Source organism: Tamandua tetradactyla, chromosome 8 (assembly GCF_023851605.1).
Source record: "Tamandua tetradactyla isolate mTamTet1 chromosome 8, mTamTet1.pri, whole genome shotgun sequence".
In the NCBI taxonomy this organism is placed as follows: domain Eukaryota; kingdom Metazoa; phylum Chordata; class Mammalia; order Pilosa; family Myrmecophagidae; genus Tamandua; species Tamandua tetradactyla.
In genome coordinates this window covers 108,990,587-109,104,209 of record NC_135334.1, presented here as the reverse complement: position 1 = coordinate 109,104,209, position 113,623 = coordinate 108,990,587, and the positions used below count along the sequence as shown (strand labels likewise).

At 36.3% G+C, this 113,623-nt stretch overlaps 1 protein-coding gene and 1 non-coding gene across 16 annotated transcripts; both read right to left on the bottom strand.

Moving 5' to 3' along the window:
* Nucleotides 1–307: 307 nt before the first annotated feature.
* On the bottom strand, nucleotides 308–109,446 carry QSER1 (glutamine and serine rich 1). Of its 15 annotated transcripts, none has more exons than XM_077114340.1 (16): nucleotides 109,349–109,446; nucleotides 107,499–107,597; nucleotides 104,733–106,869; nucleotides 59,530–59,642; nucleotides 58,967–59,131; nucleotides 52,857–56,555; nucleotides 49,950–49,985; nucleotides 18,165–18,487; nucleotides 17,193–17,309; nucleotides 16,434–16,567; nucleotides 14,436–14,650; nucleotides 10,421–10,558; nucleotides 9,074–9,171; nucleotides 6,292–6,444; nucleotides 5,025–5,120; nucleotides 308–3,960 (listed from the first exon to the last, which is right to left on the bottom strand). In XM_077114340.1, the coding sequence occupies exons 3-16, from the start codon at nucleotides 104,768–104,770 to the stop codon at nucleotides 3,820–3,822; spliced, it is 5,466 nt and encodes a 1,821-aa protein (XP_076970455.1). In that variant the 5' UTR covers nucleotides 104,771–106,869; nucleotides 107,499–107,597; nucleotides 109,349–109,446; the 3' UTR covers nucleotides 308–3,819. The 15 variants fall into 15 exon arrangements, with proteins under 15 accessions (XP_076970455.1, XP_076970457.1, XP_076970452.1 ...); XM_077114342.1 differs by having other exon boundaries at nucleotides 107,499–107,600; nucleotides 109,349–109,437; XM_077114337.1 differs by lacking the exon at nucleotides 109,349–109,446 and having other exon boundaries at nucleotides 104,733–106,584; nucleotides 106,764–106,869; nucleotides 107,499–109,157.
* A 3,723-nt stretch (nucleotides 109,447–113,169) lies between these two features.
* On the bottom strand, nucleotides 113,170–113,276 carry LOC143645464 (U6 spliceosomal RNA). The gene has a single exon (XR_013157167.1). It is a non-coding gene; the product is annotated as a U6 spliceosomal RNA (small nuclear RNA).
* Nucleotides 113,277–113,623: the final 347 nt, after the last annotated feature.

The following is a 113,623-nucleotide window of genomic DNA, read 5'->3' as shown; positions in this document are numbered from 1 at the left end:
TAGTTACTTGTAGTTATGCACGTTATTTTCAAATAAACATTAATTAGGTATAACTTTATGGAGTTGTAATTCCTTACAGGTGGAAAAGTGTTAAGGGTTTTATTTTAGAAATTAAGCATTTTCTGATATTGTCAGCTAAGTTTGTATAATTCAAGTGTTGACTTAAAATAATCCTCTGAGAAAATAAAGGGTGCGCTGTGTACTATGTGTACCTAATTGTGCAGGCAATCTGTAGTAGATTCTTTTGTCTAATACAATACCTCAGCTTCCAATTTATAAAAAAAGAAACAAAAACCAAACATTCTGATTTTCTTGCTTAAAAACTGTTTTCATTTTAATGATCTGAGTTAGTAACAAACAAATATACAAAATTGTCTTTCACATTTCCATACATTTTATTATGGACCACCAGAAACTCTGGACTACAAATGCAGAAAGTTCCTTTGTATCCTTAGCTTCAATTATTGTCACTTATAAATAAAGGTGATTTGTGAAAACATGCATTTGTGAACATAGATGCCACAAGTTGTACATGTAAGATGATGTACAACCAATAGAGTACATTGTTCATTTATGTAGTTTTTTGTCAAGTGCCACTGACACATTTAGAAGCACTCATTCAGGGACATTTCACCTCATTTGAAAAGCAATTTTGAGAAACTGATGGAAATATAGTTTAAAACAAAAATTGTACATAAAATTTGGAACTTGCACACTTGAAGCAACTTCTGGGAAAGGTGCTTCAATAACCCTGCTGCTTTATTGGTTTTATAGGTATATCTCAAAAGTCACAGGTTGGGAATACCACCTGTTTTATAGGAAATAAATATGTATATTAAAAGAAAAATGAGTTTTTTAAAATTTGGAGAAAGCTTTGAAAACAGTCATTTGTTTTCCAACATCCAAATAAATGTTCATCTATTCTCATTTTGGAAATTTTTAAGATGTTTAGAAATTTAAGGTATTTCAAAAATTGTTGAAGCCATTTTAAAATAAGATTTTTCCATCTTATCTATGTTTCCTATTTGATTATGTAATAGAAAAACAGACTTACTGTGAAAATTCATAAATCATTATAAATTTATGACTTTTGTAAGAGAATCAAATAAATGAAAACTGGATTATAGTGAAAATAAAAACAAGGAGGCCCTTTCTCCAATCACTTACCTGAACTAGAACACAGTGATTTTTTTTTTTTACATTGAATTATTTCCAGATCTCTGTTGTTAGGAAAATCCAATCTTTCTTAAAAATGTCTTACTGGGCTTTGGCAACATATGCTTTACAAACTCTTTAACTCTATCTACAATCTAACATAATTCTATATCATAAATTTTAAACTCCTTGGCAAGATGTAATTGCTAACCAGCTAGGTATTTATTTAGCTTCATACAATGAGTGGACTCATATATAGTTGTAATATTCACACTTTTCTCTAGGGACCAAGGTTGATGTTTCTATGCCTATATCTTATGGAGCAAATGAGATAAGATAGTGCAACATTAATAGCGTCTCCTAAAGGCAATATCATAGGATTGGCTCCCAAAATTATACAAACTCTTGTTTTACTAACATGAATATAAATAACTGAAAACAGTTTGAGGATAACTTCAGTTCAAAAGAAAATGGGCTATTTTTACAGGAAGCAATAGATTAATTTTAAGGAAATATCTGTATTCGATGGGGCTTATCCATGATGAAAAATGTGACAAGTAATTTCAAACATCTAATTAGGAATTACCTAATTCCAAGACAGCTTTAAATAATATTTAAACCAGCAATCATTCAGGGAAGTAAACTGGGGGAGTAGTAATGTAAAGATACAAGCTTGAGATGTAGTTCTCTATCGTGCACTTTGGAAATAAAGGAAACCATTTCTGTCCAGAGTTAATACTATCAGAAAGAATATGGCTGCTTACTACTCTTCTCACTTCACAAAATTCATTTTACATTATCATGTAAGATGCTGAATCTCAGCAATGGGAACATTATAAAAGTAATCTAATAATAGACTACTTCTGCTTTCATAAAAGCTGCCTAAGCAAGTTTTACGAACCTTTCAGAAATGAGACATTTAACCCTTGAGAGAATTTTAATTATTGAGTATCTTATTATCTAATGGCAGGTCCAAGTATTAAGGATTATTGCTTTTAATAAGATAACCATCAGAAATAAATATGAAGTGTAATTCAAATCCAAATACTCATTTTTCACCCAATGCTACAATGTTTTTTTTTCTCAAATCAAGTTACATGTTACCTTCAATTCTTTGCCAGTTTACCAAGATTTTAAGAATAAGAAGTTGGCCTGTTAACTCAATATCAAGACAACAGCAATATCCACGTCAGCATGTCTTTTAGGCATTGAGCAGTAACACTGCTTTCTTGATAGGACTTAAGGCACTAAATGGTGGTAAAATAAACAAAAGTATGATGGTTAACAACTTTTTTAAAATCCTAAAAAAGGAGATCATTTAGAATGACACAAGTAAATCTTTTTTCCCAAAAAATAAGGCATCCTGTAGGCAAACGCAAATAAAACACAAGGTCATGTTGAACCTAATACATTCACTGTCTCTGGTAAACTACTTGAAGCACTAACTATTAAACTAAAGACAGCTATGATAGTGTGTATAAAGGTTAAAAAGGCACCCAAAAGGAAAGCTCCACCACTTCCAGTTCTAAGAGTTATGTAAGCTGTATTTTAACACTGCGTATAGTCTTATTATCAAATTTTTTCTTCAAAATGTAAAATGTGGTTAGATATTTGCTTTAACAAATCAGTTAATCAAGTGCTATTTTAGTAAGAAATTTATTTTCATGAATTAGAAAATTACTGCAGTGTTTAACACAACCACATTTATAAAGCTAAAATAATTCTAGTACTGAAGGTGTATTCTGGATAACACTGAAGCAAATCTGTATGAAGAAAAATGGTTACCTCAAATAGAGTTTACAATAGATATTCAACATATAACTAAATAAGTTTACTGAAAATAATGAAAAGTGTATTACAGATACATCAAACATAATTATAACCACAATATTTTCTTTGTGAAAAATACAACTATTAGTGAGATAAAATGTACAATTGAAAAATTTTCCAAAGGAAAAAAACACAGTATAAAGGAAAATACTTTTCTTTGAGATAGGGAAAATAGTATGTCACTGTTTTTTTCATCATAATATAAATTGACACAAAAAGCAGTCATAGAATTGCACCAATTCCACATCCAGTTTCCTGAACATGTTAGAGTAAAAGATCCGTAAAGCAGAATGCAGTATCTGAATTATCATATTTTAAATTGGTGATATTCTCAAACAGAATGTCACATCATACCAGATCTGTTTACATAATGTACAATACTATCTGTTTTGTGGCCAGATATAAATGCAAATATATGCTTTCTGCCACCTCTCTTTCATTCTGGTATCTAGCCAGAATCAGGAAAAATAATTGAAATTCTTAAGCGGTCTCTCTCTAGCAATAAAGAAAAATTATATTTAGTGCATGCTTCATCATTTGTCAAAAAACATTTCTGAAAATAAAACTCAGTTACCCAATGGTTTACAAAATAGAAAAAGCATTCATTAGCATAAAAATGTAGTGGGATGTAGGTTCATTTCCAAAGGACTGACTTCCTTGGCAGCACCACTGTCCTTCAGCAGAGGTCATGATGCAAGGTCCATGACCCAAGCAGGCACATCTGCAGGAGACCACTGCTTGACATCCCACTATCTGAAGACCTAGACCCCCTCTTTGACCATACCCCTCCACCATTTCATTAGTGCTATAAAGAGATGGGATTTTGTGGAAATGTTAGGAACATTTCTGCTGTACATGATTCAGAAGTTCTCCAAATTTTTCAAACAGGTCTTCTACCCATTTTACATTTTTCATGCAAAGTTGAACAATTTCCTCCTGTCCTAAATCTTCATTTCTTTTCTGCACAGAAGAAATCTAAAATAAAGAAAATTGCCTCATTAGCTTACACTTAAACCACTTTATATTTAGGTGCCTCAAAAGGGGTTACTTATTTTGTATCACAAATGAAAAGAGGATTTCTTAGTTTATCTTCAAGTAGGTATTTAGTTTATGCCATCAATGGAGAATGAGTATTTCAGCTAAGTTTGGGTGAAGACTAATCCTGTCACTTTTGGCACCATGGAGGGGCAGGGAGGAAGAGTAGAAAAGGATCCCAAACTTTCTGTCTTCTTTCCAATTATGTTAAAAGTCAAATGGCAAATTGTGGGGCCAAATCTGTATTTTAGAGCATTGTAAAAATAATCAACATACTTTATACTGCCTTTGCTTTCTCTTGTTGGACAGAAGTTAGATTATGAACATTCCATACCAGACTATTGTCAAACATATTTAGGTATGGCCTTGGGCCAATTTAACACTTTTAATTAAAAAAACTGACAGTATTAGTTAAATAAGATATACTGTTTAAATCATTTAATCTGTGTAAGGAAATTATTACTTATATCCTATGCACAAGAGGTGGCATTAAATGCCATATATAATTTCTCAGCAATTTAAATTTATAATATCTAAAAGTAAAACTAAATTTTAACTTTCATTTTTCTTCATGCCAAGATGCAAAAAACCATTTCTCTGCAATTATGTAGGATAAGGCCCTTCTGGTAAAAAGGATGACCACAAGATATCAAAGTAGTCACTAAAGTGAATTAAAGGAGGATCATTACACAGTATGAGAAAATAAAATGCAATAAAGAACCATTTATTGTGGCAATATAAAATAGCCACTTAACAGCTTAAAAACATTATCAGTTATAGCTCCTACATGATGCGGTGAGCCTCAGATTAATCCGAGTACAAAATATAAGAAAGAGCACATCAGGACAATAAATCTTCTGGTCATTTACAGTAGAATATAGAAAATTCCCATATACATGTTTTTAACACATTTTTCTAAAGCATTAAAAATATTATACCTAAAGTCTCCTTAAAGTTCAGAAAAACAAATTTTTTTTAAATAGATGAAAAAATAAAGAAATTACCTCATCTTTACATATCAGATAAACATGGTATTTATAATGATGGAGTGAATGATACAAGGAATACAGCTGTATTTTCTCTGGATCTACAGCAAACTCCTATAAAAAGAAAAATGTTTATAGATATCTTTCATGAAACCTCTGAACTAAGAAAATTTTTAGGAAAATACTAGAGACAAAGTCTCAATGACAATCTTGAAAATGACTTATTTGGGTAGGCATTAGCTTTTATTAATAAGGATAAGATGCCTTTTAATTATATTTTAAAATTTCTATTCTTTTTAGTAATAACTTTTAAAAAAAAATATCAAAAGCCTTCTATTATAACCTCTTCCTTCAGAGATAAACCAGGTTAGCAGCATGTTATTTATTCTTCCATAGGTTTCCCCCTATGTATGATATATACATTAATAACACTAATGTTTCAATGGGGAGGGAATCATACTAGTCATATTGTTACGTAACTTTTTTTTCTTAATCTAAAATAACTTGGATACCCTTCCAGTACCCACCCTCCACTTATATGAGGGCAAGGATTTTTGGCCATTTCAGTATACAGAAAGGATATGCAACACCAGAGGCACAGAAAAAATTTGTTTTGAAAGAATGAGTGAATCTATTCCTTCCTTTTAAGACGTGCATACTGTTACATTCTGTGGGCAGCTCTTATCCAATTTCAAACTGGTAGAAAACCAAGTGTTCTTATAAACAATTCTGCAATGAGCAAGGGCATACATTTCTACGTATTTGTGAATGTATTTCTACTGAACACCTTTTTTCATGTGGAATTGATATGTTGCCAACATGTTTTCTGAAAAGACTATACCAATTTATAATTGTTTGAAGATGTATGAATTCCATTTTATCCTGTTTGAAATTAATGAATTTCAACTTTAATGATTTTGCAGATAGGAAATCAATATGAACTTTCTTATGGAATGTACACACTTGTATTTATGAATGTGTAGCCAATGAGGAAAAACTATATAAAGTATGCCTATAAATATAAGCATCAGATGATGCCTTGCTTATTAGTCTATTTAAAACATTTGTGAGCACTTACTAAATCCAACATACTGTGCAAGGAACTGGAGAAAAAACAATGAACAAGAATGAGTTCCTGTTCCTCAGGCCAGAGCTGCTCATTCCTACCTAAATGGACTTCAAACATACCAACAACATACAAAATATTTGCTTGTTCAAATGAATTAAGTAGACATTATATTAGCAACTGGAAAAAGCAGAGTGACATCAATCAATATACACTTACTTGTGCAGATTTCGTGGTTGTTTTGGAAGTCCTGAGAGTTTTTTTATTATAAGTTTTTCCATTCATTTTGATTTTAGAAATAGTAGATGCCCCACTTTTTGCTTTAGAGTCTCGAGAAATTATTGTCAGTTCTGGAAAACTTTCCAAAGCATTCTTTAAAACAAGGAAGCAAAATTAACAACAGAAGAAAACTAATCTATATTACTATTCAAAGTTCTTTAAATAGATACACAGCTGAACATAAATGCACACACACAAACACATATAACATATATGTGGGAGGCTTCTGATAGGTTGTGGTAAACTAAACATGGTCACAAATCTTTTGCACCTTCTTACATCACCCCTCTAATCTGGGCTGACCTTATGACCTGCTGCAAACAACAGCATATGACACCGTGGGACTCCTGAACAAGGTAGAGAATTCTTTCTAGTACCACCTCCCTGACTTCACCAGGAGGGATAAGAGGGGAATGATTCTTCAAAGCTTTACCACTTTTAAACTACTATTAACACCCTGAAACATTATAAAGAAGTCATCAAATCTGGACAAGAATTAGAACTGAGGAAAACAAGCATTTTCTCTTGCTTCTTTCGACTGCAGGAAAAGCACTTGTGAAGATAAGGTCCTGAAATAGGGCATGAGGAGTTTTCTGACCCCCATAACAACAGCTACCACTGATAATAGAGGGGTCATGTGGCAGAACCAAGTGCAGTTCATTCTTTAAAGGCAATTGGAATATTTGCCCTTACCTCCACTTGGCAAATCATCCAAACACAACAAGCTATGAATAATAACTAAATGACAATTGTAACTAAATTCAACTAGTTTGAGTCTACTTTTATAAAATGAAATTGAACTACAGGCATCATTTATTATAGGACACTAAAAGGTAAAGCACTCCTATTATATTTATGATTCAAAGTGGCCCCATTGGATAAGCTCAACTGTTTTATTATAAACAGTTCCAACCTTCAAATTCGCTCTTTTCCAAGTGCATATACTGTTTCCAAGCACCTGGAATTGTAACCATGAATGGAGTGTTTTTTGTTGTTGTTGTTATAAACGGATCACGTACTTTTCCTTAGATATAAGTGTAGGAGAGAACTTAAGTGTAGGAGAGAGCAAGTTTCATTTGCTACAAATAGGATTTTTGGCATATCCTACCCCAGTGAGTTATCATCAGTTCATACCCTCTTTCTCTTTTTTCAAGGTATTCAGGCTTTTATCATATAACTAGTACTTTCTATTTAAAATATGCCTATACCTGAATAATTCCGGGTATAGAACTACTACTATTTACAAGAAATAAAAAATTTAAAGTATAGAAATGGGGTCTAAATTTGGAAACAATACTAAGGCCAATGGAAATAAAATGAGAAAATTTAAATGACCTTTTCAATGAACTCAAAATATTAAAGGTTATCAGAAATATATGGATTTCAGAGGAAAACACAGAGCATCATAACTTCCAAAGGCTTCAAGGCTCCTACAATTATCAAGACCATCATGGAAAACAGTGGTAATATTTGTAAAGAATAGAAACTCTTTCTTAATCTACTATTTGTAATATTTTATATTTTACAGCCAAATCATACTAACTTCTAATATTGTATAATCTGGCTTTGAAATGCAAATTGCTTTATAAAAAATTATCAGAATTAATAACTATAATTACAAAATAAGTTACTATAATATGTTTTTTTCCCTATGGAAAGAATAATATGAAAACAAAAATTTCAGTTATTCATCATAAACCATGCATAAACTTGGAATATCTACTGAATCTATTAAATCTGAAGTGGAAGCTTTATTTTAAAACAAGTTATTACAGAACTGGGTTGACATTTTAAAAATGTGTTTAGAAAAAACATGTATCAAGCAACATCCATTTGGCTCCAGAAAATATGGTATTTTCCAAAGGAAAATTTCATCTGAAGGCAACAGTTAAGTAGAAAACAATGGACTAGCAGTAAGGAGACTAAATTCTTAGTACTGAGCTTCTTACCAGCTTCTGGCTGTTTCCTACCCCTGGTGAAAAATACATGACTACTGTAATTTGGTGCCATTAAAACTTAATTTTGCTCTGAGCCTCAATCTGGTTAAAATGAAATCAATATTCACTCATCTGAAATTCGCTATACAAATGTTTAATATTGTCACCATCAATAAAAAACTTCCCCCAAGGTAGGTACATTCAAACGATTCTAAAGTAACGTTATATTTTTGAAGAAGAAAAGTTGGAATTTATTCAACTACTAAGTCTAGGTTTTATGATAAATTTTCTGGTTTTAGATCAGCAGTTTATTGTTCTTTATTAATGATGACATCAAAGCCAATTTACAATGCCAAAATATATTAACAGATATAATTATACATATTTCCTACTATTATGTGAGAATCAGGTTTTTCTGATTCTCACATAGTAGTAGTCAGGCAAGTAAAGAGAATTTTGATAATTATGATAAGAAAAGGCCAATTTCAACTATAGAAAACACAGGCAAAATTATGAAAATATTTAAAAGAAAAACAAAATTGAAAGAGGATAGTTTAAAGGATATACTTTTGGAAAAATTTGGAAACTGTAATCTAGAAATACAAGGTAAATACAAGTGCCTGAAAGATCATCTAATCAGAGAAAAAACTTTAACACGAAGAATTTGCTTAATTAAAAAAAAAAGTATAATGACTAAAACCCAAACTTGCATAACTTTCCCTCCTTTTGTACTTAAGATTATGATTTCTACTGAGTTTTGTTAATAAATCATGTGAAGGAAATACCTTGAATGATTGATCCAAATGAAGATTCAAAAGAAGTCTTTTTCTGTTATCATTCAACATGCCATCTATTTTTTTCATATGAGGCAAAAGTAGCTCATCTGAAACATTAAAATTCATTGTAACAGAAAAACTACCAACATAAAAGCTTGTTAAAACTCCAACTTTTAAAAAATTTAGTATAAAGATGATGGGATATGCTCAACACTGGAACCAAAAGCCCTATCTCTGCCACTAGAACTGATGGCAGCTATGTGTCTAGTGTGCAGCTTGCCTTATTTCTCTAGACCTCATTTAACACATCTGGAAATAGCAGTATTACAAAATATAAACTTAACTGACATTACAAAATCATATAAAAACTGAATATGACCAAGGGATGTTCTCAATTCACTGTAATTTGTAGGCAAAGAAGTAGGGGAAGAAAAATCAACAAGACTCAGTATCAAAAACAGTGAAAGACACAAAAAGAGTGATTTTAGGAAAGGGAAGAGGAAAAGTCTGGCAAAGATTCCTACCCAAAACTTTCTGATTTCTTCTTCACCTCTCTGTTAAAAAAAAAAGTGCCTTCAGCGTTGGTTACTAGACTATTCTAATTTATCAGCATAGTAATATATTTTTATCTATTGCCTTTACATCCATACAACTCCTTTTGTAGAAGGGTAAGGGAAACTGGCTTATTAATCCTTTCATTCCTGCTTTTTCTTTACCCTGGTGAATTTTATAGTTGTAGAAGGGTAGAAAAGACTGAGCAACATTAGATCAATGAATTATCATTTCATGAATTTTATTTCATGTGTCAATTTCATCCCTATCTTTCAATTAAAAATTTACTAAAGTGTAAAGGAATAATATTAATGGGATATATCCCAGTGCATATTGTCTTAATACTAATTAATTTAAAAAATTTCCCTGCCGATTTATCTCTTTCCAAAGATACAAATATACAATTTTAATCTTTACACCATTATCAGCTCTTAATGATCAGAAAACCAAGTATATTAACATCTGGACCTTCTACATAGTTCCATGTAATATTGAAATTAAGTAAAATACTATGAAAACGATAAAGATTCTAGAATTGAAAGAAAGGGTAGGTAGTTACATAGTTTTTCTATGGTAGAAAGCAATAAAAATATATACAGTATACAGCTGTTCAAATATTCAGACAATGCATAAAAAGATATGACCCATTTTACAGTATCAAGGTATTATGAATCTTTTGACAATGTATAAGTATGTATGTATAAGTATGTATTACACAAACCATACATAAACATGTAACTAACAGACAAGAATAGAAAACAAATCGACAGTACCACCAAGAAAGTACTACTTAGCAGTCTGTACCATTGCTCTTCTCTAATGCTTGCATTGTGTCAGGATCCAAGGCGATGCTAACAAGCAATTCCATGTAGCTCTTAAAGGTTTCCTTCATTGCTCTTGTGTTTAAAAATCGAGTGACAAAGGGAGCTGGAGGATCAAATTCTGGAGGGGAAAAAGATGAAATACTGACTTTCCCCTCTTAATAACTTTAATGCATTTTTCTCTATAAACAGAGCCCAGAAGCAAATGAAAGATTATAGCACATATTCTTCAAATTCATGATTCTCCCACCCTGTCTTTAAAAATGCATGAGAGAGTTTCAAAGTGCGTTTGCAAATCAGAATCAATGGAGAGCTTTTGAAACAACAACAACAAAAAACCCAAACTGCAGAACCTACTGAAATAGAGTATCTTAGGGATGATGGTGACAGTGAGTGAAGAAAATTAAGAAATTTAAATATTATACTTTTGGAAAGCTTCCCAGGGCATTCTGAAGCCCAGCAACAGCCTAGCATTTGGAGACCTAGGCCCAGTAGGAACTTGTTTCTCTTCCCTTGGCCTCCACCACAGACATAAACTGTCATGTTGTATGCCCACTCCTAATATTTTCTCTATCTTCATTTGGTAAGTAATGAAAGCCTAAGACATCTAAAAGTATAGTTAAACATACAGATATATGTTCTTTCTCTTTGAGTCTGTGTGTGTGAAGCCAAAATGCTCATGGGCTCATCTTGTTTAATCAGGGTACTGCGTTACTCCTCTCCCACCCACATCCAGACAGAAGAACAGTCTTGCAGCTTGGAATAGAAAAAATTGGCCAAAATAAGATCATGTGGAATGAAATAAGTCAGACACAAAGGAACAGATATTATATGATTCCACTTATATGAAATAGTTAGACTATACACACTCAGAGACAATAAGCAGAGTACAAGTTACCAGGGACGGGAGCAAGGGAAATGGAGAGTTAATGCATAATGAGTAGAGTGTCTCTGTTTGGGAAAACAGGAACACGAACGCTCTGGTAATAGATAGTGCTGAGGGTAGAGAAACATTGTGAATATGATGAATCCCACTGAATGGTATGTTTGAGATTGGTTGAGATGGGAAAGTTTAAGTTGTATATATATATTTCCACAAAAAAAAAAAAAAAAAGAGTAATGGAAGAGACAATGACAATTAAATGTACTAGTGATTCTAGTGATCCTGGATAAGAACTAATAATGCAGGAGAATATGCTCAAAAGGACATTATTAGAAAACATGAAAAACTTGAATATAGATTCTAAGCTTTGTATAATATTAAATTTATTTAACTTGATAGTTGTACTTCAGGTGGTTACATAATTGACTCTGACTATCCTTGTTCTTAGAAAATGTACGTGGAAGTGTTAGGTGTTCAAGGAGTATGGTATATACAAATCATTCTTAAATGTTCAGAATATAGATAAATTGACACAGAATGATAAGGAAATATGGCAAAATATTAAAATTGGTAGATCTTGTTGGCACTGTTTGGGTTTTGTACTCTTTTTTGCAATTGTCCTATAAGTTTGAAATTATTTCAAAATAAAAAATTTAAAGAAAATTTTATTGCAGTAACATATTTAAAACATAAAATTTGCTATTTTAATGTATACAATTTAGTGGCATTATTTATAGTCACAATGCTGTGCAACCCAACCACCATTCATTACCAAAATCTTTTCATTACCCCAAATGGAAACTGTGTTTCCATTCCATTAAGAAATAACTCCCGTTCTTCCCTCTACCCTTTTATACTCCTATACTTAAATTACTATAAAATTCTGGTCTAGGATCAGGCATACTTAAAAACTTCTTCATAGCCTGTGCATAGAGAACATTTCACCCAAATTCAGTGGCAAGAAACTGCAAGATTAAAAGGTTATCTCCATTTTGATGAAATATTATCATAGACTGTAACAGCACTTTTTAGGTTCCACAGACCCACAGGGATCTGTGATGTCAGAACTATTTCCATGAAACTAATAATATGTTATTTGCCTTTTTCACTGTGTTCACTTTGAGTAAAACTGCTAGTGCCTTCCTTAACATGAAATTAAGGCAATGGCACCAAACTTCCCTAGTAAGGCATGTAGTTTACCATGACTTTGTCAGGCTACTGTCATGTACTTCTAAGGAAAAAGTCAGTTTCACTTAACAATAGTCTTTGATGAAGCAGAACAAATTATTAATTTTATTAAATCTTTCCTCTGAATAAATGTCTGTTTTTTAAATATTCTGTGGGATGAAATGGGAGGTGCACATAAAGCACCTTTAAAACGTCTTTGAAGTATGATGGTTATCTCCAGGAAGAGCACCAGAGTAACTGCCTGAGTTATCGAATGAACTAGCCCTTTTTTTCATGGAATACCATTTTTATTTCAAAGACTGACTGACAGACACACTATTCCTATTCAGACTTGGGTAGTTAAAAGACATTTTCTCAAAAACTCATGAAGCGAACCTGCCAATTCAAGGAAGACAATTGATAGTATATGTTGTCAACGATAAAATTTTAAGTTTCAAGTGAAAATCAGAATTTCAGAAATTTTTATCAGCCACTGTAAGCTTGGCAGCTTCCTAATACTTAAAGACATTATTAATAAGTGGTGGTCTATGACTGTTTTTCTTGATAAAGTTCAAGAAACTAACTCTTGTTGAATTTTGAGTATTCAAGAAAAATAACCATAATTATTTTAAGAGGCAATTAAAATGCTCCTTTTCTCTAATTATGTATCTGTGTGAGACCTGGCTTTCTTTGAGTACTTTATCCAAAGCAACATATAACAACAAATTAAATGTAGAAACATAATAAAATGCTACTCTTTGCACTAAATACGGCTAGGTTTAGAAAATAAATTTTTCAAAAGAGAAACTTACATTAATATGTAATGAGTATATTTCAAATAAGTTTCTGAATTTGCTGTTTTAATTTGTATTTGGTATTAATAGATAAAGCCCACGTGAAGTCTGAGATCCTCTATAAATTTCAAGAGTGTAAAGGGATTCTGAAATAGAGTTTGAAAACTGCTGGCCTATAAATCCATGGTAAACTACAATATCTGCCTTCTTAAAAGCACTAAAAATGCTTACTTAATTACTAGTGTCACCTAGTGGTCATTTAAGTTACCAATGGAAAGAAAATTTATTGTAACTGTTGTTTGAGGAATCTGCATAATTGAGTGTAAATTCAGGACCCAAAACTCCCTATTATAATCATCAGTAGGAAGGACTCCTAACTGTACAATAATGCAAAATGTCATCAATACACATTAGAAGCACTGAATTTCTTTATAAATTTTGATATGCACACTTCAAATGCAATCATTCATAACTTAAACAGTTATCTAAAGGAGACTCCTGGACTTAAGAATTTTCATGATGGTTCTATATCTTTTCAAATAATATATAAGATCAGTTCTCAAGTTATGAGACTTGTAATGTCAGAAACCATCCTAGACACCACCTCTCCCTCACCTCCAGCAGCCATCTGTCACTCAAAGTCTGCCAACCGTACATCCTAAATTCTCAAATCTGTCCCCTCTGCTCCATTTTTTCTGACCACTACTTAAGTTCAGACTCAGGTCTTCTATGAACCTTTTATTTTCCTCCCTACCTTCAAGTTATCCTCCAGAGTACAGAGTGTGGTAAACTTTTTTCTGTAAAGGGCCAGGTGGTAAATATTTTAGGCTGTGCTGGGTCATATGAAATGAAAGGATGTGGCTTGTACCAATACAATTTTATTTATTAAGGCTAGAACTCATCATTATGAGTTCTTCAATTCACTGCTTTTTCTATTTTGCAATGTTGCTTGTGTGTGCCCACTGTGCTATTAGTTGATGTTCTCAACAATGTGAACTCATTTTCATAAAAACCTAAGCAGAACCTAATTAGGTAGATAAATCCCTTGAAAAATAAATCAAATCAATTTTGAATCATCAGCATCACTGCTTCTCTCCATTTGTGTATATAATGTAAAGTTATCAATATTTACTTTGTGAATATGGAGCACTCACCATCATCACTACTACTAGAATGTATTTCAGGAGATGAGTCAGATTGGGATGATGAAAATTCTTCTTTCCATTTTTTCCGTTTCTTTGGTGGTGGTTCGGCCTTTACTTTTAGCTGTTTAACTTTAGGTTTCATGGAAGGGGCTTTTGTGGTTGTAGTTTTTAGTGTTGGAGGATCCGAAGTTTTACTGCTACTACTGGGTTTTGTCTGAACAGTTCTGCAATGATACAAACAAACTTTATTAACATACTGAAATCTTGTCATACTGAAATAAATTAGGAAACGGGAATCACAGGAGAAGAGAAAACTTTACCAGTCCTTCCAAAATACAGTCAAGTCCTACTCATATCTTCAATGGTGATTAAAAAAAAAAAACTTTTTTTTGTACTTCTTAAACAATTTATTAATTATACTATAAGCCATACTGAAAATTCTAGGTTTGTCGTATTTTATGCTGATTACTTTGTGAAAATATAGAATTATGTATAGAAAAACTAGGTTATTCCATGTAAAAAAAAAATGGATTTTTCCTATCCTAAATTAAATAGTATTTTTATGTATTTTTTATCTATATATGTTCACAAACTATGTAATCATCCAAAACGTACAATCAGTGGTTCACAATATCGCCATATAGCTGTGCATTTATCATCACAAAAGCAACTTTCTTTTTCTATTTTGTGAAAAGTAACATAAACAGAAAAGCAATAAATTTCAAAGCACATCACAACAATTAGTTGTAGAACAGATTTCAGAGTTTGGTATGGGTTATAATTCTACAATTTTAGGTTTTTACTTCTAGCTGCTTTAAGATACTGGAGACTAAAAGAAATATCAATATAATGATTTTTGCAATCATATTCATTTGTTAAACCCTACCTGATCTGTATAACTCCACCATCACCTTTGATCTTTCTCTAACTCTTTAGGAACATTTGGGCTATGCCCATTCTAACTTTTTCATGTTGGAAAGGGTTGTCGATAAAATGGGATGGGGGATGGAACTAGTTGATGTTCTGTTGAGGCTGGCCCCTCTGCATTTCAGGAAAAAAACTTTCTTGAGAGAGGTTATTTAACTACTGTCATTCAATATACAGTTAATAAGGGATTAATAATTCAATCCCTCTTCTCCATTCTTTATTCTTCTCCTCCTTTTATGGACTTATGTTCCAGAAAGTATGAGGCTGTACAACGATGCTCAACAGACTTATGGAAGGCCCTTGCCCTGACCGTTTGAACCTCTCATAGGCTCTGGTGGGGCAAGGTTTTGATGTCGAGATACGAATGCACTTGTACTATGGCCTTCCAAGAAACTCTGTTCCATGTTGATCCTGGAGAATTGAGTGGATAAAATTCCATCAAAAGAATAGGGTAGACTACTTCCAATAGATGGGAATCATAATTAAATGAGCTAGCCTTCCCTGGCACAATACCTATGGTCATACCCCCTTTCTCATACAGACCACAGAGACTTTGGCTAGGATAATTATCTTCTCTTTCATGATCCAGACAATCCAGAGTCACATTAATAATGATGAAAATTTTATTGTACATTTGTCTAATCATATACAGGTCTCACAGTGCTTTCTCAAAGCTTATTTTAATTTTGATAGTCACAATGGTAGACAGAGTAGGCATTATTATTTTCATTTTAAAGAAGAAAAAAATGCTTTAGAAAGAATGTCTTAATCTAAGCCATAAAGAACTGAACTCAAACTTTGGGATCAAAATGTTTTTTTCCCTACACTTGGGTCATACCAAAAGCACTCAGGGAATAAAAAGGGTAACACTAACCATCCAGCACAGAAGGCCATGAGCTTTACATTGGCTATTTCATTAATTAAAAAAGAATTACCTATTACGTCAGGCGCTGACTTTTCAGACTTGTGTATAATGAAAAAAAAAGTTTTTTAACTAATGTAATTCTTTGTACAATGACATCACCAATTATAAGCATTCTGATAATCAAATGCAAATATATCAGATAAGAAAATAAATACCTGATTGTTTGTGAAGGCTTATTTCTTGGCTTTTTGGAACATACTCTGACATATTCCTTTTTGTTTGTGTTTTCAATGAACTTCACATATATCCTTTTGTATTTATTCTTTGCATCTCCAAAATATCCAAGGTACTAAGGAAAGAAACCATTTAAATCACATAACTGTATCATCTATACACAAATATTACATGGTTGACTTGACTATTACACAGCCATTTTTGAATTTTTCAAAAATGCAGCTTTGGCCAAGCTAATTTTGCTCTGAATAAAAACAATCCCAGGCTCACTCTAGCCTAGAAGCCCACAAATAAGAGCTCTCTGATTTGGTTAATCAGCAGATGCTAACTTATTCAAAGCCAATGAATAGCTAGAAGTACAAAAGCTCTCACTTTTCTAGTAAATGTTGAGAAATGTTGACTGTTACAATAATCAATATAAGAGCTTCTGAGTCTATCTTAACTTTTCATAGACTAATCTTATTACTTTCTTTATAAAAAAATGTTAAACAATACTATAAATGTTGAACAATACTATAAATACTATTAAAGTCATTTAATTTTAAGTGATTGGTATTGACCACCATTTGATTTTATTTTTAAATCAGACTTTAAAAATGATAAAGTATCACATAGTATGCAATTCAAAATGTATTTTATATTCAAAATCGTCAACATAAAATACATCTAAACTTAAGTCGCTCCATATTTTCAAGGATCACTGCCAAAAACAAACTAATGTAAACAACCATTTTACTTACACTATTTGTAGCAGCAAATTCTCTTTGTCCATCTCGAATTTCAGGAACAAACTTCTGTAATAAAGCTTTTTGTACTTTCCAAATAGCAGGGGGTTCTTTTCCTGTTTTTAAAGCCTCCTGTTTTAAGCGAAATTAATTACATTTATAAAATGTAATAAGATACTTTAGATTTAGTGAATCTTAAAGATGAAAGGAATTTTAACAATCTACCTAGTTCAACCTCTTATCTCAAGCCTAGCAAACGTCTGTAATAATTCTCTAAAGCTGGTTATTCTGCTTAATTTTTTTCAGAAACAAGATGCTTACTAACAGGCAAAGTAACCTATTACAATTATGCTAAAATATTAACAATAATGAATTGTAAATGTTAGGAGTATAGATAATTTGAACAGCAGGTTCTTCATTATACTTTTTAATGCTATTCCTCTTCAGCCCCATTAAAAAAAAAAAACCAAAACCTAAAGGCAAACACAAATCCTGAAAACAGGTGTTCTTACTAGCCCAAATTTCCTTAAATGAAATTCTAACATTCTACTCATGGTTCTACTGTTTGAAATTATGAAAATAAGTCAAATTTCACTTTTATATGTTAGTCCTGTAACTTTTCTTTAAACTTTTTAATTAGATAAGTAACCACTGTCTGCAAAATCCTTCTAATGTAATGAGTTGGAAGCCTTGGAAAAAAATTACCATTTCAAACCTGCTATAATAACTAGTCAGAAATATATTTTATATAATTTATTTTAAAGTTAAAATTAAAATGATTTTGAGCTGTTTTCTTTTAAAAAGTATCTGAAATCTACTAGTTTGATTTTATTCTTTTGACACTTTTGATAATACAGAATAATTATAAAAATTTAACAGTTTGCAATTCAAACTAGATGCTTGCTACTGAAGTCATTCTGCTACTGAAGGCTATCATAGACATTCCAACTAAACTGTGACCTTTACACCTCTGAACACTCATATCACCTTAAAAGTCTCTATGTCTTCTATCTTTACTACAAACTCGTCACGCTCTCTGTATTGGCCTTCCCCTCCGCTTTCCGTGTTATCCTCATCTGTAAAACCTTCTATGGCAACAGTGTCCTGTCCTTTGGCAAACTGGTCGGAAGGAAGACCATCAAGTTCAACGGGCTTTGGAGGTTGGACAGAGTTTAAATTTTCCGGAGTATTGGCTGCAGATGAAGTAGAGTAGAGAGGTTCTTGCTTAACAGCAGCCACCGCAGTGGAGGAAGTAGTGGCATTACCAGTTGTATTGACTGTGAGGATGGCAGTTGCCACCTGTAGGGCTTCTGAAATTAAGCAAATGCAAATCAGCAACATAAATACTTAAAACATTTACTTGTTTTGCATAGTATCTGAGCAGTTTAAAAAGAAAGATGATTACTTTTGCAGTCCAACTAGCTGAAAAAATCAAAACCATAGTTTTAATAAAGAATGGCTATTAATTTCCAAGAATCAAAGAGTTGAGAGTTGTATCAAATGATAGTCAGACTAGGCACTTGGATATACTTCCAAGTGACTCAACAGATGTTGCAAAAAGAGTAGACCTATAGTGACGGGAAATAAAGAAGGTGTAGTAGACCAAAGCTGTGAAGAACTCCTAAAAGATATAAAGCTGACTGGATGTGAGAAAGGAAAAACCACAACCCCAAAATACTTTGAAACATTGTTATATGTTGAAGAAATAAAAAGGACAATAAAGTAATAGTTTTTATGCCAACAAATAAACTTAACTGACAAATTCCTAGAAAGGCATAACTAATGAAAAGGACTCAGAAAGAAACAGAAAATCTGAACACACAAAAAAATTAATAAAAAACATAAGTTAATAATTTAAAAACTTCCCACTTTAAATTTAAAAACTTTATCTGTCCATACCCTGGATAAAAGGAACATCAGACACAAGGTCCAAAACACAGAAAAGCACAGGCCCAAATGGGCTTCACTGAAAGAATGAATACCAATCCTTCACAAAATCCTCAAAAAAAATAGGAAGAAATACGTCCAAACCAGTTCTATGAAGTCAGTATTACACTGATATTAAAACTAGACAATGACATGAAAACTACAGAACAATATTCCCAGTGAATACAAGAGCAAAAATTCTTAACAAAATACTAGCAAATTCAACATCATATAAATAGAATTACACACCTCTGTATAGCTTAATATAATACTAGGATATACACAGAGTATGTTGGGTAGATAATTTAAAAGTACAGGCTAAATCCCTTGAGGAACTGGAGAAAAAATACTGAACTGTTATATAATCCTACCTGAAAAATCCTTGATATGCTCTCAAACACTAAGGACTCCCTGATATGCTCTCAAATACTAGGGACTCCCAAGTTAATAAGCCAAGCCCCTAATCTTTATTTTAAAAATATTTCTTATTCGGATATCTTCACACACATACAGGCCATGCAGAATATACAATGGCTCACAATATCATCACATAGTTCTATATTTATCACCACAATATTTTTTTAAGTATTTGCATCACTCCTGAAAAAGAGATAAAAAAAAAAAAGGAAACACTCGTACATCCCATACCCCTTACCCCTTCCTCTCACTGACCCCTACTATTTCAATCTACCCCAATTTTTTACCCCTTACCCCCCTATTATTTATTAATTTATTGTCCTTACTTTTTTTATCATCTGTCCATACCCTGGATAAAAGGAACATCAGACACAAGGTTTTCACAATCACACTATCACACTGTAAAAGCTATATCATTATACAATCATCTTCAAGAATCAAAGCTACTGAAACACAGTTCAACAGTTTTGGGTATTTCCCTCCAGCCACTCCAATATACCACAAACTAAAAAGGGATATCTGTGTAATAAATAAGAATAAGCTCCAAGATAACCTCTTGACTTTGTCTGAAATCTCTCAGCCACTGAAACTTTGTTTCATTTCTCTCTTCCTCTTTTGGTCAAGAAGTCTTTCTCAATTCCAAAATGCTTGGTCCCAGCTAATCCTTAGGACTCAGGTTCCATGTTGCCAGGGAGATTTACACCCCTGGGAGTCACATCCCACGTAGGAGGAGAGGGCAGTGAGTTTACCTGCCAAGTTGGCTTAGAGACAGGCCACATCTGAGCAACAAAAGAAGTTCTCTGGTGATAATTCTTAGGCATAATAATAAGTCAAATTAGCTTCTCCTCTGCAGGAATAAATTTCATAGGGGCAAACCCCAAAATCGAGGGCTCAGACTACTGAATTGGGTTTCCCCACTGTTTGCAAGAATATCAATAATTCCCCACATGGGGAAGCTGAATATCTCCTCCTTTCTCCCCAGTCCCCCAAGGGGGCTTTGCAAATACTTTTTTTTATTCTTTGCTCAAATTACTCATGGTGTTTCGGGGCATCACACTAACCTGTACAAACCAAGATCTCCCATCCTACTAAAGATTCCACCTACTCAGGGTATTCAATCAAACTGACAACATCAGTCAGATTAGAGAATGCTCTATCTTAAATACAAATTTTGCACCAAATAAACATCTCCTTTGGTCTCACAGAAACTGAAGTTTTAAAATATGGGCCATATCATCCTTTACCCTGTATTCTAATTTACCTTAGTCCTATCTAGATAACCTTCATTCAAATCTCTAGTCAAAGTCTGATCACTTCCTCAACTCAATTTTAACAGTTGCTCTACGGGGTACTGCTGACTTTCACAGCTTCAGAGCTCTGAGTCTCAGGTGTCACATATATACTGAAGTTTCAGGGAATGGCCAGATTATACACAAATAGTTCAGCATCTCAGAAACTAGGAACAGCCACAATTGCAGAATAGATGCAATGCACAATCCAGAACCCTTTACAGCAGGCCCCCGCCTGACACCCCATGCTCCCAACCCCAACTCTCTGAGACTGTATACTATAATTAGTCCACATGAGTGAGGCATGATAATATATGTCTTTTTGTTTCTGACATTTCATTCAGAACTGTCCTGAAAGTTCATTCACCCAGTTGCATGCCTCACAATTTCATTCATTCCTGCAGCCTCTCAGTAGTCCATTGTGTGTATACACCACAGTTCCTTCTTCATTCCTCAGTTGTTGCACCCTTAGGCCACCTCCATCAATTGGAAATCAAACACTGCTGCCATAAACACTGGTGTGCAAATGTCTATTCATGCCCCCACTCTCAGTTCCTCCAGGTATATACCTAAAGGGGTTGCAGGATCATATGGCAACCCCATGCCTAGCCTCCTAGGGAACCATCATACTGCCCCCAGAGGGGCTGCAATTCTCAGCTTCCCTCCCAACAGGGAATAGGTACATACCCTTCTCCACATTTTCCCCAGCACTGCTTCTCTGTTTATTTTTAAATAATTTTATTCACATATCATATAATCCAACTGTTCTAGTTTGCTAGCTGCCAGAATGCAACACACCAGAGATGGATTGGCTTTTAATAAAAGGGAATTTATTTCACTAAAAATGTATAGTTCTTCAGAGGAAGGGCAGCTAACCTTCAACTGAGGTTCTTTCTCACGTGGGAAGGCACAGGGTGATTTCTGCTGGCCTTCTCTCCAGGCCTCTGGGTTCCAACAACTTTCCACAGGGTGATTTCTTTCTTCATCTCCAAGGACCTGGGCTGAGCTGTGTGTACTGAGATAAGGTATGCTGAGCTGCTCTGGCTGTGCTATGTTGAGCTCTCTCATTTAAGCACCAGCCAATTAAATCAAACATCATTCACTGCAGCAGGCACGCATCCTAGCCGACTGCAGATGTAATCAGCAACAGATGTGGTTCACATACCATTGGCTCATGTTCACAGCAACAGAACTAGGCACCTTCACCTAGCCAAGTTGACAAGTGAATCTAACTACCACACCAACCTAAATAAAAAATCAGTTGTTCTTGGTATAATCACATAGCCATGCCGTTGCCACCACAATCTATATGAAGACATTTCCTTTTTTTACACAAAGAATTCCATGCCCCTCTCCTACATCCCCTACTTGTTGACATTAAGTTTTGGCATAATGCCTTTGATACACTCAGTGGAAGCACATTATAATGTTACTGTTGACTAGAGATCCTAGCTTGCATTGACTGTATTTTTTTCCTATATAACACCCCATTTTCAACACCTTACAATGTTGGCATTCATTTGTTCTCCCTCATGAAAAAACATTCTTATATTTGTACATTTAATCAGCATCACTGTCCACTCTAAGTATTCCAAAGTTAAACCATCTCAATCTTTGTCCTCTAACTTTCCTTCTGGTTTCATTTGTATCCCCAGACCTTCTTCCTCAACATTGAGCTTCATTCAGTGTACTTACATTTTTGTGCTACCATTAGATTGTAGTATACTATCCATTTCTGAACTTTTACTATCATTCCTCTTGTACATTCTGTACTCCTTCAGCACTAAATGCCCAATATTTATCCTCTTTCTATCTCCTGATAACCTGTGTCCTTAACTTTAACTCTCAAAGTTCACTCATTAATGATGGTTCATATTAGTGAGACCACATAGTATTTGTCTTTTTGTTTCTGGTTAATTTCACTCAGGATAATGTTTCCAAGTTTCATCCATATTGTTACATGCTTCATGACTTTATTCTTTTCTTATAGCTGCATATTATTCCATTGTATGTATATACCACAGCTTGTTTAGTCATTTGTCCATTGATGGACATTCGGGCTGTTTTTATCTCTTCAAATCCCTGATCTTGAGGCTTGCTTTTACAAAACTTATTTCTGTAGTGGCGGAGGGAAGCCTACCTGTAATTATGCCTAAGAGTTACTTCCAGAGAATCTCTTTTGTTGCTCAGATGTGGCCTTTTGCTTGCTTTCTCTCTCTCTCTAAGCCAAACTTTTCAAGGAAAATCATTATTCTCCCCATTACGTGGGACATGATGTACAAGGGTATGAGTTTCCCTGGCAAGGTAGAACATGACTCCCAGGGGTAAGCCTGGCCCTGGCACTGTGAGATGGTATCAGTGGCTAAGAGAGTTCAAATAGAGTTGAGAGGCTATTCTGGAGGCTACTCTTATACAAGGTTTTGGTAGATAATGCTAATTGCCACAGTTTGCCAATCCCAACAGCTATTCCTGTTAATCCTTAAGAACACCCAGGGCTCTATCTGTGCTTCTACAGAAGTTTCATGCACTAAGATGATTTTTCAGAAACCTAAAACCTTCAGACAGTTCCTAGATTGGATAAGTCCTGAAACCCAGAGGTATCAGAATCTTCAAGAACACCAAGCAGTTCCATCCCCCTATCGTCAACACTCTTTTTCAACATGAAAAAAGTTAAAATGGGCATAACCAAATATCCTTAAAGACTGAGAAGGATCAAAGGAGTTATAACAGAAAAGTTAGGATTTAACAAATGAGCATGTTTACTAAATCATTACATTGATTTTTTTTTTTTTTATCTTCAGTGACTTGGAGCAGCTAGAAGGAAAAATCTAAAATGGTAGAACAGCAACCCATACCAAACTTTGTTCTATAATTACTTGTTACAATGTATTTTGAAATTTATTGCTGTTGTATATATGCTATATTTCATAATTAAAAAAAGGATTACATACCATAACCAAGAAGAATTTATAAGAGGAATTAAAGCTTGTTTTAACATCTCAAAATCAATAACTATAAAATACCATATTATTAGAATTATTATTAGAAGTACGGGTCATTCAGAAGTTGCAGGAAAAGCAGCTGATAAAATTCAATGGCCTTTCATGAAAAAAATACTCAACAAAGTGAGACTAGAAAAGAACTTCCTCAACCAGATAAAGGGCATCTACAAAAATCCACAGCTAACATCATATTTAATGTAAGAACAGAAACAATAGAAGATTGTCTGTTCTCACCATTTCTCTAAAGTACTATACTAGGGCTTCTAGCAAGGGCAATTAGGCAAGAATATGAAATACGAGGTTAACAGGAATAGAAAAGAAGAAATAAAATTGTCTCTATTTGTAGATACCATGATCTTTAACACAGAAAATCCTAAGGGTCCACTAAAAGACTATTAGAAATAAGAAGTTCATCAAGGTTGTAGGACACAATAAACACAAATCACTTGTATTTCATTCAAAAATGAAATTAAAAAAAAATTTCATTTACAATAACATAAAAAACAAAACATATATATATATGAATAGATTAAGGAAAAAAGTGCAATACCATACACTGAAACTATAAAACAGTATTAAAAGAAAATAAATAAGATCTGAAGGTGTAAATGAATTCCAGTCATAGATTGGAAGACTTAATATTGGTAAGATGGCAACACACCTCCCCGCCTCCCCACAAATTAATCTACATATTCAATGCAATTTCTATCAAAATCCCAGCTGCCCTTTTTTCAGAAATTCACAAGCTGATCCTAGAATTATTTTTATTCATTCATGAGGAACTCGGAATAGCCAAAACAATCTTGAAAAAGAAGAACAATTTCAAAACTTACCACAAAGCTACAGTAATCACAACAATGAGACAATGGTATAAGGCTAGACATACAACAATGTAATCGGATTGAGAATCCACAGATAAATGCTTATATTGATGATCAACTATTTTTGACAAAGGTACCTTGACATGGGAGAAAGCATGGTCTTTTCAACAAATGGTGTTGGGACAAATAAATATCCATATGCAAAACTAATGAAATTAGACTTCCACACCTAATATATTATACAAAAATTAACTCAAAATGGATCTGACTTAAAAATAAAGGCTAATTTCTCTCTAGGTCATCTCAGCAGATAAACTCACTGCCTTCCTCCCCTAAGTGTAACATGACTCCCAGAGGTGTAAATCTCCCTGGCAATATGGGACAGGGTTCCTGGGATGAGCCGGGACCCAGCATCATGGAATTGAGAAAGCCTGCCTGACAAAAAGGGGTAAGAGAGAAATGAAACAAAATAAAGTTTCAGTGGCTGAGAGATTTCAGAGTTGAGAAATTATCCTGAACGATATTCTTATGCATTACATAGATATCTCTTTTTAGTTTATGGCTGTACTGGAGTTGCTAGAGGGAAGTACTTGAAACTGAACTGTGTTCCAGTAGCATTGATTCTTTAAGATGACTGTATAGCTATATAGCTATATAATAGCTTTTACAATGTGACTGGGTGATTGTGAAAACCTTGTGTCTGATGTTTCTTCTACCCAGGGTATGGACAGATGGCCAAAAAATAAATAAATAATGGGGGTGGGGGGATAAAGGGTAAGAAATTGGGTAGATTGAAATACTAGTGATCAATGAGGGGGGTAAGGGGCATGGGGTGTATGAGTTTTTTTGGTTTTTTTTTTTTAGTTTTTAGTTTTTCATCTGGAGTAATGCCAGTGTTCTAAAAATAATCATAGTGACGAATACACAATTATGTGTTGATATTGTGAGACAATGCTTGTATACTATGCATGCCCTATATGTATGTGAAAATTCCTCAATAAAAATATTTTCAAAAATTTAAAAGTAAAGACTAAAATCTATACAATCCTAGAAAACATAGGCATAAATTTTCATGATCTTGTATTAGATAATGGCTTTTTAGATAGGTCACCAAAAGCACAAGTGACAAAGGAAAAAAATAAATAAATTGGACTTCATCAGAATTAAACACAATTCTGTTGCAAATGACACCACTGAAAGTAAAAAGATAACCTACAATGTGGGAGAAAATATTTAAAAATCATGTATTTATTGGGGACTTTATTTCCAAAACATATAAAGAAATCTTATAATCAATAAAAAAAGACAACCTAATTTAGAAATGGGCAAAGGATCTAAAGAACATCTGTCCTAAGAAGACATACAAATAGTTAATAATCACATAAAAGGAAGCTCAACATCATTAGTCATTAGGGAAATGCAAATCAAAACCACAATGAGATACCACTTCACACCTACCAGATTGGCTATAATAAAAAATACAGACAATAATAAGTACTGGCCAGGATATCAAGAAACTAGAAACTTCACATATAAATGGTGGGAAAATAAAGTGGTACAGCCACTTTAGAAAACATTTTAGCTATGCCTGAAACAGTTCAGTATGGAATTTATCAGTTCTACTCCTTGGCATATATACTCAAGAAAAATAAAGACACATGTGCACACAAAAACTTATACATGAACGTTCATATCACCATTACTCAAAATAGCCAAAAAATGCTAACAATCCAAATGCCTACCAACTGATGAATGGATAAACAAAATGTGGTATATATCCATATTTTAGGCAATAAAAAGGAATGAAATATTGTTACTTGCTACAACACAGATGAACCTTGGAAACATTATGTTAAGTGAAAGAAACAGTTCACAAAAGGCCACATATTATGATTCCTTTTATATGAAATGGCCAGAATAGGCAAATCTATAGATACAGAAAGTAGATTAGTGGTTACCTAGCATAGAGGAAGGAGTACCAGGTTTCTTTAGGAATGAAGAAAATGTTCTAAAATTACATTGTGGGGAGGGCTGCAAAAAACACTGTGAAACCATTAACTTGTACAATTTAAATGTTTGTTATTCTATGTGCATTACATCCCAGTAATGCTGAAAGTGCTTAAAAAAAATACTTTGAAGGCCAGAGCTAATAAAGGAACTTTACGTTGAGAAAGCAAATATAAAGAGCATGTAGCATTGTAATGGCAATTTGAATAATATTGATGAACTAAAATAATATATACAATAAGACTAGTAAGTAAATAGCAGAAAAACTACATTGGTTCATTCCCAGGCTTTGGCACCAAAAAAAAAAAAAAAAAAAACACACCCCCCCCCCCCCCAACACACACACACACAAAAACAAACCTATAGGCAGCAAAGGTGTTTGATCTTAAGATGTAAAAGATGCAATCTGAGTACAATGAACTACCTGCCTAGAGTAGTTGGGAGTGAATCAAAGCAGATGCAAATTTGGACCTCCAAAACAAAACACAATAGAAAAAGATCCATGGGTAGTCAAGATTAGTGAAATTACCAAACACAGAACCTAAAACAATTTATGATTTCTGTACTTGTAGAGGTAAAAATTTTAGGAAATTGAAAAGCATAAAGACAAATTGTTGTTTTGAAAAAAAAAAAAAAATTCTGAAACTGAAGAGTATAATAATTTTGAAATTAAGAATTTAATAGATTTGTTTAATAGAAGAATAGTCATAGCTGGAGAAAATTACTAAAATGGAAGATAGGTCAGAAGAAACTAGAGAATGATAGACAGACAAAGGGAAATATAGAAGAGAAGGTAAGGAATATACAAGGAAACAGTAAGAAATAACAAACCTACTGTAATTGAAATTGAGAGGAAGAGAAAGAACACAAGAGTGAGAGGGCAGAAACAATATTTAAAGAAAAAAATTATGGAGAATTTCTCCAAATTAGTGATAAGCAACAACCTACAGATGTTTTAGAAGTCTAATGAATCTCAAGCAGGATAATTAAAAAGAAATCCACAAGCCCACATCTTCTAAAAAATGGAAAGAAGAAAAAGTTTTTAAAAGTAGGCAGGGGGAAAAAAGATTGATTTTCTCACAGCAACAAAAGTTTAACAGTAAAAATAAAATGCTTCTACTAAAAGAAAAAGGAAATAACAGACTAGAATTCCTCAACCAGCAACAATATCATAAAAAAAAAAATAGGTGATAATGGCTATATTTACAAAGACAATTACAATTATTGGCAAGAATGTGGAAAAGTTAGAACCCTCATAAGTTGCTGATGGAAATAAAAAATGAAGCAGCTGCTTTGGAAAACAGTTTGTGAAATCCTCAGAAAAGAAAACATGAATAACTATATGATACAGAAATTCCACACCTAGATATGTACCTAAGGGAAATAAAAACATATATCCACACAAAAACTTATATACATATGAATGTTCATAGTACCATTATTCAGAATAGCCTGAAAGTGGAAACAATCCAAATGTCCATCAACTGATGAATGGATAAGCAAAACGTGGTATATATCCATATTATTTGGCAATAAAATAGAACAGAATACTGATATATGCTACAACATGGATAAACCTTGGAAACATCAGGCTAAATGAAAGGAGCCAGTCATAAAAGACATATGTTATATGAATCCATTGACATGAAATGCCCCGAATAGATGAATCTATAGAAACAGAAAGTAGATTACTGTTTACCTAGACCTGGGTATAGGAGTAGAAGTTCAGAAGTGACCAGTACTGGATTTCGTTTTGGAGTGGTGAAAATATTCTTATATTAAAATTGTGGTAATGGTTTTAAAACCCTGTGAATATACAAAAAAAAAACAACAACCATGGAATTGTACACTCATTTAAATGGGTGAATTTTATGGTTTGTGAAGTATATTTCAATAAGGCGGTTTTAAAAATGTAAACGATAAAGAATTGATAAAATTTAAATATCACAATTTTGAATCCCTAATGAATTTATGGATCTAGACACTGATTAACAATTGGTATTAGACATCACAAAAAGAGAGTTCCTCAAGACATTACTGGCATCTTTTTTTTTAATTTATTTTTTTAAAACATAACAACATACAAAAACGAACATTCTTACCATATGATCACTCCATTCTTGGTATATAATCAAAAACTCACAATATCATCACATAGTTGTATATTCATCACCATGATCCTTTCTTAGAACATTTGCATCAATTCAGAAAAAGAAATAAAAAAGAAAACAGAAAAAAAACCCTCATACATACCATACCCCTTACCCCTCCCTCTCATTGATTGCTAGTATTTCCATCTACCCAATATATTTTAGCCTTTGTTTCCCCTATTTTTTCTATATCCCTTATCACTCCCTTTCATTGATCTCTAGCATTTCAATCTACTAAATTTATTTTAACATTTGTTCCCCCATTATTTAATTTTTAATCCCTATATTTTATTCATATGTCCATACCATCAGACACAAGGTTTTCACAACCACACAGTCACAAAGCAAAAGCTACGGCATTATACAATCATCTTCAAGAAACATGGCTACTGGATTACAGCTCTACATTTTCAAGCAATTCCCTCCAGCCTCTCCAATATACCTTAACTAAAAAGGTGATATCTATATAATGCATACGATTAACCTCCAGGATCACCTCTTGACTCTGCTTGAAATCTCTCAGCCAGGGGTGTGAAGGTAGTTCAGTAGTAGAATTCTCACCTGCCATGTGGGAGACCTGGGTTTGATTCCCAGCCTAGCACTTCCCAAACAAACAAACAAGCAAACAAACAAAAAACCAAACCAAAAAAAAAATTTCAACAAATGGTGCTGCAATAAGGGGATACTCACACGGAAAAAGAATGAAATGTGACCCCTGCCATACAGCATTCAAAGCAAAAAAAATGGCTTTACTGAAATTTCTCAGCCACTGAAACTTTATTTTGTCTCACTCCTCTTTCCCCTTTTGGTCAAGAATGCTTTCTCAGTCCAATGATGCTGGGTCCTGTGAATCCCGGTAGTTCTGTCCTATGTGGCTAGGGAGTTTCACATCGCTGGGAGTCATGTCCCATGTAGTAGGGAGAGCAGTGAGTTTACCTGCCGAGCTGGCTTAGAGAGAGGTCACATCTGAGTAACAAAATTTCTCTGGGGATGACTCATAAGCCTAATTTTAAGTAGGTTTAGCCTATCCTTTGCAGGAATAAGTTTCACAGGGGCAAACCCCAAGATCAAGGTCTCAGCCTATTGATTTGGTTGTCTCCACTGCTTTTGAGAATATCAGGAATTCTCCACATGGGAAAGTTAAGAAATATTTCCTCCTTTCTCCCCAGTCCCTCAAGAGGACTTTGCAAATGCTTCATTCACTGCCCAAATTACTCTGGGATATATCAGGGCATCACACTAACTTGGAAAAACCAACAAAATCTCATGCCCTATTCAAGATTCCATGTAATTATGGATGATATAAGTCAAATTAGGTAACACATTACCCAAAATATAAATTTTACACCAAATAAACATCTCTCCATTTGGTCTCACACAGAAGTTGAAGTTTTAAAATATGGACCAAATCATCCTTTACATTTATTTTGATTTACCCCAATCCTATCCAGATTAGCTTCATTCATATCTCTAGTTGAAGTCTGATCCCCTTTTCAACTTTTTAAACAGTTCCTGTATGGGGTAGTGCTGACTTTCATAGCTTCAGAGCCCTAACTCTGAGTCTCAGGTTTTACATAAATACCTGAAGTTTCTGCATCCCACTGGTTTGATATATAACATGCCACTGTTCTTTCCAGATGGTTTGTTATATCATCTTTGATAATCTTTTTTAAGCCAAGAGTTATTTAGAAGTTTTCTCTTTCTCTCTCTCTTCTTTTCCTTCTTTCCCCCCTCTTGACTTCCCTTCCTCCTTACCTTTCTTTCAGCTATTCTTTTATGGAATTATTGCACTGCCTGCAATCAGGGAATATAGCATAATAATGTCTGCATTTTCAAATTTATGGAAATTTTATGTTTTGTTTTTCTTTGTGTGAATTATATTTCCACATGTGTAGTATATGTATATTTCACAAGAAAAAAAGGTTTAGAAAGAAATAAAACAAATGATGAAAATATACTAAGAAAATGACAACAACAACAGTATAGCATAGTGAAAAGGGAAATCATGTTATATGGGAAAAAGAGAGAATCACAAAACAAGTAAAACATATTAGGAAACTTTAACACACCTTTCTCAGGAATCAACATATCAAGCAATCTAAAAACAAATAAGGAAAGGATTTTAAAAACTTTTTATTATTAAAAATTTTAACAACAAAAAAGCAGATAATATAAACCCTCAGGTACCATAACCCAGCTCTAACAACCACAAATATTTTGTTAAACATTCTTTCATTTTTCTGTCACCCTTTTTATATTTGTTCAAGTATTTTTTTTTTAACATGGGCAGGCACCGGGAATCGAACTCAGGTCCTCTGGCATCGCAGGCAAGCATTCCTGCCTGCTGAGCCATCGTGGCCCGCCCTGTTCAAGTATTTTAAGGCAACTTGCAGATATGCCATTTACCTCCAAAATATAAATATATATATTCTTAATCCAAAATCATGTATCAAATTAAACAAAAATAAGAAGATAATATAAAAGATTTGAACATTACTAAATAAAAATCCATTAGCACTTGGTACTCAAGAAATTTTTACAAAAATGCCCATTTACCAAGCTACTAATAAAATTCCAATAAATTTCAAAATGCAGACGTTATTCAAGCGATAGTCTCTGATCACAATACAATCAAGTCACAAGTTAATAATAAAGGAATTCCAAAATAATCAGAACATCCTTCTAAATAAATAAATAACTGTTGGGTTAAAAGGATATCAAGACTGAAGTGATAAACCATTTAGAAAGGAAAGTGGAAGCACTTCATATTGAAACTGGTGAGATATAGTCAAAGTATGCTGCAGAGAAGAAAACTTTTTTTAAATGCTGTTCATTAGAAAGCAAGGATGTACAAAATAAATTATTAAACTCATAAGCCAGAAAATAATTTTAAATTAAACCCAAGAAGATAGGAGGATAGAATTAAAATATAAACAGAAATTAAAGAATAAGTAAAAATGAATATAGGTGCAGAAAAATTTAAACTGGTTCTAAAAAAAACATTTAACAGGCAAACCTTTAAGAGACTGATAAAAAAAGAGAGGTGCAAATAATCATTTGGAAGAAGAAAGACATTCACTACAGAAATAGAGGAAACTAAACACAAGGGAACATTATGTTCAATTTTATAGCAAAAAAATTTTAAACTCTAAACGAAAGCAATGATTTTGCTGGAAAATATGCCTGATTTTTCAGGAAAAAACTAGAAAGGCAGATCTACTCTTAGAAAAAAATCACCATGGCCAAGTAGTTTTTAAGTGAGTGCTACCAAATCCCTACTATGTAGTAAATTTTTTCAAAGCTGAGAAAAATATTAAAAACTTCCCAATACAGTGTATGAGATTAACATATTCCCAATTATAAAAGTGATTAAGACTGTAACAGGAAAACAGACATTCTCTTATATTGAAGGAGGGAGTACTATCTCAATGTTGAAAACTTTGACAATTTCTATCAAAATCACTAATTGAGATACCTTTGAACAGTAAATACATTCTGTGTGATTTCACACATGTGGAAAATAGCATCTATACCAGTTATTACTCATTGCTACTCATTGTTTATAATAGTAAAACACTGGAAATCACCAAGGGACTGGGTGAACAAATATGGCACATTCAATGAAAGACATATACTGCTATTAAGAAGATATATCATTAAGTTTTAAAAGTAAAAACACAGACAGTGTGTGTAGTTTACTACAGTTCATGTGATGGTAGGGGGAAATTAACATACATTTTTGTTTGGGTATACAAGGGTACATGAGAAACAAAAGCATTGACTTTCAGAGAGAAGAACTGGGTGGCTGGTAACAGAAATTAAAAAAAGAATTCACTGGATATGTTTATATCTTTTTCATTTTGAACCATTTTCAATGGATTATCTATTACAAAATAAAAAACAAGCAAATGGAGAGATTTCTGCAAAGATGATGGAATATGACAGGCAGAGTTAACCTCTCCACTAAGAAATACCTAGATAAAAGAAGGAAAATAACCAGGATGGCAGTTTCAGGGTATGAGTGGTCAGAGAGGAACTTCTACATTATATAGAGAAGATCTGGATAAAAAGCAGAGAAAATATGACTGAGAGGATGGGGTGAGTTTATTCAATTGGGTTTACACCTAGGGATGGCTGCTATATGCAGGTAGAATGGCTGCAGGAGGAGTGGCACACTCCCTCACTTCCATCTCCACCTCCAACCAGGGATTCATCTCTCAGTCCGGCAGCTAGGAGCTCTGGTATGGGAAACTGGAAAATAGCAGACCTGTTTTATCCACACACAGAGAACTTGTGGTGGTTCCCAGTACCTACCCCTCTACTCTGAGGCAGGCTGCTGTAGGTGCCTGGTTTTCAGGAGGACTGGGGGCCTTCCCAATCAGGAGAGGAGACGTGGTCAGAGTTGATCTGACAACCGGCCAGCAAGACAGACACTCTGGGCCCTGCTGCCTCTCTCTTTACTTCACAAAGGCCAGGGGCACCCACAGCATGCACAGGTGGAGACAAGGAAGAAAGCACCACTACAGCACCAGGAGCTCCTTCCCCACCCCAGAGGCCCATGGATACATGCTGACTTGGACCCAGCAGGGTACCCCAGGCTAGCTGTGGGCTGGGCAAGGAGAGCCTCTCAGTCTCACAGTCTTACAGCCCAAGGTCAGTCCACTTGGGAGCCTGGGAATAACAGACCCATCGTGCCCACAAGCAGATTCTCTGCCAAGGTGCATAGTGTATATCTCCTACCCCTAGGACTAGAAGCTTTCAACACACAATGAAGCCCTGCTACATTGACTGGACCTTCACCTGGTCAGCCTCTGCCCAGCTGACTGCTGCAGTAGGGGAGAGGCAGACTTGAGGGGAAGAGGTGGACCAAGAATACCATCTGCTGGGAACAAAAGGAAAGTGTACTCTGGCAAAATGCTTACCTGCCTGTCTTTAATTTATTTCCAAGTAGACTTGCTTCTGCATGAGGCATTGGCCTTGACCTGGCTGGGAATTAGTGACAAACCAAGTGGCAAAGGAAACCTTCAATACAAACCCAAGCAACTATAAAATCTTAGGCAAGCAAAGGAAATCAACTTTCAAAATAATCAAATGGCAAGAAACCATCAGAAAACCACAAAGCACATGAAGATGCAAGAAGATTAGGACTAAGCCAAATGACCAAATTAAAAAGCTGAAGGAGACACAGAATTTGGAATGACTAATCAAAGATGTACATACAAATTTCCTAAATAACTTTGTGGGATAGCTAAAAACATAAAGGATATCAAGAATACACTAGCAGAGCATAAAGAATTTGAAATAAATAGAAAAACAGCAGCACTTTCAGAAATGAAAGATACTGTAGATCAAACTAAAAATATACTAGAGACAAAAACAGCAGATCTGAAGAGGCAGAAGAAAGAATACGCGAAATGGAGAATAGGAAAACTTAATTTAAACGCACAAAATAACAAATGGTGAAAAAGATGGAAAAATTTGAATTGGACCTCAGGGAAATGATGGACAAAACTAAGTTTGCAAATATAAGAATCACTGGTATCCCAGAAGAAGATAAGAATAAAGGGCTAGGGAGATTATTTGAGGAGATAATTGGGGAAAACTTCTCAACTTTTATAAAAGACATAAAAATGCAAATCAAAGAAGATCAATGAACTCCATGCAAACCCACTTCAAGATACAGACTAATCAGACTGTCAAATGTTGATGAGAAGGGAGAAAGTCCAGAAAGCATCAAGAGAAAAGCGACTTGCCACATAAGACTATATACTGACTATACAATGGGCACTGTGGATGTGAGAAGGCGGAGGTATGCCATATGTAAGATACTGAAAGAAAAAAATTGCCAGCCAAGAATTCTTTATCCAGGAAAGCTTGACCTTCAAAAATGAGGGATAGTAAAATTTTCACAGACAAACGCTGAAAGAATTTGTTAAAAAAAAAGAGACATGCCTTGTGAGAAATACTAAAGGGAATTCTGTCAGTTGAAAAAAAAGACAGGAAAGAGAAATTTGGAGGAGGGCACAGAATTGAAGAGTACTAGTAAGGGTTACCTAAAGGACAATAAGAGAGAGATGGAAAAAATAGATCTGACATAAAAACCAAAGAATAAGATGGTTGAATCAAGAATAGTCTTTACATAGTAACGTTGTAAAAGGATTAAACTCCCCAATTAAAAGATACAGGTTGGCAGAATGGATTTTAAAACATGATCTAGCCATATGCTGTTTACAAGAGTTAGACCCACAGGCACAAAAAGGTTGAAAGTGAAAGGACGGAAAAAGATACTCCATGCAAGTACAAAAGAAAGCAGGGGTAGCTATGCTAATATCAGAAAAAATAGAATTTAAATGCAAAGATGCTATAAGAGACAATATATTAATAAAAGGGGCAATTCACCAAGAAGAAATAACAGGCATAAATGTTTATGCACCAAATTAAAAAGCTCCAAAGTACATGAGGAAAACTTTGGCAAACTGAAGGGGGCAACAGATGTTTCTACAATAATAACCAGACAGAAGATGCATGAAGAAATAGAGAACCTAAACAATGTGATAAATGAATTAAACCTAACAGACATATATTAATCAATGCATCCCACAATACCAGCATATACATTCTTCTCAAGTGCTCATGGAATGTTCTCCAGGATAGATCATATTTTGGGGCACAAAACAAGTCTAAGTAAATATTAAAAGACTGACATCATTCACAGCACTTTATTGCCCCAAGATTGGGACCAAGACAAGGATGCACACTGTGCTGGTTTGAAAGTTTTTATGTCCCCTAGAAAAGCCATGTTTTAATCTAAATCTCATTTCATAAAGGCAGAATAATCCCTATTCAGGAATGTATGTTTGAAACTGTAATCAGATCATCTCTCCGGAGATGTGATTTAATCAAGAATGGTTGTTAGACTGGATTAGGTGATGACATGTCTCCACCCATTCGGGTGGGTCTTGATTAGTTTCTGAAGTCCTATAAAAGAGGAAATATTTTGGAGAATGAAGGAGATTCAAGAGAGCAGAGAATGCTGCAGCACCACAAAGCAGAGAGTCCACTAGCCAGTGACCTTTGGAGATGAAGAAGGAAAATACCTCCCGGGGAGCTTCATGAAACAGGAAGCCAGGAGAAGAGGCTAGCAGATGACCCCGTGTTCGCCATGTGCCCTTCCAGATGAGAGAGGAACCCTGACCATGTTCACCATGTGCCTTTCCAGATGAGAGAGAAACTCTGACTGTGTTCGCCATGTGCCTTCTCACTTGAGAAAGAAACCTTGAACTTCATCGGCCTTCTTGAACCAAGGTATCTTTTCCTGGATCCCTTTGATTGGACATTTCTATAGATTTGCTTTAATTAGGACATTTCTCGGCCTTAGAACTGTAATCTAGCAACTTATTAAATTCCCCTTTTTAAAAGCCATTCCATTTCTGGCATATTGCACTCTGGCAGCTAGCAAAATAGAACACACACTGTCACCATTGCTACTCAGTCTTGTGCTAGATGTTCTAGCTAGAGCAATTAGACAAGAAAAAGAAATAGAAGGCATCTCTAAATCAGAAAGGAAGGAGTAAAACTCTCACTATTTGCAGATGACATGATCCCATATTTGTAAAATCCCAAGAAATCTACACCAAAACTACATAAGCTAATAAACAAATTCAGCAAAGTGGCAGGATACAAGATTAGCGAACAAAAATCAGCAGTGTTTCTTTACACTAGTAATGACCTAACCAACGAGGGAGTTTAGAAAAAAAAAATTCCATTCACAATAGCAATTAAAAGAATCAAGTATCTAAGAATGAACTTAACCAAGAATGTAAAAGATCTGTATACTAAAAACTACAAAGCATTGTTAAAAGAAATCAGAGAAGACCTAAATAAGTGGAAAGAAATTCCATGTTCATGGAAAGGAAGGCTAAATGTCATCATGTCAATTCTACCCAAATTGATCTACAGATTCCACATAATACCAACCTTGCTTGAAGACTTGCAAAAGCTGTTTATCAAATTTATCTAGAAGGCAAAAGGGCCTTGAATAGCCAAAGACATCCTAAAATAGAAGAACAAAGTGGGAGAACTTATACTTCCCAATTTAAAAGCTTATCATAAAGTCACAGTGGAAAAACAGCATGGTACTGGCACAAAGATAAGACATACCGACCAATGGAATAAAATTGTGAGTTTGGAAACAGACCCTCAGATCTATGGTCAATTGATTTTTGACAAGGCCCCCAAATCCACTGAACTGGGACAGAATAGTCTCTTCAATAAATGTAGCTAGGAGGACTAGATATCCATATCCAAAAGAATGAAAGAGGATCCCTATCTCACATCCTATCCAAAAATTAACTCAAAGTGGATCAAAGACCTAAATATAAGACACAGTACCATAAAATTCCTAGTAGAAAATATAAGGAAATATCTTTAAGACCTAGCAATAGGGGGTAGCTTCTTAGACCTTACACCCAAAAGCACAAACAATGAAAGAAAAAACCAGATAAACAGGAATTCCTCAATACGGAACATTTCTGTGTTTCAAAGGACTTTGTTAAAAAGGTGAAGAGGCAGCCAACTCAGTGGGAGAATATATTTCAAAACTATATATCTGATAAGGGTTTGATATCCAGTATATATAAAGAAATCCTACAGCTCAACAACAAAAGCAAAAACAACTCAGTTATAAAATGGGCAAAAGATATGAATACACATTTTGTTGAAGAGGAAACACAAATGGCTAAAAAACACATGAAAAGATGTTCATCTTTTAGCTATTTACAGAAATGCAAATCAAAACCACAATGAGATAACATCTCACACCTATAAAAAATGGCTACTATAAAACAAACAGGAAACTACAAATGTTGGAAAGGATGTGGAAAAACTGGAACACTTATTCACTGCCGGTGGGAATGTAAAATGGTATAGCCACTGTGGAAGACAGTTTGATGGGTTCTCAGAAAACTAAATATCAAGCTGTCCTATGATCCAGCAATCCCACTACTAGGAATAAACCCAGAAAATCTGAAAGCAATGGAACAAACAGACATTTGCATATCGATAGTCACAGTAGCATTATTCACAATTGCCGCAAAATGGAAACAATCCAAGTGCCCATCAACAGACAAGTGAATAAACAAAATATGTGCTGTGTGTGTGTGTATATATGATGGAATATTATGCACAGTAAGAAAGAATAAGTTCTTGAAACATGCAACAACATGGATGAAACTTGAGGACATAATGCTGAGTGAAATATGCCAGACATAAACGGACAAGTATTGTATGAATCACTAGTATGAACCACCTAGGAAACTCAAAGTCTTAAAATGTAGAATATAGGGGACCGGGCGGGCCACGGTGGCTCAGCAGGCAGGAATGCTTGCCTGCAATGCCAGAGGACCCGGGTTCGATTCCCGGTGCCTGCCCATGTAAAAAAAAAAGAAAGAAAGAATATAGGGGACCTAAAGATAGAAGTAAGAGAAGGGGGAATGGTTACCTAATATGCACAGAATTGTTAATGTGGTTGAACTTAAATATTTGGGAATAGATAGAAATGATGGTAGTTCATTATTGAGATTATAATAGTGCCATATTGAAGGTAAACTTGATTTAAGGGGGTTGTTTAAAGTCATGTATCTCACCAATTAATATTACAAATATGAATAAGCTCATGCATAACTACTATATTGTATGACACTTGCACAAAGAGTAAATAATAGAGTGATAAATGGGATAAAATTCCTATTGCATGCTACAGACTATATTTAACAATAATATGTTATGAGTACTGCACCAATACTAGGGCTAAATAATTGAAGCATTAAAACATATGGGGTGTTTTGAGTTTTCTTTTTTTTTGGCATGTGAAGTTATTTTTCTCTTTGGAGCAATGAAAATTGCCTAAAATTGAGAGTGAACATGATTGCACAACTAAGTGAGGATATTATGAGACATCAGCTGTATACTTTGGATAGACTATATGATATGTGAATATTTCTCAATGAAATCTACAGATTCAAAAAATAAATAAATAAACAAACAAACAAACAGAAAGATACAAGTGCTGGAGATGATGTGGAGAGAAAGGTGTTGGTAGGGAAGTAGAAGAAAAGTGCAGCCCCTCTGAAGTGCAGTGTGGCAGATCCACAGGAGGCTAAATATAGGGTCACCATATGATCACGTAATCCTGTCAATAGGAATACACTCTGAAGAACTAAAAGTAGGGACACAATTAGATATTTGTACACTGATGTTTATGATGGCATTATTTATGATGGCTATAGGATGGAGGTGGCTGAAGGGTCCATCGACTGATTAGGAGAAATGTGAACTGTGGTGCATACAGATGCTGGGATATGGTACGGCTACAGAAAGGTATGAAGTTATGGGACATGCATTGAGATGAATGAACCTAGAGGATATTATGTTGACTGAGAGTTAGAGTTCTACACTTCTGAAAGTCAGTATTACTCCACATAGCAACTGTTAAAGAAGCTGAAAAAGAGATCAGACTTCAATTAGAGATATGAATGATGCAGATCTGGTTAGGACCAAGGTAAAGCAGAATACAGGGTAAAGGATAATATAGTCTGTATTTTAAATCTTCAACTTCTGTGAGAGACCAAAAAACAGATGTTTATTTTGTTTAAAATTTAAATTTTCTGTGGCACACTATCTAACTTAACTTGTCTGGTCAGGTTATTTAAACATCCTAAATACATGGAGCCTAGAGCAGAGATCTTGTTATTCTGTATAGCTTACGGTAATACCCTGATACATTCCAGTGTATTTTGGACAGAAAATAAAAGTATCTGCAAAATCCCTTGAGACACTGGAGAGAAAATATAGAACTATTAAACTTCCCCACCTGGGAAATTTCTGATATTCTCATAAGCATTAGAGACTCCCAATTTAATAAGATAAGCCCTTGGCCTTGACCTAGCCCTTATGAAGCTTATTTCTGTAATGGTGAATCTAAGCCTTCCTATACTTATGCCTAAAAGTTCCCCAGAGAACCTCTTTTGTTGCTCAGATGTAGCCTCTCTCTCTCTAAGCCAAACTCTGGAAATCAATTCGCTACACTATCCCCTACATGGACTATGACTTCCAGGGTGTAAGTTTCCTTGGCAACATCGGAGAGGACTCCCAGGGATGAGCCTGCCCCTAGCACTGTGGGATTGTGGTCAAGAATGCCTTCTTGACCAGAAGGGGTAAAAGAAATGAAACAAAATAAGGTTTCAGTGGCTAAGAGATTTCAAATAGAATTGAGAGGTCACTCTTATGCAAGCTTCAGCAGGATACCGCAAATTGTCATGGTATGCCAGGCCCCAACCAACAATATTCCTGAACATCCTAAAGATTATCCTGGGCTCTATCCTAAGACTCTACAAAAGTTTTACTTATTAAGTTTATTTTTTAAGAAACTTAAAATCTCCAGATTGTTCGTATCCCAGATAAGTCCTGAAACCCTGTCTCTCAAAGAGCATTAATCACTTACATTCCTCTACTCCATAACACTGACACCCCTTTTCAGCATGAAGAAGTTAGAATGGTCATTGTCCAAATACTTCTAAAGATAGAGAGATCAATCATATGAGAGGGAGGAGTTGTAACAGAGAAGTTAGGATTTAACAAATGATTATCACTACTGAATCATTATAAAGATATTACTTTTTAGTTTCTAGTACATTATAACAGCCAGAAGGAAAAACCTGAAATTGTTGAACTGAAACCCAGTAACGTTGATCTTTGATAATGATTGTGTAACTATACAGCTTTTATCTTGTGACCATGTGATTGTAAAATATCTTATAATTGCTACCCCCTTTATCCACTCTATGGTTACATAAAGACATGCATGGAGAAATGTAGAATGCAGGGTACAGAGAAAGAGACAGAAGTTAAAGAAGGAGAAGCAGTTACCTCATATATACAGAATTGTTAATGAGTTTGAACTTAAATGTTCTGGAATGGATAGAAGTGATCGTAACTCATTCTTGGGATTATAAGAAATAGTAAAGTATTGTAGTAAATTTGATTATAGTGGTTGCTTAAAGTCATGTATGTAAAATAAGTTCTTTCAAGACCCACTATAAATGTAAAAAAATAATAGAAGGTTATATGGGGAAAAACACAGCTATTTGCAAACTGTCGATTATAGGTAACTAATATTTTCATGTTCTTTCATCAACAGTAACAAATGTATTATACCAGTGCTATGAGTCAACAATGGGGATAGTTAAGGGGTAGGGGAGGATTTGGGTTTTATTTTTTATAATTATTTTTGTTCTAGAGTAATGAAAATGTTCTATAATTGATCATGGGGATGTATGCACAACTATGTGATGATTCTGTAAGCCAGTGACTGTACCTTAGATGGTTGGTGTGGTGTGTGAATATATCTCAATAAAATTGAGAAAAAAGACAGATGTTCAAATGCAAAAGAAAAAACAAAACAAAAAAAACCCAAGCAACCAAATCAACCACAAAATAGTTAAGATCATGATAAAAAATTTATAAATTACTCTCATTTATGAACATAGGTATAAAAATTCCAAATAAAATACTAGCCACAGGGAGTGCAAGGGTAGTTCAGTGAAAGAATTCTCACCTGCCATGCGGGAGGCCTGGGTTTGATTCCTGGCCTACGCACTTCCCCAAAAACAAGCAAACCAAAATTCAGCAAATGGTGCTGCAATAACAGGATACTCACATGGAAAAAGAATGAAATGTGACCCCTGCCATACAGCATACAAAAAAATATACATATTAGCAACATAAATTCTGCAATGGATTAAAATAATTCACCATGACCCAAGTGGGGTTCCTGATAGAACTTAGAAAGAAAAAAAAAGTACAGCATTAGGAAATCAAGTAATAACTTTCCATAGTAATAGATTAATGGAGAGAAGAAAGCAGACTTATCAGAATCAGCTCAAAATAGCATGTACAAAATTCAACATGTAATGTTAGTATCATCATCATCATCACCACCTCAAAACCACCACCACCACCATCATCATAATCATCATTTTAAGAATTTTAAAACAGAAAGATCTTAACTTGAAGAGTGTAAAATACCAGATACCAACAGCAAATATTTCATAGTGAACCACTACATAAAATATTTAACATCTGGGAGAAGACTGGGATGCCATCACCACTACTATTTAACATTTATACTATAAACTCTTAGCAATATGATAAGACAAGGAAAAAAATCACATATGAGAGAGACATTTGACTACTATTATTTTTAGAAGATATAACTGTTACCTAAAAATGTGAGAGAATCAATTGGAAAAACTATTAGAATAAGAATTCAATAAAGTTGTCAAATACAAAATGGAGGTATGGAATTCAATAACTCCACAATACATATCAGAATCAACAATTGGAAAACAATGTAGGAAAAATTATACTTAAAAAAAATGCTAAAATGACATAACACTATGTGAAAAAAACTAATATTGACAGACATAAAATATAATCTGAATAAACGGAAAAATATTACATTCCATAAGTGTATGAGACATGTAATACAAAAGTGCAAAGATATCAATTATCCCTTAAATTAATTTATGAATTCAATGCAGTCTTAATCAAAATCCAAAAATGTTAAGGGGTTCCTATTGGCCCATTGTAGGACAATTTGCGCATGAGAAATATTGATTGTAATTGATAAGAAAATAATTTTTTTTTAATTCATGAAAGGCTTCTGGTGCCACCAAGATGGAATAATTCAATTAGAGCCTATTATTATTGTGCACTGATTACAACTAAAAACTCTGGACAAAATATAAAAGGTAAATACTTAAAGATACTGAAAAGTTGGCATTACTAGGCAGATTGGAGAGGAAGCCCAAACTTAAATAATGATCCTTACAGGTATTGTTTCAGTGTTTCCCAGGTTTCTTTCCTCTTTTTATGACCAGAAGACAGCCTCTATGCAGAAGTGTATAGTACACAGGCAACAAAAACTTCAAGAAAAACCCTTTCTAGACAAAGGAGTGGAAAAAAGGGTTCTAGGCAAGGCTAAAAGCAAGGCGGAAATCTCCATTTTCTTCTTTTTTTCTCTTCCAGCCCTGCCCGAAGGTGGCCCAAGTGAGGAGCTGCATTTTAGCAGCAGTAGAGCAAACATTTAAATCCCTTACACTGTCTTTTTGGCCTGAAGAATCTGAAAACAGGACCCTTGTTGCATGAATAGTTAGGGAGAATCCCTGTTTCTTCCTTATCCTTCCTTTCATTTCCTCTCTGCACCACCAAGGGGGCAGACCCAAATACACACAACTGTACCAAAACACAGGCAGCTGAAACTCAAGAGAAAGATCACAGCTTTGTAGCCAAAGGACTAGGAAAAGGGGCCTTAGAAGTGGACAGTACAGGGAAAATCCCAGGGAGGAGAGAGTTAGAGAATGGTGTCCTTTCATTCTGTGTATGTACCCACTCACACCCAAACTGCACATGGGTGGGAGAGACAAAAACTAGGACAGCAAAGCCTTTGAGATCTGAACTACAACAGAGTCTATCACCAAATTCCAGAATAACCTCTGAGAGGCCCATGTTTTGGACAGATCCAAAGCAGCACAGCAAAGGCTTTGAAAACTGAACTGACTTTGGAACTACAGAAGGTGAGACAGAACTTGTGACCTGACTACCTGCTAAAGCAAACATTTGAATAAAAAAATCAACATTTTCCAGAGGATTTTAACAACAGTCTTACACATTATACTAAAATTACTTGATATACAAAGAACCATAAAAATGTGACCAATTCTCAAAGGGAAAATATAATCAACAAAGGCCAACCCTGCAATGACTCAGATGTTGGATTTCTCAGACCAAGACATGAAGGCAGCTATTATAACCATGCTCCACTCAGTACGGCCAACACACTCTTGAAAAGAATGGAAGGATTTAAGTTTTCAGCAGAGCAGAAACTAGAAAAAAAAGAACCAAATACAAATTCTAGAGCTGAAAAACATAATTATCTGAAATAAAAAGTTCATTGGCTGGGCTCAGTGGTGGAAAAAGCAGACGATAGAGGCAGTGAACCTGAATGTAGGTCAACAGAAGTTGTACTACTGGAAGAACAGAGAAATAAACAATAATCAAAAAAATAGAACACCAGGAATCTATGACATAGTATCAAAACATTTGACTTGTGTGCCATTGGGATCCCAGAAAGAGAAGAAAAGATAGGTGTAGAAAAAATATTCAAAGAAATAATAACACCTAAATTTCTCAAATTTGGTAGACAAAACACATTTACAGGTTCAAGAAATTCAGTTAACTCCAAACGGTTCAACCTCATTCAAATAAATTTATACTCACATTGTTGAAACTAAAGATCATGTTTAAAGGTGGACAAAAATGTCACATTACATATATGGAAACAACAATTCAAATGACTAAAGATTTCTTATCAGAAACCAGAAGACAATGAAATGTAGGAGCTTCTCTAATACAACTTCAAAACATACCTCTTAGTTTGCATAATGATTAACTTCAAGCTATTTCTGATGGGATCTCTCAACTCAGCCCTAATCAATGGTTTCCCTCCTTGAATTTGCAAATTCAAGGTCCATTTAATAATGACTCAAAATAAAAAAGGGGGAAATATAGCAGAGCGCCTGATGGCTGAGATTCCATAAGAATGACAGAAAACCTCATGACAAGGCTGAAAACAGCCTAGCTTTGTGGGATTGCTCCAGACAGGTGTCCTGTTTTTGTCCCATACAAGATGTTTTCCTCCCTTACAAAATGTTCCTCGTGGCTGGTTCTTGATAAACAACTTAAAGAAAAGTTTTTCACATATTCAAATTTCCTGCATATGTTTTTCTTTAGTATGTATGACTTAACACTGTTCTAAAAATAGTAACTATAGCAAAGGTATATGATCAACTAAGCATCTCCAATAAACAGCTATTTGCCTCTCAAAATAAAAAAAGAAGACAATGAAACAACTTATTTAAAGTTTTTCAACTTGTTTAAAGTGTTGGGGAAAAAAAAAAAGAACTGCTAACCCAGAATTCTATATCCACTCTTTAGAAATGACAGTGAAGTAAAAACACTCTGAGATAAATGAAAACTGAGAGAATTTATCACCAGCAAATCTCTTTGACAGGAAATAGTTAAGAAAGTTCTTCAGGCTGCAGAAGAATGACACCAGGGGCCAATTTAACCAAACATTTATGGAAGCAATAATACTATGCAATCATAACACTCCCCAACTCATATATGAGGCCTACAATAACCAGATACCAATATCAGACAAAAGTATTACAAAAAGAAAACTACAAAAAGAGAAAACTACTGATAGAATCTCTCTCATGAAGACAGATGCAAAAATCCTAACGAAATATTAGAAAATTGAATCCATCAATGTATAAAGAAGATAATATCACAATCAAGTGGGGGTTTATCATGGGAATGAAAGGTAGGGACAATATTTGAAAATCAACCGGTGTAATTAATTTACCATATTAACAGACTAAATAAGAGAAACTACATAAATATCTCAATACATAAAGAAAAAGCATTGACAAAACGTATTATATTTAAATATTTATTTATTAAATATTATAAAACTCATTAATTATGCCATTATAAAAATTATCAACAAACTACAAAAAAGAGAAGGGAATAAAAGGCATCTATAAAAAAGCCTATTGTTAATTTCATATTAAATGATGAAAGGCTGACTACTTCCCCCAAAGACTGGAACAAGACAAGAATGTCCATTCTCATCACTCCTATTAACATTTTACTGTAAATCTTAGCATTACGACATGAAAAGAAAAAGGCTTAATTTTGGGAAGGAAGAAATAAAACTCCCCTTATTTGCAGATGGCATGACAATCTACATTGAAAATCCCATTGAATTTATGAAAAAAACAACTGCTAGAAATAAGTGACATTTTTAGCAAGATATAAGACCAATGTAAAAAATCAACAGTATTTTTATATTGGACAACTGGAATTTGAAATTTTTTAAATTTGAAAATTTAAAAAGTATCATTTACAATAGCATCAAAAATATTTCGGTATAAATCTAACAAGCTAATGCAGGATCTGTATGCCAAAAGGAATCACTGGAAACATACAGTATTCATGAACTGGTAAAGTTAATATATTGTTAGCAGTTCAGTTCTCCCCAAATTGCTACAAATTCAATGAAATTCAAGTTCTAATCCCAGCAGGCTTTTTTCCTTTTTTACATGGGCAGGCTCCAGGGATTGAACCTGGTCTCTGGCATGGCAGGCAAGAATTCTGCCACTGAGCCACCACTGCACTGCCCTCCAGCAGCCTTCTTTTTTTTATTTAATAGATAGGATGCTGATTGCAAATTCATACAAGAAAAAAAATAGAATAGGCAAAACAAGGAGAACAAATTTGAGGGGTTCACACTTATTTCAAGACTTAGTAAAAAGCTATGGCAATCAAGACAGTGTGGTATTGGTGAAAGCATAAACACAGAGATTAATGGAACAAAACTGAGGCACCAGAAATAGACTCATACAAATATGGTCAACTGATTTTTTACAAAGGTACAAATGAAATCAATGGAGAAAAGATAGTCTTTTTAATTACTGATGTTGGAAAAACTGGACCTGCATATGTAAAACAATGAACTTTAACCCACATCTCATATCTTATACAAAAATTAGACTGTAGACCTAAATACAAAATACAGATTTCTACAAGAAAACAGGAGAAATTTTTTGTGACCACAGGTTAGGCCAAGATTCTTAGGACACATAAAACACAAAATCATAGAAGAAAAATCAATAACAAGAACCAAACAATCCAATTACAAAGTACGGAAAAGATATGAAGACACATCACTAAAGATATACATATGGCAAATAAGCACAGAAAAGATGCCCAACATCATTAGCCATCAGGGAAATCAGAACTACAATGAGATACCAGTATATACCTAATACAATGGCTTAAAGACACACAAAACGGACTATATCAAGTACTGACAAAGATACTTGTCCAACTGCAACTCTCATATATTACTAGTAGGAATGCAAAATGGTACATCTATGCAGTGGAATACTATTTGGCAATAAAAAGATAAGACTATTGTTATATGCAATAATATAGCTGAATCTCAAATGCATTATGCTACATGAAAAAAGCCAGACTATAACGACTACATCCTATATGATTTTAATAGGGAGGGAGAATAAATCAATGGTTGTCACCAAGTGGGGGTGGACAGATTACAAAGGCACAGCATGAGGAAACTTTTGGTGTTATTGGAACTGTATTCTATCTTAACTGTGGTGGTGGGTATGTGACTCTGAATTTATCAAAGTTCATAGAACTGTATACAAAGTGAATTTTACTATATATCATTTAAAAAATACATTTAAAAATTCATGAGTACATGGTAACATTTAAAACAAAAAAATGAAAGAATAAAAGAAAGGCTCTTATTTACAGATGAATGCTAACTAATTTAAAAAACTAGATGAAATGTTATTAACATGACAACTGCCTGGTGACAAAGATTGCCAACCCCCTACAGACTGTTTATTAACTTATTACTAAGAGAAAATTATACTGTTACAATAAGGTGATCTGATAGTAGCTGCCTTAAAACAGTCATTAATCTAGCTTCAGTAATACTGGGACAACTTGACTTTACGTAACCCCTGATACAATGCAATGTGAAGTATACAACATATCAATGATACAAACCAAAAACATTTTTCTGAACCCAGTCACACTTCTATATCTGACTCTCAGTTTATAGGAAATACAGAACATAAGGGAAAAAGTTAAACACCACCATGAAATAAACAAATGCAGAATGTGGGGCATTCTATAAGAAAACTCTCTTCAGACTCCTCAATAAGGCAATAATAGAGAAAGGAGGTAGCAGGAAGAAGCAGACCAGCATTCTAGGTTAAAATAAACTAAAAAGCTATAACAATAAATGCAATGCATGAACTTTGGATCCTAAAAGTGTCTCCAGGCTTTGGTAACTGCTTTCTCCCCACACCTTTTCTGGTGGAAGGGTAAAATGTCCCAGATGCCACTAGCTCCAACGCACTGTACTAGCCCTCCCTCTATTAAACTCTTACTTAAAAAGAAATTCTCCCAAAATATTTAATGGAATTTGACATCCTGATCCTAAATTTAAGTAGAAGGAAAAATAACAACAGCCAAGAGAACTAGGAAAAAGAGAAACAACTAGAGTGGACTGTTGAATAGGGAAAACACAACTAGACCAATGGAAAATTTCCAAATCAGAGCCATAAATGTGTGAAGTCAGTTAAAAAAGGAAGCATTTCAGATAGAAGAAAATGGACAGCATGATAAATGGTGCTTAAATAATTGAACATCTACTGGGCAAGAGAGTGGATACCAAATCCTTAGATTATCCCATAACTCAGAATCAATTTCAGATATAAGAAGGTAAACAAAATTAAAATACCAAGTAGTATACAGAAAAATATCTTCTAGAATCACAAAATACAGACTATAGGACTGCTGCGTCTGTGCTTTCGATACATTTCAATCAAGTACATTTTATCCAGAGAGATGCAAATAAACTGAAGAAAAACATTTTTTATTCATTATGTTCTTGTGATCAGAATCCCAGTCACGTGTGTCTTTAACAGTTTGCTCTGCACACCTATGGCTCCCTAAGAAGTAGAGGGTGAATGCTGTTTTTTAGCTTTTTGGTATATCTGAATTTATTACTCACCTTGAATGAAATCAAACTCTAAATAGACTTTATTAGCATAACCCTAACAAACTACTTCCATCAGCAAGACAGTAGTAAATGACCTGACATAGATTCAGAAACATTTTAATACTGTAAAACTAATTTCAACGCAATTTGAAGGGAGACTGGTGAGAATGGCATCCCCTTTCCTAGTTTCAGGATTCAAGCAGGTTTTCCCCTCTGTTTATATTCCAAGGATCATTTTAATGTAAATATAGAAATGAGAGTGCTGTTAAACACTGCACACTATCTTGCTTGAAAGAACCTAGGGTTAACTTACATTAGTTTCAGCTAAGGTTCCATTCGTTTTTACATAATGCAATTTCTGTCATGGAAGTATACAGGAAATAATTTTTATTTATAGATCATTATTTCATAATAAACTTCACTAGAAAAACTTTTACTGTAAAGCAAGGAATATGCCCTTTAGGAACATGAAAAATTTAAAATATACAAAGAAAAGGAAAAACAGCTGCAACAAATGGTATCTTCATACAATAAGAATGGTTATAGCAGAAGACCAAAGAAGTTGGCAAAAAGCCTATGATCTAGAAAATATTACAAGAATGTAGAAGTTAGTATCAATGGAAGAGCTCCTTTTTACCTTTTAACTTCACACGTGGAACTGTGGAATTGGGGATACCACAGACCCACCATGTCCTCTCTATGACCTCATCTCAACTGTGTGACATATGTACAAAACTCAAAATTCTAGCTACAAAATTAAGAAGACAAAGACCAACTACTTAACTCTACCCCACAGAACCACAGTGTTCTATTTCTCTTTCACATATCCTTATTCCTTGAACAAAACTGAGCACCTACTATGTGTAAGGTCTTGGAAATAAAAAAATGAATACACAATAATGACTAAAATTAGTATGTCAGGCTCTGTGCTAAATTGTCTTTGATTCCTCTGAAGAACTCTAGGAGGCAGACACTATATCATTATCCCCATTTTACACAAGAGGATGTGCCTAAAGTTACATAGCTTTTAAGTCAGAATTTGAACTGTGGGTGATTTAACTCCAAAGTTCAAATTCTTAATTGTAACACTTCCCTGGCATAAAGGAACTCATGTAATACATACAAATACAAGTGAATAAATTAAGACACAAGTGAATATTAAAGGACTATGGGAATTCAGAGGCAAAGAACACTCATTTTTGCCTAGAATGACTTCTATAAAATGACTTTGAACTTACATTCTTATTATATAGGAATGTAAGAGGGAATGTAATAGTGATTGCAAAACACTATGAATGGGGTCAGGGGCATCCTAGGAAAAGCCATGTTCACAATGTCTTTGAATTAAGGCTGACTTTCTGTTATGCTAACTTTCCTCTGTAACAAAATGAGAATTCTTTTAAAAATGTATTATCAGGGCAGGCTCAGTGACAGAATTCTTACCTGCCATGCCAGAGACCAGGGTTTGATTCCCGGAGCCTGCCCATGCCAAAAAAAAAAAAAAAAAAGGTATTATCAGACATTTCTACTAATAGTTTATTTGGGATACCAGTTGTTTTACATCAATTTAGTAGTTAAAGCCAGTCTCAGGTCCAAGAGAAGCAGAGAAGTACATCATAAAATAAGGTTTAACTCTTAAACCTAGAGCTGTTTATTTAAAAGAGCTCAGCAGGAAAATTGGCTCTAGAACCAGACAGATCTGGGTTCATATTCCAACTCTGAATCAGCTCACTTACTAGGTATATGGATCCGGACAATTAATTTTTGCTTAGTGTTATCATCTATATATTGGAGATAACAATTCTTAACACTGCTACTAATTCCTGGCACAAAGGAATAGTATAGGTATTTATTCCTTAGCATGAGCCTTAAAATAGTAACTTTTATACTCAACTGACAATTATTTACATAAAGCAGTGCTTACAATCTTTGGTCCTCTAGAGTTGGCTTAATCACAGAATAAAGGCATGTACCCAAAGATATAAGCGAATTTTCTGCAGTCAGCACAAAAACCACTTTTCATTTTAATACTAACTTGCATGCTGCACAGACTTTAGCCATATTTAACAGTTACATGTTAATCTTCAGGTAAAATTGGCACACCAAGAAAATATGCCAGGTTTACATTACAACAAGTTTTCCAATACAAATCCTTATATCCACAAACTACCCCAAGAAGTCTCAGAGTCCAGATGTCTATATAGCATATTGTGAAAGTTGCATTGCAGGTGGCAAAAGTCCAAACAGAAAAGAAACCTAAGACCCAGCATTTTTCTATAGGCAAAGAATATTAAAAGAAAAAAGTTTCTAAGATCCTACCTATGTATTTTGTTCTAAAAATGTACTTGCAGATATGCTTTAAGCTAAGAGCGCTTAAAATCCAGCTTATATGATGAATATGCAACTATGTGATGATATTGAGAATTACTGATTATATATGTAGAAAGGAATGTTAATGTTTTTGTTTGTTTGTTCTTAATTTTTTTTTAATTAATAAAAAAAATCCAGCTTATATGAGAAGCAGAAAGGCAAACTGTGGTGTATACATATGATGAAATATTATGCAGCTACAGAAAGGAACAGAGTTGTGAGACGTGCAATGAGGTGAATGAACCTTGGGGACATTATGTGGCATAAAATAAGCCAGAAACAAAAGAAAAAATATTATATGGTCTCTTTTAGAAAATACTTATAAGGAAATTGGGTCCTAGACTGTAAACACTTATAACAGTCACATTTAGTCCAGAACTGTAAATGTTATTTCTAGATTTTGAGAAACAGTGCTATATATGTATAACCTAGCATTTCCCTGGAACTTTGGTACCTTTGTGACACCAAAGACTCAGAGTTGGAGTTTTGCAGCTCTGAAAGTCAGCACTGCTACATACAACTGTTAAAGAAACAAACAAAAAAAAAAACAGATCAGGCTTCAGAGATAAGGACAAAGCCAATCTGGTCAGAACTAAGATAAATAAAAATACAGGGTAAAAAATGATATTGTCTATATTTTAGAACTTCACCTATTGTATGAGACCAAAGGAAGAGACATTTATTTTATCTGAAACCTAAATTTTTTGGAGCACTTAATCTAACTCAACCTGTCCGGATAGCTCATTTAAACAATGCAGACACATGGAGCCCAGAATGGGAATGAGGGCTTATAATTCTGCATAGCTCAATGTAATACCCAGATACAGCCCAGAGAATATTGGGCAGATAATTAAAAAGTATTGGCAAAGTCCCTTTAGGGATGGGAGAAAAAAATATGGAAATATTAAACTCTCCGATTGGAAATTCCTGATACCCCTTCAAACATTAGGGACCCCCAAGTCAATAGGCCAAGCCCTTGATCTTGAGGCTTGCTTTTGTGAAGCATATTTATGTAGTGGAGAAGCTAAGCCTACCTATAGTTAGGCCTAATAGTTACTTACAGAAGATCTCTTTTGTTGCTCAGATGTGGCCTCTCTCTCTCTAAGCCCAACTCTTCAAGGAAATCATTACTGTCCCTAATACATGGGGCATGAATTCCAGGGGTGAAAGTCTCCTTGGCAATGTGCGACATGATGCCCAGGGACAAGCCTGAACCTGGCACCATGAGATCAACAATGCCTTCCTCACCAAAATGGGAAAAAGAAATGTAATGAAATAAGGTGTCAGTGGCCAAGACAGTTCAAATACAGTCAAGAAGCTAGTCAGGGGTTGATTCTTATACAAGCTTCAGCTACATATTGTCAATTGCCATGGTTTGCCAAACCCCAACCAATTCAAACAGCCATTTCTATTAACCCTAAAGAACACCTAGAGCTCCATCTGAGATTCTACAAAAGTTTCACATGCTAAAATTACTTTCCAGAAACCTACAGCCTCCAGATGGTTCCTAGGCCACATAAGTCCTGAAATCCAAAGGGGCCAGTATCTCCAAGAACATCAACAATTTTATTCCCCATCCCATACTTACAACAGCACTTTCCAACATCAAAAAGTTAGGATGGGCATAGCTCAAATACCCCTAAAGATTGGGATAAGGATCAAAGGAGAAGGAGGAGTTATAACAGAGAAGATAGGTTTAACAAATGAGTATGACTGCTAAATCACTATACTGGTATTTCTTTTAGCCTCCAGTATCTTGGAGCAGCTAGAATGAAAAACCTAAAATTGTGGAACTGTAACCCATACCAGGCTTTGAAATCTGTTTTATAACTACTTGTTACAATGTACTTTGAAACTCATTGCTTTTTTGTAATATGTTTTATTTCACAAGAAAAAAATGTTATTTAAAAAAATCCAGTCTCTAGCTAGAAAAATAATAGTATAAAGCCATAATTGTGAATTTAAATGTCATAACTTTACCTGACTTCTTCTTTTTATCAGAAGCAGTATTCAGAGCAGTTATGGTAGTGGATATGTTTTTATAAATATCATGACTGCATAATCCAGGATCTTCTTCATCAGAAGAAAATGAAGATAAATGCTCCAAGTTTTTCAATTCATTATTTTTTTCCAATGGACTATTACCCCCAGTTTCAGATGCTAAAGTTGTAGGTGTTGTATATGAAGTCTTTGGAAGTGGTGGAGGACAAAGTGTACGAACAATCTGGGTCCCTGGTCGTCTAGTCCTATTGGGCATTCGTACAGCAAGAGTGGAAAACTGCTGCTTGGGCCCAGATTTCAGAAAATCTAAGAAAGAGGCAATAAATCCCGTTTTGACTTCTGGCTGTTTTTCCTCTACTTCTTTGATCTTCTGCCTCATTTTTTCTTGATGCTGATACCCATCATGGCTACTTTCTGAGGAAGGAGGAGTATATGGTAAATATATATCTGTCCCCCTTGGATTATGGCGTTTGACTTGGGAAGGTCTTTTAAGCTGTTTTTGATTATTGTTATCTTCCTCTTTAATTTGGCCTTTTCCTTTAACTTTTTTCTTTTGAAGGTTAAAATGCATTAAATCTTGGCTTTTTTCTTCAATCTTGACACTGATTGAATCTCCAGGTTGGGCCATAGCCAACATTGCAGGGATACTCCTAGTCGGGTTCACTGACACACCACTGTCATCACCCCCCAAGGTGAATTCACTCTCTGATGTAGCACTCTCTCCACTGATACTTCTACTACTAGAAACAAACTCTTGGTTTCTGTTATTATTTAATGTATTATCAACAAGAACTTCACTGTCTTCTTCAGATTCTTGATTGGTAGTAGAATGTTTTTTGACTGGGCCAGAGCTTTGCTCCTGGCCTTCATGACTTGGTCTAATCACTGGTGAAGTTACTTTAGAAGCTATATTTTGAACAGATGTTTCAATGTGCTTTTGGTCAAGAGTCATTCTTGACTGAAGGGTAGGTACTGGTGAAAGGTTTATAGTAATCTGACTCCCATTTAAGGAAATGTCATTAATATTCTGTGGCTTTCCTACAGTAGCTGTTATGGAGGTAAAATCTGAAGTCACATGCCTGGTATCTACTGACTGCTGAAAATGAGATTTAGAATCATCACCATTTTCAACAGCTTGAATGGTCTCATTTGAAGCTGACTTGGAAAAATCAGAAGGTGTAACCCCACAAGCTGCTGCTGTAGCTGCTAAGATATCATCTACATTTGATAAAATATTTCTTTCATCATTAAGAAGCATTGCCTCTGGGAAACATATTGATCCAAGAGAAACGAACTGATTCTTTGGATCATTTTGATTTGCTTCATTAAAATGATCCTTTGTTGTGAGATGTTGTTGTAATGGTTTTGAAGAATCAGAGAGGTCCATTTTCATAATTTCAGAATTTTGAGGTTGGAGTTGCTGTTGAGAATGATCAGCATTGCTCTGAATAATATGACCATCCATTTGAAGGAAAGGATGCACTATTTGCTGAGGACTTTGAACATGTGGTACTTGTAAAGATGTCTTTACTTGTCCTAAACCTGCCTGTAGTATTGACTGCTGAAGAATTTGTAAATCACAGGCAGAGTCTAAAAGGACCTGTGTATTAGGAAGAGACACCTGATGTCCATGCCCTAAAGCATTAGCTGGAATCTGAATCTGAGATGAGGCATTAATTATTTGATCATGCTGTTCCTGGATCTTAGCTTCATGTACCTCATGCATAAGAGAATGCTGCTGGTTTAGGTCTTTAGTATTCAACCTTATTTGTGGAGTTTGCATTAAATTAGTTGTCTTCTTAATATCAAGGGTTGCTGCATTATTTACCTGGCCAATTTGTTGGTTAAGTTGAGTCACTGAATTAACTATGCTTTCTTCTTTTTTTGACCCTTGTAGAACAATCCCAACAACTTGATCTTCAAGACGGGAATTACTTCTGATAACACTCTGAGAATATCTGTCATCTGCCTTTGATACCTTATAAGCTGATTCTTGAGCATTAATTTCCCCATCAGATAGCCTTTGGGATGATGATTCAAGAGATGTTTGTGGCTGTAATACCTGTAACTCTTGCATTGGAAAATCATTTTCTTGCATTGAAGATGTATACACATTTGAATCAAGTTTTCTTTCAGAATAAGACTTTGGATCAGGAGAAGGCATGTTATTCTGTAATGTCTGACAATGAGTAGAAGATGCAAAAGATGAAGACTGAACAGTAGGCAAAAACTTTTGGGACTGGGGAGATGATGACCCTTGAGTCTGAGCATTTTGAGAAGAATGCATAGAAATATAATTCTGGGTTGGGCTGGAGGCTGGCAAATTCTGAGCCCGAGAGGCAGAAGAATAAGAAGGAGAAGGAGCTGTTAATGATAAAGACTGCCCTGAAGCATAGTTTTCTGAAGGACTAACAACTGACAAAACTTGTGACTGAGATGAATAACTAACCTGTGACTGACTAACTGTTGATAAATCCTGAGAGTGACCAGATGAATAGCTTTGAGACTGACTCACTGAAGACAGATCTCTTGTTTGAGCAGGGTAATTCTCATTTGTAACTGAAGATACTACCTGTTGTTGATTAGAAGAATAACTAAGTGTTTGATTTTCAGAAGTTATAGTCTGAGATGACCCAGAAAAAGTCAATGTTTTATATAAGGATGGCAACTTTTCAACCTTGTTGGACCTATAAATCTGTGAATGAACAATAGATGGCACGTTATGCGGCTGTACTAAACCATAATTTTGGGACTGACTAACAGATAAAAGGCTTGGTAGCTGCGCTGTAGAATAAATTTGTGCTTGGCCCGATACTATAGAACTCTGGTTATGTAAAGGTTTGGAATAGCTTAGTGTTTGCACAGGAGGAATAATATTTTGAGGTTTGGGGGTCTTAGTTGACCTTGGTGATTGTTTTATAGAACAGTTTTTTACTTTTGTAGTAGAAGAAGGATAATCTGGTGATGGAATTGCAGATGAATAAGACTGAGCAAGTTCCACTGAGACCTGGGGGGTCTTCTGTTGCAATCCTCCATTGCTCACCTGAGTAGAATCTCCAATTGAGCTACAGGATAAAGATGACTGCCTGGTTGTTTCCTGAAAATTACCTACACTTGCATTTGATAGATAACTATGTAAGGAATGCTGTGAATCAGTCAGTTGTGCCTGAATAGATTGGTTACCTGAAGGCCGCTGGTGGTGTTTAATAACACTACATTCTCGAAGAAGAGCTCTTTCAATGGAAGCAGTAGAGCCAGTAAAAAGAGTTGAACTGTAGGCTTGAGGAGTTTGCTGGGCTCCCCCAAGTGCTGAAGGCAACAAACTAAATTGAGGCTGTAAAAGATGGGGTGCAGATTCTTGAGCTGAACGATATGTTGAAGACTGAGGTGGTATGCTGTTACTTAATGCAGAATTGCCTAGGCGCTCAAACGCCAAAGCAGTTGGAACAGTTCCCTGGGAAGTCTTGATTTGTAGCAAAGGATCATGGGGATTTAAAATTCCATTTGATGCAGTGTTAAAAGTTGAATCCTGAAGGACCAAAGGTGAGGTCGTAGCAAAGTTTCTATTGCTGAAGGTGGTGGGATGTTGATAAGCAGAGAGGGCAGATGGTAGAAGTGTTCCAGTGGTTGGCAAAGGTCCAGTAACAAACAGCTCTGTTGCTGCTGAGGAATGCATACCTATGAAAAAGAAACACAAAGATGTGTATAAAATCAAAGTATAAATACTTAAATACATATTAGTAATTTATATAACACGAACCCATCAAAATCTCTTTTAAAAAGCCTGACAAATTGGTGCTATATTTATATTTTGAAAATTACATTTCAAAACAACTAGTTCTCTAAAGCAAAAACAAAGTTACAAAGGTTCAGAAATTCATATCTGTAATTGTTATATAAATCAGTTTATATAAAGTTGATAAGGCCACTTGAAAATTAAGAAACCAGTAAAATATACATAATCTCTAGTAGGTAATTTACCCTGCAAAATACCAATTGACAAGGAAAATTAAATTAAAATTAAAATATCAATACTAAATTGCCTACATTAACATGATAAAAAAAATCTAAGAATAACATTAAGGTCAGCAATGCGAAGTTTCTTTTATCTAAATATGTGGATATTAAAAATGTTCTGCATTTTAAGTTTTGACTTCTATAAAAAAACTCCTCAATAGATACATTCTTGTCATGAAAGCCTAATCAGAAATTAATAATGTACTGCCAAGAAGGGATTCTCAGCATTTCAGGGCAAAATTCTAGCAACACATAGTAAAAGTAAAAAGTACATGCCCTTATGTTCTAAGTTCCACATTTAGATATCTATCCTATGAAAAGAAGTGGTCACAAAAATATTTGTAAAAATTAATCAACATAATTATTGTTTATAATAAATGGAAATAGCCTAAATGTCCATCAACAGGATAGTTTAATTATGGCATATTCTAATAATAGTGTTGTCATAAACACTGTATATACATGTTTTGACACTGACAGATATCCAAGAAAAATAAATAACAAACTGTTACTCCCCTCTGATAGTTAGAATAATATAATCATAGGAACTGGAATAAACTTCTGATATTATCTAGTTCAACTCCCTTGCTAAGGGCAAAGAGGAATCTGGTGCCAAGAGAAATGACTTAAGGAAGGTCACAAAGTGGTTTCGTGGCATTCAGGAAACTCCAATTCACTTACTCCACAGCTCTTTTTATTTCACCAGCGTATCCTTCGGTGTGTGTTTGTGGGGGTGGGAGTGGAGGAGCAATATAAAAAGCAGACAGCAATAAAGGATAAAATTTAATTAAATTTAAAGTTATAATTGATTCAGTTTAAGTAAGAACTCATAGGCAGAATTCTTGCCTGCCATGCTAGAGACCTGGGTTTGGTTCCTGGTGCCTGCCCATGTAAAAAAAAAAAAGTAAGAACTTATAATAAACAAAAGAAAAAAGAAAAAAAATTAAAAAAAAAACAAGAAAAGACAAAGAAAAAAAAGAACTCATGTCATAAACATATCTAAAGAACCAACTGTAATTATAGTGACGACTGACACCCTCACAGTTATGCCCAGAATGTGGAAGAGGTTACTTATGAAGGCCAGAGAATATGTGTACCTTAAAATAATGGGTGAGGAGCTTACATCACTCAAAAGTTTTCTTTTATTCTATAGACTGATGAAGGGTCTTTCTCACTTGACTTACTTCTGCATGATTTATTAGATTACTATAGAAGGGAGTTGTAGGGCTAGCAAATTCATCAAAATGTGTCAGCAAAACAGATATTGAAATGCATATGATGCCATATTATAATCTCAAACATTTCAACTGAAAATTCTCCTTATCCTAACACACTAGCACTAATACCCTCTTCTAACTAATGGTATATTTGTGTGTATGATCTTATCCCAATTTCATTTTTATTTACCATTCACAGTACATCAGTTTAGATCCAGTATAATGTGCTCAAAATTCCATTAACCTTCCTTTTACATGGGCATATAAGAGCAAAATCTAGGGGGAAAAATAAAACATATACACACATACACACAAACCCTTCCATCAACACAGATTTCTGAATTCAACTATGGGTGGTAACTTTTGATTAGATGGTTTCCATGGGGATGTGCTAAAACCAACTATGGAGCCAGACATAAATTGCAAAAGAGAATGTCCTCAAATTGAAATCTAAAAAACACAAAACTTTTACAAACAAACTGCACAAGATAGAAACACTTTACAGAAGTGTTAGCTCACTTAGATGTGAGATAAACACTGTCTTCCCCTGCAAATTAAAATATTAACAGATTTTCCTTTATTTTAAACCTCCTTCAATTCTCAGTATCAGGTTTTAGCACTAAGATATGGTGCCGGTCTGAATCTGTTGTGGACCCCAGAAAATCAAATTTTTGCTTGTAACAAATACTTGAATTTTGTCCCTCTTAAAACTGAAAAATTCCAGGTTTTAAAGTTCATTGGAAGATCAATAGTTAACATCACTCTGAGCCACACTATCATGATGACAAGGCCATAAAAAGTCTATTTTGTTAAGTATTTTTATAGGATTTCAAAATTCTGAAAACAAAGAATCACCTGTCTGCCAGGATGGAGCCCTGAATTGTGGTAAAAGAGTAGTTCCTGAAGAAGGAGCCTGTGCAGTTCGGGATTCAACAGCAGAGAGAAAATTCATCACTGAAGATTCTTTAGTGTTGTTATTGGCAGCACTGTTCACACTAGTATCAAACATTCCAGAAAGACCTACATTTAAAGATAAAATATATAAAAAAATAAGAATATGTATGTATATAAAATTAAATAACTAACTACATCTTAAAAAGGAATTTCTGAAAATTGAGGCAAAAAAATTCTAAAACCTCACAGTCCTATTTTGAAAAAATAAACAAATACTAACTTGATCAAACACATTAAAAATTTATAATCTCCAAAGTTGCATAAAAAAGATCTCCGAACCTATTCATAGCTAGATATTCCCTCTCAGTAAAAGACAAAAGCTTTTCATTTTATTTTAATTTTAACATATCTCTTGGCATAGCTATGTCTCACACACATTCGTAACTCAACACATGAAATGGACTTTTCTAACTATTCACTAAATGTACACAGATTGATGGAATATTTCACAAGAGAAATGTTACCAGTTGGTTGAGGTGTAGCAGCATATCCAGGAAGCTGATGAGAGGCTGCAAAAGTCTGTCTCTGAAGAAGATCTGCTTCAGAGTGTGAGGGATGTCCTTCTTCGTAGCTTAAACTAAAGGATATTAAAAAAACAGTGACCAAAAACACATACCCAAACCATAGGCAGACACAAAACTTTGTAGGAGAGCAACTATCAAAGTGGCAGAAGTCTTTTACTAAATTCCTTAACTACAGTTCACCTTGATCAGAAAATCAAACATAATCTGACGATATTGTCACAATGCGGAAAATATATTAAAGATATTCTAGGAAGAAAAACAATACATAATAATTTCCTTAATTCAACTTTACCTCAAATAGAGTCCTTATACTGGGAGAGGTAACATGGTACAGTAGAAAGGGCAATATCCTATAAAACAGGAGAGCTGAATTCATTGTCCAAGTTCTATTACTAACTTACAGTGTGACTTAATCACTGTGAGACTAATTTCATCATCTATACGAAAAAGGGTCTATGCAAAAATAATCTCTAAGGTCCTTTATAATTCTAACATTCTATAGAATATCAAACAATTTAAATAAATTAATAATTAACACTCTTTTCCAATAACTCACCTAGATAATTTCAAGTTCAAGCATTCTAGGAGTAACTCAGAACAAGACTTTTTTTTTTTATCTCCTTGCTTTTTATTTTGACAATTTTTAAACGCACAGAAAAATTGAAAGAACAGTACAATGAACACCTATATAACCATCACTGAAAATTCAACAATTGTTAACACTGTCATATTTACTTTATCCCTTTTTCTATACATAATATACACTTAATTTTTTTTTTTTTTTTTTGCTAAACCACTTGAAATAACTCATAGACATCATAACACTGAATTCCTAAGTACTACTACAGTTATGTCTCCCAGGAATATGGGCATTCTCCTATATAACCAAATATCATTATTATATTTGAAGAACTCGAACATTAATTCAACAATAATATGTAATATGCAATTCATACTCCAACTCCCCAAACTGTCACCAAAGTGTCTGGGTTTTCCTCCCTTTCTATATAAGAGTGAATCAAAATTCAAGAATTGCCTTTGGCTATGTTTCTCTAAATTTAGAACTGTGCTTCCACCTGTCTCCAATCCCAGGATCCCTTTAGTTTTGATTTCATGACACTGTCTTTTTGAGGAGTCCAGGTCAATTGTCCTATAGGACGTCCCAAATTCTGAATTTGTTTGCTTGTTATCTCATGAGAAGAATATAACTGATGTTGTGTACTTAGCACTGCATCATGTTAAGAGGCACACACTGTCAGTGTGGCCCAGTGGTTAAAGTAGTGTCTGTCAGATCTCTCCAGGTACACACCTTTTCTTCTTGAAATTAGAATGCAAGACAGAGTAAAGATATTATTCCCAACAACTAATGGTTTTAACCATCATTCACTGATGATCTTTAATGAATTCAATCATTACACTAAAGGGTTAGAAATTATTTTCTAATAATGCCATTTAATATTTATTAGCTAGCATTCTTCTATAAAGAAGTTTTCCTTCTTTCCACTTTTTCTCTCATATGTGTATTTTTATATGTATTTTATACTTTAAAAAAATGAAAATACACTTTCAAAAATTGTATCACTATAGATTCGTAAATTTTCCTCACTCAATATGTTATAAGCCATCACTGTCATCATTTTTTTTATGTTCAATTTATCCCTTCTATCCTACGTCCTTTTGACATGTTCTTGGTGCTTAAACACAATGTGTAAACTTAAGATATTCAAACACATATGCTTAAACACAAGATATTTTACACATATCCTTAAACACATGTATTTAAACATTAGATATTTAAACACATATACTTACATACAAGATATTTCAGGCTCACCTTACAGTATGTTTTCCCTGTCAGCCATTTCTAGGAGCCCTCCTTTTTAGTGAGCAATAGCATTTAGGAACCAAGATCTCGGTGTTAGCTTGTTCAATGCCTGGGTGTTATTGCTTCTAGTCTCTTTCAGTGGACAAAGAGTGGAAATACATGTCTCTTAAAACAAGAGTTCAGACTGACCACTAATTCAAATTCAATATATTTTCCCTCACCTTTGCCCTTTCCACATATGTATCTCCTTTTATCCCCAGTCAGAACCCTTGTTCCCAACAATATCAATATACTTACTCAGTAGCTCTACCTGAAAATACTATAACATCATCTCTACTAAAAAAACAAACCACCTGAGAAATATCAAAGGTGATGGTACAGTTATACAGAGAAAGTACGGTTTAACAGATGAGTATGATTGCTAAATCATTATACTGATATTTCTTTTAGTCTCCAGTGTCTTGGAGCAGCTAGAAGGAAAACCATAAAACTATGATGAAACAGTAACACATACCAATTTAAAATCTATAACTATTTGTTACAATGTACTTTAAAATGCATTGCTTTTTTGTATATGCTATATTTCATAATAAAAAATGTTTTTAAAAAAGACCATTAACTAAAGTTCAAGATAGTACTTTTTGTCCCAAAATTATATCCCACTTAGGGGATAGAGTTAAGAGTACTGACTTAAAAGTTACTTAAATTACCCATTACATGGTTATAATATTAGATTTAGGAATTAAATTTTGTTTCTGTTTTAAGGATTCAATTTTAGGATATATTTTAAATCCCTTTTTCAACTTAAAAATAACTTTATTTCAATTTTCATACAATAAAATGTATCCATTTTTAGTGTACAGTTCAATGAGTAACCACAAACCCAACCACTACATAGAACATTTCCATTGCCACAAAGTTTCCCTGTGTCCTGTTACAGTCAACACCCTTCTTCACTGTATACCCTCAGCCCCAGGTAACCACAAATAAGCCTGCTTTCACTACAATTTAGGATTGCCTGGCCCAGAATTTCATGTAAATGTCACCATATAGTATGAACTCTTTTGTGTCTGGCTTCTTTCATTCAGCATGTTTTTGAGGTATACCTATGTTGTTGCAGATGAGTAGGTTCTTCCTTTTCATTGAATTACACGACTATACCACAATATGTTTACCTATTTACCTACTGATGGGCACTTGAGTTGTTCCTGTTAGGGGCTGTTATGGAATAAACCTTCTATGAACATTTGTATGCAAGTCTTTTTGTGGACATATATTTCCATTTCTCTAAGTTAAATATCTTGGAGTGGAATTTAACATTACTGTTAGCAACGTATCAACATTCCAGTTGCATTATATCCTTGCCAATACATATTTTCAACCTTCTTAATTTTAAACCATTCTAGATGGGTATATCTCACTGTGATTTAATTTATACTGCCCTGATAACAAATGATGAGAAGCATTTTTTTTCATAAGCTTATAGGCTACTCTTTTGGTTTCTCTTGTAACTCCAAAGTTACTTATTCTCCTATAAATTTTATTAGCCTTTCTGTTTAGGTGTATAAATATTTGGGGAAAATGTTTGTATATGGTATGAAGTAAGGATCAAGCTATTACTAACTTTAAACAAAATTAGGACATAATTTGTACACAGTAAAATTCACCCTTTTCTGGTGTACAACTCAGTGAGTTTTGACAAATGCATAAAAACCACCAAAATCAAGGTAGGAAAAAAGTTCTATCATCACAAGATTTCTCCATATCATTTTGCAGCCAACTCCTCATGTCACACTGATGCTCCAGGTAACCATCATCTGTTGTTCTTTGTTCCTATAGGAATTGTACAGTGCCTTTTGGGCCTGGCTTCATTCACTTAGTTTAATGATTCTGAGATTCATTCATGCTGTTATTTCTACCAGCAGTTTGTTCTTTTAGAATTCTTGAGAGTATTTCATTTTATCAATTCACCATGGGTTTTTCTTTTTTAAACAACTCACCTAACTAAAGAACATTTTTGGGCTATTAGTTTGGGCTGCCATAAACATGTACGCACCAGTTTTTGTAAGAATGCAAGTTTTCATTGCACTTCAGAATAAACCCAGGAGTAGAATTGAGTCATATGATAACTCCATATTTAACTTTTTCTTTTTCAGAATATGAAGCTTTATTTCAAAAAACAGAACACTTTAGATGTACTTCATGTAACAGAACCTTGTGCAAAAATAGGTTACATAATACTCAGAAATGCAAGGAACAATCTTATTCTCTCAAAATTAGACAACAGACATTTTAAGCTTATTCAGTCTTCAACATGGAGGCTGAAAATGCTTGGTGACAAGAAGTAACTCTAGAGCCTGACACCACAAAACTAATGCTACAAGCTACTCTCAGGCACAGCTGGAGGCGCCTCAGAAAGGCTCTCGCCCTCCTGGGGTGTGCAGGAGGTGCCCGGGGCCTTCCTACCATGCCCACCCATAGGCCCCTCGGCTTCCCATATTTAACATTTTCAGGAATGGCCAAACTGTTTTCTAAAATGGCTGAACCATTTTACATTCCCACTAGCACCGTCTGAGCATTCTAATTTCTCCACATCCTCATGAACACTTGTTATTGCTCATATTTTTTATTATAGCCACCCTAGTAGGTGTGATGTGGCATCACATTGTGGTTTCATTTGCATTTACCTGATGACTGATGTTCAGCATCCTTTTATGTGGTTATTAGCCATCTATATTTTTTGTATAAATGTCTATTGAGACCTTTTGCTCATTTTTAAATTGGGTCATTTGTCCTTTTATTACTCAGTTGCAAGAGTTAGTTATATTTAAAATATCTTCCCCCATTCTGTTGGTTATCTTTACCAACATTGATTCTTGATGATATCATTGCACAAACTCTTTAAATTTTTCTTTTGATTTGTTTTGTTTTGTTTTGACTTAAACCACAGGAATTTACTGTTTCATAGCTTTTGGGGGTTTTTTGTTTTGCTTTTTACAAATTATTTATTTTTAAAATTTTTATTGACACAACAACATACACTCTATACATGGTGTACAATCAACAGCTCACAATGTCATCACATAGTTGTATACTCATCACCATGATCATTTTTTAGAACACCTGCATCACTCTAGAAAAACAAAAAGAAAAAAAGAAAAAACTCACACATACCATACCCCTTACTCCTCCCTCTCATTGACCACTAGTATTTCCATCTATCCAACATATATATTTTTTAATTTTAACATTTGTTCCCCCTATTATTTTTAAATCACGTTTTGCTCATCTGTTCATACTGTACTTAAAAGTAGCATCAGACACAAGGTTTTCACAGTCACACACTCACACTGCGAAAGCTATTATCATTATACAACCATTTCAAGAAACATGGCTACTGTAACACAGATCTATAGTTTCAGGTACTTCCCTCTCACCTAATACACCTTATCTAAAAAGAGGATATCTATATAATGCATATATAATATCTATATAATGCTATAGAAGAATAACAACCTCTCAACTCTGTTTGAAATCTCCCAGCCACTGACACTTCATTTTGTCTCATTTCTCTCTTCCCCCTTTCAGTCAGGGGGAATTTCAGACTCAATCACTTGATGCCAAGTCCCAGCTCATTCTAGGATTTCTGTCCCACATCGCCAGGGAAGTTTATACCCTGGGGGTCATGTCCCATGTAGAGAGGAGGAAAGCATTGAGTTTGTTTGCCGTGTTGGCTGAGAGAAAGGTCATATCTGCACAATGAAAGAGGTTCTCTGGGGGGTGACTCTTAGGCCTAATTTTAGGCGTATGTGCTGGTTTGAAAGGATGTATGTACCCTAGAAAAGCCACGTTTTAATCAAACTCCCATTTTGTAAAGGCAGAATAAGTATGTACCCTAGAAAAGCCACGTTTTAATCAAACTCCCATTTTGTAAAGGCAGAATAATTCCTATTCAATGCTGTATGTTTGAATCTGTAATTAGGTCATCTCCCAGGAGATGTAACCCAATCAAAAGTGGTTGTTAAGCTAGATTAGGGGTGATGTGTCTCCATCCATTTGGGTGGGTCTTGATTAGTTTCTGAAGTCATATAAAAGAGGAAACATTTTGGGAAATTGAGAGATTTGGAGAAAGCAGAATGACATAGTCACGAGAAGCAGAGAGTCCACCAGCCAGCAACCTTCGGAGATGAAGAAGGAAAATGCCTCCAGGGAGCTTCATGAAACAGGAAGACAGGAGAGAAAGCTAGTAGATGATGCTGTGTTCACCACATGCCTTTCCAGCCGAGAGAGGAACCCTGACTGTGTTTGCCATGTAAGAGAAACCCTGAACTTCACTGGCCTTCTTGGACCAAGATATCTTTCCCTGGATGCCTTTGATTGGATATTTCTATAGAGTTGTTTTAATTGGGACATTTTCTTGGCCTTAGAACTATAAACAAGCAACTTATTAAATTCCCCATTTTAAAAGTAGTTCCGTTTCTGATATATTGCATTCCGGCAGCTAGCATACTAGAACAGCTTAGTCTATCCTTTGCAGGGATAAATTTCTTAGGAACAAACCCCAAGATTGGGGTCCTTTTGTTTCTGGCTATTCTCACTTAGCATAATGTCCTGAAGATCCATCCATGTCGTTACATGCTTCATGATTTTATTCAGTTTTACAGCGGCGTAATATTCCGTTGTATGTATATACCACAGCTTGTTTAGCCACTCCTCTATTGATGGACATTTGGGCTGTTTCCATCTCTTGGCAACTGCAAATGATGTGCTAAAACACTGTTGTGCAAATGTCTGTTTGTGTTCTTGCCCTCATGTCCTCTGAATAGATAGATACCTAGAAATGGTATTCCCAGATCATAGGCAATTCTATACTTAGCTTCCTGAGGAACCACCGAACTACCTTCCACAGTGGTTGCACCGTTTGACATTCCCACCAGCAGTGGATAAGTGTGCCTCTTTCTCCACATTCTCTCCAGCATTTGTTATTTTCTGTTTTATTGTCAATGGTCATTCTGGTGGGTGTGAGATGATATCTCATAGTGGTTTTGATTTACATTTCCCTAATAGCCAGGGAAGTTGAGCATCTTTTCATGTGCCTTTTAGCCATTTGTATTTTTCTCCTGAGAAGTGTCTGTTCACATCTTTTGCCCATTTTGTAATTGGGTTCTCTGTCTTTTTGGTCTTGAGTTGAACAATTTCTTTATATATTCTGGATACTAGCCTCCTAGCTGATATATCATTTCCAAATATTGATTTCCATTGTATAGGCTGCATTTATAGATACCTGTTTACTTGATACTTTGTTGTTTCATGGGCATTTCTATGTCTGAGAATTAATACGTCTAAAACTAAAACTCCTGATTTTACCCACTTAATTCTATTTCCCACGCCATTTCCATAGTCCTTCCCCATTTCAGTGGAAAGTGCCACCATCCATCTGGTTGTAACCCAACCTCCCACCACTTAATCCATCCATGAGTCTGTCTTCACAACAGTTCCCAATTACAGAATAGCAGCTCAGGCAAACATCCTCTTCAGGAATTGCTCCTACATCATTGTGCTGGTTTGAAAAGGTACCCTAGAAAAGCCATGTTTTAATCCTAATCCCATTTTGTAAAGGCAGCTGTTTCTTCTAATCCCTATTCAATACAGTATGTTTGAAACTGTAATTAGATCATCTCCCTGGAGATGTGACTCAATCAAGAGTGGTTGTTAAACTGGATTAGGTGGAGACATGTCTCCACCCATTTGGGTGGGTATTGATTAGTTTACTGGAATCCTATAAAAGAGGATATATTTTGGAGAATGGAGATTTCAGAGAAAGCTACAGAACGACACAGCCACAATAAACAGAGAGTTCACCAGCCAGTGACCTTTGGAGAGGAAGAAGGAAAATGTCTCCTGGGGAGTTTCATGAAACAGGAAGCCAGGAGAGAAAGCTAGCAGATGATGCTGTGTTCAACACGTGCCTTTCCAGATGAGAGAGAAACCCTGACTGTGTTTGCCATGTGCCTTCTCACTTGAGAGAGAAACTCTGAACCTCATGGGCCTTCTTAAACCAAGGTATCTTTCCCTGAATGCCTTAGACTGGACATTTCTATGGGGTTGTTTTAATTGGGACATTTTCTTGCCCTTAGAACTGTAAACTAGAAACTTATTTAAAAATTCCCCTTCTAAAAGTCATTCTGTTTCTGGTATATCACATTCTGTTTCTGGTATGGACAACTAGAAAACTAGAACAATCATCAATCTTCTCTACTGACTCATTCCTATCACTCTAAGTATATCTTATGTTTTAACAAATAACACCTTCTTTAACCTTAAACTATCCTCCAATTACCCTAACTCCTTTTTTCCCCTTTTTCTTTTTTACAACCACTCTATCTCTGCTTCCTTTCTTCCCACTTACTCCTCAATTCCCCTCCAGAGTTGGCTTCTGCATCCTTCATTACTCTGCAACTTTTGATTAGATGACCAAGATCAGTTCTTCCACAAAACAATCTCCTGTCTTGGCTTTTCTTATGCTCCTCAATCTTAGTTTCTCCATTCAATTTCTTCTTCCTCTACTCAACTTATAAATATCGGTATTCCCAAAACTTCATTCTGGGGACTCTCGCTTCTTTCCCTAAACTTAGATGAGTTCATCCTTCACCATGGCTTTAAACATTCCTGGGCCCAGGTTTTTCTAAGGAAACATCCAAAACTGTGCAAGGATGTACTTAAGATGTTTACAACAACACTGTTTACAATAGCAAGCAACAGTAGACAACAGCCATTTACCAAGAGAGACTGGATAAAGATATTATTTTATATCTATACAAGGGGCTATTATGCAATCCTTAAAAATCAAATAGCAGAGATTCTGAGCTGGCAAAGTAGGAAGGGCTAGGATTCTACCCTACCAAAACAGCTACTGAACTGGCAAGAACCATGTGAATAAACTACTTTTAAATTTCAGAGCCTAGTGGAATACTTTGCAGCAGCCAGGGAGGAATAGGAGGAAGAGACTGGTAAATTATGATAAATAGGGTGAGTTTCACCCTTCCTGCAGAGGCTAACATCCTTTCACCCAGCCTCATGGCAGGCAGCAGTGGGGACTAGAGCTCAGGTTCCCAGAGCAGCTTGCTGAGGCGAGGGTGGGACATAAGGACGTAGTCTTCCAAACTCTTAGTGTGTATGGTCTGATTGCAGATCTCTATAATCGTTCAATTAATTAAGATTGCAGGGGGACATGTTTGAGGACAGTCATTTTTCCAAACCCTCTTGACAAACCAGCAAAGGGATCTTAAGGACAGTAACATTCCCCAAAACTACGGAAAACATCTAAAGAGCTGCATTAACTGGGCAAGTGCTGAATCAAGAAAACACAGCTTCCAAAGCCAAAGAAGAAGTTCCTAGTGTCCTTGCTGGACTCCCACTCTACCCACCCCCCCATACACACACACACAAAGGAGCATAGAACCAGCTTGTGCTCACATTGTGGCTTCCTGGGCCTGTTATGGACAGAGCAGACTGGCCTTTTGTGCAAACTGGGGTACATGTGTTTCAGTGCCTATCTATTCGGTGGGAACATATCTTGGATTTGCCCTCCCAGAGGTTGTGCTGAGGGTGGAATAGCCCCTTGCTTGCCTAGGGAAAGGACTACTTGCATTAAATAATGCAAGAAGGCACTGGAAGGAGTAAAATCTAGTTTAAAGAGAGGAGAGGGGGTGTTCACTCAAACTCCTGTGAACTATAAACTGAGAATTCCTAAGGGCTCTAGCAAGCACAGGTCTAGGAAAAGAAGCAGGCTCCAGGCCTCTAGATTCATGCAAGCTCAGCTACAACAGAAAGGACTCAGCAATCCTCACTTACCTCAAGCTGATCTTAACAGGGGAGCTAAACACTAAAGGAGAACAGCAGTATATTAGTAAGCTGCTGGAATGCAATATACCAGAAATGGAAAGGCTTTTATAAAGGGAATTTAGTAAGGTTCAAGTTTACAATTCTAAGACTATAAAAATGTTCAAACTAAGGCATCCAGGTAAAGATACCGTAGTTTGAGAAAGGCCGATGAGTTTGGAACAGTTCTGTCAGCTGGGAAGTCATGTGGCTGGCATTTGCTGGTCCCTTGCTTCTGGGCTCCATTGTGTTCAGCCTCCGTTCCTGTGGGGGTTGCTCACTTTACTACTCTGGGGCTGACTTTCATTTCTTGGCTTCCCTTGGCTCTCTCCAGGTTCTGGTTTGCTTAACATCGCACAGGAAGGCACACAGCAATGTCTGCTGGGCTCCAAGCCCCTCCTAATATCCATGTCTCTGTACTCTTAAGTTTCTGTTGGCTTTCTCTCTGTTGGCTCTATTGTTTCTGACTCTCTCCAAAATGTTTTCTCTTTTAAAGGATTCCAATAAACTGATCAAGATCCACCTGGAATGGCGGAGTCACATCTCCATGTAATCAAAAGGTCACACCCAGGGCGGGCCGCGGTGGCTCAGCGGGCAAAGTGCTTGCCTGCTATGCCGGAGGACCTCGGTTCGATTCCCGGCCCCAGCCCATGTAACAAAAACGGAGAAACAGAATACAATAAAACAAGAAAATGTTTAAAAATGTTTCCCTTTCTTCCTTCCTTCCTTCCTTCTATCCTTCCTTCCTTCTCTCTGTCTTTCCTTAAAAAAAAAAAAAAAAAAAAAAAAAAAAAAGGTCACACCCATAATTGGGCATGTCACATCTCCGTAGAGATAACCTAATCAAACGTTACTGCCCTACAGTACTAAATTAGGATTAAAAGAAACACCTGCCCCCACAAGGTTGAGTCAGGACTAAAACATGGCTTTTCTGGGTTACATAATATTTTCAAACTGGCACAAGCAGCCAAAGCAGAGCCAATTTACAAAGACACTGAAAGGTGCTTTTTGCCTTAGTTTGTTTTGATTAGTTCCTGGCATTCAAGGAAATCTATCATATCATTAGCTGGATATAAACTTAAGGAAAGGATAGCTCAGGGATAAATATCAGAGTTAAAACTTTAAATGTCATAATAAAGTGTGCAATAAAAGATTACAAGAAACAGGAATGATGAAAAGAAACAAGAAACATGAAAAGAAACAACATCCAAAGAAACAAGATAAAAATCCAGAACCCATCAATGAAGGGGACCAGACTTTGGATTTACCAGTAAAGACACTCAAACAAAATGAGCCTCAATATGCTCGAAGAGAGAAAGGAAAACATGGAGAAAAAAATGATATGAGGAAAATAATGAATGAATAATATGGGAATCTGTCCAGAGAAATACTGGAGATGAAGAACAAAATAACTGAAATGAAAAATTCCCTAGGTGGTTTCCAGAGCAGACTGCAGGTGGAAGAATAATGGATCAGTAATCTCAAGGACAAGACAACTGAAATGATTCTGAATAAAGAGGGGAAAAAAAAAAAGAACAAACAGTGCCTCAGAGATCTGTGGGATATTATCAAGCTTATCAACTTACAATTCTCCCAATTTAACAAAAGACATTTAAGACCACTGAACTCCAAACACGGTAACTCAGAGAACCATTCCCAGAAAAATAATAATCAAACTGCTCATTGCCAATGACAAGGTGAGAGTTCTGAATGCTATAAAAGAAAAGTAATAAGTTACGTACAAGGGAGCTTCAATGAGATTAAGTGCCAGTTTCTCATCAGAAACCATGGAGGATATTTTCCAACTTCAACCTCTGTGTGAGACCAAAGGGAGAGATGTTCATTTGGTGCAAAATTTATATTTTGGATAGCACATTACCTAATGTAACTGGTACGGTCAGCTTACTTGAACACCATAATTACATGGAATCTTGAATAGGGCATGAGATTTTGTTGGTTTTTCCAGGTTAGTGTGATGCCCTGATATATCCCAGAGTTATCCGGGCAATAAATAAAAAGTGTATTGCAAAGTTCCCTTAGGGATTGGGGAGAAAAGAGGAAATATTAAACTTCCCCATCTGGGGAATTCCTGATATTCTTGCAAGCAATGGAGACAACACATTCAATAGGCTAAGCCCACAATCTTGGGGCTTGCCCTGATGAAGCTTATTCCTGCAAAGGAGAAGCAAAGCTTACTGATAATTATGCCGAAGAATCACCCCCAGAGAAACTCTGTTGTTGCTCAGATGTGGCCTTTCTCTCTAAGGCAACTTGGCAGGTAACTCACTACCCTCCCCCTTACGTGGGACATGACTCCCAGGGGTGTAAATCTCCCTGGCAATAAGAGACCTGACTCCCGGGTATGAGCTGGGACATGGCATCATGGGAATGAGAAAACCTTCTTGACCAAAAGGGGGAAGAGAGAATTGAGACATAATAAAGTTTCAGTGGCAGAGAGATTTCAAACAGAGTCGACAGGTTATCCTGGAAGTTATCCTTATGCATTATACAGATAATACCCTTAGTTTATAGTGTATTGGAATGACTGGAGGGAAGTACCTGAAACTGGTGAACTGTGTTCCAGTAGCCCTGATTCTTGAGGAAGACTGTATAACTAAATAGCTTTTACAATGTGACTGTATGATTGTGAAAACCTTGTGTCTTATGCTCATTTTATCCAGAGTATGGAAAGATGATTAAAAAAATAAGGACAACAAATAAATAAATAAATAATAGTGGGGATAAGGCGTAAAAAAAAGATACTAATTGTCAATGAGAGGGAGGGATAAGGGTATGGGATATATGAGGGGTTTTTTTTCCCCCTTTTTATTTCTTTTTCTTGAGTGATGTAAATGTACTAAAAATGATCATGGTGAAGAATACAGAACTATGTGATGATATTGTGAGCTACTGATTGTATAATGTGGTTGAACTGTATGTGTATGGATATTTCTCAATAAAAATATTAAAAAAAAAAAACAAACTTGGAGGCAAGAAGGCAAGACAATAAAATATTAAGTACCAAAAGAAAACAACTGTCAACTGAGAATTTTATATCCAGCAATATTTTCCCAGGTAAACAAAAACAGACCTGCCCTAGAAGCAATGCTAAAGAGAGTTCTTCAGACTGAAGGGAAAGGGCATTAGACAGTAGATCAAAGCAGCCTAAAAAAATAAAGACCAGCAGAACACCATTTGGGTAATTAACCATTAACTATTTGGGTAATTATAAAATGCCAGATTATTGTATTGTATTGTTTGTTATGTAACTCCATTTCTTACTTCCTAAAGGTGCTGAAATGCAAATGCATAAAAAGCAATGATAAATCTATGTTTTGGGCACATAATATAAAAAGATACAAATAGTAATAAGTACAAAAAAATGGTGAGGGGACAGAAAGCTATAGGAAAAGTGTATGTTCATGCTATGGAAGTTTTTAATGTGTCATGAAGTTGGCATTTCAAGCCAATGGGGAAATAATGGAATTTTTTATAATGATTTGTTATAATTGGTTAATTATTGATAACCCATAACTTTAGTTCTTCAATAGATAAATATATATTTATACAAAAATAAATGTGTAAAATGGATTAAAGAGTCAATGTTATATAATCCTTCGGGCAGGGAAGGCATGACATTGAAGGAAGAATCCATTATTAAAAGAGTAGCTATCTGATCACATGAAATTTTAAAATAATTTTACATATTTTGGCCTTTATTGGGCTTTCTAAACCATTCTCTGATGGCTATGCATGTATCCATATTACATTGTTTTAATTATTATAGCATTGGACTACATTTTAATATCTGGAAGCCCTCCCCCAACATTCTTTTCATTATTTTCTTGGTTATTTAAATATGCTTATTATATCAACTTGAACTTCAAAATAACACACACACACAGATTCTCATTAAGATTTTAACAGGAATTACATTAAATGTATGTGTGTGAATGCCCTTAAATTTTTCTTATAATGACTCATATTGAGTCCTCCCATTTAGGAGCATATCACATCTCTCCATACATTAGTGATTTCTCTTAAAGCACCACTGAAATTTCAGTTTTCTAAAAATGGGTCATGCATATGACCTTAAAGTAAATCTATGCTTTTTTTTTTTTTTATCTTTTTGTTGTGATTACCTTGAAGGTTTTGAGCATGAATGATATTAAGTCAGTAATACACTTAGTATTATAGAAAACAGGGAGGGATTTTCATTTGCAATCAATTTGAGAAGTGCTATTTTTTAAAAAAAGATTATCTGACAGAGCAAAAACAGAAAAAACAAACACGCACTTGAAGAACAGGTCATTTATCTTGATGAAAGTGGTTTTATCATTTAAAAGAGTAATGATCAAAAGTTTTGAGAAAATGTTTTGAAACTGAATGGCTCGTATAAGCATTTCCTTTGAGAAATAATCGTGGAAAATTACAAGACAAAACTGGATGGAAAAATCTGAAACAACATCAACACTGGAAAAAACAATATGTCAATAATCTAAAACACTGTTTAGGAAAGATCTCCCTTCTAAGAAATACTATGTTAAATTATTAGCTGAGATTAATTTTTGAGGATGCCAGCTATATATTAAATGCACATTAACTTATTTAAACATAGTTAACACTAGAGAAGAACAAACAAGTGAGCTGACATAAAAAGCCAACTGTCTCAACATCCAAAACACAGCATAATGAGGGTAAATTTTTCAGGATATCATCACTATGAAACATTTACAAAGAGTATACAAAATGTGTAACTTCTTATTACTATGTTAATGAACAGCTTGAATCTGAGAGAAGCTCTGACTACATGAAGCGTTTAAGAGTTATATATTTTGCCCAGACTGCTGTTCTAGATAGTAAAAAGGCACTGTAGGACATGGAAATGCCACATTTTTTAATTAACGTATTTTCCTCATCAGTATTTATTGTACCCATGTCCTTTTGGAAAAACCCACATTGCTACTATCTTCTCTCCCAAATTAAATACCCATTGCTGGTGAATTGTGAACTGGTGCAGCCTCTTTGAAAACATTACAGTAGTTCCTTATAATGTTAAACATAGAGTTACAATAAAATCCAGCAATTCCATACCTAGGTATATACCCAAGAGAAATGAAAACATACAGTCACATAAAAACTTATATATGAATGCTTATAGCAGCATTATTCAAAATAGCTGAAAAGTAGAAACCCAAAATGTCCAACTAGTGGGCGGGCCGCGGTGGCTCAGCGGGCAAGAGTGCTTGCCTGCTATGCCGGAGGACCCCGGTTCGATTCCCGGCCCCAGCCCATGTAAGAAACAAACAAACAAACAAAATATAATAAAACAAGAAAATGTTTAAAAGATGTTTCCCTTTCTTCCTCCCTTCCTTCCTTCCATCCTTCCTTCCTTCTCTCTGTCTTTCCTTCCCTTCCTCCCTCTCTAAAAAAAAAAAAAAAAAAAAAAAAAAAAAAAAAAATGTCCAACTAGTGAATGAATAAAGACATATCCATTCAATGGGATATAAAAGGTAGCAAACTATTAATATATGCTACAATATGTGCGAATCTCAAAATCATGCTCAGTCACAGAAGTCAAACACAAAATAACATATATCATATTATTCCATTTATATGAAATGTCCAGAAAAGGCAAATATACAGAGGTAAAATGTAGATTAAATGGTTTCCTATAATTGAGGATGAGTGGGAGTGACTAAAAATGGGTATGAGGTTTTTTTTTTTTGGATGATGTAAAAGTTCCAAACTTAAATAGTGGTAATGCCCTAAGAATTACTGAATTGTACACTTAAAATGGATGAATTTCATGGCATGTAAACTCTATCTCATTAAAGCTATTAATAAAAAATAAAGTGTTAGAGATTTCCAGTAAGATGGCATAGCAGATTGGAGTCAGTTCACTCCTACTCTATGGAACAAGATAGGGGATGGGGAGAAAATGACCAGAACTACGGTCCGGAGTGTGAGTAAACTGGGAGCATCTGTAGGCAGTTTTGGGGAAGACAGTGGTGGGGGCATTGGGACTGGGAACGTAGGATGGGTGGATAGGCTGTGACTCCTATCAAGGGCAGACAGCTATGAATCGGCAGCTGCAATAAGAGGGAGCTAACAATTCTCCAATCCAACCTGCCCCAGGTGCCGGTTGGGGAGACCTCCACGTTTAGGTTGTAGTGGACAATGCAGGCAGGAAGTCAGGAGGCAGACCCAATCCCCTTGGGGGGGGGGGGGGAGGAAAGCGATGGGCCTCTGAGCAGGAGGAGCAATCACTCAGTTGGGTGGGTTTATAGCCAGCCCTGCAGGCCCTATGGGTAGGCTGATCCCCCAGATGCTGATCTGCTTCCAAGGCCTGGCAACAGCACCAGAAGGACACAGCGGCCCCACCCCAGGCACGGGGACCTGGAGCTCCTGCAGCCAGAGTGGGCAGGGCAGAGGGAAGAGGTGTCTCAGGCAACGCCACCTGCTGGCGAGAAACGGTGAGTGCAGGGTGGCTTATCCAGATAAAGAGGGTGGAGCCTGAGGGAAGAGGAACCTCGAAGTCACCACCTGCTCAGAAGGGGTAAGTGCAGGCAGATTAACTCCCTATCTGCCTAGGTTTTTATTTATTTTTATTTTTTCTTAATATTCTCTTTTTCTCCCCTCCTTTTTAAAATATTCTTTCTATACATTTTTATTACAAGAACAATTTTTTCATTTTTATTCTATATTTTAATTGATTCTTTATTTTGTATTTATCTCACAAATTATTTTTATTATTCCATTTCATTTTTTTCTCTTAAATTTCCTCTCCCTTTGATGGGCGCCAGTCTGACTTCACTCCAATATATCTTGGGGTATCTCCTTTTGATTCTGGGGTCTACTACTGTTGACGTATATTTTATTGTTTTTCATATTTATTATAATCTTATTTTATCTTATTAATATTATCTTTTTTTTTTTTTGGTGCACGGGCCGGGAGTCCAGCCTGGGTCTCCCACATGGTGAGCAGCCATTCTGCCACTGAAGTACCCGTGCATCAAAGCCTAGTTTCTAATAGACCCTCAAGTTGAATTGTATCTTCTACATGAGATTCAGACCTTGATTTGGTGGAGAATAACTGAAAAAGTGTAAAAGGAAACCTTCACCAAAAACCAAATAAATACAAAACTTTAAAAGAATGAAGGAAGCCAACTTGCAAAATAACCATATCAAGATAATCAACTGCCTGAACACCACAGAAAATCATAAAGCACATGACGATCCAAGCAGAAATGGGCCAGCCAACTGGCCAAATTAAACTTCCAGAGGGGACACACAATATGGAACTACTAAGAATATTTATAAAGGATATCTGGAAGATACTAGAAGAGCACAAAGAATTCAAAAGATTAAACAGAAAAATGGCAAATCTCACAGAAATGAAAGATACAGGAGACCAAATCAGAAATATACCAGAGACAAATGATAGCAGATTTTAAAAAGCAGAAGGAAGACTGAGCTAGAAGAAGAAGAACTAAACTAGAGCACACAAAAGAACAAATGGTAAGAAAGATGGAAAAAATACAACTGGATATTAGTGAAATGATGGACAAGAAAAGGCACACAAATATGAGAATCACTGGTGTCCCAGAAGGAGAAGAGTAAAGGGTTCAGAAAGTTAGTTGAAGATATAATTGGGGGAAACTTCCCAACCCTTATAAAAGATCTAAATATGCAAATAAAAGAGGTCCAATGAACTCCAAATAGAATAAATCCAAACAGCCCTACTCCAAGATACAAACTAATTGTTCTAGTTTGCTAGCTGCCAGAATGCAAAATACCAGAAATGGAATGGCTTTTAAAAAGGGGAATTTAATAAGTTACAAGTTTACAGTTCTAAGGCTAAGAAAATGCCCCAATTAAAACAAGTCTACAGAAATGTCCAATTTAAGGCATCCAGAAAAAGATACCTTGGTTCAAGAAGGCTGATGACGTTCAATGTTTCTCTCTCAAGTGAGAAGGCACATGGCAAACACTGTCAGGGTTTCTCTCTCATCTGGAAAGGTATGTGGCAAACACAGCGTCACCTGCTAGCTTTCTCTCCTGGCTTCTCTTCATGAAGCTCCCCGGGAGATGTTTTCCTTCTTCATTTCCAAAGGTTGCTGGCTAACAGAATCTCTGTTTCTCATAGTTATGTCGTTCTGCTCTCTCAGAATCTCTCTCTGAATCTCCCAAAATGTTTCCCAAAATGTTTCCTCTTTTACAGGACTTCAGAAACTAATCAAAACCCACCCAAATGGGTGGAGACACATCTCCCCTAATCCAGCTTAACAACCACTTTTGATTGGGTTACATCTCCAGGGAGATGATCTAATTACAGATTCAAACATACAGTATTGAACAGGGATTATTCTGCCTTTACGAAACAGGATTTTTATTAAAACATGGCTTTTCTAGGGTCCATACATCCTTTCAAACCAGCACACTAATCAAACTGTCAGGTGTTGAAGAGAAACAAAGTCCTGAAAGCAGCAAAAGAAAAGCGATCTACTACATGCAAGGGAAAACATGTAAGACTGACTGCAGACTACTCAACAGGCATCACAGAAGAAAGAAGGCAGTGGTATGATATATTTAAGATCCTGAACAAGAAAGGCTTTCAGTCAAGAATTTTTTATCCAGCCAAGCTGTCCTTCAAAATTGAGGGAGAGATTAAAATCTTCAAAGACAAAAAAAGACTGAGAGAACTAGTCAAGAAGAGACCTGCCCTACCAAAAATACTGACGGGAGTCCTGTCAGATGAAAAAAAAAAGACAGGCAAGGGAGGAGCTGATGGAAAGCACAGAGTTGAAGAATATGAGTAACGGGAATTTAAAGGAAAAGAGAGAGAGAAGGAAAATAACATACAGATCTGACAAATAAAAACTAAAGGACAAGATGGTGGAGTCAAGAACCATTTTTATAGTAAATACTTTGAAGATTAATGGCTAGACTCATGAATTAAAAGACACAGACTGGCAGAATGGGTTAAAGAACACAATCCATCTATACGCTGTTTATAAGAGACACATATTAGACTCCAGGACACAGACTGAAACTGAAAGAATGGAAAAAGATCTTCTATGCAAGCTTTAACCAAAGAAGCAGTAGTAACTATACTAATATCAGACAAAATAGACTTTTAAATGTAAAGACACCATAAGAAACAAAGGACATTACACATTTAAAAGGGATAATTCACTAAGAAGAAATAACAATCATAAATGTGTATTTTCCCAATCAAGGAGCTCCAAAGTACATGAAGCAAACACTGGAAAAACTGAAGGGAGACAACACACCACTCTCCACTATAGAGAGAAAAATGAGACAGAGAATCAACAAGGAAATAGAGAACCTAAACAACAAGATAAATACATTAGACCTGATAGACATATATAGATCATTACACCCAAAACACCAGGATATGTATTCTTTTCTAGCACACATGAAACATTTACAGGATAGATCATATGCTGGGACACAACCTGAGTCTTTAGAAATTTAGTAAGATTGAAATTATCCAAAGCACTTTCTCTGATCACAATGGAATAAAGCTGGAAATTAATAATCACCAAAGAACCAGAGCTTTCACAAATACATGAAGATAAACTACACACTCTAAATAATCAGTGGATCAAGAAAGAAATTGCTAGAGAAATCAGTAAATATGTGGAATGAATAATAACGAGAATGCAACGTATCAAAATTTATAGGATATGGCAAAGGCAGCGCTGAGCAGGAAATTTATTACCCTAGATGCCTAAATTAAAAAACAAGAATGAGCAAAACTTGAGGATTTAACTGCTTACCTGGAGAATTTAGAGAAAGAACAGTAAACTAAAGCAAAGCTTTTATTACACCAAAGCAAATAAAAGAGAAATAATAAAGATTAAAGCAGAAATTAACAAAGTGGAGAACAAAACAATAGAAAGAATAACCAAAATTAAGTTGGTTCTTTGAGAAAATCAACAAAATTGATGGACCTTTTGCTGGTTTGAAAGTATTATTATGTACCCTAGAAAATCCTGAGCCAATCTCGTGGCAGCAGCCCTTTTTTAAATCCCGATTCAAAAATGTCGTTGGGATTCCCTGATAGATTATCTTTTGATCAGATTATCTCCACGGAGATGGGACACACCCAATTGTGAGTATTACTTTTTGATTAGATGGAGATGTGACTCCACCCATTCCAGGTGGTTTTTTGATTAGTTTACTGCAATCCTTTAAAAGAGGAAACATTTTGGAAAAACCTCAGAAACAAAAGAGCTGACAAAAATGACAGAAGCCTCAGAGCTGACAAAAACTTCACAGAAGAACTGACACAGATGCGGATATGTGGCGAACAGAGACATGGATGTTTGGAGATGCTTGGAGCCCAGCACACATTGCCATGAGATGTTAAGCAAGCCAGAGCCTGGAAAGATCCAAGGGAAGCCAAGAGATGAAAGCCAGTCCCAGAGAAGCAAAGTGAGGATCCTCCACACAGAGACTGGAAGTAAGGGAGCCCAGGAGGGAGGGACCAGCAGATGCCAGCCATATGACTATCTAGCTAACAGAGGTGCTCCTGATCCATCAACCTTTCTTGAGTGAAGGTAACCTCTTATTTGATGTGTTAATTTGAACACTTTTACTTCCTGAGAATAAAAACTTGTAACTTATTAAATTCTCCCTTTGAAAAGCCATTCCAGTTCTGATACATCACATTCTGGTAGCTTGCAAACTAACACATACCCCTAGCTAGACTAATGAAGAAAAAAAGAGAGGACACAAACAAACAAACTCAGAAATGAGGGGGGGTAGTTACCACAGATCAAAAAGAAATTTAAAAAATCATAACAGAATATTATGAACAACTAACTATACGGCAACACACTAGACAACTTAGATGAAATGGACAAATTCCTAGAAACACATGAATAACCTATACTGACTTGAAAAGAAACAGAAGATATCAACAAACCAATTATAAGTAAAGAGATTCAATTAGTCATTAAAAATCTTCCCACAAAGAAAAGCCTAGAACCAGAAGGCTTCACAGAAGAACTTTATCAAACATTCCAAAAAAGAACTGATAGTCCTGCTCAAACTCTTCCAAAAACTGAGGAAAAAAGAACACTACCTAACTCATTTTATAATGTTAATATCACTCCAATACCAAAACCAGATCAAGACAATACAGGAAAAGAAAACTACAGACTATCTCCCTAAAGAACACAGATGCGAAAATTCTTAATAAAATACTAGCAAATGAATCCAATGCTGCATTAAAAGAATTATACAACATGACCAAGTGGGATTCATACCAGTATTGCATACCAGGTGGTTCAACACAAGAAAATCAATCAACGAAATAGAGCACATTAACAAATCAAAGGGAAAAAATAACTTGATCATATAGATTGATGCTGAAAAAGCATTCGACAAAATTCACCATCCTTTCCTGATAAAAACACTTCAAAAGGTAGGAATCGAAGGAAACTTTGTCAATATCATAAATGGCATATATGAAAAACCCATAGCCAGCATCATACTTAATGGTGAAAACTTGAAAGTATTCCCCTTAAGATCTGGCACAAAGATAGAACTCTGACCAATGGAATCGAATCGAGTACAGAGATAGACCACCAAATCTATGGACAACTGATCTTCAATAAGGCCTCCAAATCCACTGAACTGGAACAGAATAGTCTTTTTAATAAATGGACATGGGAGACCTGGATGGATATCAATAGCCAAAAGAATTAAAAAGGGTCTTACACCCTATACAAAAATGAACTCAAAATGGATTAAAGACCTAAATGTAAGCGTTAGTACCATAAAACTTCCAGAAGAAAATGCAGGAAAACATCTTCAAGATTTAGTAATAGGAGGTAGCTTCTTAAACTTTACATCTAAAGCACAAGCAGTAAAAGAAAAAACAAGACAAATGGAAACGCCTTTAGATCAAGAGCTTCTGTGCCTCAAAGGACTTTGCCCAAAAGGTGAAGAGGCAGCCAACTCAATGGGAGAAAATATTTGGAAACCACATATCAGATAAAGGCTTAATATCCTGTGTATATAAAGAAATTATACAGCCAAACAACAAAAGAATAAACAACCGAACTATAAAATGGTCAGAGGAAATGAAGAGGTACTTTTCTGAAGAACAAATACAGATAGCAAAGAAGCACATGAAGAGCTGCTCATCATCACTGGCTATAAGGGAGATGCAAATTAAGATGACAATGAGATATCACCTTACACCTGTAAGAATGGCTGCTATTAAACAGGAAATTATAAATGTTGGAAAGGATGTGGAGAAACTGGAACATCTATTCATTGCTGGTTGGAATGTATAATGGTTCAGCTACTGTGGAAGTCAGTTTGGCAATTCTTCTGAAAACTAAATATTGAGCTGCCCTATGAACCAGCAACACCAAAACTCAGTATATACCTAGAACAGTTGAGGGCAGTGACACGAAATAGACATTAGTACACCGACGTTCATCACCATTATTCACAATTGCCAAGAGATGGAAATAATCCAGGTGCCCATCAACAGATGAGTGGATAAACAAAATGTGATATACATTGTGATGGAATATTATGCTGCATAATATTCCATCACAATGTATTAGACAAAATGATGTCCTGAAACATATGACAATGTGTATGAACTTTGAGAAATAATGTTGAGTGAAGTAAGTCAGACACAAAAGGACAGATACCGTATGATTTTATTATTATGACTCTGGTAAAGCCTCCAGTGTTTTGGAGTAGCTAGAGAGAAAAATCTGCAGCCATGACAAACTCTGGGACCTACTGTGTAGCTTCTTACTGAAGTATGCTTTGAAAATTATTGCCTTTTTCTTTCTTTGCTTTATATATAGATATATAATATTTTTTACAACTAAAAATGGTAAAAACAAAACAAAACAAAAAAACACCATAGGCACCTCTAGTAATACTAGGTAAAATGAATTTCTGAAATAAAAAAAATTGAAAACGTTTAGTAACACAGGTGACTACTATAGCACAGTTGATATTTGTAATAACCTTCTACTTGATATTTTGAGAAATATATAGTTTTGATAGTTAATCAAATGGTATTTGTTAATATTTAATATTTAGAATCTAAGAAATGCTGATATCTATATCTGTAGATTTTTTTCCCTTCCTTGCTTTAATTTTAACTTGGTTTATAAAACATATTGTACAGACAGGCTTTACAATGATTATTTAGATATTTTATTTTAATATGCCTACAGATAAGCGAACTAAGATATCCACTTTAGGTGATTTAAGATTTTTACGTTAATTATAAAAACATTCGTTTCGGAAATCAGGAAAATGGTTAGTAACATAAGTCATTACTATAACCATATTTATATTTGTAATAACTTTCTACTTAATTTTGATAATGATCACAGTTTTGACGGCTGATCAAATGATATTTAAGTTAGTGATTAGTATTTAGAAGTTAAGAAACTCTGCTGTCTTAATTTGTAATTTTTTTTCCTTGTTGCCTTAATTTTAAATTGGTTTATGAAACTATTGTGCAAACACAGGTTTTACAATGATTATTTGGATACTTTCTTTAAATATGCTTACAGTTAAGCTAACTAAGATATCCATTTTTGTGGTCTGAGTACACTGTTTATTTTCTTAAATAAAAATATTAGAAAGAGAGAGAAAAAGAAGAGTCAGAGGAGTCAAATGACTTGGTTTTGAATCTCACTGAATCTACTATCACAAACTAGGGGGTCCCTAGGCAATTTACGACATTGAGATGGCTAGGTCAATGCGTCAACTTGGCGAGGTGATGGTGCCCAGTTGTCTGGTCAAACAAAAATCAGCCTAACTGTTACTGCAAGGATATTTTGTGGCTGATTCATAAACTAGAAGGCTGGTTTATTAAATAATCAGTCAGTGGACTGAATTTGTGGCTGATTACATCTATGATCAACTAAGGAATGTCTTCCACAGTGAGAAAATCCAATCAGTTTACTTTAATCTGATCAGTTGAAGATTTTTAAGGAAGAGAGAATTTTCACTTCTTCAGCCAGCCAGACTCTCCTGGAGAATTCATCAACGATTTTCATCGGAGTTGCCAGCTAGTGGCCTGCCCTACAGAATGTGCATGTGGAATCTCCATAGTTGCATGAGACACTTTTATAAAATCTAATATTTACAGGTATTTCCTGTTGATTCTGTTCCTCTAAAGAACCCTAATACAGCATGGTACCAGAAGTGGGGAGGTCTTGAGAAACAGAATCTTAAAAATGGGTTTTTACAATTGTTTTTCTATTCTGATTAGAAAAGGCACTAATGACTCTATTTCTAATAATCAAAATGGCACAGTCCATGGCATGTGCTGGCAATACACATACACAAAATATCACCATTCAGTTCTCTTAATCATACTCTTATATGACTCAAGGCTCTTGGTGACAGTGTTTTTGGTACCTTAAAAGAGTTTTATGGAGTTAAAAGGTATAGGGCAGGCCACGGCGGCTCAGCAGGTAAGAATGCTTGCCTGCCATGCCCAAGGACCCGGGTTAGATTCCCAGTGCCTGCCCATGTAAAAAAAAAAAAAAAAAAAAAAAAGGTATAATGATGGCTGCTTTTCTTAGATACACTTGATAGTTATGAGTGAAAGGAATGAACTGAAGCCTTCAAATTTGCAACTTATACACCGTATTAAAGAAGTAAAAGTTTCTATGTGTATCCTGAAAGAAAATCATATTTCCTGTGGTCACAGACTTATGATCTATGAAAACTAGACCCAGAGTCTCACTGTGTGAGTAGCAGATTTATAACATAAACTAAATTCTCAACCTTGCAGGATGTCTGTTTTGAGGGGAAAAAAAATTGGAAAAAAAATGGTGTCCTGAAACTTGAGGTGGGGACATGAATTGATAAAGATGGCAGTATGAACATGGAAACCCTGGATTTTGCTGAGTCTTTGTTAGATAAACCTGTAATGCTCTGTTCTGAGGAAACACTGGCTCCACCTCCAGCCTGCCCTGAGGAAACAGCTTCCTGACCTCCAGACCACCACGAAGAAACATTTTCCCAGCCTACAGTCCACCTTGAAAAGTCTGTCACCTAGCCTCGACCTAAAAAGATGAATTCTTCAGTGCCTCCTAAAACTGTAGCCACTTACCCTGAGGAAACAGCTGTCACTCAGCTCTGTCTGGAGAGATTAATCCTGTTTCACTAGATGAAACTGCAACGGAATACCTTGAAGTAAGTGGCTTGAAAGACTTCTAATTCTTTTCATGACCAATTCCCACCATACCTCTTTTCTTCAAGACCTATAACTTGACTGAAGTCCCAACAGGCCCCAAAAGGTAAGGTATAAAGTGTGACCCATGAGAAGGTATGCTATACTCCAAAGGAACTACATGAATTTTCCAACTGACATAGGCAGAAATCAGGGAGACTATGTGTGGGAATGGATATAAAGGGTGTAGAAGGAATATAAAGGTGGATGAGGCTGAATTTATTGATTTGGGCCCATTAAGCAGAGACTCTGAGTCCAATGTTGTAGTTTAAGGACATGGATCAAAAGGTGGCCAACAGGGAGAGGGGCCAAGATGGCGGCTTAGTAAGGTGCGCACGTCTTAGTTCCTCCTCCAGAACAACTACTAAATAACCAGAAACAGTACAGAACAGCTCCCGGAGCCACGACAGAGACTTGACACACAGAGTACCCCAGTCTGGACTGGCTGGACTGGCTGCGAGACTCCGCAGTGGTGAGTTCCCCGAGCGGCAGGGCCGCGGCGGCTGGCGGCTGGCACCCCTCCCTCATGGGTGGCTTCCCAGACAGCTGAGAGGCTTGGAGAGGTGAGTTCCCCAAGCTGCGGTGGCCAGCGGCTGGCATCCCTTCTTCGCGGGTGGCTTCCCAGACCAGCCGCGAGTCTCGGATCAGCGAGTTCCCCAAGCCACGGCGGCCAGCGACCGGAGCCCCTCTCCCATAGGCGGCTTCCAGGTCCGGCTGCGAGGCTCGGATCAGCGAGTTCCCAAAGCCACGGCGGCCGGCGACTGGTGCCCCTCCCCAACAGGCGGCTTCCCAGAGGGAAATGAAAGAGTTTCCAACAGTAGCAGGGACTGAGTCCAACCAAACACCAATAGTGGCATTAATAAACAAATTTTGACTACTAAAAATAGGCCCCCAGCTCAGGTGAAACTGATCAAGGCAGTAGTCGCCTATTGGGCTAAATGAGAAAGAGGAAAGGGGGCGAAACAGAGCTTCTGCGGCTGTTTCTACGGAGGCTTGGTCACCTCTGGACTCAGCGCCGGATTACACAGGTTGCACCTGCCCCAAATGCAGAAACAGTTTGCTTTCAGGGCTCTCTACCACCTGAACCTTCCCCACGGGAGGGGTGAAACGCAACTCAGGTGGAATCCCTCTCTCAAGGAATTCAGATCCCAGGACTTCACAATTTGAAGCCATTAAAACCAGCCTACAACCTTTCCTCTGTCTCCACCACGCACACAGTAGGGAGAGTCTTCCAAAGTTAAAGGAGCCACAACATCTTTCGCTGGTGGGACCCGCAGACAGACAAGCGCCACGTACTGGGCAGGATAAGAAAAACAGAGCCCAGAGACTTCACAGGAAAATCTTTCAACCTGCTGGGTCTCACACTCAGGGAAATCTGATTACATGTCCAGACGCCAGCAAAAAATAACCAATCACACCAGGAAAATTGAAGATATGGCCCAGTCAAAGGAACAAACCAATAGTTCAAATGAGATACAGGAGCTGAGACAACTAATGCTGAATATATGAACAGAAATGGAAAACCTCTTCAAAAACCAAATCAATAAATTGAGGGAGGACATGAAGAAGGCAAGGGATGAACAAAAAGAAGAAATGGAAAGTCTGAAAAAACAAATCACAGAACTTATGGGAATGAAAGATACAGTAGGAGAGATGAAAAAAACAATGGAAACCTACAATGGTAGATTTCAAGAGACAGAGGTTAGAATTAGTGAACTGGAGGATGGAACATCTGAAATCCAAAAAGAAAGAGAAACTATAGGGAAAAGAATGGAAAAATTTGAGCAGGGGATCAGGGAACTGAATGATAATATGAAGTGCACAAATATACGTGTTGTGGGTGTCCCAGAAGGAGAAGAGAAGGGAAAAGGAGAAGAAAAACTAATGGAAGAAATTATCACTGAAAATTTCCCAACTCTTATGAAAGACCTAAAATTAACAGATCCAAGAAGTGCAGCGCACCCCAAAGAGAATATATCCAAATAGGCGTTCTCCATACACTTACTAGTTGAAATGTCAGAGGTCAAAGAGAGAGGATCTTGAAAGCAGCAAGAGAAAAACAATCCATCACATACAAGGGAAACCCAGTAAGACTATGTGTAGATTTCTCAGCAGAAACCATGGAGGCAAGAAGACAGTGGGATGATATATTTAAATTACTAAAAGAGAAAAACTGCCGACCAAGAATTCTATATCCAGCAAAACTGTCCTTCAAAAATGAGGGAGAAATTAAAACATTCTCAGACAAAAAGTCACTGAGAGAATTTGTGACCAAGAGACCAGGTCTGCAAGAAATACTAAAGGGAGCACTAGAGACAGATACAAAAAGACAGAAGAGAGAGGTGTGGAGAAGAGTGTAGAAAGAAGGAAAATTAGATATGATATATATAACACAAAAGCAAAATGGTAGAGGAAAGTATTACCCAAACAGTAATAACACTAAATGTTAATGGACTGAATTCCCCAATCAAAAGACATAGACTGGCAGAATGGATTAAAAAACAGGATCCTTCTATATGCTGTCTACAGGAAACACATCTTAGACCCAAAGATAAACATAGGTTGAAAGTGAAAGGTTGGGAAAAGATATTTCATGCAAATAACAACCAGAAAAGAGCAGGAGTGGCTATACTAATATCCAACAAATTAGACTTCAAATGTAAAACAGTTAAAAGAGACAAAGAAGGATACTATCTACTAATAAAAGGAACAATTAAACAAGAAGACATAACAATCATAAATATTTACGCACCGAATCAGAATGCTCCAAAATACGTGAGGAATACACTGCAAATACTGAAAAGGGAAATAGACACATCTACCATAATAGTTGGAGACTTCATTCCCCACTCTCATCAATGGACAGAACATCTAGACAGAGGATCAATGAAGAAACAGAGAATTTGAATATTACAATAAATGAGCTAGACTTACAGACATTTATAGGACATTACACCCCACAACAGCAGGATACACCTTTTTCTCAAGTGCTCATGGATCATTCTCAAAGATAGACCATATGCTGGGTCACAAAGCAAGTCTCAACAAATTTAAAAAGATTGAAATCATACACAACACTTTCTCAGATCATAAAGGAATGAAGTTGGAAATCAATAATAGGCGGAGTGCCAGAAAATTCACAAATACGTGGAGGCGCAACAACACACTCTTAAACAACCAGTGGATCAAGGAGGAAATTACAAGAGAAATTAGTAAATATCTCGAGGTGAATGAAAATGAAAGCACAACATATCAAAACCTATGGGATGCAGCAAAGGTACTGCTAAGAGAGAAATGTATTGCCCTAAATGCCTATATCAAAAAAGAAGAAAGGGCAAAAATTCGGAATTAACTGTCCACTTGGAAGAACTGGAGAAAGAACAGCAAACTAACCCCAAAGCAAGCAAAAGGAAAGAAATAACAAAGATTAGAGCAGAAATAAATGAAATTGAGAACATGAAAACAATAGAGAAAATCAATAAGACCAGAAGTTGGTTCTATGAGAAAATCAACAAGACTGATGGGCCCTTAGCAAGACTGACAAAAAGAAGAAGAGAGAGGACGCAAATAAATAAGATCAGAAATTGAAGAGGAGACATAACCACTGACCTCACAGAAATAAAGGAGGTTATAACAGGATACTATGAACAACTTTACGCTAATAAATACAACAATGTAGATGAAATGGACAGGTTCCTAGAAAGGCATGAACGACCAACTTTGACTCAAGAAGAAATAGATGACCTCAACAAACCAATCACAAGTAAAGAAATTGAATCAGTCATTCAAAAGCTTCCCAAAAAGGAAAGTCCAGGACCAGACGGCTTCACATGTGAATTCTACCAAACATTCCAGAAAGAATTAGTACCAACCCTGCTCAAACTCTTCAAAAAAATTGAAGTGGAGGGAAAGATACCTAATTCATTCTATGAAGCCAACATCACCCTCATACCAAAACCAGGCAAAGATATTACAAAAAAAGAAAACTACAGACCAATCTCTCTAATGAATATAGATGCAAAAATCCTCAATAAAATTCTAGCAAATCGAGTCCAGCAACACATTAAAAGAACTATACATCATGACCAAGTAGGATTCATCCCAGGTATGCAAGGATGGTTCAACATAAGAAAATCAATTAATGTAATACACCATATCAACAAATCAAAGCAGAAAAATCACATGATCATCTCAATTGATGCAGAGAAGGCATTTGACAAGATTCAACATCCTTTCCTGTTGAAAACACTTCAAAGGATAGGAATACAAGGGAACTTCCTTAAAATGATCGAGGGAATATATGAAAAACCCACAGCCAATATCATCCTCAATGGGGAAAAATTGAAAACTTTCCCCCTATGATCAGGAACAAGACAAGGATGTCCATTATCACCACTATTATTCAACATCATGTTGGAGGTTCTAGCCAGAGCAATTAGACAAGAAAAAGAAATACAAGGCATCAAATTGGAAAGGAAGAAGCAAAACTATCACTGTTTACAGACGATATGATACTATACATCAAAAACCCTGAAAAATCCACAGCAAAACTACTAGAGCTAATAAATGAGTACAGCAAAGTAGCAGGTTACAAGATCAACATTCAAAAATCTGTAGTGTTTCTATACACTAGCAATGAACAAGCTGAGGGGGAAATCAAGAAACAAATTCCATTTACAATTGCAACTAAAAGAATAAAGTACTTAGGAATAAATTTAACTAAAGAGACAAAAAAACCTATACAAAGAAAACTACAAAAACTGTTAAAAGAAATCACAGAAGACCTAAATAGATGGAAGGGCATACCGTGTTCATGGATTGGAAGACTAAATATAGTTAAGATGTCAATTCTACCTAAATTAATTTACAGATTCAACACAATACCAATCAAAATCCCAACAACTTATTTTTCAGAAATAGAAAAACCAATAAGCAAATTTATCTGGAAGGGCAGGGTGCCCCGAATTGCTAAAAACATCTTGAGGAAAAAAAACGAAGCTGGAGGTCTCATGCTGCCTGACTTTAAGGCATATTATGAAGCCACAGTTGTCAAAACAGCATGGTACTGGCATAAAGATAGATATATCAACCAATGGAATCGAATAGAGTGCTCAGATATAGACCCTCTCATCTATGGACATTTGGTCTTTGATAAGGCAGTCAAGCCAACTCACCTGGGACAGAACAGTCTCTTCAATAAACAGTGCCTAGAGAACTGGATATCCATATGCAAAAGAATGAAAGAGGACCCGTATCTCACACCCTATATAAAAGTTAACTCAAAATGGATCAAAGATCTAAACATTGGGTCTAAGACCATAAAACAGTTAGAGGAAAATGTAGGGAGATATCTTATGAATCTTACAATTGGAGGCGGTTTTATGGACCTTAAACCTAAAGCAAGAGCACTGAAGAAAGAAAGAAAGAAATGGGAGCTCCTCAAAATTAAACACTTTTGTGCATCAGAGAACTTCATCAAGAAAGTAGAAAGACAGCCTACACAATGGGAGACAATATTTGGAAACGACATATCAGATAAAGGTCTAGTATCCAGAATTTATAAAGAGATTGTTCAACTCAACAACAAAAAGACAGCCAACCCAATTACAAAATGGGAAAAAAACTTGAACAGACACCTCCCAGAAGAGGAAATACAAATGGCCAAAAGGCACATGAAGAGATGCTCAATGTCCCTGGCCATTAGAGAAATGCAAATCAAAACCACAATGAGATATCGTCTCACACCCATCAGAATGGCCATTATCAACAAAACAGAAAATGACAAGTGCTGGAGAGGATGTGGAGAAAGAGGCACACTTATCCACTGTTGGTGGGAATGTCAAATGGTGCAACCACTGTGGAAGGCAGTTTGGCGGTTCCTCAAAAAGCTGAATATAGAATTGCCATACGACCCAGCAATACCATTGCTAGGTATCTACTCAGAGGACTTAAGGGCAAAGACACAAATGGACATTTGCACACCAATGTTTATAGCAGCGTTATTTACAATTGCAAAGAGATGGAAACAGCCAAAATGTCCATCAACAGACGAGTGGCTAAACAAACTGTGGTATATACATACGATGGAATATTATGCAGCTTTAAGACAGAATAAGCTTATGAACATGTAATAACATGGATGGACCTAGAGAACATTTTGCTGAGTGAGTCTAGTCAAAAACTAAAGGACAAATACTGTATGGTCCCACTGATGTGAACCGACATTCGAGAATAAACTTGGAATATGTCATTGGTAACAGAGACCATCAGGAGATAGTAATAGGGTAAGATAATGGGTAATTGGAGCTGAAGGGATACAGACTGTGCAACAGGACTAGATACAAAAACTCAGAAATGGACAGCACAATACTACCTAATTGTAATGTAATTATGTTAAAACACTGAATGAAGCTGCATCTGAGGTATAGTTTTTTTGCTTGTTTGTTTTGTTTTTCTCTCTATTATTGTTTTCTTTTTCTGTTGTCTTTTTATTTTTCTAAATCGATGCAAATGTACTAAGAAATGATGAATATGCATCTATGTGATGATATTGGGAATTACTGATTGTATATGTAGAATGGAATGATTTCTAAATGTTGTGTTTGTTAATTTTTTAATTAATAAAAAAAAAAAAAATGTGGCCAACATTATCTGAGGTCGAAATGCCAGAACTGCCCTGGTATAATGTAGATGAGGGGATCCAGAGGTTAGAGAGATGGGAATGTTAGAATGGATTTATCATGGAAGACCTGCTCATATACCCCAGGAATGTCCAGAGGACACACTTTTCACCAGGACTTTAAGGAATATACCTGTGAGACTAGCTCCATCATCCCTGAAGAGCTCTGTAGTCACCCTTCTCTGTACGTTAGATATGACTATGGGAACTGATGTCACTGAGCTGGAATCCTTAAATATAATGCAGAGGATCAGATCCTGAGTTGGGAGAAGTCACATGGCAGCAGTTAACTGCCATAGACAAGGTAGGTGTGACTACCATAATGGACAGCAGACTCAAAGCAGAAGTCAAAATAATCTAACTCATAGAGACGTATGGCTTTGGCTAGAAGATTATGAGGTACCTCCAAGTAAAACACATGGGTAGTCTATTAACTTCATGTTGGAGCTGTATAACCAGAAGAGTTCTAGATTAAGTAAACAAAAGTCTAGCTTGATTTACAAAAGCAGACTCATGGTTCCTTAATCAATTCCCCGATCTGAGACAATCTACAGAGCCAGAGCTCCTTGAATGAGGGGAAGGCCAGTTACCCTTAGGAAAGGACCCCGTTATACTGCCAAAAGCTTACAGTTAAGCTTCCTCCCAGCCTTCCCCAGGGAGACCTACAGCCTTTTACCAGGGTAACTGTGTATTGGGAAAAAGGAAATGAACAAATTGTTTGGGGATTACTAAGAACTGGCTCAGAAGTGTCATTAACTCCAAGAGACCTAAAATGCCATTCAGGCCCACTAGTCAGAGAAGGGGCTTATGGAAGTCAGGTGATCAATGGAGTTTTAGCTCAGGTCCATATTACAATGGGTCCCTGGTCCAATTCTGCAGTTATTTCCACACTTCCAGAATGTATCATTGTATTCGACATACTCAGCAACTGGCAAAATCCCCATACTCATTCAATGACTTGTGGAGTGAGGGCTAATATGGTAGGAAAGACCAATTGGAAGGCACTAGAACTGCCCCCACCTAGCAAAATAGTAAATCAGAAGCAATACCAGATTTCTGAAGGGAATTAAGAGATTAGCACTACTCTTAAGGACTTGAAGTGCTACTCTTTAGGATAGGAGTGGGGATTCCCACCATATCCCTAATCAACTCCCTATTTGGCCTGAGCAGAAACGAGATGGGTCTTGGAGGATGACAGTGGTTTATGGTAAACTTAAGCAAGTGGTAACCCTAATTGCAGCTGCTGTTCCAGATGTGGTATCATTGCTTAAACAAATCAACATATCCCTTGTTTCTGCGTATGTAACTATTGAACAGGCAAATGCTTTTTTTCTCAATAGCTGTTAGTAAGCACTACCTGAAACAGTCTGCTTTCAGCTGGCAAGGCCAGCAGTATATCTTCACTGTCCTAACTCAGGGGCATATCAATCTCCAGTCTTATGTCATAATATTGTCCACAGGGACCTTGATCATTTCTCCCTCCCACAAGACATTACACTGGTCCATTATATTGATGATTTCATGTTGATTGGAACTAGTGAGCAAGCAGTAGTAACTACTTTAGACTTACTGGTAAGGCATCTGTATGTCAGGGGATGGGAGATAAATTCAACTAAAATACAGGGGTCTTCGACCTCAGTGAAATTTCTCAGTGTCCAGTGGTATGGGTCATCTTGCAATATCTCTTCTAAGGTAAAGGATAAGCTGTTGTATCTGGCCCCTCCTACAACCAAAAAAGAGGCTAAATACCTAGGTGGTCTCTTTGGATTTGGGAAGATAACATATTCCTCATTTGGGTGTGCTAATTTACTTAGTGACCAGAAAAGGTGTTATTTTGGAATATGGATGGGAACAAGAGAAGGCTCTGCAACAGGTCCAGGCTGCTGTGCAAGCTGCTCTGCTACTTGGGCCATATGATCCAGCAGATTGAATGGTGCTGGAAGTGTCAGTGGCAAACAGAAATGTTTTCTGGAGTCTTTGGCAGGCCCCTATAGGAGAATCACAATACAGACCCTTAGAATTTTGGAGCAAAGGCTTACCATCTGCTGCAGATAACTACTCTCCTTTTGAGAAACAGCTTTTGGCCTACTACTGGGCCTTAGGAGAGACTGAATGCTTAACCATGAGCCACCAAGTTACCATGACACCTGAGTTGCCTATCATGAGCTGGGTGTTGTTTGACCCCCCAAGCCATAAAGTTCTGTGCACAGAAGCACTTCAATATCAAATGGAAATGGTATATATGAGATAGGGCTCAAGCAGGTCTAAAGGCATAAGTTACATGAGGAGGTGGCCCAAATGCCCATGGCCCCTGCTCCTGCCACATTATATTCTCCCTCTTGGGGAGTTCCTTACAATCAGTTGACTAAAAGTGAGAAACTCAGGTCTGGTTCACAGATGATTCTGCACGATATGCAGGTACCACCTGTAAGTGGACAGATGTAGTACTGCAGCCCTTCTGGGATGTCCCTGAACAACAGTAGTGAGAGGAAATTCTCCCAGTGGGTAGAACTTCAAGCAATGCACCTATCAAGTTTGAGAGTGATTGTAGGAATATTTACTCCGTTTTGTTACGAATATGTTTGCATGTGTACATAAGCAAATATCTTGTTTCCCTCTTACTATATAAGTTGTACTGTTCATGTTATAGTATTTATCACAGGATATGAAGTTTAAAAGTGAATGCTACCTAAGGACTTGCACCCTATTCTATAGAGATTTATTGCATTTCTGGTTGCACACAGAACAGCTGAGTATTGCTAGGTGGCACATATGCCTGTTATTGTGTTCTTTTTAGAGATTAAGTATGGTTTAAGGTGATTAAGGTGGTTTAAGGTGATGTGGATAGCTGCCAAATTGACAAGGGGTGGACTGTGATGATTAGGTTCATGTGTCAACTTGGTCCTGTGATGGCGCCCAGTTGTCTGGTCAAGCAAGTGCTGCCCTGTTATTGCAAGGACATTTCCTGACTGGTTAAAAAAACGGAATGCTGGTATTAAATCATCAGTAAGGCTGCATGGGTGGTTCAGTGGTAGAATGCTCCCCTTACATGTGGGAGACCAGGGTTTGATTACCGGACCATGCACCCCCCTCCCCCCAAAAAACAAAACAAACAAAAAACAAAAAATCATAAGTCAGTTGATTGCATCTGTGGCTAAGTACATTTACAATCAACTAAGGGAGTGTCTTCCACAATGAGAGAATCCAATCACAGCTGGATTTAATTCAATCAGTTGAAGACTTTCAAAGGAAAAAAAAAGAATTTTCACTTCTTCAACCAGCTCACTTCTCCTGGAGAGTTCATCAAGGACTTTCATCAGAGTTGACAGCTAACAGCCCACCCTACGGACTGTGGATTCAGCATCCCCACAGTTGTGTGAGACACTTTTATAAAATCTCATATTTACAGATACCTCCTGTTGGTTCTGTTCTCTAGAGAACCCTAACACTGGCATCTTTGGGCCTTAATATATCTATATGAAAGCAATACCTGTCCTGTCTGCCTCAGAACACACTGGGGGGATCAAATAAAAACTTAAAGCACTGCATGGTGTAGACTAGTTTTTCTCTATTTGCACCCTCATATCCATTCTCTGCTCTGCCTTCTGAGGCTAACTCTTAGAGACTGCATCATCCAGGCTCTCTTGGCAAAAGAAGTTGGGGAGGGACTTCAATATCATGATTCTAGCCATGTATGTGCCTCCACAACTACAGCTCCTGCTGGGCTCCAATAACTGTTGCCTCTTCACTGCCCCAGCATCAGCTTCCCACTATTGCTGCTCTCTCAATGTCTGAATATCCCTTTTTGGTTCCCTTAACCCTGTCCCCATCTATATAAATTGGCCTTTCACTCAAGTGACTTCAGATGAAAAGCGGTAGAGTATTTCCTCCCTAGAAAAGTGGTACAGCATTGTGCCAGTTTGAAAGGACTTAAGTACCCTAGAAAAGCCATGCTTTCAAATGTTTTTGTGAAAAGTCATGTTTTAATCCTAATCAATCTCGTGGGAGCAAAGGTTTCTTCTAATCCCTATCCAGTACTATAGGTTGGAAACTTGATTAGGTTATCTCCACAGAGGTGTGACTCAATCAATTGTGGGTATTAAACTTGATTAGATGGAGACATGTCTCCACCTATTATACATTGGTCTTGATTAGTTTACTGGAATCCGATAAAAGAGGAGACGTTTTGGAGAGAGTTCCTTTTGAAAACAAGGAGAGAGCTGCAGAACCACAACAGAATGATGAGAGAACCATAGAGTCTGCCAGCCAGCAACCTTTGGAGATGAAGGAGAAGGTCACCAGGGAGTTTCATGAAGCAAGAAGCCTGGAGAGGAAGCTAATAGATGCTGCCCTGTTCGCCACATAGCTTTCCAGTGGAGAGAGAAACCCTGAACTTCATCGGCCTTCTTGAACCAAGGTATCTTTTTTAGATGCCTTTTATCAGACACTTCTACAGACTTGCTTTCAGACATTTCCATGGCCTTAGAACTGTAAACTAGCAACTTAATAAGTTTCCCTTTTTAAAAGCTGTTCCAGTTCTGGTATATTGCATTCTAGCAGCTAGCAAACTAGAGCAAGCATATTCAAAATACAATCTAAGTGAATCAATTCAAAGTAATTCCAAGTATTATTCACAACAATAGAGACAGATTTGGGCATTTGTAACAGATGCCCAAGAAAAATGCTGCTGAAGTCAATGTGGCTAAGAGTTTCTGTCTGTTGTTTCTAGAGGGAAATAAATGAAATGTGATGGTGTTGTGGCATATGGTTAGCTACATCCATGATCACAAGAGCCACCGAAGCCTGGATCAGATATATTTCCAACATCCCATTTCATTACCTTCCTTTTCTATTTCCATCATTACCTGCATTATTCATTTTTCCTCTAAACAAAGACAAGTTTTCAGTTTCTACTTTTCCTTTTTTTTGAGTATTTTTCTGTAATGCTTTTCTTTTTTAAAAAAAAGTGTCAAAGTAAATTTTGTGGCTCAAATTTCTATAATGTATTAACTATCCGTAATGTCCAGACATTAACATGTTTACTTAAAACGGGCAGACAACAATGGTCATATGTTCTGGATGATTATCTCTAGTTTTGGGCTATAAAACAATTATTAAAAGTGAATTAGTACAACCAGTTATTTCTCACAACACGTAACTGAGTTCATATTTCCATGATTCAAATGTATGGTGCTATGGCATGTTCTATAATATATCTTCCTATTGTTTGTGGCCTAATCTTTCTTTACGAAATTAAATTTTCTTCCTTGTTTGAGAAACTAGTAGAACCAATTTCTCATTACATCATGTTTTTTTTTTTCTCACTATTATTTGCATGGTTTAGAATTTCTAGCATTAGGTAAGGAGAGTCTAGCTAAAGATACTTGTTTATCATGACAATTCACATTTGTACAATACATTTACAAATATTTATATATCTTTGGTTTAATACAGTAGTTCAATAACATTTCAGAGTAAAAAAGATATTCAAGTGAATTAAAATCCAAAGTTAAAATAATCATTTTGATCCTCAAGGCAGTTTCTTTTCTTTCCCTAATTTTTAATAAAAATTAACATGAAAATTTCCAAAAATTCAAAAGGTCTGATATTTGCTCTCCAACAGAAAAGTTCCAGGAATTTATGAGCTGGAAATAAAATCTTATAAGAAAATCTAATTTAGAATAAAATCTAATACAGAATAAATCCTATATTATTATGTAAGATTAATTTTAGATACTAAAGCCCGTAAAACACTTAGGGGAATGCTTTGAAATATCTTACATATTGTGATTATGTTAAAAAAAATTTTTTTTATCTTTTAGACATACTGTTGATGAAAGATACATATATAATCTGAAACTTGCTTTAAAATAATATCTGTAGGAAAAAAGTGGGTGGGGACATAGATGAAAAAAAACTGACCAATGAACTGAAATTGCTGAAGGTCCTAATGAATAAATGATCCTAATGAATAAAGGGGTTCTTTATACCATTCTCCTTCAATTTGTCTTTGTTTTAAAATTTGCATAAAAATGTTATTTTTGTAGAGCATTAACTTTCTCATGGTCAATTCAAATTCTGGATTACTGGCTTATAACAAAGGTTAATGTAGATGAAGAAATTGTAATTAACTTTAGAGAAGGGGTATATCTTATGAAACGTAGCTAAATCCTAAAAACAATTTCATAAACTATTATTCAAATGGCATAACTTAGTTATCTTTTTAAATTATTTTAAAATATGGTCTGTTAGACATGAATAACACACACATTTACTCCAAAGTCCACTTTATATCTACCAGGATGATGCTAAAATGGCCTTGGTAATAGGGTGAACAATAGATCATGTTTAGATGGTATTTAAGATTAGCTTGTATAAGCAAGTTTGGAAGTTTCATCCCCTATGCTACATTTAAAATCCAACTTATGAATCTTAAAAACCATTCTAATCATTAGCAAGTTAAAGAGGATCAGATTTGAGCTCCAAACTTGCTATTGTTAAAAGAAAAAAAGTAGTACAAAGGTATTAGCCAATTAATAAAACCATCTCTAATTTTGTCCACAGGCACAGTTCTCTTTAAACCCCACCCTTCCAAATGGTTCAGTTTTATTATTTTGACATCATTCCACTGCTCCCTTTATGGGCCTGGCAAAATCAAACCCTGATTAAAATAGTTTAATGTCTGTTTAAGTGAGAGTAGTACCAGCAACTTTATAAGAGCAATGCTCATCTTGCAATCAGTTTTCAGTTTGCTTAATATAACAAAAATGTTTTAAGATGTTGTCATCTAACTTAAGCAGATCCAAGCAAAAGTACTTTAACTTATCCATAGTTTTGGGTGTGCTACACTTTACTGAGTCAGACAAATCTGGTCTCAATTTTCTTAATAGGATCAGTGATCACACAGCAATGAGATGCGATTAAGGCTTAGGAAAATTTCATTATTTTATGTTTAGTAATACCCTACAAGCCTAGAAACAAACGACACATTGTTAGGATCCCTCAAGAACTTTGAACTTATGGAGGACAATTTAAACTCTGAAATGCAAGACAACTAGTCAAAGCAGAATATACTCAAGCACTAAATACATTCCTTATTAAATCAATATTTATTGAACACTTTTTATATACAGGCATGTGAAGGAAAACAGCTCTAATTCTATGGTAAAAACACCCAAGCTAATGGGCAAAGACCAACAATAAATAAGAATAGATGAATACTTAATATCATGGATGAGAAGTGCTATAAAGAAAAATAAGGCAGGGTATAGGCTAGAGAGTGATGGGGTACAGGGGAGGTGCCACTCCACTGAGGGTACGAAGGAGAATTCTCCCTAGCAGTATAACATTTTTAACTGAATTATGTGAGGGAGAAAATCTTGAAGATTATCTGAGGGAAAAGTGGTCCTGGCAGAGTGTGATTGTTAAGTTCATGTGTCAACTTGAGTAGATAATGGTACCCAGTTGCTTGGCCAAGGAAGCACTGGCCTGACAGTTACTGTATTTCACAGTATTGCATCTATAATCAGCTGATTGCATATACAGTCAACAAAGGAGCCTTCCCTCTGCAAAGTGTGGAGTTACTCACCCAATCAGCTGGAGGTCTTAAAAGTCAGAATTGAGTTTTTCAGAAGCCTGAAACAATTTCTGCCTTTATTTCAGGCAGCCAGCATCTCCTAGGAAATTCAACTTCACCTACATCAGTTTTCACCTGTGGCCTGCACTAAGAAGTTTAGATGTGCCAGATTTCAGTCACCTTTATCAGTGTTGCCAGTTTGTAGCCTGCCCTATGGAATTTGGATTTGTCACTCTTCATGGTCCTGTGTGCCAATTCCCTTAATAAATCTCTTAATATTTACTTATTATCAGTTCTGTTTCTCTGGAGAACCTTAACTAATACAAATTTTGGTACTGACAGGTTTTTTAAGAAGACAGATGCATTTTCAAAATCAGTTCTCTCATCTGATAAGATTTAAAGGCACTAAAGAATCTATTTCCAATGATCAGGAACTGATCGTCCATGTGTGAAATGGCAATACAGATATTAAAAAATATCATCATTAGATACTCCCACTCAAATCCTTCTTGGTTACAGAGTATATGATATGTGAAGTTAAAAAAACATAAGAATGTTGACTGGTTGTTCCTAAATCTGCTGGATAAAGTTGTTAAAGGATGAGCTCAGAGCTTGAAACTTCCAACTCAAGTGCAATATGAATGACAAGAAATTTTCCATGTATGCACTGATAGAAACTCTTATAGCCGCAAACTAGAAACTTCTAAAAACCACCAAGTCTCATCATGAGACTGGCTGAATTATAATGCAAACTGAATTCCCCACCTTGCAAGGTGTCTGCTTTTAAAATGAGGGTACTGATTGGGAAGGAACAGGATCCTAAAAATTGGGATGAGTTGAATGTATTTTGTATGTGGAGAGAACATCCTTTTGGGGGTCCAGAGGGAAAATGTGGCGACTTGAAGTTGTCTGTATCCCAGAAAAGCATGGTCTTAAAGGGGAAGGAGGGAGGGAGAGGGAGGAAGCCACAGAAGAAAGAAGCTGAAATCAATGAAACATGGAAGAGAAGGGAGGGACCAATAGATGTCACCATGTGCCTTGCCAAGTGGTAGAGGAGCTCAGGATCACAGACAACCAGTCTTCAGGAAAAAAGCATCACTTTGATGATGCCTTGATTTGGACATTTTTCTCAGTCTCAAAACCATGATCTTTTAGCTAATAAATTCCCATTGTTGAAGCCAGTGCCTTTCATGGTATCTGCTTCAAGTAGTCTAGCAATCTAAAACACATAGTGCAAATGGTGGCATCTTCTCTGTTCTCTCCTGAGTTCTACTGATATCCAGCTTCTTGCTCTTCTTCGTGGCTTCCTTTCTATGTCCAAATTTCTTTGTTTATAGGAGCCAGAGTTAACTTTTCAAAATATAACTCAGGTAATATATTGGATTAAGGCCCACCCTCATTCAGCTTAGGTATACCTTAACTAAAAACATCTTCAGAAGTCTTATTTGCAAATGGGTACACACCCATAGGACGAGGGGTTGGGACCTGAGCTTGCTTTTTGTGAGGGACATGATTCAATCACCAACATCTGCCTTCTATAGATATGAATGAGATAGACTAGATCCTTGTTATAACAGAATATATATTCTATTAGTGGTGGGTAATGGTATGGGGTAGGGTACTAACAAACAATACATATAAATCAGCAAAATTACTTCAGATTAATATTGCTATGAAGAAAATGAAAGCGTGATATCATAGCGATAGTTATTTTAGACAGGACAGTCACAGAAGGCCTTTCTGAGGAGATAACATCTGAGAGAAGAACTGAATGTCCAGGAGAAACTGCAAAACAAATACAAGGAAAGAGAATTCCAGATAAAGGGAAACAGAGCAAAAACAGTAAGACAGAAATAACCTTGGTATGTTTCAGGGACAGAAATAAAGCCAGTGTGTCTGAAGCACAGTAGTGGGAATGGAATGAGATGCGGGTAGAGAATAAGCAGAGGCTCAGATCGAAAGAATCTTGTAGGCTATAAGAATTTTGGATTTTACTGAAGTACCACTGGAAGGTTTTAAACAGGGGAATGACATTACCTGAGTTATATTTTGAAAAGTTAACTCTGGCTCCTATGTGCTTAATAAATTCCAAAAGAGCCTAAGTGGAAGCAAGAAAGTATGAGGAGACAACTGAAAGAATCTATGTGGGAAATTATGGATACGGAGATCAAGCCAACAGGATATACTGAGGAACTGGATATGGGAGGGAAAGAAATGAATCATAAATGGCTCCAACCTTTTGGGCTTGAGCAACTAAATGGTGGTATTATTTACTGAGGTAGGAAAGATTAGAGTATCGGTTTTAGAGGTAAGGTGATAATCATATTCTAGATCTATTATATTTAAGATAAGATACCTATTAGCTATCCAAGTGGAGAAGTCAGGGAGGCAACCAGACATGAATCTGGAGATAAAATGTGAAAGTCATTTACTATACATGGCACTTTTGCCTGAGGGAGTGCAAAGAAAAGAAAAAAGGATAGAACTCCAAGCTATTGGGCACTTCAACAATTAAAAGCCAGGGAGAGAAGTAGCAAGTATTGTCCTTCTAGATCATGAGTTCTTTGAGAGACAGGGTAGTGTCTTTTTCATTTTTGTGGCACCCAGTAGAGCTTAGCTGAGGTAACAGCAACTCAAAAATGTTCAGTACTTTTTTTTCTATATAGTAATTGTTTATTTAGATTTCTACATATGTTTACAATTTTTGTTGCTCACTTTTCCCTCTTACACCTTAGGTGGTCCTTCTGGGATAATGATTATTCTTCCAGAAATATAGCCTTTAGAGTTCTATCAGTAAGGGTCTGTTGGTAGTAAGCTCTGTCTGAAAGTTTATTTATTTTGCTCTTGCTCATTTTTTAATTGTGAAATATAAAATATATACAAAAAAGCAATAAATTTCTAAGAACCTCTTTTTTTTTTTTTCACATGGGCAGGCGCCAGGAATCAAACCCGGGTCCTCTGGCATGGCAGGCAAGCATTCTTGCCTGCTGAGCCACCGTGACCCACCCTCCAAGAATATTTTAACAAGTAGTTATAGAACAGATTTTAAAGTTTGTTTTGGGTTATAGTTCCATGATTTTTCGGTTTTTCTTCTGGCTGCCCCAAGACACTGGAGCTCAAAAGAAATATCAATATAATGATTCAGCAGTCACACTCATTTATTAAATCCTATCTGCTCTTTTTATACTCCTCCTTTCCTTTTTTTGTGATAAATAACACATATACAGAAAAGCAATAAATCTCAAAGAACATCACAGCAATTAGACATAGAACAGATTTCAGAGTTTGGTATGGGTTACAATTCCACAATTTTAGGTTTTTACTTCTAGCTGCTCTAAGGTAGATGTTCAGTACATTTTAATGAGTAAATGCTTGTGCTTGCCATTTGACATTCCAAGCTTTCACTGCAGAAATAAAATACCTGAGGAGAAAGGCAACAGTGCCTGACATACATGAAGCACTATATCTCTGTTTAAGGAATGAAAGAAAAAAGTTGACGGTGTTTACCTAGACCAATTTTAAAACATTATTACAGAGAGCATAGCAATGAAAAGAAGAAAGCAAGCAGGGGTCCATCTTCTCATATTTCTAATCCACTATAATCACAAGCACCCTAAATCCCTCATCTTGCATTCTATTACAGGATAGAGGGGGTAAGGGGAATGGAACTAGAGGATGCAGCAGAAAAAGGAGCTCCCACTTCCTGCACTGAAGCAGTGTTCTGGCTTTCAAGCACCAAGTTTTCAAGTTGGTGCTTAATTTTAAGCACCAACTATATGCCACACACTAAAGCATACTAGGAATAATAGGGGTACAAGACTAAGCAAGACAGATAGGGTTCCCCAAAGAATTTCCATTCTTTGGAAATAATCACATAAACAGCACATAGGAATAAAATTATATTTGTAAGAAGTGATATAAAAGTAAAGTAAAAGGTACTATGAAAACATAGAGACCACTGAAACAACGTAAGTTGGGTGGGGTGCAGGGAGAGCTGGAAGGCACCATGTTTCTAACATGAGACACTTTAAGAAAATCAGTTCAGAAGGTGGTGATAGAGTAAAACTTTTGAATACATAGGGAGGAGGTTAGGATGGCTCAAGAAATTTAAAATGGACCAGTACATGCAGGACCATACAGGTACATTACAAATTTTTTTAAAACTTGACCCAATGATCAAGGAGTAGCCATGAAAAGGTTTTGAGCAAAGGAGGAACATGATCAGACTGGTAGAAGTGGGTTTCTAAAAATCACTCTGGATTTTATCAGGAGAGTGAACTGAAGGAAGGAAAAAAAAGTTCCAAGATGATTAATAAGAAGGCTACTGTTGTTACCCAAGTAAAAAATTATGATGGATTAGATTAGAGTGTAATAGTGGAAATGAAAGGTAGAGGTTCAAGATGTATTTAAGGGATAAAAAGCAGCAGGGCTGAGTGACTGAGCACCCACAATTTCCAGGTTTCTGGCCTGAGTAATAAGCTGGATAGAGATGTAACTTACTGAAATGGCTCTCATAGAGGAGCAGAGACCGTGTGAGTGGGGAAAGCATTTATCATTAAATTGTCTGCAACATACCCAAGTTAAGGGTCAAAGAGGTGGCTAGTATAGAATTTGATGCTCAGAAGAGGTTTGGGCTGATGACACAAATATGGGCATCTCCAGAAATGGTATTTAAAGACATGGGCATGAATTTGATGTCCTCAAGAGAAAGCATGGAATGAACAAAAAATCAAATCAATCCCAAACCCTGAGGAAACAACATGTAAAGATTAGGCCGAAGAAGAATAAGAACTAGTGAAGAATACACAAAAGCAGTGGGCAGAAAATACGGATAATTAGTTATGTGAAGTGAAAGGAAGCATGTTTCAGAAGGAAATGGTTACTAGTAACAAAGAACCCTGAAACAAGAATACTAATGATGGTTTGGTTTACAAACTAGCTCACAAAAGCTCATTTAATCCATAACATAGGTAGATTACAGCATTAAACTATTTTATCATGAAGCAGGGACCTCACACTGCCCAGATTTAAATCCCAACTCCACTACTGTCTATATTATGGGATCTATGCCTCAGTTTTCTCACCCATAACAGGAAGGTAAAAATAATATCTCTCAGGTCTGGCCACAGTGGCTCAGCTGGCAGAGTTCTCGCCCGCCAGGCTGGAGACCCGGTTCGATTTCCAGTGCCTGCCCATGATAAAAACAAAAAAAAAAACAACCTCAAAGAACAGTTGTGAAGATAAAACAATATGTATATCTCACTTAAAATAGTAACACAAACTAGTAAATGATAAAACGATTAACTACTATTACTTGTAACATTGTTTTTATGGGAAAATACTCACTAAACTCGAATGAAAATTTGAAATAACCTTTCACTTATTTAGGGACTGTCCCTAACCCTTATAAACTGTGATCTTACTTTTTTTCCAAAAGCCTTGACGGAAATTTTTGTTTTAAAACTGATTAAAAATGTATTCAAACAAACAAACAAAATGTATTCAGAGACCGCTGCGTGGCCACCAACCCGGGAAAAGAGCTGGGAAAGGCTGAAGAGACTCCTTCACTGGTGGAATTTCAATCAATAAACCCTGAACCCACGACCGCCCGATTCAGGGCTCTGAGAGCTCAACAAGCTCAGTCCGGTCCTCGGACTCGCTCGGTCCTCGGACTCGCTCGGTCCTCGGACTCGCTCGGTCCTCGGACTCGCTCGGTCCTCGGACTCGCTCGGTCCTCGGACTCGCTCGGTCCTCGGACTCGCTCGGTCCTCGGACTCGCTCGGTCCTCGGACTCGCTCGGTCCTCGGACTCGCTCGGTCCTCGGACTCGCTCGGTCCTCGGACTCGCTCGGTCCTCGGACTCGCTCGGTCCTCGGACTCGCTCGGCTGTCGAGCCCCCGGCACCTGCAGCACACACTAACCTGATCATGGTGGAGACGGCATCTGCAGCGCTGCGCATCAGCGGCAGTAGACAACAGAAACGTATTCTGACCGACACAAGAAAACAATTTCTTGCGAGGCTATCACAGAACCAAAGAAGAATGAGGTCCAAGAAATGAACAGAAAACCAGGGAAGCTAGGCTTCCTGGAATATAGCTAAGATGATGCTTCAGCTCGATGGTGCTTCCCAGCTGTCCTTGCAGTTACATAGGGCCACATGAATGAGGTCTAACCAGTGGAATGCGAATGGAAGTGATATTTGTCACTTCAGGGCTTGAAATCCTCAACATATACTAAGTTTGAATTATTCGCAGTGACCTAAGAAGCCATGTATTCATGAAGGTAGAACCTCCTTCATCTCAGGTCCCTAAAGCTATTCCAGCCACCTGTTCACCTGTGTATCAAGAGATAAACTATGACTGAGATAAACGCTTTTATTGTGATATGCTGTTACATATGTGGGTCTATTTGTTAACTGCAGTACAGCCTATACTAACTAATACACTAATAATTTTTTCTTTCTTAGTTTTATGATCTTGTATACCAACTGTATTTTTAAATATTTGTGCGTATTTGTAATGTATATTTGAATTATATGTGTTCCAGAAGGCACCATAAAAAAGGATGAAAAAGATTGTATTAAATAACAACTTCTTAATGAAGAAAAGATGGTTTCAAGGAGGCCAACAGAAGACAAACAGAAATATATCTCTCTTCCCAAAACTTAGTGCTGGCTCATAGTAGCTGTAAAATAAATCTCTGCAGTCTCTTATCATTAAATGAACCCCATCTTGAGCTCCAGACTCTCCTTCATATGTCCATTGGATATTCCCAAACAGTTATCCTATAGTTACAGACATATAACATTTCTAAAACCAAAGTAATCTTCCCTGCCAGCCTCTGCCTACCTTGCCTTAACCAAACTACTACCATCATCTTGACTCTTGTTTTTATTTATGGCATACGAGAATTGTCCTGTTGACTCCCATAGCTAAATGGTTGCCTCATCCTCTAAGTTTTATTTCCCAAATATCTTTTCTTCTTTCTACTCCACTTTCACCACTGTAATCCAAGAGTGCTTGCAACAGCCTTAATTGACCCTTTATACCAGTTGTTCCCAGACTTCTGGTTTTCAGACCAATAACAGTTCAAAAAAGTATTTTAAGGACGACTAACATAGGATTGCTAACTTGTGATGGTGCCAGATAAAAGCATTCTTAAAATCTACTATCTATCATTATTTCTCAACAGACTATTTTGAAAATGGTAATGTAGGGAGGACTTAACCTCAGGATGTAGGATAGTCATCAATTAAATAAATTTAATTTTATGAAAACTCAAAAAAAATGTATTCAAACAAATATCCTTCAGATAGAAAGTGACCATTTTTAGAGAAACTAATAATTTTGGGGGGTGCAGGGGTAACTATCACACTCATTTACACATTTATACTACAACCAAAAAGGGCTCATGAATTAGGAAATTCTAAAAATTACCTTTGGCAGCAAAAAAACCTGAGGCTATGTTTCAAATTAAAAAGGCAAAAATCAAATATAAATCTATCTGAAAAAATATTTCTATTCACTCAGTCTCTAGTAGGTACGAAAGTACAAACACAACATTTATCATCACCGTGATGAAACATCAGTCTCTTCCTATTCTGCACTGAATATAAAAACCATGTAGAGAAAAGGGCAGTAAGTCTACAGTTTGCTTAATGCTTCCTGATTATCATCTTATTTCCAAAAGCATGCAAAGGTGTTACAATATCCAAAACAGCATCATAAAAGGTATTTCCAACTGCATGGTGACATGTTCGCTTGGTACCTAAAACTGAGAACAGCACAAATAAAGGGATTCGTATGTGCAGTTCTTATCCCTGAACTTTTCATACATCTAAGAAGTATTATTTTAGAAATACTCAAAAATCTCTATATAAGCGCTATTTCAGGTAAAATGCTAGATTTTCTCATAGGCTCTTTATTTTTCAACCATTAAAACAGTAGAAATACCTAATATCTGATGGGCTGTTTTATCCAGAAAAGTATTGTTTCAAAATTCATGAAGTATTTACGATACTCTTTCCAATCAACTGATGAAAATGCTGCATTTCAGGACCTAGTAAAGACATTACCTTATATTAGATCCCATGTCAGTAACAACCAAACCATCATTAACATCTGTCAGCTCCTGAATAGGTTATTGGAAACAAGGTGACAGACAGGCTAATTCTTAATGGATAAGTATCCATATTATATCCTCATAACTAGTACTCATTTGCACCTTCAGAAGAAACTGCCACAAAGAGGAACAAAAACATTCAACTGCTACATGAACTATGATAAAGCTTTTAAATTTTTATAGTCATATGAATAAGCTTCTGAAAATATATAATATTTTAAAAGTTAAGGGCATACTTCAGATTCAGTATTTTTTATATAACTGAAACAAAAGAGGACATTTGCACACTTTGAAGAATAAAATGAGGTACAATTAAAAAGTGTGTACAGCCCTGTACAGATGGCCTGATCCTAACACAAGATGTTAACAAAGCAGGTTGGGGGTGGGGGGTGGGGGTGGAGAAGGAGGAAGCCTGCATTTTCTATGCTATAATTCAGCTGACCTCAACTCCAAAATACGTATTTTTTTAAAAAGGAATTAGGGGAGTGAGAATTAACACTTAAGAATCAATAACTTCCAATAAACAAATCTCTTCTACATTATTTGTTCCAAACAAATCTACTTACTGTTTTCAAATGGGTTTGGGAAGTCATTCTGTGTTACTTTGATAAATAACATTTGGAAAATATGACAAGTAGATTTTAGTTTCTTGCCTCAGAAGTATTCTGCTAAAAGAAATAACAGAAATAACTAGATAGCATTTCAGTTTCATTTACCTAATAAATCATTTTGCATATAAAACATAAAAAATTGATGCAGAAATACTTATCGCTGATGTGTGCTGAAGAGAAAGTAACTTTAACTTGTAAATTACCATGTTCAATGCACAAAACACTTGAAAAATTACAAACTACTGAAAAGAAATAATGGAAGAGCCAAGCATCTTTCACAAAATTCTTTAAATGGCTCTATTGTATATAATACAAAAATCACAGCTATTTCTGAAAGGTCTGAACATTCATTTATTTAGCTCCAAATTAGCACATCACATTAATTTTTGAAATACCAGCTCTTTTAAACAAAGGGCCTAAAATTTTCTAAGAAAACTTATTTCCCTTTCATTGAACCAAATTTTTCTCATTCTCTTTCACAATCATTCCAAGGTACAATCTAAGACAAAGACCAGCTACTCCTCACACATATTTTCCAAATCATGAACATGGAACTCGGATAAAAACAAAGACGGTAACCTAAAACACTAATATATATAAAGTAAAAAAGTTCACTTCTGTCGCGAAAATAATGAGATCATAAAGCCATGAAGCTTCCTGTTGGTAGCTGAGGATGAAGTCATTAGCAACCCAGGATTCCCTGGTCCTTGTAATCAAAAGCTGCACCTACCAGATTCAGTATTGTTCAGGAGAGGTGGCTTTAAAAACACCCCGCTCCGGAATCCTCTAAACCAGACCACGCCTTCCAGTTATCATTCAAATGGGACCGTTTGACTGTGTGGTACTGTTATGTATTTTTAGCGAGCTTAAATATCTAGTAAGAGTCAACATTTTAGATTCCCTTGGTCATGTTGGAGGAAAGATGAACTCTTGAACCCCGCGCTACATAATGAAGTCGGGCTTAGGAAGCAGAGAGAGATGTGAGATGCATGCTTCAGTTCTTCAACATTTATGGCCTTCATTGATCCCCCTCCCCATAATCCTTCTTAACTCTTAGTCACCCCAAGATACAGAAGGCAGAAAGATTCCTTACTTCCTGCTGTTGTTAAAAGAGGAAACCCATGAGTAACTTTGAACGCGTGGAGGAGAAATCGCTTTCTCTTGGCCACCACTGCAAACATATGTCACCCAGCCTGTGCACAGCGTTCGCGCCCCGCCGGGCCTCCTCCTGGGCCCCATGCCCCGGGGGTTCTCCCGCAGACCAACCCGCCCGAGTCCCCCACAGTCAGGGAGGCGGCTCGGCGCTACGGGACTCGGCCTTTTCCCTCTCCCCACCTCCCCCACCCTCACATTGCCGAGGCCCCCAAGACCACATTGTTGGCCACCCAGGTTCCAATACAATGGAATGTCACTGCCCCGAACTCCCGGGCATTCCCCTCGACCCCGGAGCCACTCTAGGCTCACCCTGATCGCTGAGTTCAGCCACGATTTCAACTTCACTGTGTGTGAGCGAGCCCAGGACCCCGGAGGGTGACGAAGCCCCAAGATTCTCGCCCAGCTCTCCCTTTAACCGTGGTCCCTGACCAGTTCCAGGCGCGAACCCTGCACTGGACGCCCCACTCACCCCGGGACAACCCCATGGGAGTCATCAGCCGCCTCGCCCGTCTGGGGATGAGAGTGAGGGGGCGAGCGGAGGGCACCCAGTCCCGCCCGGACCCCTGGCCGGCGCTGCACGGGGGCGAAGGCCCCAAACATATCCTCGGCCTTTCCTGGCCCACCGCGACCTCGCCGCCCACCCTCCCTACCTGGCCTTGAGGCTGGGGCTGCTGCCGCTGCTGCAGCTGCTGCTGGCGGCGGCAGCGGCGGCTCCGGGTTCGTAGGCCCAGGCGGGGGCGGGGGTCTGTGTGGCGGCGCTGGCGGCGGCGGGGGCAGGGGGGGGCGCGGGTGGCGGCGGCGGCGGGTCGGCGAAGCCTGAGGTCGCGTAGTTCCTGTCCATGGTGGGGGCTGCGTCGGGAGGGCGGGCAGTAGTGGGGGATCCTCTTGGGCCCTGTGCGAGGGGGACGAGAGAAGAGGGAAGGGGGGCGGGGGGAGGAGGAGGAGGAGGCGGCGGCAGAGGGAGCTGCCCCCTCACATGGCCCCTGCCGGCGGGCGGGCGGAGGACGTGCTGGAGAGTCTCTACCGGAGGAACGCGGGCCGCGGGAGGCGACAAGGCCCCAGCTGGGCGTCAGAGAAGCGGCGGAGGTTGCGGCCGGGGCCCGCGACGGCGGCGGCGGCGGCGGCGGCCGCTTCGCCCCATGTTGGTGGATTTCCCAGGATGCACCTCCCGCCCCCTCCGCCCCGCGGTCTCACCCCGCCTCCCCTCAGCGCCCCGCGTTCGCGGCTGGCCGGCCAGGCCGGAGGCGGCTAGGGCCTCCGCGCTCATGGGCCTCCTCACACGGGTCAGCCGAGGCGGAGGAGAACGAGACCTTCCGGCCCTGCCGGCACCTGGAACTAGGAGAGGCGGTCGTCGGGCTGGCGAGGCCGTAGCTTGCGGGCCGCGGACTTCCCGCCCTCAGCGACTGGGAGGGGAGCTGTCCGCGCTCGCCGGACCCTCGTGGGAAGGGGCAGCGCCTGGGGCTCTCCTTACGCGGAGAAGAGGAAATTGAGTGGAAATCCAGTGTAGGGTGTTGCAAAGGGGAGACTGGTCAACGCTTTTCGTGGAGTTCGTTATTTGACCCTTCAGGTTATTTTGAGTGACTAAATGCTCGGTTCCCACATCACGGTTTCTTTCCCCGCCTATCCCCAAACCAGAAACAGCTGAGCGAGCTGTTTCACAGTTCCGTTTACTCCCTTCCTGCCCTAAGGTTCCTGGGCTAGAGGACCCTTTTCCTGCTGTTACCGGAGATTTATATTCAAAGAGACTTAAATTCAAACGTATTATTTTTCAATCCTAGTTGAAAGGGCCTTTCCCAGGGGCTCTTATTCACTGTCTCCACCCCCACCTTGGGGATTTTCTCACTCTATTTCAGAATCTTGTATCCCAAGATAAATACTGCCTTTTCATTGATTAATTCAAATACCATCTGGATGACTAATTACAATAAATTTAAACTCACTGTGCACACTTTGGCGTGGGGGTGGGTGGGGAGGAATTGTTTAGGATTGGAACTTACGGAGAACTCTACCCAAACATTTCCTATTTGAACTTCAAGGTGTTGGTGAGTGGTGTAATTCAATGATTATTTGAGTTCTATTGCATATCAGAATTGTGTTTCTTTTGATAACTCGTAAGTAATGGAATTGGGGGAATCATGGAAATCCTCAGGTTTGGCTCTTAAACCATAAATTAAAAGCTTAAAATAACAGTAGCGGTTATATTTACTTTAATGACTACCTCCTTAAAAGATTAATATTGGTTTAACATATCGTGTGCTTAGCACAGAAATCTATCCCTCAAGACAAGCCTAATATAAAAGTTTAAGCAAATCAGACAGACGTAGAAGACCTAATAAACTTGATACACTATCTGTGATCATCAATTTTAAAAGCAGTTTAAATTTCCATAATGTCTATTTGGTATCACATCTGCTATTTCTTCCAAGATTGGTTTAATTTTGTGCTGGGATTTTCTGTTTTCCTCCTGGCGCCTACCTCCTTTTGTTCCTATTCATTCCTTTTTGGAAGTCTTTCTGCACCTGTGATGCTGGGTCGGGGGTGGGGAAAGGAAGCAAGGAAGTAAGTAGTCGTTATTTACAAATGAATTCAAACGTGCAGACACAAGCGACTTTGCCAATTTTATGCTAATTCCTCTATGCATTTACTGAGGATAACTTTGAAAAGTGATTTTCTTTCGGGAAGGAATTTGCCAGATAATCTGAGATCCTGCAGAGAAGTAACATAAATCTTCATTACATTAATTTTCTTCCTGCAAACTGGAAATCCGTAATCTAAATAAAACACAAAAATAGCTAGTATTTCACTACTAGCTATTACATTGATAAGTATGTTTCTGAGCTCTGAAGTTTTGAATCTATGTAAAGTGTAGGAAATAGAATGGCATGCTATAAATGTTTTACGGCACTTAGTTTGAGATGCCCACACTGGTACTCAGAGTGAGTTATGTAGGCAGTATCAAACAAGTAGTAATAAAACCTTTATAGTCCCTCACACCATTACGTGTTTGTTTATGCCGCATAAATCAGAGAAAAGATATTAAGGGAAAGTTTTAATGAGTATTTTTCAATAATGTTCTTTCACCATATGTGATGTTTCTTCGTCTGCTAAGTGAAATTTCCATAGTTTACCCAAAGTCAACACAGTTATATTTCAAAGTTGTGTCCAAGTCTACAGCTATCAAATCTTTTGTAAAAATTGTAAAGTTGATGATAGCATCTGAAGAATTTCTTCTATCCTACTGAAAATATACTTCCAACTCTGTACCTTGTCATGATCTCTTTCAAATACTTCCCAAACAAGCTGCCTCATGTCTGCTCCAGGCAGTGTCAAAAATCTAGAATGAATTTTGTTGTTCTTGTTTTAAATAAAAATGCCCCTTCCCTTCTTTGCTTATGGAACTCCTCCTCATCCTTCAAGATCCAAATCAAACTTGTCTTCCATGACATTTCCCCAACTCTTGTTGGCAAAACCAGTTGATGGTGTTTCATTTGCCATATTCCAACCTCTGTTATACTTAGTATTATCACACTGTATTACAATTAGTGTAACTGCCTCTCTTCCTCACAGGTCTTGAGTTCCTTAAAGTCAGGGGTAGAAGACAGAGGTTTTGTTTAATTCATCCTTGTATCCCTAACACCTAGCACTATGCCTTGTACTACATTCAACTCTAAATATGCATTTAGTGAATGAATAAATAAACATACTCCTTTTAAAATACCTATTTAGAAATTCAGTTTAGTAATTTACATATTTCTTTACACTACACAAAAAATCTATTTCTATCTCAACCCTAAAATTTTTAGTCAGGGTTTGAAAATAGTTGAAATCAAAAGCAGTTTGGTTGTAGGATGAATTGAAGTAAGTCCTATGCTTAGAAAGGAGACTTGCATCCTACTCCTTACCCCAAGTTCCGACTTCCTTCTGAATTTATTCTCCAGGATGGTGATGATTTAGAATATGCCTGTGAGCAGTCTGCCCACATTTCCCAACTCTTCCCCCCTCTGGTTAGAAAAATCAATAAATATGTCACCTGTAAGTATGTCAACTGGTAGAAAGTTTGGAGTTATACTGTCCATTGTAGCTAATGAACTGAGCCACAGCATTCAGTGACTTACATTCAGGTAATTGAGGAAATCAGTATTGAAGGAGTACGGGAGCCGTATCTCCATGGAGGCAGCCTTGTTTATTAGTTTGCTGGGAAATCTGCATTTGTGGGTACCTAGTTAGAAATGTAATCAATAAGTCCATACATTTCAATGTTACCAAGAAGCAAACTATTTTTAGGTTGGAAAAATCCAGGAAAGTCAAGTTTGCAGGGGTTTTTTGTTTTTGTTTTTTAAGAGGTTGAAACATTTTTTATTTTACATCTTATGGCATATCTGTAGGCTTGTTGCAGAATGTCTCCTTTTACTTTTTTTTTTGATTGACAAACCAAAGCAACATACACACATGAACATTCTTTTTTTTTTTTTTAAATATGGAACGTTTCACGAATTTGCATGTCATCCTTGCGCAGGGACCATGCTAATCTTCTCTGTATCGTTCCAATTTTAGTATATGTGCTGCCGAAGCGAGCACGTGAACATTCTTAACATACAAACATTCCATGCATGGTATACAGTCAATGACTCACAGTATCATCACATAGTAGTATATTTATCACCATGATCATTTTTTAGAACATTTGCATCACTCCAGAAGAAGAAATAAAAAGAAAAAACTCATACATACCATACCCCTTACCCCTCCCTCTCATTGACCACTAGTATTTTCATCTACGCAATATATATTTTTTTTAATTTTAACATTTGTTCCCCCTATTAATTATTTATTTTTAGTCCATATGTTTTACTCATCTGTTCATACCGTAGATAAAAGGAGCATCAGACACAAGGTTTTCACAATCACATAGTCACATTGCAAAA

What these genes read in the sequence shown, in the direction of transcription:
- QSER1 (XM_077114335.1), bottom strand. Translation starts at nt 109,298, where the DNA reads ATGTTTGGGGCCTTCGCCCCCGTGCAGCGCCGGCCAGGGGTCCGGGCG. An exon ending in TGATAAAAAGAAGAAGTCAG is followed by an intron (nt 49,986 to 52,856) that starts GTAAAGTTATGA and finishes TGGCATGGGCAG; the next exon opens with GCTCCGGGAATCAAACCCTG. An exon ending in AATTTGCTGCTACAAATAGT is followed by an intron (nt 16,568 to 17,192) that starts GTAAGTAAAATG and finishes TTCTTTCCTTAG; the next exon opens with TACCTTGGATATTTTGGAGA.